Raw genomic sequence first — 144,179 nt, 5'->3', positions numbered from 1 at the left:
ATGGTCCCAATTCCATTACCAAACGACAGCATTAGAATATAACTCAAAGGATAAAATAAGTGTGTGTAAGTAAATACCAATAATGAGTGAGAAATATAGGGACAACTCTTCCTTCCAAAAGGATTTTAACGAATTCATGTTGTGAAGAAGAGGGTAATCTAAAAGTCTTCACTAGGACCCCATAGCGTTAATTGCTTAGATCCACCGATGGGTCCAAGATCAATGGAAAAGCGAGATGGATGAATGCTATTTAAACAGGACAAATGGGAAGCATTTTTTATTACTTGCAAGTACAATTTGTACAACTTTCTTGCCTTTTATGCTTCCAGCTCCCTTCTCCGTGAGAAAGAACTAAGAACCCAGAGGCCAAGAATAGACTAAGTGAATTTCACATTGAATCACCGAATTTACCATTATAAACTCTGAAAGTTAGAGAAAAACTATTTTGCTCTGGTAAAGTGGGCAATTCATGTGCTAAGCAGCATATCACAAATTCTAATTTAGATGTTAGATTAAGGCAGATTACAAAACACTTATCTCTTATGCAATAGACATCAAGTCGAAATCTAAATGCTTTATTTTCTAATCAATGTCATAGCTTTTCCATCCCCTTCTAAGAGTTACGTATCCTAGAATAAGAAGAGAGTGATTTGATCAGTAAACATTTATTAAGCAAGTAAAGCCATTCCCCAAGCATAAACAGGTGAAAGCTGCCACATCAGCTCACAGAAAGCCCATAATCCAATCCGATGGGAAATGCTGACAATGTCCTAGTGTTAGAAGCAGAGAGAACAAAGAACCCTGCAGGTGGAAGGCAGCTGATTCAAAGACAAATGAATGCATGCCAGGCAAGTGATAGCTCAGCGTGGAATGGCTTCGGCCTGGCTGAAGTTACTAACCAGATCTCCTCAGGTCAGTATCAACTACAAACAGGTTCACTGGATGGAAGCAAAATCATTTCCGAAGCCAAAGGAATCCTATGAGGTCAAGTATGGGTCAAAGGAAGGGCAGTTCAAGAGCAGTGGGGGATATTAAGTCACCCTTGTGGCGATGTGATTTAAGTACTGTTATGAGCTGAATAATGGGTGCACCTAGCCATCACTGGCTCAGTTGCCCCATTACCTGTTTTCTTTGAGACAGTCAGCGAATTGTATCTTTAAGGGTGAAGTCTTAGACTGTGGGGATGTGTTCTCTCTGTGCTCTCTTCAAAAGGTATCTCAGGTATAATACGTTTTAATGATGAGATCAAGAAACAGCATGGAAAACAGTCTACATCTAAGTGCGGCTGGTGGCAAATTGCCGCTAATAATCTAGCTGCCTTTCTTGAGCGTTGAGCTGTCAGATGTGTGTTTTGGACTCGCCATGGGGCTTGTGTAGGTTGTAGTGCATTAAATTAAATCCATCAAACATTTATTGAGGGCCTACTGTGCACCAGGCACACAGTCTGTGGGACACCAAATGCATGTGGAAAACTGGCTCAGGAAGAAAGAGCCTGGGTCTCATTCAAACTTTTGGTTATTGCAAAGTCGAGGGATTTTTTTTTTCCTTTTAACAATTCATACACACAGTGCAACAAAGTATAGATTTCTGACTATTTCATGTGGCTGTTGAAATAAATGATTATCTTAACAGTTGGCTTCTGAATTTCTCTCAGGGAGCAAATTGCTTGTTTCAGGTAGCGCCTTGTTAAGGGGCTTCTACAAAGCAAGATGCTCAGGTTGATGGTTTAGTGGGGGTGGAGGTGGAAAACAGTAAGTGCACCCAAAGATTATCAGCAAAAATGAAGAGAACATTAATAGAACTTGGAAGCCAGAAAAAGAGCATCTTTTTAATCAGTATTTTTGAGTAAATTTCCTTTCTAGTCTCCCACAAACCTCAATAAACTCTGCTGTAATTACAAAGGCTATGCATATAAACAAGAGGGGAAGGGAGGAGGAAGGGAGAGAGAGGGTGGAGACAGAGGGAGGGAAAGAAGAGAAACAGAGAGGGAAGGAGAGGAGAGGGAGGAAGAAAGGGGGGAGGAAGAAAAGGGGAGACTATGAAGCATGAAAGGGGTTGTGTTTATGCCATATGGACACGTAGGATGATTAGGCAAGCCCATCTCTAAACAGAGTGAACTTTGAAAAACTGAATTGGAGGTGGTCAAGAGAATTCAGGAGTCCTTAATCTTGAACCTGGAATTTAGAGCGACTTTGGGGGAAACCACTGGGTCTTCTCTAGATCTGTAGGTTATGATCGGTTTTTTCCTCCAGAGCCTTTGATACTTCCCTCAGCACTCAATTATTTTATCTGTGCCTTTATTGTTTATTTAAATTCCTTACTCTTGTTTATTTCTTGTATTTGTTTATTTCCTGGTTCTTCCCATCCTCCCTCACCCCTGGCCCATAAGTACCCTGAGATTAGGCTCTTGGCTGTCTTGTTAGCTGCACCTGGTGGCTGCAATGGAATGTCTCAAGCCCACTAGGTGTGAATTAGGCATTTGTTGGATGGAGAGGTAACGACTTTGATAGCATGCAGCTCCTGATAACAGTCAAATACCACTCAGTGATCGTCTTCGAACATTTGTGCTACTGGCTAATAATACAATCTTATATTGGGTTAGGCTATGGTTCAGGTGTTCAAGTCAGTGATTGTTTTATACCCAAATAGTTTTTTTTTTATTGAGAAAAGGAGAAAAAAAAAAAACAAGTTTCCACCTCCTCCCAGCCTCCCATTTCCCTCCCCCTCTTCCCACCCTTCTTCCCTCCCCCAACTCCTCTCCCCCTCCCTCTCCAGTCCAAAGAGCAGTCAGGGTTCCCTGCCCTGTGGTAAGTCCTAGGTCTTCCCCACTCCGTCCATATCTAGGAAGGTGAACATCCAAACTGGCTAGGCTCCCACAAAGCCGGCACATTACGTAGGATCAAAACCCCGTGCCATTGTCCTTGGCTTCTCATCAGCCCTCATTGTTCGCCATGTTCAGAGAGTCCAGTTTTATCCCATGCTTTTTCAGTCACAGTCCAGCTGGCCTTGGTGAGCTCCCAATAGATCAGCTCCACTGTCTCAGTGGGTGGGTACACCCCTCGTGGTCCCAACTTCTTTGCTCATGTTCTCCCTCCTTCTGCTCCTCATTGGGACCTTGGGAGCTCAGTCCAGTGCTCCAGTGTGGGTCTCTGTCTCTATCTCCATCCATCACCAGATGAAGGTTCTATGATGATATGCAAGGTATTCGTCAGTATTGCTATAGGATAGGGTCGTTTCAGGTTCCCTATCCTCAGTTGCCCAAGGAACTAACTGGGGACCTCGGCTTGGGCACCTGGGAGCCACTCTAGGTTCAAGTCTCTTGCCAACCCTAAGGTGGCTCCCTTAACTAAGAATTGTGCTTCCGTGCTCCCCATCCAACCTTCCTTTATCCCAATCCTCCTTTTTCCCCAAGTTCCCACCATTCTCCCCTTCTCCCTTTTCTCTCCCCATCTCCCCTACCCCCATCCCACGGAAGAATGGATGAAGAAAGTGTGGAATATCTACACATTAGAGTACTATGCTGTGGTAAAAAACAATGACTTCTCGAATTTTGCATGCAAATGGATGGAAATAGAAAACACTATCCTGAGTGAGGTAACCCAGACCCAAGAAGATGAATATGGGATGTACTCACTCATAATTGGTTTCTAGCCATAAATAAGGGTCACGGAGTCTACAATTGGTGATCCCAAAGAAGCTAAGTAAGAAGGTGAACCAAAGAAAAAACATATAGTTGTCCTCTTGGCTATGGGAAGTAGACAAAATTGCCGGGGACCCAAGTAGTTCTTAAAACCCTTTTGAAAATTTAAAAAGCAAGGTGCTGATACCTTTATTTAATTAGAACATTGTCTTTTCTGCTGTTTTCTACCCCTTAACTCTTGATTATCTCCTACTTAGAAATAATCTGTTGCATCAGAATAACAGGAAGGTTGGGAGCGGTGATATCTTCAGGTGGCTAAAGCCATACTACAGGGAACCAGTGGATGCGATGGATGAGTGTGAAAATGGATGTGGGTTCTCGTGTCAGGAGTGCATTTCCCATAATTCTTTTGTTTTTCTTTCTTTCAATACTCACTGAGTGGATTTTTGTAGATAGCGCAAAGGATCATAAAGGAGGACCAGATCCACACACAAATGGAATAATTCACTATTTTGCCATTTAACTTGGGAGCAAAAGCTCATACTTGGGAATTCTCATGAACATTTCCCTCCCAGTTTTCAACATTATTGGACACCTATGCTTCTGTATGAAGTTTGACAGCCGGTCTTGGACTTTGGGCTACTGTTCATTACACCTCCATTTTAGCAGCCTCTACTCAGCTTTACTCCTCAGCTTTACTTTCAGATCTCCTTCGTCAGATTAAGCACAGGATGCTGTGTTATTTTGAATTTTAGTTATAAGATGAATAATTCTTAGGATAAGTATTCCCTTTGCAACATTTGAGGGCTAAGTTGATTTAATAGGTATCTAAAATTCAAATTTAACTGACATCTGGTCCTTTGTTTTTTTCTTTTTTTGTAAATCTGGCACCCCCTGCTTACAGAGAAAAGTCATTTGGAAATGAGATGCTGAAACCTTGCTCGGATGTCGGTGGGGTATGCAGCAGTACAAACCTGTCACACACAGGAAGAAGCCTCGAGAACGCTGCACTGTGTCGCCCTGGCAAGACTAGAACTACCTTCTCAACAGTTTTCTTTTCAAGTCACGTTTCACAGTAATTTCCAGATTGGGCTAATAAATTTTAGATCTTTTAAGGCCGTGTACTGTAATTAGTTGGATAATAATCTATAATTACCCAGGGAAAGTGAGCCCACGTGTAAATTATCAGTTATAAACTATGCTCTTTCCACGGAGGAACTTTGGCCTTTTCTATTCAGCCCACGTCGTCCAGAGTCCTCGGGTGAATATTTGACCTTCCCTGCTGGCCCATCAGCTTCCTGTCACCTCTCTCAGTTTCTTCAGAGTCCTGGCAGGTGACGATGGGTCCTCCATGTCAGTTGATGGCATAGAGCCCAGACCGAGTATATGGAAATTCTTGAGAGTTCCATGAGGCAAAAGACCAGGACGGGACTTCTCCAGTAGTTACAGAGGCAGACATGTAGACATGTAGGCTGGGCATTAGGAGCTGGCCAGATGGAAAGCCGAGGGGTGCTGTGTTTGAAGGGTCCTGTGGCACACATCACCTCCTACATATTCCTCCAAGGGATTTGCTTTTGACACACAGCACCTCCACCCTGATGCAGTGAGTGCTGGACTTTGTCAGAAGAAGTTGACCGGTAGAGCTCATCTTATTTTCGTTGTGTTCTTCCTGAATAAGTTTCTCATTTCTATTGTTTTTCTAACAGCTTATTAATTTTGATTATTTAAGCTGTGTTTCTAGCAGAGGTTTGACAATGGATCTTTTTAGCTTTTCTCGGAGAAGCAGGTTTCCATCAGTGAAATTTCATACCATGGAAGCCGCTAAGGACATGTTCCCAGAAGCTGTAACTCTCTGGTGGCCCTTGATTCATGTCACGTGAATAACTGACATGAGACAAGGCATGTTTTGATGTTGATACCGAATATCTTAGAGAAGCTTAGGTGAAGGGTTCAGTAGTGAAACATCCTGGCACTTGCTCCTGGGCACAGGGTCCTATGACTGGGTGGCTGTGCACCCAGTCACCTGAGACTCCTCTCTCTGAGTCGAACAGACATTTGTATATTCGTTATTGAAGGTCCTGATCAGTGAGAGGAGTCATGGCGGCAATAGTGCCTGTGCCTCTGAGTGCCAGGGACCATCATCTTTTCACAAAGCCCACCGCATCCCTGTAGACACAGCCCCACGTTTGTTTTGCATTTTCAGACTGAGGCCAATTGAGGTAATGATTTCTCCAAGTTAGCAAACAGTGGAGCCGGAAGGAAAGCACAGTCCTCTGGAGAGGGCAGCCAGCCCTCTTCGCCCCCAGCCTGTCTCCCCAGCCTGTCTGAAACTCCTCACAGGAATGTCGAAATGTGGTGCTTTCTCACTGGTTCACGTCAACAAATAATTACCGACTCTTTGCTCCAGCTAGCGCAGTGACTCGAATGTAGGAGAAGTAATTAAACGCAGTTCTTTCCTGTGAAAAGCTGTTTATGAAGTAATTGGCAGGAAATGTCTGAAACCCTGCGCAGTAAAGTGAGACCAGCTAGTGGCCAGTAAGTGACATGTGCGGGCAGCGCAGAGAAGAGCGGTCGCCTCCAGTGGCCATGGGCAGCGTGGGCATCTACAATATACAGAATATGGGCTGGACCTGAGTTTCACTTAGAGAGCCAAGGTGACACTGTGATTGTGAGCCTACTTTTTATTTTTTAATTTAATTTAATTTTATTTTTGTATTGGAGAAAAAGTGTCTGATCCAAAATGGCCTTGGCAGTTTGGAGAAAAGGTTAGAGGCTGGTAACGCAGAATCCAAGAAGCGGTGTCTTTTCTATTACTCATGGTAGACAGAGAAAGGGTGTGAGCCGTTTATTCTCTCAACCTCTTGAATTTTTGCTATTGTTGAACACCTACTATGTGCAGAGGTGCACAGTGAGGACCAGAAGCAGCTGTGTTGTGTGGAGATGTATCTTCCTCACATATCCGAGGTTTTGTGCGTGTCTGAGTCCACTCTTGAGACTTTAGATAACAGGGAACTTGAACTTCCAGGGGAGCGAAAGAGGTGGGTAGGATATGGTTAGTGCTCCTGGCTGGAGAAGGACCTGAGGGAGAGCTGGGAGTTCAGCACCACGTGATCCTTCTTGCTGTGCTATCGCTGTTGTCTTTGTCACTCAAAAGCCAGCCTAGTCCTGCCTTGCCTAATGGAGTCACCCTCAGCCAGCAAGCCGGCTCCGTACATGGCAGTAAACACTTCCAGCCATCTTCAGAGTCTAGTAATTTTATTCTTCCCTGGAATAAGAGCACACAAAAGAAGCAAAAAGGAACAAGAGCAAGGGGTCCAGGGTCCATTTCTTCTTGTCTTTTGTCTTCTGCCAGCCCCTCTCTACTTTATCCCTTACCCTCATCCATGCCTTCTCTAAGAACTGATTGAAAAGCTAGAGACCACGGCACGGCTGCTCGTAGGACTCTGCTCAGTCAGATGTTCCACACTCCACGGTGCTGCTATTTCAAACTGTCATTTTCTGTCCTGAGCCTGAGCAGCACAATGCCCTCAATTCTAAGTGCCTTCCTGACTTGCAGCCAGAGAGCCAGCCTATTGTAATGATGGCTGCCATATTTATGCATAGGGGTTGAAACTGGCACCCATTGTCTCTGCAGAAGGGGAAATCACAGAACAATGGCTGCAGGAAGAAATTGTTCACAGTCTGGTAAGAAACAGTCCTGCTGACTTGTGTGCCGCGCAAGATGATTTAGCTCTGAAGTACAAAGAATAATAACAGTCTTTCTGAGGACCCTCATACGGGAAAACCACATCCACAGCAGCTGAGCTGACTTCAGGAATTCAGAAAATGCCAGGGGGAGCAGTTTTTCACCTTGGAAAAGTTGTTACATAAGCCTTGGAATGTGCTGTTTTGCTTTTTGCTTCCACAGGCCTGGATCCCACATCCTCTCACCTGTGCAGTATCAGGCTCGGGAGGGATTCTGTCAGACATTCAGCCCACTCAACTCCCACTTCTGTGGCTAATTCATTTGAGGGCTTAGGGATGTGTCTTCAAGCTAATTCATAATAAAGGGTGGAAGTTAGTCACCAGGCAGAAAAAGAAATTTCTCTAGAAGTATTTTCTTTTCCTGGGATAAATAGGACTTTTGTCACAGTTGATATTGAAGGATTTTTAACAATAAGGTATTTAACTCTTGAAAAAGTTTCTCTCTCTCTCTCTCTGTGTTTCCCCCAGAGAGTTTATGTGCTTTGCATAATGAATTAAGGAAGAAAAATCCTAGTAGCCCTTTGGTTGTTAGTGACCTTTATTGACCTTGGACAAGCCTCTGGTTGATAGGATGGGGATGAGTTTTCTCTCTTCTGCACACTATTGGAGTAACCCTTGACTGAGCCTAAGTCTAGATTGAGAGCTTCAAGGGGCCAATCCTACATTTAACCACAATTATTTCCATGATGTGGTGTTCACATGGACCTTATACTCCCTTAGCGGAGAGAAGAGAAAGGAGTAAACTATAAGATGACACAAGAAATGATTAAGACGGTGAAAGAGAAATTATTCAGCACTGGTTTTTAACCCCTTGTAACAGGAAGTTAGGTGTCTGTGAGTTTGTGCCGTCCCCTAAAGAGAAGATTCAGGTGAGAGAGGAAGGTCCCTAGTAGCCAATCACATTCAAGGATAAAGGTCTTTAGAAAAGGGTCTGAAAGACGACTCCATCCTCTTGTTCAACTGGATGCCTCCTTGATTCTCAGTCAGATACATCAACTGCTTTGACTGGACCAACAGGGCTACTCCCCATCTGTCTAAATCGAGCCTCCTCTTCTCTCCCCTGGTTCCTGTAAGGGCTTCTTACCTGGAGTCCACATCCACGGTGTGTTCTCAGCAGCTAAGTCAGAGACCTTCTATCGACATGGAAGGAATCCACTCATCCCACTTTCCCGCTTAAAACCCTTGACACTGAATTCCACTTCCGGTGGAAGTTCCCGTTTTCCATGGTCTTTGGACACCACTGCCACATCTGGTTCCCACCACTCCACTGCAGTCCTGCAGTCCCCTCTTTCTCCATAGGACCTCAGCAATGTCAGTGCTTTGGTGTTCCTTGAACTTTCTAGATTCCTGTTTGGCGTGTGTGTGTGTGCGTGTGTGTGCGTGTGTGTGCGTGTGTGCATGCTTACCTGTGTGTGCTCAAGTGGAGGCCAGAGATGAACATCCCTAATTCACCTTCCACCTAATTTTACTTTTGATCCATGGTCTCTCACTGCATGGAAAGCTTGCTGTTTTGGATAGATAGCTGCCCAGGCAGGTCCCCACCCCCACTTCTTTCATGCTCCCATTTCCTCAAGCCCAGTTCTGGGCGGCCCTTTTGTGTGGCTATCACACATCTGAACTCAGGCTCCTTTGCTAGGCCAGCCGCACTTTCCCCGCTAAGCTATTTCCTGGCTGCTGCTCCTGTCTCTGCATGGACCCCTCCTTCTGCTGCAAGGCCCTTCTCTCACGCGCAGTTGCTGGCAGAGCTGGTTTCTTCATCTTTAATTCTTTGTTGGAGTGAAACCTGCTCACGAGGTCTTTCCTAACTCCTCTATTCAGACTCGTTCCTACGTCCTCCTCCACAGACTCGCTAATGCTTTTATTTATTCTGCTTTTCCCTTCTAGTTCCAAGGCATCAGTTCTCTTCCGGCATTTTGTACAGTTTGCTTATGTATTAAGCTCATGTCTTTCCCCGGTAGATTATAACCTCTGAAGTAAAGAGCCTTGTTTTTTACTGTTATTTAAAATATCCAAATTCACGCCTAGCACACAGTTAGGTGGTCTGTCCATAGCACCGAGTGAGGGGATGTGGGCAGGAGTTGGCCTTAGTGGTCTTTAACAGTCTATGCTTCTGTGGTTAAAAATAAAAACAGAACCCTTTTCTGTCCAGAAATGGGATTCAGATAACTAATTGTATCTATTCTAATTCAATAAAAGATCTCCAAATAGGAGTTCAACCACTATCATGTGTCTGGGGAAGGCTGTCGATACCTCTAATAATAATCAGGAATAGAAAGACAGGTGATGAGGCTGGCTTCCTTGTCCTTAGGCAAAGAACTAACACCTTTGTTTGTTTGGGCCTGGGACTGTGCAGTGTCCAGGCAGTGTAGCTGGCACAGAGGTTCTGCTCAGCCCTGGATAATATTTCTGGCTAATAATGATAAGCGGGCATCAGGGTATCTTAGGCCAGCTTGGGCTCTGAAATATGGCGATCCAAAGCACTCAGAGCCTTCTGAAGTCCTGCTGATACTGACACAGTGAATCCTGCATCTCTTAGTCCACTGGCTTGAATAGAACAGACTTTTTGAGGGAAGGAAGGGCAATTTGTTTTTCTTTGTTTTTAACACACCAGATCTTGAAATGTTTACCAACTCTGGGATTGAGAAGGCTCTATTTGCATCTCAATTTTGGAGTCCCTACTCACTGCTCTCATTTTTACCTCCGTGCCATCTGCAGCCTGTTCTGAATTCTCTGTGTACCTAATGGAGAACATTTTCATAAAACTGAAATAGAAGTAAGCAAGAGGAAGCAGAACATTTGGGTTGGTTATTCTTTATGTTAATATTAGGAAAGCCAAAGACATTAGGCTTCATGAGAACTGAGGTTTGTGAAGCCATCGATCACACAGCACACATGCAGACAGGCATCCCGATGGGACTCAGTCAAGCAGAGGCAGGACTCGTCTGCCAGAAATCAAACCATAACACAGGCAAGGAAAGCATTGTGGGCCCAGTGGACGGCAGAGCCCACAATGTTGATTACCATTGCTTCCAGGATTTTAGCCAGAGGGGAGAGGGAACTCTCAGAGGTACTTAGGAGCACCCCGCCACATTCCTGGACAGTTTTCTTTTCTCAATATCCCCTTGACTCATGGATTGGGTCCTGGGAAATAGATTCCATTTCGTCCTCAGTTCCTTGATGGTAATGGTCGTTTCGTCTGAGCCTTTGGCGAGGGATGCACGGTGACCTAGTTTGTTGTAACAGCACGCCCATGACTGTGTTGTGTGTTGTTAAACTGCATTAGGGTATGGTAATGGCTTTATTAGAACACAAGGGATATTTTCAGGAATCTCTGTTGTGTGATTTGAGAATATTACCATGCTGTGTATGGACTTGCCTCAAGTACAGCAGTTTAGCAGGAACAATAACAACAACAACAAAAAAACCTTTCACTAAAATATGATAATCAGAACAATGCTTTTTGGATCTTTTAAAAAGAATCAAAACAAAATAAAAACCAGACTTCTGATCTTGTTTTTCTTTACCTATTAATTTATACCAGTAAGGATTACTTGAAAATTACATCAAAAAATGTGAAAATGTGAATTGTTACTGAATGCTGCCTCTTGGTAGATGTGGGCCAGATCAGCCCACTTAATCTCATTTGGTAAGATTGAAAAAGCCCTGCTTCCTCTTATTGCATGTCTTGGTGATTTGATGGCGCGCTTGTGGATAAAAGGCACAGTCTTAGATTATCGTGAGACAATTGCTTGAGCCCCAGCATAATGGTAAGGCAGTAACAATTTAAAATCCAACTGCAGGTAATTAACGAGGCTCTCTCCGCTCCTTCTTCTAGTGTGTCCTTTCTCTTCTGGGCCAGCTTTAGAGACTGATCCGACAGCTGGCTTATTAGCTGGAGGATATAGGTTTAGGTTTAAATTGTTTATCGGTGACCGGGTTTCAGTAGCCACCATCTTCACATCTTTTGACAGACAGGTTGTGCCTTAGAGGTCTCAGTCGGTAGTGGCTCTTTCTCCTTCTCCTCTTTCCCTTGCATTCTTCATGGCCTGGAATAAAACGTAACATGGGGAACTTTAAAAGAAATAAACAATATGGGAATTTTCATTGTACTATGCAAATCGCATACAAAGGTATGCCAGCATTTGCAAATGTAATTTGGGGTTCAAATTCTGAAGCCATGAATATTGCAATTTGTGTTGGAGCATGCTCCTTACCCTTTCCAGTGGTCCATTTGGCCTTGAGGCCATGAAGAATGCTTATAAGCGTTTGGTTCTTTGAGAGACACCTATTTCATCTCCTTTTTAAAGTTAAATGGTCTTTGTTTATTCTTTTTGATGGCTTGCCCTTTGGGGTCTTATTCTGTCGAGCTGGAACATCTGTGCTATGAGGAGGATTTGCCAGAAAAAGACCTACTTTTCAGGGCATGAAGCTTAGATGTGCATAGCCCATGCCTAGATGCACACCAATGGGTGAAGGAGAGGTTACTCTGGGATTTGGGTAGAAGGGGATTAATGTTTTCAGGACTGAGGGGGTAGAAATGATCACCTTGGGTTAGTGTCCCTGCTACAGATAGAGCGCTGCTGTTTATGCCCATTCTGATGGGGTGGGACAGTACTCTATGGCCAGCCTGAAGATAATTTTCAAAACATTTCCTGACTTTAGAATAATGCACTGAAGGCCTGTTAAATCCCTCCCTACCTGGGATAGAGTTTCTTGTGTGTTGACTGAACTCAGCTGCCTGAAGTCTCTTTGGCTTTAATTCCGAGGAAAATACATGGGGCTGCTGCTTAGTTGATTGTAGGGAGACTGGAGCACGTGTGCTATAGGGATGGGAGCATCCCTCTCGGGGTTTTGCTTTTCCTTTCAAGGAACCTATCACGAGTTTCTAACGAAATCATTCTGGTTCGGAAGAATCCCCGGCAGCAGATAAAAGCCTGAATCATCTCTGGGATTCCCCTTTGAGATTTGCATGCAACCATGAGACCTGAGGTCTGAAGATGGCTGTTTACAAAGGTGGTTGAAAGGGAATTGTTAAAGGAATTTTCTAACAAAATGGAGTCAAACTCAGCACGTTGGGGCCGCTCTTTGAAGTGAAGGTGCAGCTTTGATCCCTTTACACTTCACCCGCAGCGGCTCACCGTACAGCGTGTCTTATCACTTATTTTGCTCCCGGAGTAGAATAGATCATTCCTCCTCTGCTCCCTTACAGCCTATATTTTCATCTCTGTTTTTCTCAAGATGACTGAGAAGCCTGGCGGTATTAAACTACAGACAACATGCGCTTTCTGACGAGGAGAAATTGCCAGCGGTAAAAGGGGCTCTTTTCAGTAACACACCAAGGACTTTTCTTCCTTCTCTTTTCTAAAGTGAATGATGGTATCGATTAGGAGGAGGCCTGAGTTCTAGGCAGTGCAAACTCCGATCCTGCCTCGGGTCTCCGTGGAAACACACAACTCCTCCTGAATCTGAAGCTTGTGTTCTGTGTGTAACAGCTCAGTTGAGAAGACCAAGTGTCAAGAGGTGGCAGTGGGTGACAAGGGCTCTGGCAGAAGCCTGCTGTGACAAGTCACAGGTTCTGATGTCTGGACAAAGGAATGGCTACTTCCTCAGGTGTCTGATGGATTCTCAGGCGTGAGGCAACTTCCAGGTCACAGACACTTTTTTAACCGCCTGGACCAGGGGTGATGGTGCTGGAGGCATTTCAGGATGTGGACTGGACAAGTGGGTTAGGGGACTGCGAATAGACGTGGCAATGACCCTCGCCCTTGTTTCCATCTCTTCCAAAGTTACTCAACTGAAGTCCTTAATGGGTCTGTGGTGTGGATCTAAAAGAGGGAGTGCCAGTCAGTTCTTCATTGTGAGGAAGACCCGAGAGGTGCAACCAAGGAGGACAGACTATTTCTAGCTCTTGGTTTCACCCTGTGGTTGGTTGGCACCTTTGTTTCTGGGCCCACAGTGAGGCAGATCATGATTATAGGGAGGGCTGGAGGAGAAAGCCGCTCAACTAATGACAGGCAAGAAACAGGGAGAAAGGACTAGAGTCTGTGCCTGCAGTGACTGATCTCCTCCAGCTGGACCCTGCTCCTAAAATTGCCACCAACTCTGGTCTCAAAGTAGCCCCACCACTTGGAGTTCAAGTCATCAGTGCATGAGCCAGAGTTGCCTTTCAGAGTCAAACCATAACAGAGGGTCATTTGCATGAAGTATGAGCATTGCTATTGAGCAGACCTGGGCTGCAGGTCTGTCCCCACATCCTGAGCTCTGCGTGGCGGTGCACTAGTTTTTAACATGATTGTCCATTCCCTAGTACATAAAGTGATCATAGTTCACTCCAGGATGAAAAGTAGAGGCTAATTAACCAATATTAAGAGAAAAATATATAAAATGCCCAATGCAGTACTTGCCACTCAATAAAGGACACCGAAAAAAAAATCAAAACAAACTTTAATGAGACAGTTAGACAGGACTTAACAGGTGTGTCTTTGCCCTAGAAAAACGAGAAACTTCTGAGAGGCTGTAAACTGACTGTCCCCACTTTAAAGCTGGTAATAATAACAATAACAGTGATGACGGATTTGAATTATGGTAAGGCTCTGATATCATCAAATGGTGTGATGAGTGACCCAGCATCGATTTCTTCCTTTCTCTGGGGTTTGAGCATGAAGTCTAATTATCACTACTTTCTCCAGGACATGAAATAGGAAGTCTTCCTATTAGTGCCATCTGCGTGGAGAAATAGGCGATGTAGTTAGTCTGTAGAAGAGGCCCTTGGGTCAGTGATTTACTCTGCAAAGAGGTGGCAGGGTCTCCTCTCGGGGCTGGGGTGTCTGTCCCACAGAGAGGACTCACAGAACACAGAATGATTTCCACCACTCAGGCGATATGGGCCACTCTGCAACCAGAGGAAACAGTGTCTCTCCCCGCGAAACAGACGAGGTGTCTGACGCCAGGTCTCACTCTTCACCTCCCTGCCAGGAGGCTCTAAGATTTAAGGGAGCCTTTCTGATGATGGTGGGTATGCAGGATCTTCTCTGTAAGCTTGCAGAATGCCCTTAATCATATTTACTCGAGTGTTCCTTTCCTCACATTTAGCTTTTAAAACCTTGCCCAGGTTGGTGGATAAGTTACTTTATTTTTATCTTAGGCATATTGAGAAATTTGCCTGAGTTATCATTTTTATTTTCATTTATTTAAAAAAGAAAAACAAGTATATTGCCAGCAAAATATTTGTGTTTTCAGTGCACAGACTCAATTTTATTTACATGTTAATAGAGTTAGGTCCGGGTGACATGTGATAAGATCTTATTTTGGTGAACACAAGAACCCTGTTAGAATACTCTAGCAAAACAGAACAAATCCAATCCTGTTTTTTGGTGCTTCTAATTCATGCTTCCAGAAAATGCCTCCTCCTTCTGTGTCCTTTCAGGAGACAGGACAAAGTGAGCTGAGCCACAGAGCACATGCCCCTTGGGCTCTGGTTCTCTCCTGTTACCTTCTGAAGAAGCTTGGTGGGGAGCTCTTAGGAAGGGGAGGAGCCACAATTAACTGTTGTTACTCCATCATTTCATCAGTTACTCAGTTCTGTTCAGATAGGGCCTACTAATGGATTCCTGTGCCCCAGGAACATTCTGAGTGCTTTGGAGTTTTTTTTTTTTTTTTTTTTTATAACAGAATTTGTTTCTTCCTCTCAAGAATATGAAAATTTATTGTGAGTATTTTGTATTCATGAAAGAAATAAATTAGAAAATCAGAGGGCTTAATTCAATTCAGTTTTAAGGAGGTATTTGAAGAATAAACATATTAGAAATAGTTCCCAACCGCAATATTGTTATACTCTCCTGTCAATCATGCGTCAGCTCTGTCGATTATATTTAACAAGTAATAGTAAGAAGGATCCAGTCTGTGACCTCAAGACCATAGCTATCAGAGCTATGCTCTGAGCTATATGCAGCTCTCACGGAGACAACCTGCTAGCCCTACAGAGGATTTGCTCTTGTGGTCAGATGCTGCACCTTGCCCTAGCTGAGCTAGGATCACTTCTTGTTCCCTAATCAGACATCACCACAGTGGTCCAGGCTGAGTCTCACGCACCATCCAGCTGATCTAAAACATGCCGAGTTTGGGTAGCATCCAATAGAGATCCAAACACCTCGATAAAGGTGGATAAGATAACCACACCAAAAGACACAGCCAACAGTCTAATTCTAGATGCCTAGGCCCCATCACAAAAACATGAATAACAGGGAAAAAGACTAACCAGTACCAATAATCAAAACCTAAAATTTGCTAATTACTTGTTTTCCCGTATGGAGTAGATTCACCCCTAACCCATCACTTGTTTTTATGCTGAAATACTTTCTTGAGGGAAAATTAGAAGACCAATAGTTACTGGGCCTCATGCAATTCAGCATCACCTCACCACTGAGTTACCACCCAAGATCTTAGTTTAGCATATACACTAGACTCTCCAGTTAAGTGAGTTACACCTTACATTTCTTTAACCTAGATGATTCTCTCTCCATACTTGATCCTCAACCACGTGTGTGTGTGTGTGTGTGTGTGTGTGTGTGTGTGTGTGAGTGAAAGAGAGAGAGGTGGGGGGGTGAGGGGGAGGGGAGAAGAGGGAGGAAGGGAGGGAGGAAGGGAGGGAGGGAGGGAGGGAGAGAGAGAGAGAGAGAGAGAGAGAGAGAGAGAGACTCTGCATGTGGAAGCCGGAAATCAATGTTGGGTATCTTCCTTTATTGTGCTCCTGTTATTTTTTGAGGCAAGATCTCTCACTTTTATGCATTTGTGGCATAATAATTTGGCGAGACTACCTGGCAACCACCCAGGACTCTCCTGTCTCTGCCTCTCCGGTGCTGGGTTTACAGTGTGTGTGTCTCTGTGCTGGCTAGTCTTCTGTCAGCTTGGCATACAAACTAGCATTATCTTAAATGGGGGAACCTCAGCTGAGGAAATGCCTCCATAGGATCTGGCAGTAAGACATTTTCTTATTCAGTGATGGCGAGGGCCCAGCCCATTGTGGGTGGCTCTATCCCTGGGCTGGTGGTCCTGGGTTTTATAAGAGAGCGGGCTGATCAAGCCAGTAAGCAGCACCCTCCACGACCTTTGCATCAGCTCCTGCCTCCAGGTTCCTGCCCTTTGAGTTCCTGTCCTGACTTCCTTTGATGATGAACAGCAATATGGAAGTTTAAGCTAAGTAAATCCTCTCCTCCCCAACTTACATTTTAGTCTCAGTGTTTCATTGTAGCAGTAGAAACCCTAAGACTCAGCCTCAGTTACTCAGCCTGCCTTTTGTTTTCAGTGTGGGTGCTGGGATGTGAACTTACATCCTCATGCTTGTACAATAAGCATTTTACTGACTGAGTTATCGTTCCAGCCCCTGCTAACCATGTCTCTGACTTCCCAGAAAGAAGGCATTCATCTTAGATTGATTTACATCCGTTTGTCTCTTTCTTTGAGCCTACATCTCAGAGGAGGAGAGGTTTTGTTTTAATGTTATGTTAGGATGCTCTTTGTGTCTCATGGGTGCTTACAATGTTTCTGTAAGTAGACTTTAAGGTTTGTTGTCAGATGTGTGCTTCATCTTTTCAGAGTGAGTGTTCCTTTCTTTTGTATCTCATAACATTTGGAATTTACTTATGTGAAATTTCTTAATTTCTATAAGATTTTATATCCTGTCAATTTGCCAGATTGCCTTATCTTTCATAATAGTTTTTTGTTCTCTGGAATTTTTCTAATGTACATATTGATTCCATAGTACCTTCCAATTGATTTTTTTCAGTCTAATTCCATTGGCTGGTGATATCAGTATCATGTTCAAGTGTAGTGGCTAGTAGTACTGTTCTTATCTTAATGGAATGTTCTTTGGGGTTTTCCTGTCATTAACATACATATTCAATTGGTTCTTATTTTGAATATGTATGTATGTGTGTGTGACTAAAAATAAATGTTGGTTTAAAAATATGTTTGTCGCTGTTGAGATGGCCATCCAGTTGTTCTCTCTGACATGCTGCTGTGATAATTATCCAGAATGATTTGTTGATATTGAATATCACCCAAGAATAAAATAATGATGTATTTTCTTTCAACATTGCACACAATTATATTTTTAATATTTCACTTATAATTTTACAGTGTTTTTGTGACAATTAGAGACATCCTTTTGTATAATCTTCATATAATTTTTGGGTGATGAGTGTTATATGTATGTCTGGAACAAATCTATTCTGTAAGCTGGAGCAGTTTAAGCATCAACCATGCAATGTGATATAGTTTAGTTGTTCATACTTGTTCAGAGGTCTTCTGGGCTGATTTGAAGAACAGCTATCTGGAAGTCTGCGTGATTCCTGTATGACACTTGATCCATTTGAACTTTAGGGTTTTTATTTAATTTAAGTTATCTGTTTCATCAAAGTTTTTAAAAGGATGTAATGGAATCCTCCCAATTTATTATGTAGATAAAAAATAATTTACCTTGATAGATATAGTCCTTGGTCATATTTTTGTGTATTTGTGCTATTTACCCTTTTCTGTTAAGAAAAAAATAGATTTTTTAGAAGTTTGTCCTTTTTATTAATGTTGTTCAAAGGATAAAAGTGTGTGTGTGTGTGTGTGTGTGTGTGTGTGTGTGTGTGTGTAGGCCAGAGGACAGCCTGGATCTGGATCTTGTTTTATAGGCACTGTCTAATTTTCTCTTCTTTTTTCTTTAGCAGAGTCACTCACTTGCCAGGACCTTGTTGGTAGGTGAGGCTGGCAGTGAGCCACTGAGGTTTTTCTGTCTCTTACTTCTCAGTTCTCTGAATACAAGTGCATGCTACCAATGCTTGGCTTCTTACTTGTGGTTTCAGGGAATTCACGTCTTCATGTTTGCAAGGCAGGTGTGAAGTTGAGCCATCTCCCAGCCCGTTATTTCCTTCTTTTGGGTGTCTGTCACTTTCCTCCACGTTGGAGCTGATGTTTAATCTAGTTTCCACTTTCACTGATATGAAAGATTTGTGAGTTCTGTGCTTTCATTTGAGGATTTAGTTTATCCATATCCCTTGCAAAATACTGTATTTTATTTATTTCTGCTCTTAGAAATTTTGCAATTACTTTTTATACTTTCTATATTACATATCTCCTTGCCACAAGATTTGAATGAGGTATTGTGTGTGTTTATATTTCCAGGCAGAAGGGAATTATACTTCTAGTTTAACTTCCCCATGGTAAAAATATACATTTGTAGTTTTTGTTTTTATGGATCTTATTAGTTCTTTTAGCTTTTTTTGTGGCTTACTATACCATTAATTTTCAAGTAGTCCTTGTGTTTTCTTTAAAAAGGACATTTTCCATTATTAGAATACCAATAAGCTCTATGTTATTTGTTGTTTGGGTATTTTATATTCTTACTAATTGTTTTGCCTGTTTTATCTGCCTGGGTCTGAGTGACTGGGTTAATTGTCAACCAGACAGAATCTAGGATCACTTGAGAGATGAGTGTATAGAAAGGTATACCTGTGAGAGATTAAGATTAGCCCCTGAAAAAGTGAGAGATCATTTGATTATGTAGTGATGGGAAGACCTGCCCACTGTGGGTGGCACCATTCCCTATATAGGAAATCCTAGACTGTGCAAGAGTAGAGGACATGAGCTGAGCATTAGAATGTACGCGTTCAACACTCTTGTCTTGTAACCAGGATATTCAAGGTCCTGCAGCCTTGACCAGCTCTACTATGGGGGACTTGTACCTCAAAATGGAACCTAAAATCATCCATTCCTCCTTTAAGCTTTTTTTTTCTAGAATATTTTTCTTTATCAGAGTAGCAGATGAGAAGCTAAGACAGCCTAAAAGAAGTCATCATGAAATCATATTTTTTGTTATGACCTTATTGACATGATGGTTACATATGGTATTGTTTTTATACTTTATCTATTTTTTTTTTTTTTTGGTTTTTCGAGACAGGGTTTCTCTGTAGCTTTGGTGCCTGTCCTGGAACTAGCTCTTGTAGACCAGGCTGGCCTCGAACTCACAGAGATCCGCCTGCCTCTGCCTCCCGAGTGCTGGGATTAAAGGCGTGCGCCACCACAGCCCGGCTTACTTTATTTATTTTAAACTTGTGTATTTTCTGTTTTGTATGAATACTTTCCCCTTTCATTTCAAAGTTTGCTTGTTAAAAAAAGACAGCTTCTGGGTCTGGGGATATGTCTTTGTGGGTAAAAATGATTGTCACATGAGTGTGAGGACCTGACTTCCAATCCCTGGTATAGATGTAAAGCTGGGTACCGTAGCCTATGTCTGCCATCCTGGTGCTTCTACAGCAGGTGGGAGATGGAGACAGAAGAATACCAGAATGCCATTGGCCAGCTCTCCTGTCATATCCAGGGACAAACATCAAAGAGATTTTTCCCAAGCAAGGTAGGAGTCAACACCTGAGACTGTCCTGTGACCTCTACACACTTACCATAGTGCTCACCTGTCTGTACTTCCACACAAACATGCACACACAGATATACGCATATACACACACATGCACATGTGAATGCATGCACATATACACATGCACTTGGTAAGAAAATGGACAACAACAGACACGTTTTTATCTTTCTAGAACACTCTTGTTAGGTCTAACCTACTCATTTCCTATGACGACAAACACTGAGGTTATCTAAAACTATTTCTCCCCCCCCACCCCGTTGTTCTTGCGTGCTCCAGTTTTATTTGCTAATCTTAGCAACGGTTTCTTTTAGTTTTAAGTACAGTCAGTATTAAGAGTTTGGTTGTAGATTTGGGAGTGCATGCACAGAATCAAACATACAGTCCGATTAATACCTGTGTTGTAACCAATAAACTCATTCCACTTGGTATCCAACGTCCCTTTTCTTGTCTAGATTTTGTCCTTACGGCTCTTCACTGTGACAGCACGTGCTGAGGTAAGATGGAACGGCAGGGAAATTCAGGGAGCACAGAAGGGAAGGAAGGCTCTCCCAAGGGGGCTCTAGTGTGTTTTCTCCTGACTGAAAGTCAAGCCCTTCAGCACACCTGTCAAGACTCCTCGCTGAGAAGATTGGCAGCACAAACAATACTTTCTTCTTCGGAAGTTCAGGGAAGACTTTAATACAATAAATGAACCACGCTTAAGGCCAAAGCATGTGAGAGCTTTGAATTTAACCTCATCATAACCTCTCTCAACTGTGAGAGAAATCACATCTCAGAAACTTGGTTTCATCCACAGAAGGAAATTCTTCAGAGAAATAAGTAAACCACTTCTTTGCTAAACTTAACTGTTAAAGTATATTTAATTTTGAGAATTTGCTTAATATTTCAGCCTGCTTGTAAATTACATCTTTTGAACAATGTTAGATTCAAGAGCAGCAAAATCAAGTTGGAAAGGTTGCTCATATCTGTAATCTCAGTACTCTGAAGGTGGAGGCAGGAGCCAGGAGTTCAGGGTCATCCTCAGGTACATGAACTGTTGAAAGCCAGCCTGAGATACCAGAGAAGAAAACAAAACGAGAAACTACAGAACTCTCTCTCTCTCATCAGTTAGCAGTTAGGAGCAACTTTCTCTTTGTGAAGCCTGATCTCACCTCTTAGTTATTTTCTGATTTATCTGTGCCTCATAATCCCCAGTGCTAAGGAGATTACTTGTTAATTCAAGAGCCTGCTATGCAAGCATGAGAAACTAAATTTAGACCCCAGCACCCACACAAAAGTCAAGTGTGGTGGTACTTACCAGCAACCCTTCCACAAAAACCTGGAGGCAGGCCGATCCCTGGAGCTTGCTGAGCAACCAGTCCAGCCAGCTGCTGGGGGCTAAGCCCAGTGAGAGACCCTGTCTCAAAAATATAGGGTGGAGAATGCTAGAGGAAGACACCAGATATTACCCTCTGGTCTCTGAAGTCACACGCACATGCACATGCACCTACACACACACACACACGTATGCCCAAGGAAACATACTACACATGAACTACACACACACACAAACATGCACACACTACAACCCGTGCTTCTTCATCATGACTCTTTTTTTTTAACTTTTTTTTTTTATTGAGAAAAGGAGAAAAAAAACCCAAGTTTCCACCTACTCCCAGCCTCCCATTTCCCTCCCCCCTCCTCCCACCCTTCTCCCCCTCCTCCCACCCTTCTTCCCCTTCCCCCACTCCTCTCCCCCTCCCTCTCCAGTCCAAAGAGCAGTCAGGGTTCCCTGCCCTGTGGTAAGTCCTAGGTCTTCCCCCCTCCGTCCATTTCTAGGAAGGTGAACATCCAAACTGGCTAGGCTCCCACAAAGCCAGCACATTACGTAGGTTCAAAAGCCCGTGCCATTGTCCTTGGCTTCTCATCAGCCCTCATTGTTCGCCATGTTCAGAGAGTCCAGTTTTATCCCATGCTTTTTCAGTCACAGTCCAGCTGGCCTTGGTGAGCTCCCAATAGATCAGCTCCACTGTCTCAGTGGGTGGGTGCACCCCTCGTGGTCCCAACTTCTTTGCTCATGTTCTCCCTCCTTCTGCTCCTCATTGGGACCTTGGGAGCTCAGTCCAGTGCTCCAGTGTGGGTCTCTGTCTCTATCTCCATCCATCACCAGATGAAGGTTCTATGATGATATGCAAGATATTCGTCAGTATTGCTATAGGATAGGGTCGTTTCAGGTTCCCTATCCTCAGCTGCCCAAGGAACTAACTGGGGACCTCGGCTTGGGCACCTGGGAGCCACTCTAGGTTCAAGTCTCTTGCCAACCCTAAGGTGGCTCCCTTAACTAAGAATTGTGCTTCCGTGCTCCCCTATCCAACCTTCCTTTATCCCAATCCTCCTTTTTCCCCAAGTTCCCCCCATCCTCCCCTTCTCCCTTTTCTCTCCCCATCTCCCCTTACCCCCATCCCACCCCACCCCCAAGATCCCAATTTTCTCCCCGGCCATTTTGTCTACTTCCCATAGCCAAGAGGACAACTATATGTTTTTCCATTGGTTCACCTTCTTACTTAGCTTCTTTGGGATCACCAATTGTAGACACCGTGACCCTTGTTTATGGCTAGAAACCAATTATGAGTGAGTACATCCCATATTCATCTTTTTGGGTCTGGGTTACCTCACTCAGGATAGTGTTTTCTATTTCCATCCATTTGGATGCAAAATTTGAGAAGTCATTGTTTTTTACCGCAGCGTAGTACTCTAATGTGTAGATATTCCACACTTTCTTCATCCATTCTTCCATTGAAGGGCATCTAGGTTGTTTCCAGGTTCTGGCTATTACAAATAATACTGCTATGAATATAGTTGAACAAATGCTCTTGTCATATGACAGGGCATCTCTTGGGTATATTTCCCAGGAGTGGTATTGCTGGGTCCAGGGGTAGGTTGATCCCGAATTTCCTGAGAAACCGAAACACCGATTTCCAAAGTGGTTGCACAAGATTGCATTCCCAGCAGCAATGGATGAGGGTACCCCTTCCTCCACAGCCTCTCCAGCAAAGGCTATCATTGGAGTTTTTTATTTTAGCCATTCTGACAGGTGTAAGATGATATCTCAAAGTTGTTTTGATTTGCATTTCCCTGATCACTAAGGAGGATGAGCATGACCTTAAGTGTCTTTTGGCCATTTGAACTTCCTCTGCTGAGAATTCTCTGTTCAGTTCGGTGCCCCATTTTTTAATTGGGTTAATTAGCATTTTAAAGTCTAGTTTCCTGAGTTCTCTATATATTTTGGAGATCAGACCTTTGTCTGTTGCGGGGTTGGTGAAGATCTTCTCTCAGTCAGTAGGTTGCCTTTTTGTCTTGGTGACAGTGTCCTTTGCTTTACAGAAGCTTCTCAGTTTTAGTAGGTCCCATTTATTCAATGTTGCCCTTAATGTCTGTGCTGTTGGGGTTACACATAGGAAGCGATCTCCTGTGCCCATCTGCTGTAGGGTACTTCCCACTTTCTCTTTTATCAGGTTCAATGTGTTCTGACTGATAGTGAGGTCTTTAATCCATTTGGACTTGAGTTTTGTGCATGGTGATAGATATGGGTCTATTTTCATTCTTCTACAGGTTGACATAGAGTTATGCCAGCACCATTTGTTGAAGATGCTTTCTTTCTTCCATTGTATACTTTTGGCTCCTTTATCAAAAATAAGGTGTTCATAGGTTTGTGGGTTAAAATTCGGGTCTTCTATACGATTCCATTGGTCGACTTCTCCGTTTTTATGCCAGTACCACACTGTTTTCATCACTGTAGCTCTGTAATAGAGTTTGAAGTCAGGGATGGTAATGCCTCCAGACAATCCTTTATTGTATAGGATTGTTTTGGCTATCCTGGGTTTTTTGTTTTTCCATATAAAGTTGATTATTGTCCTCTCAAGATCTGTGAAGAATTTTGATGGGACCTTGATGGGGATTGCATTGAATCTATGAATTGTCTTTGGTAGAATTGCCATTTTTACTATGTTGATCCTCCCAATCCAAGAGCAAGGGAGGTCCTTCCATTTTCTGGTATACTCCTCAGTTTCTTTCTTCAATGCCTTAAAGTTCTTGTTAAATAGATCTTTCACTTCCTTGGTTAGAGTTACCCCAAGATATTTTATGCTGTTTGTGACTATCGTGAAAAGTGAAGCTTCTCTGATTTCCCTCTCAGCTTCCATATCCTTTGTGTATAAGAGGGCGACTGATTTTTTGGAGTTGATCTTGTATTCTGCCACATTACTAAAGGTGTTTATCAGCTGTAAAAGTTCATTGGTGGAGTTTTGGGGGTCGCTTATGTACACTATCATATCATCTGCAAATAACGAAAGTTTCACTTCTTCCTTTCCAATTCGAATCCCCTTGATCCCCTTATGTTGTCTTATTGCTATTGCTAGAACTTCAAGCACTATATTGAAGAGGTATGATGAGAGTGGACAGCCTTGTCGTGTTCCTGAGTTTAGTGGGATGGCTTTGAGTTTCTCTCCATTTAATTTGATGTTAGCTGTCGGCTTGCTGTATATAGCTTTTATTATATTTAGGTATGACCCTTGTATCCCTAATCTCTCCAATACTTTTATCATAAAGGGATGTTGAATTTTGTCAAATGCTTTTTCAGCATCTAATGAAATGATCATATTGTTTATTTCTTTCAGTTTATTTATATGATGGATTACATTGATAGATTTTCGTATGTTGAACCAGCCCTGCATCCCTGGGATGAAGCCTACTTGATCATAATGGATAATTTTTCTAATGTGTTCTTGGATTCTGTTTGCCAGTATTTTGTTGAGGATTTTGGCATCGATGTTCATGAGTGAGATTGGTCTATAATTCTCTTTCTTGGTTGAGTCTTTGTGCGGTTCTGTTATCAGAGTAACTGTAGGTTCATAAAAGGAATTTGGCAATGCCTCTTCTGTTTCTATATTGTGAAATACATTAAGGAGTATAGGTATTAGGTCTTCTTGGAAGTTCTGGTAGAATTCCGCATTGAAACCATCTGGTCCTGGGCTTTTTGGGAGGGAAGTTTTTGATAACCTCTTCTAATTCTTCGCGACTAACAGGTCTATTTAGATTGTTCACCTGGTCCTAGTTTAACTTTGGTATATGGTATTTATCTAAAAAAGTGTCCATTTCCTTTACATTTTCCAGTTTTGTGGCATATAGGCTTTTGTAGTAAGATCTAATGATTCTCTGAATTTCCTCTGTGTCTGTGGTTATGTCCCCCTTTTTATTTCTGATCTTATTAATTTGCAAATTCTCTCTCTGCCGTTTGATTAGTTTGGATAGGGGTTTATCAATCTTGTTGATTTTTCTCCAGGAACCAGCTTTTTGTTTCATTGATTCTTTGGATTGTTTTCTGTGTTTCTATTTTGTTGATTTCAGCCCTCAGTTTGATTATTTCCAGTCTTTTACTCCTTCTAGGTGAGTCTGCTTCTTTTTTTTTCTCGAGCTTTCAGGTGGGCTGTTAAGTCTCCAGTGTGAGCTTTCTCTGTTTTCTTTAAGTGGGCACTTAGTGCTCTGAACTTTCCTCTTAGGACTGCTTTCATAGTGTCCCATAAGTTTAAGTATGTTGTTTCTTTATTTTCATTGAATTCCAAGAAGACTTTAATTTCTTTCTTAATTTCTTCCTTAATCCAGGTATGGTTCAGTTGTTGACTGTTCAGTTTCCATGAATTTGTAGGCTTTCTGGGGGTAGCATTGTTGATGAATTCTAACTTTAATCCATGGTGATCTGATAAGACACAGGTGGTTACTAATATTTTTTTGTAACTGTGGATGTTTGCTTTGTTACCAACTATGTGGTCGATTTTTGAGAAGGTTCCATGAGCTGCAGAGAAGAAGGTATATTCTTTCCTATTTGGGTGGAATGTTCTATAGATGTCTGTTAAGTCCATTTGATTCATTACCTCCATTAATTCTCTTATTTCTCTGTTAGGTTTCTGTCTGATTGACCTGTCCATTGGTGAGAGAGGAGTGTTGAAGTCTCCTACTATTAGTGTGTGCGGTTTTATGGCTGCCTTGAATTTTAGCAATGTTTCTTTTATGTACGTGGGTGCTTTTATATTAGGGGCATAGATGTTCAGGATTGAGACTTCATCCTCATGAACTGTTCCTGTTATGAGTATAAAATGCCCCTCTCCATCTCTTCTGATTGATTTAAGTTTGAAGTCAACTTTGTTAGAGATTAGTATGGCCACACCTGACTGTTTCTTAGGTCCATTTGCTTGATAGGCCTTTTCCCAGCCCTTTACTCTGAGTAGGTGCCTGTCTTTGTGGTTGAGGTGTTTCTTGTAAACAGCAGAATGTTGGATCCTGTTTTCTTATCCAATCTCTTAGCCTGTGCCTTTTAATAGGTGAGTTGAGTCCATTGACATTAAGTGATATTAATGACCAGTGGTTGTTAACTCCGGTCATTTTTTTTTAGTCGTAAAGTTTGTGTGTTTCCCTTCTTTGTTTTGTGTTGGTGAAGGGTCTCTAGATGTCTGAGTCATTGTGGTCATTGTTGGACTCCTTGGTTAGTGATTTTCCTTCAATTACTTTCTGTAAGGCTGGATTTGTGGCTGCGTATTGTTTAAATTTGTTTTAATCCTGGAAAATTTTATTTTCTCCATTTATAGTGAATGAAAGCTTGGCTGGGTATAGTAATCTGGGCTTGCACCCATGGTCTCTCAGTTTCTGCAGTACATCTATCCAGGACCTTCTGGCTTTCATGGTTTCCATAGAGAAGTCAGGTGTAAGTCTGATAGGTTTACCTTTATAAGTAATTTGGCTTTTTTCCTTTGCAGCTCTTAATATTCTTTCCTTATTCTGTATGCTTTATGTTTTGATAATTATATGGCGAGGGGATGTTTTTTTTTTTTTTTTGATCAAGCCTATTCGGTGTTCTGTATGCTTCTTGAACCTTCATAGGTATATCTTTCTTTAGGTTGGGAAAGTTTTCTTCTATAATTTTATTAAATATATTTTCTGGACCATTGAGCTGCACTTCTTCTTTTTCTTCTACTCCTATTATTCTTAGGTTTGGTCTTTTTATTGTTTCCCATATTTCCTGAATATTTTGTGATGAGAGTTTGTTGGACTTGCTGTTTTCTTTGATCAGTGTGTTTATTTTCTCTATGGTATCTTCAGAATCTGAGATTCTTTCTTCTAACTCTTGTATTCTGTTGGTTATGCTTGTTTTTGTAGACTCTGTTTGTTTACTTAAATTTTCCATGTCCAGCCGGCCCTCTGTTTGTGTTTTCTTCTTTGCCTCCATTTCAGTTTTCAAGTCTTGAACTGTTTCCATTATCTGTTTGATTGTTTTTCCTTGGTTTTCTAGGGTATCATTCACTGATTTATTCAATTCTTCAAACTTTCTGTTATATTTCTCATCCATTTCTATAAGGGCGTTTTTTACATGCTGTTTAAGGGCATCAATCACTTTCATGAAGTCAATCTTTTCTACTTTTTCTTGATTATGGTGTTCATGTCCTCCCGTTATGAGGTCGCTGGTTTCTGGTGGCTTCATGTTGCTTTTCAGCTTGTTGGGCGAATTCTTGCCTTGGCGTCTGCCCATCTCTTCTTCCAAATGCTCCCTTATGGATCTTCTTTTACTGGATCAGGTCTCCTTGCCTACCCAACGCTGGCTCTCCCCAACGCTGGCTCTCCTGGCGCCGAGAGATCAGGTCTCCGTGCTGGTTGGGCAGCTCGCAAACAAAGCGCCTACCCTGCTTGGTGCAGGCAGGCCATAGAAACAAAGGAACTCCCGCCCGCTTGGGTGCCCCGAGGATTCGGACCCTGTGCCCAGACAGGCTGGGCTGGGTGATGTTATGTGCCGAAAGAGGGCGGTGGGGCCGAAGTGGAGAGGGTTCTGGATGGAAGCTGGGTGGGCTTGGAAGAAAGAGGCGGTATGCAGGGAGTAGAGGCCCTGCAGAGAGCCCAAGAAGGCCATCATGACTCTTTTTAAAATTCTTTCCTGCAGTGTAAGTAATGATTTAGTCTGCTCATAGTGGGGGTCCATCAGGGAAGCCCCTCAGGGTACAGCTGGCTACTTTGGCGGCTTTTTTATATTGTTTTAATATAATCATCTCAATCCTTTAGTCTTATTTCTGTAGGCAAATATATTCGGCACTGAACCCTGTAGCATTCCTGGAACCCTTTCCTTTATTTTGTGGTAGTATAAAGCTTCCTCGTGGTAAATTCCTCAAAATAGGCTCCTGGAAAAGATGCTGCCCAATTTCTCCCACAACGCTGACCCTTGTGCTGAAATATTGTGGGTAGATTTAAGTTCTAGTTTGTATTTTCTTTTCTTTCTTTCTTTTTTTTTTTTTTGACTATGTTTAAAGTGCCACGTTTCCTTCTAGCGTGACCTTTGGCTGTCAAGTTGTCTAATCTAATTGACATTCTTCCCTGTAAATGACTTAGATATTTTAGGTATTTTTCCTTTTATTTAGGAGCTGATACTTAGCTGGCTAGCATCTCTGTGTTGACATTCTATTTTCTAGGGTAGCAATATGTTCTTTAAATATATAGGTACAAGTTGTATTTTAATTCATGAAAGCTTCCTTAATTTAAATTTAAATTTAAAATAAATTTAAATATTTATCTTTTTATGTGTTCCTGTTTGGAGAGACACCACTGGCAGGTACTGGTTCTTCTTCACATTTATATCTACCACATTTATTTGAACTATCTTAAAATATTTGTAAAACTTTGGCTGATTTGTTATTATTCCTTTGGATAAGCTGTTCTCTTAATGTCCTTTCTGTTTATTCAGTGTTTTACTTTAGCTTTTGTTTAAGTCTTTTTCTGATCTTTTGTGCATGTGGGTGCATGCATGCGTGTGTGTGTGTGTGTGTGTGTGTGTGTGTGTGAGGTGTGTGTGCGTGTGTATGTTTGTATGTGTCAGGTATGTGTATGTGTGTGTGTGGTATGTGTGTATGTGTGTCATGTATGTGTGTGTGTGTGTGTGTGTATGTGTGCAGACCAGAGGACAACCTTATGTGTGTATATGAGGTGTGTGTGTGTGTGTGTGTGTGTGTGTGTGTGTGTCTGGTATGTGTGTATGAATGTGTGTGTGCAGACCAGAGGACAACCCTGTGTGTGTATATGAGGTGTGTGTGTGTGTGTGTGTGTGAGGTATGTGTATGTGTGTGTGTGTGTGTGTGTCTGGTATGTGTGTGCAGACCAGAGGACAATCCTGGTGATGTGTCACATAGTATATAATCATCATATCATCATAATCATAATAATAATATTGCCCAGATAGCTTTGCATCCAATATTCATTTCAACCAGCCACTGTCTGGGTCAAGGCTTCTGGCTTCTGAGGCACCGAAGTACTGGACCATCACTGAGACTTGTCTCAGATGTCCTGCTGTTGCCAGAGTCAGGGTGATCCTGTAGCTCCGGTTCTGCAGGTCTGGCTCCTACACATGCTCCAGCTTCTCAAAGATGTTGGAGTAAATCTACTCAGAGTGCTGGATCTGGGCTCAGATGGGAGCTGAGTTGGTCGGCCGGCAGCAGCCTGGCACCATGGTCCAGCGGGGCCTGGGGCTCTATAGCTAGATCTTATGTAGGTATTTCCTCAGTTGAGATTCACTTTTCTCAGATGACTCTAGCTTTGTCAGGTCGACATAAAGCTAGCCAGCACAGTTTTTTCACACTTTTTTTTTATTAAATTCATTTAACTTATTTACTTAATTAAATTTCCATTTCTTTGCTTTGGTTGAATCTATCCTTTCAAAGTGGAATTCATATTTGATTTTTTTTTATTTTTTTTTATTTTTTTTTAATTTATTTATTTATTAAGGATTTCTGCCTCGTCCCCACAACCGCTTCCCATTTCCCTCCCCCTCCCCCGATCAAGTCCCCCCCCCCCCCCTCATCTGCTCGAAGAGCAATCAGGGTTCCCTGACCTGTGGGAAGCCCAAGGACTGCCCACCTCTATCCAGGTCTCGTAAGGTGAGCATTCAAACTGCCTAGGCTCCCACAAAGCCAAGACAAAATTCTGATATGAGTGTCTTCAATGGTCCTTGATGTCTGGCGTCCCTTGCCACAAACCTAAACTGGATTAATAGTCTTGCCTGATATTTCTAATTCTCAGAGCTCTTGTGTGTCATTTTCTTTGCATTCTGGAGTGCGACGGGTTTTCTATGTGTTTTTTCCTCTTCCCTCATATCTTTTTTTGGATGTAAGGAATCCTATTCTAGTATATGATACCCAGAAGTTATCTACTACATCTCTTATTTTAGTACTTTATGACCTTTCCCCTGATTTTTATGTTATTTATCCTAATACCCAGATGCCTCATTCATGGTTGTGTTTAATACTTACTTACTCCATGGTTAACAAAGTTTATAAATGTAGCTGTTTTCATGGAGCATGGTCTTTGGTAAAATGGTCACACTGGGCAGAATATGTTTCTAAGATTTAAATACAAAGGAAGACGGCCAAGAGGAAAAGCTGCAGGAATTGGGTTGTCTGGAAACCCTGTTAGCAATCTAACCAGCATTGATATTGTAGGTCACCCTTGCTGAGTATGTGTGAGATATGACGGTGACCTAGGTCAGCTTGAAATGTTCACATAATATATACAAAAGACTGGCAACTTAAAGAGAGCCCATGGCACAATGATCAGCATCAAATATCTTCCCAGTAGAACTAGGCCCATGAATCCTCACCAGATGCTGTGACCTTCAACTCATGCCAGCTCTCCTCCATGTTTGAGCCTCCACTCATTCTGTTCTCTCCACCCACAGTGTTCTTCCTTTTCCCGTTGCCTGCCTGTCCTCCCCTCCCCTCCTCCCTCCAAGGCCCACATCCCACTTCTTTTTTTTTTTTTTTTTTTTTTTTTTTTTTAAATTTATTTATTTATTAAGGATTTCTGCCTCGTCCCCACAACCGCTTCCCATTTCCCTCCCCCTCCCCCGATCAAGTCCCCCTCCCTCATCTGCTCGAAGAGCAATCAGGGTTCCCTGACCTGTGGGAAGCCCAAGGACTGCCCACCTCTATCCAGGTCTCCTAAGGTGAGCATCCAAACTGCCTAGGCTCCCCCAAAGTCAGTACGTGCAGTAGGATCAAAAACCCACTGCAATTGTTCTTGAATTCTCAGTATTCCTCATTGTCCGCTATGTTCAGCTAGTCCGGATTTATCCCATGCTTTTTCAGACCTAGGCCAGCTGGCCTTGGTGAGATCCCAATAGAACATCCCCATTGTCTTAGTGTGTGGGTGCACCCCTCGTGGTCCTGAGTTCCTTGCTCGTGCTCCGTCTCCTTCTGCTCCTGATTTGGACCTTGAGATTTCTGTCCGGTGCTCCCGTGTGGGTCTCTGTCTCTGTCTCCTTTCATCGCCTGATGAAGGTTAATAGGAAATAGAAAACACTATCCTGAGTGAGGTAAGCCAGACCCAAAAAGAGGAACATGGGATGTACTCACTCATATTTGGTTTCTAGCCATAAATAAAGGACATTGAGCTTATAATTCATGTTCCTAGAGAAGCTAAATAAGAAGGTGAATCCAAAGACAAACACATAGGCATCCTCACATCCCACTTCTTTATTTGGATTTCTCTGCACTGCCGTTCACTGGCATCACCAGCCATACCACACTTCTGTGTGTAATTTCAAACTCCTCCAGTATTAAATGTGCCTGGACTTGATTTTAGTGATGAGATGTTTTCTTAAAGGCTCTTCTAATGTCCTATTAGGGACCAGCACTGGGTTGGGCCCATAGTGGTTCTCTTTAAAATCCTTTGTTGGTCTGTGGTAGCAGCACTAGAAAAGATAAACCTGGGGCAAAGCTGTTGCTGTTGGCTCCATGAAGGAAGTTTCCAGTCTGGTTTCCTCTTGAAGAAGGTTCCAGGTTATGCATATAGCCTTTCCTGTGAATCCGAAGAGTAGTAGTGTTTTTTTTTTTTTTTTTTGTGTGTGTGTGTGTGTGTGATCCCCCCCCCCCACACACACACACACATTGTTGTTACAGTTGATATTGGACCTGAGCTCTGAGGTGGAGCTGGGGAAACTTTTAAGGATCAGTTTGGGAGCTATGACCCTTCTGGGGTTCATCTCTGATTAATTTGGTGTGGAGCCTCTTGTACAGAACCTGCCGGCATTAGCAATGCTGCCTCCACCTCACTTGGATGGATTCCTTTGCTCCAAACCCAGCTGCCTCAACTAGCTCCCCACTGAGAGGATCTGTCTGCTGCTGCTGCTTCTCAGAAATCCACAGGTTGGCCATGCTACCTGAAGCTTTATACCAAGTCATTCTTGAAGCATTCACTGGCCCTCCCTTGCAGAGTCCAAGCATGCCTGTCTGTGAGACTCACTCGCCACCATCTGGTAAATGGAGTCACCAAGAGCAATCTTCATGGAGGCTGGCCAGGGAGCCTGATAGGGGAACCACTGGCCCCAGATCCTTGGGCAGGTGCTGTAGATGGCAGATGTGCCGCATAGAGGCCATCTTTGCTGCTGGAGGGGTGGGCTCTAAGGCATGGATTTTGCCCAATGGATCATTGTACTGTCAGGAAGTCTTAGCTTCTCTAAGAAAGAGATCTAATGTTTGCTCAAGCAGTTATTCCTAGATCAAATGCCATTTCCCTCTCCCCAAAGTTGTTGTCTTAGTTGTGGTTTCTGTTGCTGTGATACAACATCATGACCAAAAATAAGTTGGGGAGAAAAGGATTTGTTTCATCTTACTCTTATTGTTCATCATGAAGGGAATCCAGGGCAGGAACTCAAGATGGGAACCTAGAGGTGGGAACCTAGAGGCGGGAACTGAATGAAGCAAGGGTCATGGAGGATTGCTGCTTACTGGCTTACTCTTCTTGACTTGATCAGTTTGGTTTGCTGTTGTTGTTTTGTTTTGTTTTGTATTTGCACACCTCCAGGTGATATCTGCTGGGGGTGGTATCACCCACGGTGAGTTGGACCCTCTCACATCAATCATTAATCAAGAAAATTTATCACAGTTTTGTCCCCAGGCTAATCTGGCGGGAGCATTTTCTCAATTGAGGTTCTCTCTTTCAAAATTACACTAGCTTGTGCCAAGTTAACATAAAACTATCTAGCACAGCCTTCTGGGGCTGAAAATTATTATCTCTATCTTTTGTGAATCCTTTCCTGAGAATCGCACTTACTCCTTTTAGATACTGTAGTAATAAGAGGAGCGGCAGGGCTGCCTCCCCAGCACCCCGGCCGCCTGCTCGGCTAGCTTATGCCCCGAAATAATTACATGGACACTGTATTCTTTTAATCACTGCTTGGCCCATTTCTATCTAGCCCTTACTGGCAAATTCTGATATCCCGATCAACCCATTTCTTTCTTTTTTTTTTTTTTTGATTTTTCGAGACAGGGTTTCTCTGTAGCTTTTGGTTCCTGTCCTGGAACTAGCTCTTGTAGACCAGGCTGGCCTCGAACTCACAGAGATCCGCCTGCCTCTGCCTCCCGAGTGCTGGGATTAAAGGCGTGTGCCACCACCGCCCGGCAAAGCAAGGTTTTTCTTTCTTTTTTGTTTTTTTTCGAGACAGGGTTTCTCTGTGGTTTTGGAGCCTGTCCTGGAACTAGCTCTTGTAGACCAGGCTGGTCTCGAACTCACAGAGATCTGCCTGCCTCTGCCTCCCAAGTGCTGGGATTAAAGGCGTGCGCCACCACCGCCTGGCTCAACCCATTTCTAATAAACTGTAGCACTGGTCTTACCGGGAAGATTCTAGCCTATGTCCATCCTGGGTCGGAGCTTCATAGCATGCATCTGCCTGGGAGCGGGGCATGGCGTCTCTCTGAGGTGTCTGCTCCCGAGAGGAGAGCTGTGGAGTCTGAGCTCACTTCCTCTTCCTCCCAGAGTTCTGTTCTGTTTACTCCTCCCACCTATCTTCGAACCAATGAGGGCCAAGCAGTTTCTTTTTATTTAACCAATGACCTTCCTCCATCAAGATACGGCATTCAAATTATTTTAACTGGGTTGATGAGGAGGTTGTAACTGCGAAGAGGAAAGGCTTCCATGGTTGTCTGAGGTTGTAGGATGAACCTCTAGCTTGTTTGTCTGTCTCCTCCCAGTGTGTGGATCCTGGGGATTGAACCCAGGCCTTCAGGCTCAGTGGCAAGTCTTTCATCTATTGAACCATCTCACAGGCCTACTATACTGAGTTATATCATGGAATTCCTAGTGGTTAGCATTTTTATGTTCTTTAAGTAAACTCTATTTATAGTTACAATGATGCATTTTTATAATATTCTGTACAGTCTCCTTACTGGTATTTTACAGAATTATTTCATAGATGTTTTACAAGTAATATTGGTCTGCAGAATTGTTTATCTCAGGAAAGACCATGCTGATCTTCTATATGTTTTATAAATACAGTGATTATATAAAACATATAGAAGATCACCATGGTCTTTCCTGAGACATCTAGACAATTAAAGACTCGCTACCCATTTTTTGCATTTATATACTAGCTTTAGTTTAGCTTTTAGTGGGTGTTAATGGTAAGCACAAGTAGCCTTTTGTTTCTTTTTATTGCACATTTGCATTTCTTACTGATACTGTAATTATTTTTGTTTACTTATTTGTTTTAACTAGTGTATATAATTGTGCTTATTTGAAGATGGAGGGATGGCACAGTTAGTAAAGCATTTGACTGCCAACTATGAGAACCAGGCTGAGTTCAGTCTCAGTTATCACATATCAATGCCAGGCATGATGTTACCTGCTGGTACTCCTACTGCTGGAGAAGCAGAGGCAGGAGGATCTCTGGGCTCACTGGCCATCTGGTATAGACTAATTGATGAACTAGTCAGTGAGAGACCCAGTTTGGATGACATTCCTGACGGTGACACCTGAGGCTGTCCTTTGGCCTCCTTATACATGCGCATATACATGCATACACACATGTGCCCACAACATGCATAAGAAATTGTGTTTCTAAAATTCCATGTGATAGTTTAATGCTTGTATATACTGTGCAGTTTTAAATCAAGCTAAACAAACTGATATCTTCTGTTGACTTTTTTTATTTAAACAGTCTATTGTAGAAATTACTGAATGCCCACCCAAGTCCGGTTTTCCTTCCTTTAGTGAACATTGCTTCTGCCAGCCTGATTTGAGGCTAGGTATAGCCATGTGGCTACGTTCGAAATAATGACTAGCAATGGAATTGATGTGCACCAGTTTTAGCCTTAGCTTTGAAAGCTTTCCATGTCTGTTTGGAAGTCGGCTTCTGTTCTAGGTTGGCCCTTGTGGTTAGCAACTTAAAAAGACCACTTCTCTGCTCCCTTAAGGCTTATGGGTCGATTGGCAGGATAATGTGAAAAGAAGGGGGAAATAGACAAGAAAAAAAAAACAGCTTGATCAAAACCAAGGTGGCCTGTAAGCTGTTTGGGACATAACGTGGAGGTTGGTGTGATCAGACTGTGTTTGGTGTTGAAGAAAAGCTGATAAGAAATGAAGGTGAGTTAGCAAATACCAGCTGTGCAGAGCCCAGCTGGAGATGAGAATAAGAAGAGAAATATGTGCAGGTATTCAGTGTCGTTAGGTTCAGATCATTGTCACAGGGCGAGAGTCAGAGACAGTCTAACGCCAGACTGACTTCGAAAGAACCTGCTTGGTTTCAAATGAAGAAGCCCCAGTTAGTGCCAGCGGTCCAGGGAAGAAGTGCTCAGAGTACAGGTGGATGCTGTGCTAGTTTCCTTTTTATGGCTATGATAAGATACTGTGACAGAAAAGAGCTCCGGGGAGGGAGTTTGTTTTAGCTCACACTTCCCTTCCTTGTAACAGTCCACGACTGTGAGAAAGTCGCGGTGGCAGGAACTTGAAGCAGCTAGTCACACCCGTAGGCAAGAACAGAGAGAAATGTATGCATCCACTCTTGGCTTGGCTGGTTGGTTAGTTGCTTGCTTGCCCTTGGCTCAGTTTCTCCATTCATATAGTTCAGCGTCTTTGCACAGGGAATGGTGGCGCCCACAGTGAGCTGGCTCTTTCCACATCAATGAATTTAATTGAATTCCCACCTCAGACATCCCATATGTCAACCACATATGACAACCATAGATAGTCCCTCATTGAGACTCTTTCCAAAAGATTCTAGGTTTTGTCAAAGCTAGGCATTACAGGTGCTTTGAGAGGAAGGTGTCCTAATGAGTTGGAGCTGGAAGTGAATTCAGCTTCTTGGTGCCGGGAGGCAGTGGTACCATTCACTTGCAAGACTGTGTGAGAACAGAGAGTGTGCATTATGTAAATTCAAACTTACATGAATGAAAACATCTTAATTCTGTCTGAATCCATCAGTTAGTTGGCTACTTACCCAAAAATGTAGAGACTACTTAAAGATATCCCTAACTGTGTTAGTTTATCTTTTGGTTAAATTGTATGATTTTTTTTTAGTGTTTTTTCCTATTGTTCCTTAGGGTGAAATCAAGGTGAAAAACTGTCTCTTTGAGTTGTCTTTGTACCTCGCTTTAATGAACTATTATGCTTCTGTTCACAGATATTGCCATTATTCACCTTCCAACAGGATGGACTAAGCATGATTTCTAAGTGGGAAGTTTATTTACAGCATTCTTTAAAATTCTGGAAAGGTGTCAAAGTTGCCAGTGTAAAGTGTCTTCTCATTTCTCTTAATGTCTTTTCACACCTTTTTGACTACAGGCTGTTATCATTCTCACAGGAAATGAGTAACAGCGAGCTATAACTCTAACCGTTCAGTGATCCGTCAGCCGTGTTTCTGAAAGGTCCTTGTCAAAAGGAAATTAGGACACTTGTCTGATGTTTTAGTGTTTATACCTTTAACAAAGGAAATTGTTAGGGTTGTCTGTGAAGGTTGAGTTGACTAATAGGATGATAATTTATTGTCTATATGATTATTTGGATCAAAATGTATATGCAAAGATGGAGGTGAGCTGGATATGGTGGCACATACCTTCAGTTCCAGCACCCAGGAGACAGAGGAGGTGGATCTCTGTGTGTTCAAGGACAGCCTGGTCTACAGAGTGAGTTCTAGGTGAGCTTGGGCAAATAGTGATACCCTGTCTCAAAAGAAATAAAAAATAAAAAAGGAGGAATTATTTGCTTATCTGTTTTCTTTTTTTTTTTTTTTGACTTTTTGGGACAGGGTATCTCTGTGTAGCTTTGGAGCCTATCCTGGAGCTCACTCTGTAGACCAGGCTGGCCTCAAACCCACAGATTCATCTGCCTTCCAAGTGCTGGAATTAAAGTTGTATGCTACCACCACCTGGCTTGTTTTCTATTTTTTAAACATGACAATTATATAGAATTTGTTCATAACATTAAAATGATCTACCATAGCTCAAACTATAACAATATAAAAATTTCTCAAAGTCCTAATAACTTGGAGTAGCTTTTCCTTTCTAAGTTTTATGTTTAAAAATATTATATGTTGTTTTCATTAGTATTTTCAGTTTTGAGAATTTCAAATCTGAGTACCATATTTGCATCATCCCCTCTCCCTTCAATATCTCCCCATGTCCTTCCCACTCTCTCTTAAACTCATGACTTCTTTAATGGTTGCATGTCCATACATACATACACATACATACACACACATATGTGTGAATAAAACCTACTGAGTCCATTTAATGCCAGCGTTGGTGGGAGAAATTTTATAAGGCCACATTACTGTTTTGTTTTCAAGCACAACTCTATGTTCTTTGACTATTTTAGGAGTCAAAGCTAAGAAATGCTTATAACTTCATTCAGTTTAGTGTAAAGGATTCTGCAGGGCCTGCTGTAGAGACCGACTGAAGCATGCCCTAGGCAACCCTTGCACGTGTGTCTTTTCCATGGTACATGTGGTTCCTGTGTGATTCTTTACACGGGATGTCTACCTTCCATGGTGTATTCCCACAAGTCTGAAGTTCATGTGCCAGGCGAAAGAAACCCCCAGTTTCATTAAAACACAGCTCTGATTTTGGGTGGTAATACTCTATCCTTGCCAGATTCCTCATATTTGGGTTTATGAGTTGGTATTTTTTTTTCCTATAATGCCATCTGTCATCTCTTGTATCTTCCTTGACTGCCAGCTTTCTTAGGCTAACTTACAAGGAAGTGAGGCAAATTCCAGAAAAAGAGCGTGCACTCCCAAACGCCGCTGCCAGCTCCATAGTGAAGTCGGTCAGAGCTGCTGGCATAGCCGAGACAGTGGCGCTGCAGCAGTTCCTCTCTCCTCACTGCTAAGACTATTCTTCCCTTTTCTCGTTGGGTGCATGGTTTCAAGTTATTTTATTTAGAGATAATCACATATTAACATGCTGTTGTTAGAAATGATCCAAAGAACATTCAAGTACATTTCATCTGTTTCTTCTGATGATGAGGCATCTGCCCAGCTCTAGGTGCACTTTTTTTTTAATTCACACTAGAGATGTATCCACTTTCCCCTGAATTTTGTGAGCATTTACTGTTATTATTTTTAGTCCTTTTGTAGGTGTGACTGGTGTTTGTACCAAGGTTCTCCTATCTTTGTGGATGTTTTTTAAGCTTATAAAATGCTAGCGTTGCAGCTTCCTTGAGAATCTATTCATAGTCCACTGCTGCAACGACCTTGTGTTGTGTTGATGACGTTAGTAGTAATTCTACCAATAGATGTCAAGTAAGCAGTGTTTTTTGGACAGGTCACTGTTGGTCTACAGAAATACTCATTTCTTATGTTGACTTTGTATTCTGCCGTTTATGAAGTTCATTTGTTCTTTAGTTTTGAGGGGTAAAATGTTTAGGTTTTCTCTAAATCCACAAACTGTGGTCTGTTTATCAGTCCTCTGTGAGTTCAATGCTTTCTGTTCTTTCTCTTATCTGGTTACTGTGACTGTGACTTCCAATGCTTTGCAGGCAACTAATGTGTCCCTTGTTTTGTTCCTGATCTGAGAGGCGGAGCCTGAACTTTCCTTTGTTGACTGTGATGTTTGGTGTAAGTGTTTTGCTTTTATCTTTAAAAAGCAAATTAAGAATGTATTGAGACAAATACAAAGGCAGAACAATGGAATTCATGGTATGCATCAAAAGAAGTTCTAAGAAGAATTTTTACAATGAGAAGTGCCATACCAGGTAGAGCTGTCTACAGAAATGGAAACCACAGAGTGTTTATGAAAGGGGTTTATTCATTTGGCTTACCTGATAGGGACTATAGAGTTCAACAATGGCTGTCCAAATGCTAGAGAGGCCATGACCTAGAAGCTGCTGATCCATGAAGCTGGATGCCTTCATGGCTCCTAATTTGATGCCAAAGTCATGCAGAGTCATGGTATTGAGTACACATAGAAAGGGCAAAGAAGCTGGAATGTTCTATCAGCAGACAATGGCAACAACAATGGCAGATGCACCCAGTAAAACAAAGAAAAAAACAAAGATTACAATAAAAGCTAAATGACAGGATAACAGAAAAGTGTAAAGAAAACTATGACTATTTTAGAGGCAGAGAGAACTGACAATTCTTTAAAACCTAGCATGACCACAATAGAGAGAGATTATTTATGAATAAAACTAGAAATGAAAGAGACATCACAGATACTGTCACAGAGATACAAAGGAATATATGACACTACTTTGAATAATTATAGGCCAAAATGGATAATCCTTAAGAAATGGATGTATTTCTAGAAACTTAAACTCTACCGAGGTGGAATTGTAGGTAAGCAGAAATTCTGTATCGTCTATCACAGGAGAGGAGACGGAATCCACCATGAAAATACTCTCACCAGAGAAAAGCCCAAGGCAAGATGCTTTCATGGGAGAATTTTATAAAACATTTATAAAAAAGAACAAACACCCATCTTTTTCAAACTCTTCCAAAAATAGAAGAGAAAGCAGCACTTCTAAACTCGTGAGTTCGTTATTACGAGCTCAGAGGTGGAGGTGGGGTGGAGGAGGGGCACCTGCAAGGAGTCTGCCATAGGGCTGCAGCCGGCCAGATTATCGTGGAGGACAGGAAGGACAGTGCAAATCATCTACCTGAGTCCCAGCAGGTATGGACACTGGGGTTCCATGGTAAAGGTGTTCCAAGGTTTTGGGGTCTGAAACAAGGGAATGGAGATGGGCAAGAAGGGAAGGCAAAAAGAATCCCAAGCTCTTTGTCGCTACTGTTGCTTGTTTGTTTTGTTGAGACAGGGTTTCTCTGTGTAGCAGTCCTGGTTATCCTATAACTCTCTTTGTAGACCAGGCTGGCCTCGTAGTCACTGAGATCCTCTTGCCTCTGCCCCCCCGAGTGCTGGGATTAAAGATGTGTGCACTACCACCACCTGACCCCTGGCTCTTTTTGAATATGTGTCCATTGGCATATCCAAATGAAGGAGACCTCTAGAACTATATGGGGGGGGGGCTGTATGGAAAATAATAAGGAAATCCAGCAGAGTTGTTCCTTGTTATCATTACCATCCAAGGTTTCCTTAAAAAGACAAAACCAAAAACTAACTAGCTAACATCTGTGCCTTTGAGAGTTTCCCTACTTTGTTATGCTATATCCATTGAGTTTTAGTTTGGGATGGGGAGCTGGGAGGAATTGGCCTGCTCCATTGTTGCCAGAGCTCCAAAGAATGTTGTTAAAAGATACTGCTTCCCTAATGAAAACTTATACTTGTTTGAGAAACTACAGAGAAATGTAAGGATAAGAATTCCCTTTCTGTTGTATCACTCAGAAAGACTGCTAACACCTTCTCTTTTACTCCATAACGAGAGTGTCTGCTTTCTCTTCCTAAACACATGTTCTCACCCACACGTGACTGTATACTCCTTCTAATGTAGTTGGGGAATGCATGCTAGCTGGTGGCATATAGTCTTGGAGATCATTGAAAGGCCACGCATTATTTCTGAATACCATCTACCTCATTGCATTAATCATTAGTGTGAATTAATGGTTGATGATTAATCATTCAATATTTAGACTACTTCCAATTCAGTGTGATTATAAAAATCTTATAAATATTATAAAATGTAGCAGTTTTCTCTATGTAAATCTTTATCCAAAATTTTAATATTTTCGTTATGGTAGGTTTTAAATCCAGAGTTACAGAAGTAATTAATTTTCCTATAAGTAAGGTATGCAATTTCTTTATAACTTACTCATTCACCAATTTTTTTTGAGTACTGCCTTTTACCAGTTCTAGCTGACAATACAGCCATAAATTCCATGTTACTGTGAAATTTACTCTCTAATATGTGTAGGACAAGGAGCTGAGCAGAGATCATAGGTAAATAATTGGTAAATAATTGAAATAGCGTATCTCCTGGTGAAAGTGGGAATTATCGATTAGCCATTGGTCCCTCGTCATAGAGAGGTGCTCTCAGGTATCAGAGATAATACTTGAAAATAGCAAGTTTTGGGAAAATATAAAACAACTAGGATGAATAAGATTTTTCTAGCAAGAGTGTAAATGAGTGTAAGGATTCTAGACAACTACCACTTATTAAAACAAAGTGTGTGACACTCCATGACCCAACAGTTCCATTCCTGGGTACACACTGGTATGCATAATCATGCGTAACAAATGGTTTATATAAAATCTGTGTATAATATTTCCAAACTACAAATCACCCAGATAATCTAATGCTAAGTTGTGGCACATATATGCAGAGCTGCGATACACAGCAAAGACAGAGGCAAATTGCTGCTGCTTGCTCCAGAGACCTCAGAAAGGCAAAGGGATGACCAGAGGGGCGCACACTGTATAGAACGATTATAGGAAGTTCAGGACCAACAATGTAGGGCCACAGAGCAGTGGTTATAGAAGCAGAAACATGGCGCTAGTTGTGAATGGGTGTGAGAAAAAAAACTTTGGGGTGCTAGAACTGCCCCATATGATGAATAGGTGCACAGGTTCTACATGTTACCCTTGACCAGAAACATGAAGTGTTTTTGTGCATCTTGGACTTATTTGGAGAGGTCAAATTTGTCTGATTTATCTTTTGTTCTGTTAGCTTAATGTCACTTTGAAATTGTGAGACATTTGTGATAGATTTTATTAACTGATAACAATAGCTCCCCTTCTCCCCACCCCAAACTTTATCTTCTCAAGTGAATGTTCAGGAACTTGATTTTTTTCAAGATGAAATAATCCTTTCTTTCATCTCTAATACACTATCACACGTAGAGGGTCCTCAGAATTTCCATGCATCCAACAAACGAGACACATCAGGTTCCTCAACACTGAGTATTGTGTGGTGTTTTACTCTCTTGGCTTTTTGAGGGACTCACCACCCAGCTCTCAAATAAATCACACACACAGGCTTACTCTTAGTTAAGAATGCCCGGTCTAGTTTCTTGATTTCTTTATATGTTTTGGAGATCAGACCTTTGTCAGTTGCGGGGTTGGTGAAAATCTTCTCCCAGTAAGTGGGTTGCCTTTTTGTCTTAGAGACAGTGTCCTTTGTTTTACAGAAGCTTCTAATAAAAAAAAAAATGCCCGGGCCTTAGCTTGGCTTGTTTCTTGCCAGTTTTTCTTAACTTAAATTATCCTGACTATCTTTTGTCTCTGGGCTTTTATCTTTCTCTATTTTATATTCCTTTCTTTAGTTCTTTCTCCTTGGCTTGATGTATACCTGGGTTGCTGGCCCCTTCTCTCCTTTTCTCTTGTTCCTTTCTTCCTCATTTCTCCTTCTATTTACACTTCCTGCCTGCCAGCTCCGCCTGCTCTTGCTCCTGCCTTGCTATTGGCCATTCAGTTCTTTATTAGACATCAGGTGTTTTAGCCAGGCAAAGGATCACAGCTTCACAAAGTTAAACAAAGGCAATATAAACAAAAACAACACACCTTAAAATAATATTCCTCAACAACTGAGAGTCTTGTATCACTATCAGCATGAGGACCATTAGGGAGATTGGTTTTTGTCTTAGGCTGGTTACTTCAAGTCCTAGATTTCTGGACCCTTCTTTATTCCTAAGTCCCTGCATCCCTATGCATGCTATGAAGAGTGATATAATTGTTTCCCACCTCTAATGCAATTCTAATGTAATGTCAAATCTCCCATTTTTTTCTGAAAGGTCATCTCCAGGAGTCCAGACGTCCGTGTTAATTTGCTTCACTTCTGAGTCATTCACAAAGTGTATGCCGAGTGCAGTATACTTAATGACAGCAAAAGGCAATGATCTCCTCATGTTGGTAGGAGTGAGTGTCTCTCGGGGGCCCAGGACAAACACTAGCACTGACAGGGGTTTGGGGATGTCTAAGAATGAAAAGACGAGTCTCCTGAGAAATCCTTTCCTGATGTGTTTGCTCTTGAAACCGCCCAGCTTTGATTTGGCCCCAGTAATGTTGGCAGTGTTCCTTTGCGAAGCTCTCTAGAGAAGTGGCCATGGTGGGCAGCTTCCCAGCAAGGCGGCAGCTGGTCCTTGAAATCTCTCTCTTCCTTTGCTTTGTAAAGTTTCCATGGCACAGCTGAGAGTATTCACAGAATTCTACCCAGTGTTGTCTAATTACATTTTAAAATGTCCTCAGTGCTATGAATTGCAGCTCAGAACTTTAGCTTCCCTTTCTGTAACCATTCAGATGATTAGGGGTGAACGGTTGTGAGGAGTCTTCTGGTCACTTTGTGTGTGGTTAACTGTCTAGTATGGTAAAGGAAGCTTTTAGAGAGTCGACTGTTGTTAGTGTCTTTTCCTTTTCTTTTTTCTGAGACAGAGTTTCTTTGTAGCTTTGAAGCCTGTCCAGGCTGGCCTCAAACTCGCAGAGATCCTCCTGCCTCTGCCTCCCAAGTGCTGGGATTAAAGGTGTGCACCACCAGCGCCCAGCGTGTTGTTAACATCTTAACAACCGTTAAGACTCTAACAACAACAAAATCTCTTACTGTTATACTCTAGTCTTGACACCAGTACACCAAGTACATAAATAGAAACCAGGCACTCAAATCAGACGGATCAGCTTCACATGCAATTTCTGTTGCGTGGTAGTCACACGGCTAGCCATTAGTCTGATGATCTCAAATCTTGCTCCAACAAAGTGAGCTTAATACTTGTGATGTGTAGTTACATAGGGAGTGGTAAGATTAAAATGTCTGGAGTCGAGCCTGTCACAAACTAGGCATGCCACAAATATTAATTTCATCCCTGCCCTATTTTTAGTACAGGAAAATGGAGTCTTTCCTTTCCAAAACCATCTTCCACCTGTGTCCCTGTTGAAATTTGGCATTACTCACAGTTAAGCACATTGTGAGACACGGGGAATCTGGCATAGATGGCAATTAATGAATATTCAGAGACTTTGAAGAGGAAGGCCAAGCAAGAGGAATGGAGAATTGACTGAGGGCGCATTCTCCAGTGAAAAAGAGAAGAGAAGCCACAGTAGCTGATCTGTATTCCCACACTCCTTTGTGCAGAGGAATTGGTCTCCGCACCACATCTCCTGACGACAGGCCATCCATTCAGTTTCCATTGTTGAATTTCAAGCATCCTTAAAGCAAGAGCTGTATTATGTCAGTAGCTCCACGTTCCCCGCACAATAGAACAAGCCTGGCTACAGTATGTGCGGTAGCGGCTCCACAAGACTGCATCTTTTTTCATGCGCGATGCTGGCAAAGCTTTCCAGGAACTTGGAAATGATGGGAAGATCACCTGTTAGATACAAAGATTGATCCCTAGCGTACCAGGGCAAGCACATGCAGTTATTCACAGGAAGTGGGATTGTTTGTAGGACCATAACCTGGTTGCAGGCTGAGTGACCATAACTTAAGAGTCCCCGACTGAATGATATTTACCCTTTATTTGCTTTCTTAATTGTGAATCAACATATTGCTTATTTAAAAAGTAATAAGGGCTAGCAGGAGGTAGAGGCAGGAAGCTAGTGGGCTGGATGGGGACTTTTTTACACCGGTCCTGTTTGTCCCGTGAAGCCATGAACCTTCTGTCTTTCCTTTCCCTGGGCAGACCTACACATATTTGAGAACCGAATATGAAACCTCCCAAAATATAGAGTCATGTGTTCCACCATGATTTTAGAATGCGAGTCAGTTTGTCTGTGTATCCGTTTGTCTGTCTGTCTGTCTAGGATACTTTGTGCCTTGGGGAAGTTCTGTATATTTGCAAGCCACTGAGTCACTAGTGACAAGGACAGTAGCTATTCTATGAAGTTGTTGGAGGGAAAAAAAGAAACATGGCATAGCAATCTAAACCTCAGCATGCATGTTGATCCTCGTTAAGGTATGCACTAAGAAGGATGGGATCACATTTCGATCAAGGTAGGTTTAAATGTTCTAGAGAACAATTCCATGTTTGTCAAGTGGCATAATATACTGAGAAGAGAATTGGATGTGAAATCAGATTATCTATGTTTAAAAGTTATCATTGCATTTACTTATTTACTTACTTGTGTGTGTGTTCACGCTCCTGTGTGCACGTGCATACCTGTATGTGCACATAAACACTATAATACCGTGCAGAGGTCAAAGGACAACTTGTGGGAATATGTTCTTTCATGCCATCGTGTGAGTTCTTAGGGTTGAACCCAGGTACAACAGTTACCTCCTTTACCCACTGAGTGCTGTGCTCTTACAAACTCAAATTACCTGGGTTTTATTACCGGATTTTCTATGTGTTAGTCAATCAGTGACTCTTACACAGCATTCGACCTGCCTTCCTCTTTGCCGTTATCTGAAGATATGGTAAATGCTGCCTGTTTGTGCTGCAGAGCTGTGGAGTAATTTCAAAGGTGAAAATGCAGTTTAAATTGAAGCTTTTCTTGTCAACTGCGGGTTTATGAAATCAGGTAAGAGAGAAATAATAGAATCGTTCTCAGAGGAATCCGAGATGGGCAGTGCCAGACCCCATATACCTTGGATGCAAAGTGCTATCATCACTGTAATTATGAATGTAATTATGAATATAACTAAAGGACACTCCTGGAATGCAGACTGCCGATAAACTAAGGGTTATACCAAAAATGTGGTGGCCCCGAGAATGTTTCTGGTCAAGAAACTCACTGGAGGATGATGTCCATGTTGTCCATGAGTGTGTGTGTGTGTGTGTGTATGCCATATTCTTTTTTATATGTATGTATCACTAATGGATATTCCATGCATTAATGGATTCATCTATGGCACTTTCATATGTAATATGCTTTCACCAATTCTCCTCCATCAGGTGTGGAAATCCCTGTGGTGCACTGACTCAGGCTGTTTCGGGTCCATACCCAAGAGCAGCATAGATAAGTTATATGGCAGTTCTGTCCATTTGCTGGAAAAACTGATTTCCAGTTGCCATAGCAATTTACACTCTCACTAGCAGTGTATGAAGGTCTTCTTTTCCCTGAGCCCTCATAGGTGTTTGTTTTCTGTTTTCTTCATTGCAGTTATTCTGACTGAGGTGAGATGATGCTAGCTCTTCTTTCAATCTGTAATCCCCCCATAGCTAAGGATGTGGTAAAACTTTCATGTATTTATTAGACATCATACTTCTCTGAGAAGTGTCTGTTCAGTTCATTGGGCCATTTATTGTTTGGGTTATTTGTTCTTTTGTGTGTAATTCTTCTATTAGGTATTAGTTCCCCATTGGTGGATAGTTATTTAAAATCTTCCTTTCTGCAAGCTGTCTAAATGTTGGAAAGAGTGTCTATGATGTACAAAAGCTTTTTAAACTGACGCAACCACATTCGTCAATTCTTGTGGCTTCCTGAGCTCCTCGAATTCTTTTCAGAAAGTCTGGGGCCCTGTGCACAGATCCTGGAGTACGTTCCCCCTGCCAGCTTCAGTGTTTCAGATCTTACATTAAGATCTTTGATCCATTTGAATCTATTTTTGTATAGAGTAAGAGACAGGGACCTAGTTTTACTCTCTTATGTGTGAATCTCCAGTTTCCCCAGAACTATTTATATGAGAGTCTGTCTTTTCTTCAACACGGGTTCCTGTCTCTTTCTCCAGAGTTATGCAGCTTCATCAGTTTGTTTCTGAGTCCTCTGTTCTATTCTATTGATCTAGACTGAGCTCCCTCTACTCCTTGGAGGTCTAGACCTGTATCTTGGAGATTTCTGTCTCTGTCTGCCTCTGTGCCCCACCACCCTGCTTCTGGTTCAGATAATTCTTTCTCTGATGATTTTCTAGTTTTATCTACCACCTAGCTCTTATTTGTTGCTCTCAACCAGTAAACAGACATTCCAACAAACACCCAAAAGACTATGAAACACTTCCGCATTTCCTCTCTGAACAGAAAACAAGTATTTTATTTGCCTAGCAGGCTATTCCTAGGACCTGTGAGTATTATCACCAATTTGTAAGTAGAAATGATTTACATTAAAGTTAATGTGTGGATGAGAGTAATTCTCAGCACCTGCTTCCTTGAATGCAGCATCTCAGCTGTCCTAGCCACCCTGTCCTCTTTCTGCTCCTGCTTCCTTGAATGCAGCATCTCAGCTGCCCTAGCCACCCTGTCCTCTTTCTGCTCCTGCTTCCTTGAATGCATCATCTCAGCTGCCCTAGCCACCCTGTCCTCTTTCTGCTCCTGCTTCCTTGAATGCAGCATCTCAGCTGCCCTAGCCACCCTGTCCTCTTGCTGCTCCTGCTGGTTCTGGGAAAGTCTCATTACTAATAGTGTGCAGCTAATGTCATTCTTAATGGAGACAGTCTGTATGCTTCCCCCTAGCATCGGGAATGCTTTTTTTCTCTCAGCGTTGTCCCAGATGTTCTAGACAGTGTTTTAAAGCAAGAATACTTAATAAAAAGTAGCCACATTGGGAAGAAGTGAGCAGAATTATCTAATTCAGTATAATATGGTAGTATATGTGGAACACATAAGATAGTCTATCAAAATAGTTTCTATAAATAATTACCAGGTCAGAAGATAGTATGGGACCAATATGAAAAGGCAAACGTATTTCTATATATCAGCCATCAGCCATAATATTTATTAGTAAAAAATAAAAGAATTAAAAATTAAAAACATAAAATTAAGATTTTCTATTTTTCAAAGTATAGTGTTAAGAGAGTGTAACCACTGGGTGGTGGCACACGCCTTTAATCCCAGCACTTAGGAGGCAGAGGCAGGTGGATCTTTGTGAGTTTGAGGCCAAACTGGTCTACAGAGTGAGTTCTAGGACATCCAGAGCTACACAGAAAAATTAGTCTGTCTCAAAACCAGAAAAAGAAAGAGAGAGAGACAGAGATTATAACCATAGCCCACAGGATTGGAGAACATGTTTACCATATGCATATCTGATGTAAGACATATCCAGGATATGTAAAGAGATCCTATACAACAAAAAGAAAAGACAATTAAAATGAGTAAGAACAAACAGAAAATGAAGTAGAGAAATTAAGTGATGAAAAAAACCTGTGAGAGATGCTCTGTTGCATTAGCTGTCAGGAAAATTAAAATTAGATTAGTATTTTGAGGTGCTGGAGAGATGGTGCAGCAGCCAGAGACTGCACTGCACCCCAAGAGCTTAGTTCCCAGCACCCAGCTGCTGATACTAGGCAGCTCACACCACCTGCAACTCCAGATCCAGAGAATCTGACGCCCTCTTCTGGCCCCTGCGCGGACCCACACAGGTGGCAAACACATACACATACATATACACACATGCACACCCTTTAAGAATCTTTTCCAAATGACTATCTTTTGAGAATCTATGAGCACGAAAGTGAGTATGCTGGAAAAGATGATCTACAGGGGGGCTGACTAAAGTGGGAAGAGCTGCGGATACCTCTGTATTCTGCTGGTGGTGGTAGGAATTACTTTATAGAACAGTAAAAGTTCACCTTGACAAAAGAATCTATTTAAAGCAAGATGTTGCAAATTTCGTGACCCCACAGCTGTGTTCCAAAGCATAAATCTAACAAAGGTAACTATTTCTAACCACGAAGAGATACAGACATAATCATTCATTTTTGCCCTTTTCTGAGAGTCAGCACTTGAACACACACCAAGGGAGACTCAAGAGTGATGGGGACGGGATCTATTTGCATGCAGCCGTGTGGATGAATATCAAAACATCATGTGGGGTGAAGGGGACCACCCACACAGAGAAATACATACTTTATTTTTTATGAAAAATTCCAACAGAGAAAGCTAAGTTATTAGAGTCAGAGTCATAATTACTCAAGGGTGAGGTGCATTGTATGAACATTTATGTGGCCATCAGTTTAGCTGGAAAAACATTCTTGCAGCTATCAAACTATGATATGTATACTTTTCTATGTCTATATTATACTTCAGTGGATAGTTAGAAGAAGGAGGCAGAATAAATGTATTTCCAGAGAGAATGAAAGCTGAGACAGTTTGCTGCCATCAGACCTAAAGTAAAAGAAATCCTTATAAGGGCTTTTCATGCAGTAAAAAAAAAAAAAAAAAAATCCCTGACCGAAAAATGGAAACTTGGGAGGAGGCAGAGGTCAACAAGGACAAAAGAGCTAGAAAAAGATTTACATTGTTGTAGTTTTTGTTGAGTTTTTTTTTGTGTGTGTGTGTGTCTTTGCTCTTTGTGGGACCCCACCCAGCTCCCAGATAATCACACAGAGACTTATTCTTTCTTATGAATGTCCGAATTTAGTTTGGCTTATTTCTAGCCAGCTTTTCTTTACTTAAATTATTCCATCTACCTTTTGCCTCTGTGCTTTTACCTTTCTCTATTTCTGTCTATTTTTTCGTTTCTTCTTTCTGGCTGTATGGCTAGCCCCTGGCATCCTCCTCCTCTTCTCCTTTTCTTGCTCCTCGATCTTTCTCTTCTCTATTTATTTTCTCTGCCTGGCCAGTCTGCCTATTTCTTTCTCCTTCCTTGCTATCAGCAGTTCAGCTCTTATTAGACCAATCAGGTGTTTCAGACATGCAGCAGTACCACAGCTTCACAGAGTCAAGCAAATGCAACATAAAAGATTGCAACACATCTTTGCATCATTAAACATATATTCTACAGATAAAAGAATGTAACACATCTCAAACTGCTATTCCACAACACATAGTCTTTGTCCATAGTTGGTGTATCTGAAAATCTACAGACAGTGAGAGAATATGTGAGTCTAGCAGGATAAGCCAACGTAAAGGCAGTAGACAAAAGTTAGTTTTATTTTACAGATTTGCAGTGAATATTTAGAAAATGAATTTATAAATAATAGGATTTCAAACAGTAAGCAGAACAAAGGTTCTGAGGACATAGTCTATTAAGGTAGTTATGTCGTCTCCACATAGCAAAATGTGTAAAGCTGAGAGACATGACTACGTGGAAGGACAGATTGCTCAGACTGTAGCCATCTAATATTGCAATGGTGTGACCCCCTTCAGTTACTACCAAAGCCCCAGTAAGTTATTTGTTTTTAAAAACTGACAAATTAGTTTAGAAATCCATGTGAAGGACTGAGGCACATGGGTTAATAGGACAGTCTCAAATAACTGAACTAAGTTGAACATGCACTGTCAATATCAAATCTTATCTTAATGTTGATTAACTAAGTGCTAAGTATACTTGGGTAGGGAAAGAAGCCACCATAGAAGTTCATAAACAGATCTGGACTTATAAGTACCGCATACAATTGGTCAGGATGTGGTGCTTTGTAATAAAGACAACTTACTAACGATTTGAACTATACTATTAAAATTCATTAAAAATAAGCTTGTGTCCCTATTTAATAACACTATAAATGTTGACATCAGTTGAATCATAGGTCTAGACATGAAGGACATAATGATAAAGCTAAAAGAAAGTATGATGGTGTATCTTTATGTTCATTGGCATATAAATATTTCTAAATGTCAGAAAGCAATAAATATAAATAAATAAATGACAAGTTGTGATATAATAAAATTCTTTAAGTTGTTATAGAGACACAGAGATGAGTTAAATTACATGCTGTAGAGTGTGGGAAGATACTCAAACTACATATGGCAAACAAAGGAATTCATTTGGAAACCTCACAAACGCATAGAGCTTAGTAAGGAAAGAGAAACAATGAATGGGCAGTGGATGGAAATAGGCACTTCTCCAAAGGGGATGTGCAATCAGCTAAAGGACCCAAGAAAAGATGCCTCACTTCATCAGCCACCAGGCAGATTCTGAGTTAAAACTGCACTAATGCTGATGGAAAGGGCTGCCGCGGGACTGCATTCAAAGGAGTAGGAGGATGTGAGGCAGCTGAAGCCATCGTGCACTCAGGTGTGGTTAAGAGCTGGCACCGCTACTTAGGAAAACTGTCAGACGGCGTCTATGAAACTGAACATATGTGCACCTTATGGCCTCCCAGTTCTATTCTTGTCTTTACCCTCAGCAGCAAAGCACACATATGATTATCAAATACATGCAAGAGAGTTTTCGTTCTGCCATTGTTCTGCTACTGAAATTGCAAAGCTAAATTGTCCATGGTGGTAAAATGGAACAGATAGAATGGAGTAGCTGGAAAAACATTGTTTTTGATACTTATAATAATGTAGATGGAATCTGGGGCAAAGATAAGCTCAAAGCCCACCATCTCTGTCTTCATTCTGTGTCTGCCTGGTTTATCAGGGTTAAAATTCTGCTTGATTCTGCATTGGCATGCTAACCTCCCAAGGGACCTGAGAGCAATAAATGTAAATGAACGCTTGACAAATTGGATCCTAATAAAACTCTATGATTCGGCTTTCTTACCTATCTCACCCCCTAAGCCTCCCTCAAGGCTGGAGTCACAAAGGTAAATTATTGTCTTAAACCTGTAGTCACCTTAGGTTCAAGAAAGAGCAAAGCCACACAGGCAAGCCATTAGCTGAGAATGGTCTTCTGTGAGGGAGAGGGTACTCCTGGAACAGACCATCTTAAGAAACTACAGGTCCCTAGAGTGATTTAGCAGCCCACCTTTACGACTGACTTGAGCAGGACCATTTAATTGCTCATACCTCTTGGTCTTTGTCACAATCCTCCCTTGGAACCTTAAACTCAAATCAGTATCTTAAAGAAGAACTTGGGGTCACTGGTCACCATTTTTTGGTTTCTTCTTTCAATACATTGATTAAATCTGTTATGGAACAACGGTCTTATACCCTGTAAAGCTGTATAAGTTGTACTGGTTTAATAAAATGCTGATTGGCCAGTAGCCAGGCAGGAAGTATAGACAGGGCAACCAGACAGGAGAATACTGGGAAAAGAAAAGGTTCAGTCTGTAGTCGACACAGAGGAAGCCAGACACAGAGGAAGCAATATGAGAATGCCTCACAGATAAAAGGTACCAAGCCATGTGGCTAACACAGACAAGAATTATGGGCTAATTTAAAATGTAAGAGTTAATAAGAAGCCTGAGCTAATAGGCCAACCCATTTATAATTAATGTAGACCTCTCTGTGTTTCTTTGGGACTGAGTGGCTTTGGGATCGGGCAGGACAGAAACCTCTGTCAACACAAATCTTTCTCTGTTTTTCATCATCTGTTGTCTCTTTAATTGGCATTGGAGTAAATGGACGAGCCCTGCTTGTTTGGGCCACCATAGTCTAGTCTTTTGCTTTTAAATTCTAGTTTTGATTATTTCACTGTTTTGTAGACAGGTCTCTCTCTTAGACCCTAAATTCCTTGAGAAAAAGGTTTTTATTTTTCTATTTCTACACTGACTGTCCAAGAGCATCTGGGAGGCAGACTAAATGCATTTCAAATCGCTGAAGGCGAAATGAATGGTAGCATCAGTGACAGGTAAGTACCAGGTAATATCCTCTCTGGTACGAGCGGAATGCAGGCTTACTTTGCATATGTGGCCATGCTAGGGTAAATGTTATCTGTAGATTAGACAGAAGAAATCTCTATAGTATTCTATAATTGTATTCATAGACCAACCTTCTCTATCCTTGACAAATAAATACAAGTCAAAATTGACTCACAGGTCACTTTGGAAGAATCTGCCCATGAGTGTATGTTGTCCCGTGTGCGCCTCAGTGTAGTCTGGGGTCTAAGTAAAAATGACCAGAAGTGTTTCCTTTGTTAAAGCATTTATTCACAAAACCTTGTAGACCCAAGGTCATTGTTTATGGGGAAATGCCGAGACCACAGCCGTGGATGACCTCATTATCACAGTTCCTTCTGGTGTTTGCTAAGCACTGCTTATGTTGACCAACTTCAGCCTCGGTGACTTGGAGTGTCACTGACTCTGCTGTTTGCTTTCTTTGTAGATCTGTTGAGGTTCAGCATCAAGTTATTGTATGATAGCTTTGTAAATAGCCCCTTCATTCTGTTTTGAATTATGGTAAGAGCCCCATAGTCTCCTAAAATGGTTATAGTTGACAGTGGTAAGAGCAACTATCGTTGATTTTGATAATTATGTTTTATTACTGAATGAGCTATTTTTACTGATTTCTGACCCCTCTCATCAGCATAGGTATTAGAAGATCTCCGTTCAGTATTTATTGCCATGGAAACCATATCTAGCTGCATTAGACATATCCACTGCTCTGAATTTCTTAGGGGAGGCCTTGAGCAATCCCTTCTGATCCTTCCTTTAACACTTGTGTGTGTGTGTGTGTGTGTGTGTGTGTGTGTGAGAACTTGAGGTAGACAAAGACAGAGGGACAGACAGGCAGATAGACAGACAGACAGACAGACACACACACACACCCAGGAATTTGTATACCTCTTCACTTGAATTAATACTTATTTTGAACTCAACCTCTTTATAAACATACTATGTTAATTAATCCCTACCAGATTAGCCCTTGAGGTCGTGTTTCCTCATGTTTATGGCTGTCAAAGGAACAACTTGAGTGGAAGCTGCCATTCGTTTCATACAAGGTGTGAAGTGCCAGAGGTAGTTCCCTATAGTTTGTTCAACTTTCTGTCCCTGTCTAATCCCCGTGTGTGTGTGTGTGTGTGTGTGTGTGTGTGTGTGTGTGTACTTATCCCCAGTGAAAGTTCATGTGATTCAAGTTATGATAGGCAGAGTTAAAGTTCCTCGGCACAGTTAACATTATTGTAGTTTTCCTTCACCTTGATCTAATAAAGCAGACACATCACATCTTCTAAAACACAAACATGCAAATCATGCTTGCTGTGCCCCAGCATTGTCAACGTGTGTGCTCCCTAGAGCCAGAAGGAGCTCACACTCCAGGGAGAAATGGGCCTTTTGTGGGAAACGCTCAAAGAAAACAAAGTGGTAAGTCACAATGCCTGTGAGATTCAACCTAAAAAGGGTAATGTCTCTCTATAAACTGCCAGCCTGCTGCGCTTGGACCTACAGCCAGGGGCCCTCTGTTGGCTGACTGCGCATGATGGCCATTTAGACTGCACAGTGATGGTGAGGGGGTGTCACTTGAGCTTGTGCTGAAGTGACAGCTGCCTCATAAATATGTCAGGGAGGGAATAGGGAAAGCAAGAACGTAAGGGTGAGCTTCCTTTCCTCTTTGGCAGTGGCACTCTCCCGAAAGAGGAGAGTGATGTGTCTTCCTAAAACTTGTCCTCTGTGATGTTTAATCTCATGTGTCAGCTTGACCGGACCATGAGGGGCCCAGATGCTTGGCTAACCATTATTTCTGAGTGTACCTCTGGGTCTGCTTCTAGAAGAGATCCATCCGCATTTCATTCTGCATGCTGAGGAAAGTGGATGCTTTTCATCAGGGTAGGGACACTGTGCCCTCTATTGAGAAATGGAATACAACACAAACAGGGGATGGGGAGTTTGCTCTTTCTGTCTGACTGCATGTGATGGGACAGTTATTGGTCTCTGCATTCCCTTGGGCTATGTGGGGTCTATCTGATTGGTTGTCTGATTCTTTAAGACTTTGAACTCAGACTGGAGCTTACAAATATTGGTCTTTAACACTTGGGACTTAGAAACTGTCACCATCAGTGGTCCTGAAGAGCTACATCACTACTTCCCCTGTGTCGCCAGCTTGTTGATGGCTGATCATGGAACGGAGCATCTCAGTCTTCACTGCCACAGGAAGAAATTACTTAAAACTTCCCTCCATATATTAGTATTTACCTTATGTCTATAGCTCTATTCTACTGGCTTTTTTTTGAAAGCACAAACAGAGTGATAAGTAAGTGAGTTTTCTTCAGTAGTTTAGAGATTTTAACAAATTGCCCGTTTATTTAATAAAAGAAACGCTTTTACATTTTAGAAAATTTAATGTATTGAAAAGAAAACACATAATCTATTCCTGAATAATTCCAGTGAGTTTGGAGCCGTATATGACATTGTTTTGGTCAGTGTTGTGGCTTGAAACTGGCAATCTGCCCCACAGGATCATGTTTTGTACACTTGATCTCATGGTGTTGGTGGTGCTTTAGGATGGCTGTGGACCTTTGCTTCTGGCCTGCCTAGTTGATGGAGGCCTCTGACAGCAGGCCCGGGGAAACTGTACCGGCTTCCACTTCTGCCCCAGCTTCCCACTTCAGATCTGCCAAGATGTGTGAACCTCTATCACACGCCATGGCTGCTGAGACCTCTGCTGGGCTTTCCCTGCTACCTCGGATGGCGCTGTGGACCCAATACAACCACTCTTAAGTTGCGTCTACCATGTATTTTGTCACAGTGATGAGAAAAGTAGGCAAAGTGGGAGGCTGCATCTATCTCTGGATGCTACTGTACCAAGACTTGATGAAAGTACTGGTTTTCCTCATTAAGTATGTGTTTATTGGAGAAAGTTAAGAAGATAGCTTCAGACAGAGAGCACAAAAGGTCACCGTAATCCTATCATTTAAGAATGTGCCTGTTAAATTTTTATAGTAGAAACTTTCAGAAAAGATCAGATTTATTTGGAACTAAAGAAATTTGCATACTTTCTTGTAGCCCCTGATAGGAATGTGGAGAATTTTATATTTGTTATTTTGGCTTTTTCCCCCATAATGTGATTCTTCTATAGATTGCATAAGCTTCAAGCTATAAAAAAAAAAAACTTGATTTATTTGCAAGTAAATCTCATTTTGCAAAAGGTAAGATCAATGGGCTCTTAAAATACCAATATCTTTCTATCGTATTAAACAGCCTGTAATATTATTTTTATGGGGTATTGCCTTCTATCATGTCTGTACTATAATATAGGTAATTTAATTAAGTGACCATTCTGGAGACACTGAGGCTAAACAAGCTCTCTTTCTATTTGTATTCGATACTCATTAAATTCATGCTGTGAATATCTTACTGGAAGGGCCAGATTTCCCAGCATGCTCAGCTAATGACTGGAGTTCTACATGGCTCTTTCTGGGAGCAGGAATAAAACAGTGGGGGAATCATTTGTTTCTTCAGTTCTGTCTCTTGCCATTGCATTCGTACCGCGGATTTGGATGTATGCTGCAGCTACCGTGGTTCAGTCGGAATCAATTCCCAAAGTAATTAAAAATTTCATGCTTATTTACAGAGTTTTCAATTAATATCATGCTTATTATAATTATCTAGGCAGTTTAAAATGTGGTCCCTGCCCACTTCTAAAAGATAGTAATGGGTTGGATGAATGGGCACTTATGATGGTATTGGCAACATGCTTATTAGGGACTCACAACACTAAGAAATCTTAATGAAAAAGCAGAATGTCTAACTTAAAAAATGTACGGAGACAATTTGGGAGTCAGGGAGGTACCTAAAAAGCAGTGTGGTTTCAGCCCTAAGAGCACATACTTACATTTGAATTTTTTAACCAACCGTGAATATACACAAGGAAGTAGATTTGGCTTTCAGGTAATAGATGTATGATCAGATATTTCATGAGAACATAATACTAATCAAAATTAAGACAGACATTTGGATATAGGTATTACAAATTATTTCTCCCCTGAAAGGGCTTTTCTGATTTGGGAAGTATTGCTACGGCATGCTGTATGTGGTGTGTTATTTTTGTTGTGCCTTCCTGCATTGATGCTAAGTCTTTTTCTTTAATTTATTGTGGACTTGCAGACCCTTTGAACTTGAAATGGGGCTTTCTTGGTGCGCCTTGTGGGCCTGTAATTCAGAGCCTGTGGATCTCATTGTCTTTTTCTTAAGGAACCAGGCAGAAGCACTGCTCCTCACAGAAATGTGACCTTTTTCCTCACCCAGAGTCCCCACCTCCCTGGCGCAGCCCATTTTTACTGTTCAATCGATTTTTTTTTTATTTTGTTGAAGAGTGTTATTTATGATTCCCCTCTAAAACCTGTGAAAGAAGAAGAGAACAGGCCGACTTTTCTCTGAACCGTACTAACATCTTGGGCAGAGAACTGGAAGAGGAAAAACGTTTGAAAACGGGCAAACGCTGAGAGACTAATTGCTCCAAGCAAAGCTGTTATGACCTGACAAGTTAAAGTGACTTTGTCCCCGACATTCCTGTCACCTGTGCAACAGAAGGGCCTAAAAGTAAGACCTGAGCATCAAACTATCAAAACACCATTATTCCCTTGGTTCTGTGAAGAGGACGAGTTCTGTATAATTTTGTCCCCCTCTTCGTGGCTGTTGGGCTGAGTCAATGGGATACACAGAAGGAGCCTTTCTTAGCATACATGCTCAAAGTTCAACAAAAGTCACTTTCCTTTCATCTGTAAATTGATAGGAAGCCCTGACATTTTAAACTTGCTTATGCGAATGAAAACTCTGCACATTTTGTCTGACAGAGAAAAGGTATTTCCTGTAACAGCCAGGGACTCAAAGAGAAGAGGAAAAAGTAGAAATAAGAATAACACAGAACTCCTTCCCTCCCCTCACCTCTTATGAATAAATAAAAGCATCAGAGGATGTGGTTGCATTGTGGGTAGGCATTAGCCTCTGAGTTCTAGGGTTTGCTGTGTCAACACACCCTGTGGCACCATCACTGTGGTCTCTGAGAAGCTACTATTGTCTTGCTACCAATTCAAATAAAGGGCTTTTCCTCAATGGGCCATTTGGTCCTGTAAAATTTCTCCCTTGAGTCTTGTAAGAATACTGCTATTCACAGTGAGAATACATTAACTTTTTTTTTTATTTTTTAAATTTATTTATTTATTAAGGATTTCTGCCTCGTCCCCACAACCGCTTCCCATTTCCCTCCCCCTCCCCCGATCAAGGCCCCCCCCCATCTGCTCGAAGAGCAATCAGGGTTCCCTGACCTGTGGGAAGCCCAAGGACTGCCCACCTCTATCCAGGTCTCGTAAGGTGAGCATTCAAACTGCCTAGGCTCCCACAAAGCCAGTACGTGCAGTAGGATCAAAAACCCACTGCAATTGTTCTTGAATTCTCAGTATTCCTCATTGTCTGCTATGTTCAGCTAGTCCGGATTTATCCCATGCTTTTTCAGACCTAGGCCAGCTGGCCTTGGTGAGATCCCAATAGAACATCTCCATTGTCTTAGTGTGTGGGTGCACCCCTCGTGGTCCTGAGTTCCTTGCTCGTGCTCCGTCTCCTTCTGTTCCTGATTTGGACCTTGAGATTTCTGTCCGGTGCTCCAGTGTGGGTCTCTGTCTCTGTCTCCTTTCATCGCCTGATGAAGGTTAATATTCCTGAGGATGCCTATGTGTTTGTCTTTGGATTCACCTTATTTACTTTTTTTTTTTTTAAGAATTTGTTTTGAAGACATAGCTCAAGAGGAAAGGAAGAAAAGAAAAAACAGTCTTGTTATTGTCTCTGGGTGCCCTGTGGGTGGAAGGATCAGCAGGGGAGGGGCTTCCTGACCTATGCTCAATGTTGATATAGTCACAAATAAGAGTGAAATTAGATTAATGAGGTCCAAGATTGGTCAGAGTCACGGGGGAGGAGCAGTGTTGGAGGAACATTCGTTATCTCTCTATCAGTAGTCTCTCTCCCGTTGTTCCATGGGTCCTGAGCCCTGGGATATTCTGGGATGGGAGTGTTTTAGTTTGTACAGGCAAAACACTCATACAGATAAAATAATAAAATAATTTTAAATGAGAAACTTAAAACCTAGAAACTTTATTTTTTAAAAAAAGAAAATAAGACAAATAGTTTCTAACTATTGATGTGGGAGTGTCATATATCAATCTGTTGATTTCATTGGTTAAGCAATAAAGAAACTGCTTGGCCCTCATAGGTTAAAACATAGGTGGGAGGAGTAAACAGAACAAAATGCTGGGAGAAAGAAGCTGAGTCAGGAGTCGCCATGATTCTCCCACTCCAGGCAGATGCAGGTTAAGATCATTCCTGGTAAGCCAGCTCGTGGGCTACACAGATTAATAGAAATGGGTTAGATTGATATGTAAGAGCTAGCCAATAAGAAACTGAAACTAATGGGCCAAGCAGTGTTTAAATGAATACAGTTTTCCGTGTAATTATTTCGGGTAAAGCTAGCCATGCAGGCGGTTGGGTGCCGGGGACGCAGCCCGCCGCTCCTATTACTACAGAGTGGCACCCAACGTGCTAAAGAACTTCACGTAAACCTGAGAGAGCTTAATTTTAATCAGAGAAAAAAACAGAGTTTAACACAGCTTTTGGCTGTTAGTTGGTGGCGTGCTGTAGAGAGATTTCCTGATTCGGCATCAGCAGCAGAAAAAATGCTGCGTCATTTTAAACCGTGGCTTCCTGGGGCTGTGCTGCCAGCGTGAACTCTGGCTTTAAAGCATTTCAATGGATTTTATGGGACTGGATGTTTGTGTTCCCGCTTGGGATCAGAAGGAGAGTGCTCTGAGACTGCACGGATGGCTCAGCACTCCCTGCCTGCACCTGGGCAGACAGCCGAATCAGGCTTAGGCAGGCGGGAGAGCATGGCGGATTAGGACTGCGCAGTGCTCTGCCTGTCAGATTTGGATGTAACTTGGATGAAAAGAATTTCTGTGCTGCACGCTCAGTCTCAGAATTAAAGTGCTGAGTGCCGCTCCTACCTGGTGGCCCCAGAGCTAGCACAAAATGGTACATCCTCCATTTTGAAATTTTCCTGACTCAGCAGCAGGAAAAAACTGGCTGTTTCAAAATGCTGGCTTTCTGGGCTGTGCCGCCATTGCAATCTCTGTCTGGCTCCTGCGGGAGACAGAGCTTTTGAATGGGGCTTTTGGAGTAAAGTGCTACAATTTGTTTGATGGCAACTAGATTGCTGTGTGCCTAAAAGGGGGACATTGCCTGCCGCAGCTCAGAGGCACAAGCAGCTCTGCCATGCTAGTTGTGCAATGTGCAAGGATCAGAGGCACAAGCGGCTCCGCCATGTTGGACTGGGCGGGGCTAGCAGGCAGTACCTGTTTTTGACTTAGGAATGTCACAGCTTAGATTCTTAAGTGCCTAGTGATTTAAAGGCACAAATCAAAAGTGCTCCTGGATAGTAAAACATTGCAGATTCACAATAGGACAGATTCAGACCACTAAGTGAGTCACACTGTTGGATGAATGTATGTAGGCTTGAGAGAGAGAAGAAAAAGAATATAGAGAATAAAGTTAATGGTTTAAAAAAAGGTAAAGTCTTTAAAGAGACAGAGTACAGATAGTTAAGAGATTAAAAGAAATAAAGAAAAATAAGCCACGTAAAAATGGAAAATTCACAGAGAGTCTGGATTATGTATATTGTGTTTTCTTTAAAATTTTTGACTGTGAAGGAGCTAAGTACAGAGAGACATTTCATTACATGGGCTTCCAAGCTAAACCAGAATGGATATAAGGGTATTACGATTTCAAAATTTGGGTCTAAGGATATGATGCTTTGGAGAGGGTCTTCTTTTGTTTTCACAGAGGATCAGACCCTGTGGATTGCATTTATCCCGATATGGTATGATAGACCACGACCTCCCCAAAAGTTCCTGTGAACACCCTCAAAAAATTACTTCACTTAACTGCCAACTGAGATAAACCTGGCACACAGGTTACACCCTAAAAGACCTAATTAACGATGCCCCCATTCAGCAGGAAGCAGTTTGGAGAGAAAAAACTGCGCCCATGTTACCAAATATGGTTTATAAACGTTCTTTAACATTTAAAGGGGGATATGATATAGATATGAATAATTTGTATTAGTATAGATTTTGCTTTATTGATAGAGATTTAAGGTCAGTTTTGTTATATGTATATGCATATTTCTGCTATTGATTAAGATACTGTGATTGTGTAGTTCATTTAAAAATGTAATGTATAATTAGAAATATAGATTGTTAATAGATAATCATAATAGTCAAGTTTGTAGTCATGTTAGTTAAGATTTTCTAGATGTGCATAGATATATTTTAGATAGGCATTCTTCATATTTTTCAAAGATTATAGAATATGGCATTTAAAATATTTTAATAATTTAGGACGTTTTCATGACAATGAGACATGTCTGCTCCTGGCGGCAGCAATCTACTTCAACAGGAAGATGGGCATTGAAGAGGCTCGTTATGGAGTTTGATAGCCATTTGGGCAAGAAACTGCTCTTGCCTGGACTGTTGCACAAACTGGACACAAAGAACCCACAGAAAGAGGACTGCTGAACTTGCCTAAAGGTGAGATGGTCTTTCAGGGTTCCTGATTCATGAAAGCGTCTGCGAGACATTCTGCAGGACACAGCAGATAGTGACTGAACTGTCTTTGAAATTTGCTTCATGGAAATGTCTGCTGGAAACTATGGGCCTGAAGGCTGAAGATGGATGCCCCAATGGTACAGAGGAACTTTGGGTGACTGTCCAGGCAGCGAGATGTCCCTGTCATTTCTAGAGTTTTGGACTTCTTGTTTGCTTAGATAATATTATATCCTTCTGAAGTCTTTGATGGAGTTGAAGAATGGTTAGTTATAGTTATAGTTTTTTTAGTTATAAAATATAAAATAAATATAAATATTGTAACTGTAATTCTTGCTTAATAATTGTTTTGTTATATATAATTTTGCTATGTTAAAGTTAAAGCCTTCCTTTTTTTTGTTTAAACAGAAAAAGGGGAAGTGATGTGGGAGTGTCATATATCAATCTGTTGATTTCATTGGTTAAGCAATAAAGAAACTGCTTGGCCCTCATAGGTTAAAACATAGGTGGGAGGAGTAAACAGAACAGAATGCTGGGAGAAAGAAGCTGAGTCAGGAGTCGCCATGATTCTCCCACTCCAGGCAGATGCAGGTTAAGATCATTCCTGGTAAGCCAGCTCGTGGGCTACACAGATTAATAGAAATGGGTTAGATCGATATGTAAGAGCTAGCCAATAAGAAACTGAAACTAATGGGCCAAGCAGTGTTTAAATGAATACAGTTTGTGTTGTTATTTCGGGGCATAAGCTAGAGGTAGCCATGCGGGCGGCCGGTTGCTGGGGATGCAGCCCCGCCACTCTTATTACTACAAACTATGTTGAATTTCTCATTCAAAAAAATGTGTTAACCTCCTTCATGGCTGGTGGCAAGGAGGCCAGAAGAGGACACTGGCTCAATTGGACCCGGAGTTACACATGGTTATGAGCTGCCATGTGGGTTCTGGGAGTTGAACCCAGGTCCTTGGAAGACAGCCAGTGTTCTAACCATTGGGCCATCTTGTCAACGCTCTTCTCATTCTGTTGTTATTGTTGTTGCATTTGTTTGTTTTTAATCTGCTATCATTCAGTTGCCTTCGCTTTTGCTTCGCTTTGAGTGATTACTTGGAGGTCTGTGGCATTTTATAGGACTCTGTCAGTTTAGGATTGGTAAGCAGGGGCTCATTTAGTTGTTCTGATGGTATTTTATTTCTCAGATTCCTTGCTTTGTTTGTACATTTGAATAACCTGTCACTTCTCCTAGTCTTGTGTCTTGGTTTCATGAAGAAAATTACTCTGCTCTTTGTCCTAACTGCCCATTCTAAGCAGGATGGCTATGAAGTCTGTCCGTACGCCTTCCCTGGCAGCAGTGGGTAGCTGTCACCAGGATCTATATGTAGTGGTATATGCTGATTCTAGAATTGGACATATTTCCAGGGTCCATGGCTTGGCCTGAAGCTGATGACTCCAGCTTAACTATCCAGAGCTATGTGGAAGGATCTTGTTCTGATTGGAAGCTCGCTTCTCTTTTCCTTTTCTATATAAGGGACTCTGGCAGAGAGGACTCTGCCATTGTTACATTTTACAGGATTGAGGGGAGTTTGATCTGGGTACTGTTTCCCTTTTCCATTGTTGCCCTCTACCTGGGTGCTACAATTTTTTGCTGATATTATGGAGCTGTTGTAAAAGTATTTTGCTAGTGGGATGGCTGTTAAGTTGGAGTTTCTGGTGGGTGGGGTAGAAGGAAGGGAGATAGAGATGGAGTCTTCTATAACGTTTTGTTCCTAAAATTATCAGTTTACCACTCTACACACACACACACACACACACACACACACACACGCACACACAAATACACATGCACATGTACACACATTGTTCAACAAGATGTATTGTTACATATACATGAACTTGCTATTGTCAGCAATATTCGCAATTATTTTAATTATTTGTTTTGTAGCTTTGTTGTTTGGTAGCAGGTTTTCAGGAAAACTACTCTTTGTATTCCCAAAAGAAAGTGCAAAGTTTTTTAAAAATGAAGTTACACTGGATGGAGAGATATACAGAATATTCTGTAAATACAATTAGTTAAAAGCATGTGTCTACTGTGAGGTCAGTCTGAAGAGCCGAATATGCCTGTCAATTTAAGTCTCTTGATGTTCTTTTTTTGTAAGGTATTCAGGAACCTTCAATTTTCATTTCATGTTCTAGGCCCCAAGGCCAGCACTGGGTGACACAGCTCTGGTTTGTATTAATAAGATCGAGGTCACTTTTGTACCACGCAGATTCTATTTCCAAAGCATAACTCATGAAAGACATTAAGATGAAAATGAGCACGGTCAGACTTGGTTTCAAGGGAACGCTAAAGAAGTGGCCACCAAGAAGCTTTGGCAGCCGTGGATGGAGCTTGTCTCTCACAGTTTTGATCTGGGCTTTGATCGTACGCAGGGGTTACAGGCATTCTGTTCTTATTTCGTCTCTTTGGCAGTCGGAATACTTTGATTCTGGTGTGATATGGGGATTACAAGTTCTCTTTCTGCTACATGTTCATTTTTGGCCACTTTATATTCATACATTCGTGTGTGTGTGTGTGTGTGTGTGTGTGTGTGTATTATATAACTGTGAGTATCTGGTCTGCATTGAACGATGAGTTTCTTCAAAGTGAACTTGACCTGTGGATGCTGTTGATGGTGGAGAAATAAATCCATGCCTAATAGAAGTTGATCTGTTAAACACACACACACACACACACACACACACACACACACACACACAGAGCTATCTTAGTTTTGTTTCTATAGTCCTGCTTGATAAAACCTTGTTTTGATTCATCCTCTTGACCAAAATGTTTACAAAAACTTTCATTGTTTTGTTTTTGCTTTTTTTTTTCATTCAAACTTTCAAGGTCAAGAGAATTCTCTGAGAGTGGATTCACTAAGTTAAAAAAAAAAAAAAAAGGTTCAGACAGTGATCCTGAAAGCTCTATGGCACTTGCCACCACTGAATTTTTGGATACGGCCCGCCCACCTCTAAGCCTTAGGATGTGCCCCTCCCACCTCTGGGTCTTTGGATATACCCCTCTCTTGAGTTCTTTGAACTTCCCTTTCTGCTGACTGGTCCCTTCTTACTCCTTCATGAGGTTCTTGAGAAAGCCATCTTTCTGACCTTCTCATGTGCAGCTCTGTGCTTTTTTCCTCATCTGACTTGTTCTATTGTCATGGAACTAACCAACAGGCTAGAAGTTCAGGCTGTAGGAGCACGTCACTCAAGTTCAGGTCTAGCTCATTAGTGACAATACACGTAATCGTGCACAAGTTAGTCATCTTCCCTGTGCCTCAGTGTCCTTCATGAGAGGAGGCAGCGATTTCCTCAGAAGGTTGCTTGGAGATTCTGTAAGATGACAATGATATGGGCTGAGATCTCAGTACAGTCTGGCACCTAATAAGAACTCAATAAACACCTATCAGTGTTGAAGCTCTTAGTATACTGAGTCCAGCTCATTGGTTAACTCCTCCAAGAGTGTTATGTTTTCTCCCCTTACACTGAAATACCATTGAAATCTGAGATGACTTTTCTCCCTCTTTTCCTAGTCTCGATCATGGTGCCTGGTAGACTGTGTGCTCACTGAGTATGAACAAGGGGTGAGTGAATTTCTGGATTCCCAAATCTCTTTACTGAGTCCCCAGATGGTTTGGAAGGCTGACATTTCAGTACTGTATTATATGACTCTAAATTTCTATCATAGAATAGCCTCTAGGCTCTAGAGTGTTATTCCAGTGCGGAGTGTTATTGTTTGTGGCTAAAGAAGTTGTAAATATCAATGATGACAGTATTTGAGTATGTATCTGGGGTGTTTGAGTGTGTGGAAGGCAGAAAGACAGAGATATGAAGAGGGCATCAACTCCCCATGATAGCCAAAGCTGCCTGAAGCAATTAGCTAAACAGTAATAACTGCCAAAGACGACAAAGGGTTTAGAGAAGTGTTCACCAACACTTGCCAGTTCGGACAGATCTCACAGACGGAATAAAGTCAAAAGTAGGTACCTTGACCAACTTGTTTGTGTCCCCCTCCCTTCACTTCTCTTAGGTGCAGGACCAGAGACTTTTCTATGAAGATCTACACATTGGGCTAGGGTACAGATCAGTTGGTACAGTCCTTACTCAGCATGCACAAAGTCCTGGGCTTGATCCCGAGAACCACACACACCAAGTGTCATATCACAAGCCTGTATCCCAGCATTTCTGAGGTATAGACAGGGGGCTCAGCAATACAAGGCTGCTTCGCAAATGTAAGGCCTTCCTGAGATACCTGAGATCCTGCCCCAAACAAGCAAACCTAAATGCTCAGGAGTTAGAGTAGCAACCAGAAAAGACCCTTCTCATGATAGTTGCGTGAGGAAAAGCCCCAGTACTGTACACTGATCAGTGGTTCTCAGTCTTCCTAATTCTGCAACCTTTTAACACAACTCTATGTTGTGATGACCCGCAACCACAAAATTATTTCATTGCTGCTTCATAACTGTAATGTTACTACTGTTTTGAATCATAATGTAAATATTTTATTAACCCACAGTTTGAGAATCTCTGTCATAGATGTTTTGGTCCATTTCCTTTAGCCCGAAAAAGTCATTTAAGCCCGCATAACCTGGGCGTTTGTGCACTTCAAGTGAACGTGCAGAATGTGTGGGAGCCCAACATTGCTCAGTGCTGATCAGAGTGGCTCTGTTTTGCCAACCACCATAGAACCAAGTGGAGTGTAGGAGACCAGACCCCGCGGGGGGGGGGGGGGGGGCACATATCAGAATGGATCCCCCGTGACTGGCATCTTTTCTATTGGAGTAAGAAGTGCAAGTGTCCTGATGGACACCCCACCTTTAGCCATGGCCATCACCATTTCCCCTCTCGAGATGATTTGAGTATTGAAGACTTGACTCATTTCCCTGAGGAGTTTCCATTGCTACTGGAAGGTTTGTTTGTCAGAATCCAGTGTCTCTCTGCCCACCCTCATAGCTGATTCTGCATATAGGCCCCACCCTCCAAGCTATCGGGGCCACTGGTGCTGCACCCTTTGCAATGGATATACTGCTAACTTCTTGCATCCCCGCCCCCTCCACATCTCCCACATTCACAATCATCCCTGCCCCTGCTCCCTGTTCCCCGTCAGAGACAGTCTGCCCACAGGTACTCACTGCTGACCACACACCAACCATGCAGCACAGGACATTCCCTGAAAGCTCAAGAGAGGATCCTCCAGCCTGCCATATGGGCCTGGAATCTTAGAGCTGTCGGCATGGGTCTGGCATCTATGACTCTTCCAAAGAGTCTCTTACCCGGGGGGATGCTGTGCCTCAGTGTCTCCCTTGAGCGCACCGGCCCCAAGACCTCTCAGCCTTCTTAATGTTTGATTTGTCATTTGTGCTTGGCACTGCTCTACCCCAGCACCCTGAAAGGGTGACAGTATCTTGTGCTTGAAAAGCCTGGCCTGGGAGTCAGCAAGGTGTCCTATACTCGTCCCTCTGCTGGCTGTCACTCAGGTCGGCCCCAGCTCACCCCTTGGCTTTCTTCTGTAATGGAGGTGAGGGGCTAATGCTGTGGGCAGGCTTTCTCACAGGACGTGAGAGGACAGGCTAGAATCTGGCAGCTAAAGTATACCAATTTTCATTAGTAGAACCCTGATCCAAGGCTCCATTAACATTTGAACCTGCTTCAAAATATTTTGCTTATCATTGGGAAAACTGTTTCTGACTGGAGAGGAGGGCTCCTGGGAGCGCGGGTCAAATTATATTTCCTCTTTGTAAAAAATAAAAATACAAAGCTACAAACACATTCCAAAAATATACTGGATTTGAATTCATTTTCAGCTTCAAAATCATTTTTGACTAACTAGAGAGAATTGGAGAAAACAAAAAAGTATTGTCTTTTGTTTTTCTGTCTCTGCCCTTAAATGTTATGTTCAGAAAAAGGAAGTGGTTTTAGGATTTCAAGTATTTTTGTTCAGCTGCTATCCCTGTTGTCGTTAAGGGTAAAGGGATTCAGGAATCCCAGAAGGGAAGCATTTGGAGACTAAGGCAGTCTCTCCTATCCCTGATCATCAGTACAAGTCAAGAGTTCTCTCTGGCTAGCAGGCCCTCAAGGAAACATATCAGTCTGTATTCATCTTTGACTCATTTCATAAGGGGAGGGGGAGCTAATAGTGCCTTGTTAAATTAACAAACTTATTTCCAGAAACAGTGTTGGGAGAGTTGATTTTTCATAAGCCCTATAGCTCTCTTTAAGTTCCCAACATTTCTGAACCATTCCATGATCTCCTATAATGGAAAATCATCTAAGGCGGGGGAAAAAAAAAAACAAACCCATTGCTGTTTTTGTTTGTTTGTTTGTTTTCTCGGGAACAGCTCAGTTACCGAGAGCATGTGGTACCTATGAGACGGCCGTGATCTACACCATGGGCCCGCGGAGAGGAGGGCTTATCTGTTTCAGGAATGTACACAAAGGGTTAGGCAGGGAGCACATTAGAGCACAGGTCATATGCATTTTCCAGCAAGGCCAGGCTCAGAGAGGTAACCCAGAAAACGAGGTCAGCTTGGCCTGATGAGAATCCAGGCCTTCTGTGGTCGTCTGTGGTCCTCCCTTTCAGGCACCCGCACTGGGCATTTTCCATGCTCGTGCACAGGGAGCTCCCAGGGCCCTAGTCAAGGGTGTATTGACAAAATAGCCTTTCCTTTTCAAAAAGATCAGGGAATACTATGAAAATAATGGAGGTTCATTATGCAAAGCTGAGAGGGAATTACTCCGCTGTGCACGAGAGAAGAAAATCCCCACCCGACGACACCTTCAATTGTCTTTACACATTGTCCACGTTTCTGCCTTCCTTTGTCCAGGCAAACTAATTTACTCAGCTCTAGTCAAACATATTTGTAACTTCTCTTTTTCTCACCATTTCCAGTTCCATTTAAAAGTCCTCATTAAAGACTGTATCATGTTCTGTAATGCAAAACCAGAAGAATCACGTCTCTAGTTTTGAGACATGTTTACTAGCATTTCTGATTACAAATGCCATGGTAATTAATATCAGTGACATTAACATATGTGCTTCATTTTCCCCTTTAAGGTAAGTTAAAGTAACTGTAAAATTTTCTGTGTTAAAAACTGTTAACATTTACACCTCGACATTATACAACATAAAATTATGATCTAACATCACTGAGCCAGTTGATATTCACCAAGATATATTCAGAACCTATTTCTCTTTAGCCCAGATTGCTAAAATATACTTTAAAAAAAGCTGGCCAATATGAATTTCTCAAATGTTTTACCTTTGTATTAATAATGTATTCAAATGTCTTTCAGATATTTATGAATGCTTTTCTGGTGATCTTGTGTTTATAAATTTTATACCTTTTTATTAGAAGAGACACATGGGCCAGCATCAACATTTTTTTTTTACCAAATTATTTGGCTTCAGATACTTTATATTTGCTTATTTTTGATATAAATACATATATTTTTATTGGTTGCCTTGCCAGTGTTTTATCTAAATTACAGACAGTGAATGTTTTTATGTTATTAAGTTGTCAATATTTCTAAAATATTGCAAAGTTCCTTTTAGACCTAGAATGTCCTTCTCTGTCTCAATAAGAGACAGATATTTAAGTATATTACCTCTGTTTTCTATAACAGTAAAAATCTAACTTTATTTTATTTATTACTGTGTGTGTGTTTGTCTGTGTGCATGCATGCACACACACATGCACGCACTATAGTGCATGTGTGCAAACCAGAGAACAACTTTGTGTAGTGTCTGGTCCCCTTCCAACATCTGCATTCTGGACGTGGCAGTCCGGGTGGGGATTCTGGGAGTGGTAGTCAGGTGGGGATTCTGGGAGTTGTAGTCAAGCTTCGGCAGGGAGCACTTTTACCCACCAAGGCATCTTACATTATTAGATCTAACTTCTTTCTACATCTTTTCTAATTAAAAATTTCAAATGTATTTATTTACTGTGTGTGTATGTGTGAGTGTGCAGGTGTGTGACACACGTGAGGTCATCAGAAGACTTTTCTCAGGGGTTGGCTCTTTCCCACCGCTTTGTAGGATCTAAGTCAGTGCTTCTCAACCTTCCTAATGCTGCGACCGTTTAATACAGTTCATCACATTGTGGTGACCCCCAACCATAAAATTACTTTCATTGTCACTTCGTAACTGTAATTATGCTACTGTTATGAGTCATAATGTAAACATCTGGCATACAGGCTATCAGATGTGCGATCCCCAAGGGGTCGCAACCCCCAGGTTGAGAACTGCTCATCTACAGCATGACCTCAGTCTGTCAGATCTGTTTTCAACCACCTTGTTCTGTTGAGCCATCTCACTGGCCCCCAGTCTAACTTCTTCATGTATCTGGAACTTATTAAGATGAAATGATATTAGACTTGAACACACTGTTTCAAAGTAGCTGAAAATGGTTCTCAGCACTCATGCTCAGTGCCTAGCTACCTTTGGGCCCTGATCTATAACGGTCTGTAAACGCGCTGAACAGGGCGATCTGGTCCCCCCCCCCCATGCACAGCCTTATTTATCTGTCTATTTTATGCTAGTTTCACACTGATTAAGCCCACACTGCTTTAATTTCTAGCAAGTCCATTACTCTTCCTTCTCAATTTTTTATTAGCTATTCCAGATGAACTTTGGAGTCAGTCACCAAAATATTGTAAAGACACAGTTGGGATTTTGATTGGGAACAGATTACATCTGAAAAATCAGCTTGGGAAGAATTGATACTTCTTACTAGTTTATCTTCTCACCCATTTATTCTTAAAATCTGAAGCATTGGGGCAGGAAAGACAGCTCAGTAGTTAGAAACACTTGCTGCTGTTACGGAGGACTTGAATCTGGTTTCCAGCACCCACATCAGGCGGCTCACAACCTCCTGTAACTCCAGCTCTTCTCACCTCTGTGAGCACCTAAGTGTGACACACACACACACACACACACACACACACACACACACACGTAAATAAATAAAATCTCTAAAATTCAGAATTACTGTCATCCTCTTTTCTTACCATGTGTGGGGGTTTGGTACCTTTTCTAAAACACATATTGCAACATTCTTATTGAAATGTCCACTTCTTTCCCTGAGTAGCTTAGACTATGGATGATACATCGCTCCCCCCTTCCTGACCTATTCTCTTTCTCAGTCACCTGTACGTGGAATGTGTTCTCATTCCCTCCTTGGTGTGTACATGAGAGTACCCCCAAACTTCCCCACAAGTACACATTCACACACAAATTTACGTGGTCACACATACACTTTGTCACAAAAGGTGTTAGCAGATTCTAAGGACTTGCCTACAAGACAGAGGGCTAAGAAAATCAAATCCTAAAATCTCATGCTGCTAAGACTCCTTCTGTCTCCTGTTGTGTCCACCAGCCAGTCCCATTCCCTTTGTTATCAAATCAACCAGGCAACTTCCCTTGTCCTGGTTTCCCTTCTCTTCAAGTGTTTCACCCAGATATTTTCCTGAATAACACAGATCTGTCCCTAGCCTGAAACCAGATGTAAAAATAACATCTGGGGCAATATAGATGTTCACATTTCTTATTTCTTTCAGGATATATTTTGTCTTTTTACTTCTAATTAAGAGTGGATTGTTTATGTAGCTGGTACCTCACCATGTAGCCTTGGCTGGTTTAGAGGTTCTCTGTATAGAAAAGACTGGCCTTGAACTCGAGTGATCCTCATGCCACTTCCTATGCTAGCATGTAGCCCAGAATGCCCTCCAGCTGCAATAACCTTCCTGTCTCACCCTCCAGATGATGTGAGCCACCAGGTCTGGCTCCAAAATAGACATTTTTTTTTGATAATTGTTGGTGATGTTCAGGATACCTTTAATATTAGGTATTTTTATATCTTGACAGTTTACCAAGTATTCTTATGAATTCTAAGTGTATGTTCTTGAGAGCTTGTAGCAGTAACTTGAAACCTCTTTTTTCATCATAAGGTGACTATGAGCTTTGGATGTGTGTGCACCACCACACCTTTCTTCCGTATCAAAGATTCTCTGACATTTGTCCTATTTAGGGAAGAGATAAAATAAGTATTATAAGGAGTGGCTATAAAACTTTGTTTGGTGGTTGACAAATGGCTCTGTGGGTAAAGGCACTTAGAGTGAAGACTGGTGGCCTAAGTTTTATCCCAGGAACACACATGAAGGTGGAAGGAGAGAGCCTGATGCACAAAGTGGTCCTCTGGCCTCCACACTTGTGCTATGGCACCTACACACACACACACACACACACACACACACACACACACACACACCATTTAGCTGGACTTTCTTTGGACTTCCAGCTCCCAAATAATGACATGGAGACTTCTTAAGGAAGCCTGGCCTTAGCTTAGGCTTGTTCTCCAACTAGATCTTATAACTTAAATTACCTTGTTTATATTAATCTATGTCCTGCCCCCTGGCTTGTTACCTCTTCTCCATGCTGTATGTCCAACTTCCTCTGTATCTAGCTGGCAAAATTCCCACCTTTCAAATTCTTCCCAGAGTTCCCATCTCTGCCAGAAGTCCTGCCTATCCTCTCCTGCCTAGCTCTTTATTAGACCAATCAGAAGGTGCCTCAGCAGAGACACAACTTCAGAGTGTACAAAAAGATTATCCCATAACACACCATGCACACACAGCACAATAATAATAAATACATTTAAAATAATTAAAATTATATTCCATGAATATTTTTCCATAGCTGCAAAGGAATCACTTAGAATGTTGTTTTTTTTTTAAAGTTGCTTTTTGGTGGCGAGTTCAGCAGGCTGTGACTTCACAGTAATTGCAGTAAGCCTTGCTCTGGCATCTGGCAGACCATCAACTGCTACTCAGTTTTCTAGAAGAATGACCTTAAATGTTTTTTCCTCCTTGCTGAGAGCAATGCTTCTCTCTAGAGTCTGCGCTGTTGTTTCTCAGCACACATCCCTGGCACAAGGTGGTGGTGGTATTCCAGCATGAATGTCCATCTACTTCGCTGATGCTGTGGTGGTCCCCTGTCTTGACAATCAATAAATGTGAGCCGTAGTAAAGGCAAGTGTCAAACTGTATTTCCTATTTATTTACCAGAAAGTTGTCTAGCATTAGTAATTAAAAATTCAAAGTTTAAAAACTCATTTAAGGAACTCTATATTTGCAAAGTTGGTTTTTTGAACCAAATTTTCCACTGAAGATAAATAGAAAAGCTGAAAAAAACATCATTAATTAAAGTAATGAGTAAATTAACAAGACAGTGAAGAATTGCTGTGCTAAGAGCTGGAAAAAGTCAAATCTATTTGAGGCTGCTTTTGTCCCTAGAGGTATCTCCTAACTCCTTAGGCATCTGTTAATAGGAGGAACAGCTGATCAGAGTTTTTGGAAGCCTTCTGATGCTGGGCGGGGGTGGGGTGAGGCTCAGATACTGGAACGCACAAACTTCTAAGGCAAGACTGTAAATTCCTGTTGCTCTGGATTAGACATGGAAATGCTATCTCTACAGGTAAAAAATAAGCTAGGAGGAAACTGGCTGTCTTTGGAAATGCTGCCCGATGCTCCGCCAAAATGGCCAGAAACTAATGGAAGTTGTCTTTGGAAAAACTGGGAGTCCTGGACTTTAGTAATCTCTATTGCAAAGAGGATGTAACACATAGCTTTATAATCACAATAACTAGAGGTATGAGGTAAGGCATCATAAACAAAATATGCAGAAATAATAGGTGACAGAAATGACTTAAGGGGACTGCAGATGTTTAAGTTAAGGTAAAGCAAGATGTGAAAATAGTCATGGTAGTTATGTTCATAACTACAAGAGACAATATTAAAAATTCTAAAAGAAGTGGACAGTATTCAACAGAATGCAGGTTTTGGAGTGCGTGTGGTGGGGTGAGTACAAGTTCTAGAGCTAAAACACACAGCAACTAAAGCTGAGAACTCAGCGGTGAGCATGACAGCTGTTGTGAACAGCTGCAAATGTTGTGGGACATGTAAGCATTGATGTCCAGAGTGGATCTTTTTGAAACAAAAGGATGGAAAATAAGGAGGAGAAGGTAAGCAATGGATAGAACCAGAAAGTCGGACACAATTGGCCTCCCAGAAGTACAGGAGAGGCAGTATCAATCAGAATCAACATTTCAAAAGATAATAGGGTAGGTAATATGAAGCTGAATCAATGAAGTGTTTGTCTTGCAACATGAAGATCTGAGTCGTATCCCTCAGAACACATGGAAGAAGCCTGGCATAATAGCATGTGCTTGGAACCCCAGTTTTAGCCTTCTTAACCTCCTTAGTGAATTCCAAACCACAAGATGGGTAGCCCCTAAGGCATGACTCCCAAGGTTTGCCTGTGGTCTATAGACACACACACACACACACATGCGTACACACACATGCACAGACACCTATATACACATGCACATATGCCTGCTTATACAAATTAACACTGCCATGTAAACATATTCTTCAAGGATGAAGGTGAAATTTTTTTTACATTAATTATAAACTGATTGGCCTATTAGCTCAGGCTTCTTATTAACTTATATTAGCCCATAATTCTTGTCTGTGTTAGCCACATGGTACCTTTTTCGGCAAGGCAGTTACACCTTGCTTCCTCTGTGTCTGGGTGACAGCTGCAGACTGACTCCTCTTTCCAGAATTCTCCTGTTCTGGTCGCCTGCCTATACTTTCTGCCTGGCTACTGGCCAATCAGCATTTTATTTTATTTTTATTAATTTATTTATTTATTAAAGATTTCTGCCTCCTCCCTGCCACTGTCTCCCATTTCCCTACCCCTCACCCATCAAGTCCCCCTCCCTCATCAGCCCAAAGAGCAATCAGGGTTCCCTGCCTTGTGGGAAGTCCAAGGACCACCCACCTCCATCCAGGTCTAGTAAGGTGAGCATCCAAACTGCCTAGGCTCCCACAAAGCCAATACGTGCAGTAGGATCAAAACCCATTGCCATTGTTCTTGGGGGTGAAAAAATTTTAAGTCAAGAAAAACTAAAACAATTCTTTCATTATAGTATGATAGTAAAAGAAAGAAAAAAATCCTTGATGATTTTAGGTTGGAAAGGTTCAGAAAGCATTAAAAAGAAAAGAAGTAACTAAATACTAATACAACAGTAACAATATCTTGTGAGTTTAAAATAAACACACTTAACATACTCAAAAGCATGATTAATGATTGATACGGAGAACTCGACCCACTGTGGGCAATGCTGCCCCTGGGCTAGCAGTTCTGGGTTGTATAAAAAAAGTGGACTAAGCAAGTTGTGGGGAGCTGGCTTTTTAAAGTAGCATTCCTCCATGGTCTCTGCTTCAGTTCCTGTCTCCAGGTTTCTGCCCTGAGTTTATATCCTGGCTTCTGTCAATGATGGAATGTAGCCTGTATGTCAAATAAAACTTTTCCTCCCCTCCTCCCTGAAACATACTAAAAAACATATATATATATATATATATATATATATATATATATATATATATTCACACACACACATAGGTTGAAAGTGTGTATAAATATTTTAAGGGCTTGCATTTTTGGAAAGTAGACAAAACTACAAACCATTAGATGCAAAACATGGATAAAGATGCCATAATTAAATATTCAGAGTAATTCCTAAAACATAGTAAAAGCATGCAACCATTACAGTTGAGAACAGATTACATAATCAAAATGATCAGTCTAATAACTAGGCCCATAATAACTGGTAAATACCATGGCAAATTATTAGAAAAAGAGCAGAAAGTTAAACCCCAAAGAAGTAGAGATAATGAGTTATTACAAGAATTTTGATGAAAATCTAAATGGATTCCTGAGTAGGAGCTCAAAGCTTATTGTAATATTTATGCAGAATAGTAAAAATTTAAAAAGAGCCACAACACTCTTAAGACTTGGGAGAGAGAATTTTCAATTCCAAATGTCAAGACTTATGAAAAATCTCCCACACTTGAGATAGCATCATACTGGCATCGGAAGTCAAATGGTTCAGTGCAATAAGACAGAGTCCCAGAGAATCCCCATGCATTAGAGCTGCCTCATTCATGTGTTGGTGGCACTGTGAGACACTGAAGAGAGGATGATCTTCAATAAGTTTTTTCTCCTTTAATTGGCTATAAACTGCATGCCCAGCAAAGTTCTTTTGAAGCAAATCTCAGATATTTTATCATTTTACCTGTAAACGCTTAAGTAAGTCTATCTAAGAGATGTTTTACAAACATAACCATGATACAATAGTCATGCACAAAATGTTCTATTGCTTATTGCACTCAGATAACCAAGCAGTATTTTTAATTTTTGCTTACTTGGCTGACTAGTGTCACTACAACAAGATCTACATTTTACAAGTACTGTTACAGCTTTTGAATCATCAAGCTCTCTAGATATCTTTCCCTGCTGAGTTCTTTTCTCTGTAGAGTTTCCCATATTACACCATGAGTTTTTCACTGTAGAGTTTTCTATGTTACATCATAAGTTTTGCATTGTTGCGGTATCACTTATATTCTTTTGGCTTTATGCTTTCAACAAATTAGTATTTAATGGAGGCTTGGTGAGATTCAGGTTATATCTTTTGTGATGAATGTTGATTCATGTTCTTGCAACAACAAATGAAAGCATATCATATGCACTTATTTCTAGTCTCTATGATTTTTTTAAATATTTCAGTATGTTCAGATATTCTCAGTTCATTTAATCCATTAAAATTCTCATTATCATTTTATCTAATAAAGTTTGCCAACTAGGTCTGTTTGATAATTTGCTTACATTCATTATTTCTTTAAAGGTGGCAAAACCAGAAAAGTTAAAATTTCCATCTTTATTTACTAATTTGAATTCTTACATAAGAAGACAAAAACTCTATCAACTACTCATCTAATCTGCATATGGCTCATATAAGAAGTGCAAGATTCATTATTGAGTTATTTTATTTTTATGTTCTGTAATAGTCCTCAATTTTTTGTTAAAATTTAAGTATCACTAATTCATGGATTTTTTTTAACCTTCATTACATGTTTTGGGATACTGCAGTTACTGTTAATTTGATGTGCAAATTGTCCCGTTTGGGGCCAAGGAACCCTCTCTAACTAGTGCTACATAAGTCAGTAGACTCTTATGGTAACTTGCCTTCTTCTCTGACATGACGAAAGGCCATTTTTACATTTCCATCACCTTCACTTATATGGAATCCTCAGTATCTATGGGGTCTGACCTATTCATTTACCAATCTCTGGTGGAAAACGTAGTTTCAAGATTGAATCTGTATTGAACCCATACAGACATTTTTTTTTTGTCTTTATTTACTAAACAGTACATCACAGCAACCATTAAAAGCATTTATTTTGTATTAGATATTCTAAATAGCTTATAGGTGATTTACAGTGTAAAGGGGAATACATTTAGGCCATAGGTAGATACCATAGTAGAGATTCATGCATACATAAATTTTGAAATTGTTTCTTGGGGGATGAATCTGAGAAACAGTCTCTCATGATACCAAGGGAAAATTATATGTGGTTGATCATCTTTTCGAAGCTAGGCAAAGTTGTGCTTTTTCCAGTTTGGTAATAATTTTTATATCTTTTCAGGGATAGATCTAATAGTCAGAAATTTCTAAAAGGAGAAAATATACAACATTTAGACTGGTATTTCCAAATAGCATCTAGGAATATAAGGATTTTACTTGATGCTAACTTTGTATTTACATAATTAGATCTTTTCTCTTATTTGGAAACTTTGGTTTCTAATAGCACCTGTGTTTTTATTTTTATTTTTCAGTGTTCTATCCTATTACTACCCTAAACACACTACAGAGAGGTGGGTGAGGGAGAGAAAATAGAGAGCTTTCAGAAACTCAGATATAATATGATTATTAATAGAATGCTTTAAAAATAGTTCAAGATTTCTTTGAAATTCTTTTAATTTGAGGGAGATAGTCTCCACCTAACTATGTCGTCAAATTATTGAAATTATTGTATTTGAAAACCACCTAAAATTACTTCCCTTTATGTGATCACACCAGTTGTTTTTATTGCTTTTAATTTTTAGAAATTGCTTTTTATTTGCTCATTTTCACTTAATGGCATTTCATAATTATCTAAGATGATTCTTCCATGGCTCTAAAGAAAAATAAACCAGCAATGGTCTAGTTTTCTTTCTGACTCATGACTCCTGGACTCTGTTTTGTTCCTCTAAGTAATAATTGTTTTAGTTTATAGATTATCTCTCACTTTTTGAAAAATAAATATACACATGTAAATGCATTCAATGTGTGTATCTACATATACATATGTATACATATACACCTGTTTGTACAAATATATACCTGTTTCTCTCCTTCCCCTTTCCATGAAAGGAATTCTGAATTTCCCTCTTGGCATTTAGCCATGTAATAGTATAGAGAACTATTGCATATTTTTTTTCTGCAAATGAATGGCACTTTGTAATGTGGCTCAGCTCTACTTTAACCAACCAGCTCTGCACTCATGGGCATTTGTGCTATTTCTAGTCTTTTGTTGAGTAAGTGGTGCTGTGACATACAAACTCTTATATGCATCTTTCTGTACATTTGCTGATAGAATGGTATTGTTAGGCCAAAGTACATATGCAATTTTGCTATACATTGCTAAATTCTCTAGCAAAATATTTGACCCAAGCTTTTAATAAAAAATTGCTGTTAAGTCAATGGAAAGGCAAACCATGGAGCAAGAAATATTTCACGACAAGTATAAAGGCCAAAAGACTTTTCTTTGGAGGTGTATGTGTGGGTATAATATATAGTAAAAAAAAAATCTGCGAGAAAAAGACATAATCTAGCTCAATATGTTAGATTCAATCTTGTTAGAAAGCAGTGTTTTGAAATAAAGACAATTCTAAAATGAAAAAGACTGGGGAAACTTAGTGTTGGTGAGACTATTATTAGAAAGGCAACTGATGAAAACGTAAACTTCTACACGCAGTCCTGGGCACATCTATTTGAAACTCACTGCCTTTTCTCTCAGGTAGGAACTGAAGTGCGTGCAGGTGAGCACCAAACCAAGACACGGGCACCTTGCAGACTGGCTAATAAATGGGGATGTAGTCATAAAAAGGAATGTGATACAGCCATAATCACAGATAGACTATAGGTACACGATACAACATGAAGATTTTAAATATAATGCCACATGCGGTGAAGCTGGTAAAGAAACACTGCATAATTTCATATGTGTATATGGTGCAAACAGCAGTGTATATACAGTATAGAATGTACAACACTAAGCCATAGTGGTAGTAGACAGAGGCATTTTATCTCCGCCGCAGGGATGTCTCTGAGGTAGGGATTGCAAAGGACAGTGGGAAGGTGGAGCTTCTGCTTGCTGTCTGTGCTAGCTCTTATCTCTGGTAGCAATTACATGTGGATTTGCTTAATTGAGAGGTCTTTTTATTTTTCTTCACTTGATACATGTATAAAACAAACAAACAAATAATCCACACAAATATTTTGAAGGGATATTTTGCTTGTGCACAACCTGCAGATGTCTATTTTAGAAGAAGGCAGATTCCTCAGATGTCACAGATATTATTGCCTGGAGTTGGAGTACCATGGTCTGTAGGCTCCTTCTCTATCATTTAACTGTGACTTTACAACTTTCCTTTTCTCGTCTCCTCTTACTTCCTCTCCCCTCCCCTCTCCTCTCTTCTCCTTCCTCCTTTCATTATTTTCTTCCTTTATTCTTCCCTTTCCCTTCCCTCTCTTCCTCCTTCCCCATCTCTCTCTTTGTATACCTCATTCTCTTTTTGGTGTGTGTATCACTTTCCTTATTTCTATGAGTGATTTGGTAACAATAACACCCTCACTGTGTGATGAGACTCAAATGGGGGCCGTGTTATGTATGTTAGAAACAGTGCCTTAGTAAGGGGAACTGTCCTCTTCCTGCCCTTTCTTTCTACATCACCTCTATTTTCTCAACCACTCTTAATGCAGAGCCTTTACACCATTCCTCACCATAAGGAAAGACAGTCTCTCTCGTTCCAGGCTCCAAATGCACCCTGGCAAGTCTTCCTAGGGAGAGCATGCTGTCCCTCGGGGAACCCTATCAGAGCTAAGCCTCCAGGCTAAAGCTGTTTTACCAGATGCTCTGTACATGTGGGTGATAGCAAGAGGCCTCGTGGACCCAGCTGTTCCAAGCATAGTTCTTTGACTAAAGGTCTGATGATTGCCACATTGGCCTCGCTGACTAATGTGGCATTGGGTGGTTTTGATCTTGGAGCTTCGGCAGGGCACTTCATGAGAAGACCCACAGTAGCCTCTGGCTGCTAAACGGATGTTTTCTCTGTCCCTCAGAGACTTCCAGGTGTTTCCATCGGTTAGCATTGCTGAGTCTGACAAATGCTTCCCCTACTACGATGTCATCCAAGAGTCTGGTTATTTTCATCACTGCAGAAGAACCCATGGCAAGAGGGGAGGCAGGTCGCAGGGTCTTCCAGTGCTTGCTCTTTGTGCTGTGACCATCGACCGTCTGATGCTATGTCCTCGATTTTTGGATTGAGTTTCATGTCTGTTAGCTTTGCATCTCTGTCCTAATTGGCATTCCTTCTGTGGGGCCTCCTCAAGGAGAGTGCTCCTGTTGGAAATTGATATCTTCCCTCATGCCCTTTGTGTATTGCCATCAAAGTGATTTGCTTCAAAAATTATCATGTCATTTTTCTCACGGATTGTCAGATGATAAACGCATGGTAGGCCACTGGAAAATGCTGGCCTCTTGCTAAGCCTTGGTCTTTTACTCCGCAACTGCTGAGTCTCTGACTTCCAACAATGTCTGAGAGAGCAATTTAATGGCTCACAGATTTCTCTTGTAGTAATTCGAAGAAGGCAGTGAAGTGATGGAGATCTTCTCTTCAAATCACAAATTCTCCGCGGGCTTGGCTCAGCATCTAGTAATCTTGACTCTTGTTGTGGGCTTGGCAGCAAAAGCCTCAGAGCAGGGATGATCACCCACCAAGGAGCTACACACACCCTCGTTCCAGGGGCTTTCTCTGGTTTGGATGATAAATAGCAACCTGGACCTCAGTATGAATCAGCTGGTGCATGAGACACAAATCTGGCTTCTACGAGGAGCACGCATGGAAAACAAATTAACCAGAGCAAACGTTTTTCCCAGGAAGCAGTCAGCAGTGGAGATGAAGACCACATCTTGGCAGGAATGAAGATCCTGCTGAAACAGTGGACCCTAAGAAATTAGAATTTCCGAGGAGTCACAAGCCAGGGGAAGAAAGATCTGGGGCCTTGCTGCAGGCAGGAGAGGGAGCATGTCTCCAGAAAGGATGCCACAGAATTGTGAAAACTTGTCAGACCACCTGTCTGGAGAGACTGGAGTCCAGACAGTGATGGGTCAATGACGGATGGGACCACACCCTGACCCCTGCTGCTTCCCTGTACATACTCCTTGCCTTCTATTTAATCCTAAAACTTATATCAGCACCCAAGAGTGGACTTGGGGTAGGGGTTGGCGGTCAATATGTCTTTTTGTTCCTTTTTCCAGTGTGGCTACATTGGATACAATTCCTCTCTCTGATTTTCACTGTTACTTGTCCCTTTAACTGGTGGTCAAACCTGACCTGTTAGGTGCTGCCAGGACCAGGCCCCTGACAACTCAGATGATGCCTGTGATTGGCTAGTGCTTACATGTGATGCCACCCACTGATCTAGATGGGATATTGAATGCCCTCTATATGCCCCTCCAGACCTAGTGAGGACTGACTCTGACCAGGTTGGGGATTGTCTTAGTTTAGGGTTTCTATTGCTGTGAAGAGACCCTATGGCCCTGGGGACTCTTATAAAGGAAAACATTTCACTGGGGTGGCTCTCTTACAGTTTCAGAGCTTTAGCCCAACTGTCATGGCAGGAGGCAAGGCAGCATGCAGGCAAACATGGTGCTAGAGCCAAGAGTCCTTACATCTTGGTCCAAAGGCAACAGGAAGTGAACTGAGACACTGGGCGGTATCTTAATCATATATGAGACTTCAAAGTCTGCCTCCATAGTCACACACTTCCTCCAACAAGGTCATACCTCACTCCAGCAAAGCCATACCTCCCAATAGTGTCACTTCCTTTGGGAATCATTTTCTTTCAAACCACCATAGGGAATGATCTACAGAGTGAATCTAGGAGAGCAGTGGTTAGCATTGTCGCCTTTCCTTTAGATTGCTGCTCTGGGTTCTCCACATGAAAGCATGTCACTCTTTGCATTCAAGCCTTCTTAATTCCAGTCAGAAACCCCCCCTAGCCTAAAGGCGGGGGATGAGCAAGAGAGCACACTACTCTTCTCTTCCCGGGCTCTGATCCCATGAGAGGGACCCCTCTGAAGAAAGGCTTTGGGTTAAGGAGGTCCTAGGGGTCGTGACTGCTTTGCACTAGCATTTCCTGTGCCTAGATTATTATTTTTTTTTCCCACGAACACTATTTGACAGATAGTGATACTACTGGGTACCAACAGACCTTGTGAGCCTGTCTTGCCAACTGCTCCTGCCAAAGCTAGAAGGTGAAAGAGCAGCAACAGATGCCACTATAGCAGCTGCAGCCATCTGCTCGAGGATTAAAACGCATCGCCAAGAACAGTGCTGGGAGAGGAGAGAAAAAAGAGAGGGCACACACGCCAGCCAGCCATTCCAATGTAGAAATGAGAGCGTCCGAGCTAATAGGTGGGTTCTGTTTCCCTTTCCTAGGGTAACTGCACACCTCCCCATCTGCCACCCTGCCTTCTCCAGCTCGGCTATTTCCTGGTGATATTTAGATGGCAATTAATGCCCAACCCCTGGCAGGCCTCCTTGTCGGAGAGCACTTCCAGAGAAAGTATTCAAAGCATTAGGTTCTGCCTTGCAAGCTCAGATTGGACCATTTCATCCTCTGTTTTCTTGAGCTCTTGTCTGATCTGTTGTGATCAGTCTCCTCTTTCTTGGGGCCTTCTCAGTGCTGGTATATAAGTAGATGTAGCTTCGGGCTGGGCCTCCCAGACACAGAAGGAACCATAATTTTGCTGTTAATATGGAAACTAGTGAGGACCATAAAACTTCTAAAATTTTACATGAGTCAACTTCTCCAGACTTCAGTACTTTTGTTTGTAAAACGGGAGGTAGAATGGATGCATTCTAATATTTACTGAGCGATGGCCTTCAATGTATGTGTTGCTTTTATTGGTTGACAAATAAAGCTGTTTGGGCCAATGGTTTAACAGATTAAAGCTAGGCAGGAAGTTCAAACAAAGATATATATATATATATATATATATATATATGTGTGTGTGTGTGTGTGTGTGTGTGTGTGTGTGTGTGTATGAGAGAGAGAGAGAGAGAGAGAGAGAGAGAGAGAGAGAGAGAGAAGGTAGAGTCAAGGAAATGCCACGTAGCAGCCAATGGAGAAAGAGGTACAAACATTACAAGCAAGTCATGAGCCTCATGGTAAAATATAAACTATTAGAAATGGGTTAATTTATAGTTAGAGCAAGTCATTGGCAAGACAATTGTAGCTGATATTAATTCTCTGAGTGGTTAACTGATAGGTGGGAGAGAAACTTGGGATCAAACAGGACAGGAAATACTTCTAGCCACAAATGATAGACACTCATTTCAGCAAGCATTAGAATTATAAATTTATTTAATCTTCAGGTAGGTATGTCGCTAAAGTTGTAACAGTTAGGACCTGAGAGCCATAAGGTAGGCTTATCCAGTTGTCCTCAATAAACCAATTAAAGTCAAAGAATGATGAAAAGCATAAAAAGGAGCTTTATTCAGTGTGACCACATCAGAAAGAGAAAAAGTAAGACGATCCAGTGCTTTCCACCCAAGTCTACCTTTGAGGTGCTAACCTGGGGTTTGGGTTTAAATAGAAGACAAGATGTAAGCATAGTTAAGTTAAACATATTCTGGTCAGGGTGTAGTCCTGCCCATCAGTGACCCATCATTGTCTGGACATCAGTTTTTCCACCGCAGGGAGGTCTGTGGGATTATTTCCTAGGCGACAAGCTCCTTCTCTGGCTGATACCAGGGCCCCAGCCTTTTCCTTCTCCCAGTATGAGACTCATGGGGAAATCTCTGTTCCTTGGGGACTGCTGTTTCAGCAGTCTGATCACCAACAGGAGGGCTATGAGGGCCTTTCCCTAGGCTATCCTCACTACTGCCCCGACAGCCGCCGGTGATCTCTGCTCTAAAGCAGAAGTGTTGGGGGCACAGAGAGGCAGTCAACCATCCCGTGCAGCTGAATGTGGCAGACCTGGGATCCATCGCTCGGTTGCTGGTTCCAGATCTTGCCCATCTACCCATCATTGTGCTGTCCTTGGAGAGTCCTAATCTGGATTTCAAGATTTCTTCCTTAAGGCCCTGGCTTTTCTTCTTTCAGGGGACAGCAGTATTAGAGCAGAAACACACAAGCTGGGTCTGGATAGCTAGAACTCCTTGTTCACTAGATTCTAACTTCGTCTTTCCTCTGAGAAGCTGCAAACTGCCCATTTCCCATGCTCTGTGCCCTCAATCTCCAGAAGCTTCTGTTGGCTTTCATGTTCAAGCATCAGCAACTCCTGTAGCCTCAAAGCTTCCCAGCCTGGTCATATCATCCCATGTATCATGTTAGTTCTTTCTAGTACACTTTTCCTTCTAGAAAAGCTTATGTTCTTACGTTGCTATCAAGTCATAGCTAGAAATTTTAAGGCAAAACCCTGGGCTCCTAAAAGCTTGGTTGGCTCTGCATTTCTAATATGCATGGAGATAATGAATAGCAGAGAGAGATTTATTTACTGTGACCACACTGAGAAGAGAAACAAATAAAGGCATCCACTGGGCCCAGGTTCATCTTCTGGTGGTTGCTGATGTGGACTCGGGTTTATAAATAGAAGGAGAATTGGTGCTGGAGGTAAGTGAGTATGCCTAATTATGTAATCGCAGTCAAGGTGTGGTCTGGATGATCACTGAGTTCCGTTTCTGGAAAGTAACTGAAGGGGTCCTACAGCTGCCAGGATGCAGGGAGGAGAATCTGGTTCCCAGAAGAAAATGGCCATGTTGCAGGGCACAGCTTGCCCTGTCCTCAAGGATAATGGCTCTCTTCTGAGCATGGGCTCTGCCCTGCAAGGTCTCATTCTTCCTAGAATCCAAAGTGACAGCGAATTACCTCCGTGCCTCAGACAAAGTGAAGAAGATAGACACACAGGGTGAACACAGAGACATCAGGCTCTGACCCTGGTTTTATCATCCCTCACAGGCCAAGTGAGGAGGCATCAACCCCCCCTTTTTTTTTTTAGCAAATGCAGCTTCTACATGTTTGTTTTGTTCCCATGATGCCCTCCAACATTTGCTGCTTTTGTAATGAAAATACCGTTTTGAATGTCTTTGTTCTGCGGTTTAAAATCTGCTTTCAAACATTTTATTGGCTCCTTACAACAAGCCCACGAGACATCTACCTGAATGACCACGGACAGATGCTGTCCACTCCAATTCTAGCTGTGTCCACTCCTGGTTTCTCTTCTCCATTGTTACCACAGTAATCATTCAGAAAGACAAAACCATCCACATCACTCCCTGCCTTAAACCCTGCCAGGAGATTCTTGTGCCACAGAATTGAGCTGTTCTCTCTGTGTATGTGTGTTTGTCAGTCTCTGTGTCTGTCTGTGTCTGTGTCCGTATCTGTCTGTCTGTCTGTCTGTCTGTCTGTCTGTCTCTCTCCTTAGGCCTGAGGTCAACACTGTCTTTCCTCCATGGCTTTACACTTTTATTATTGTTGCTGTTTTGTTTTGAACACAGGGTTTCTTCATGAAGATTACCTATTCAATTAGACTGGCCAAATGAGCTTCAGGGAGCCACCTGTCCCTTCGACACCTCCCTCCTGTGCTGTGGTTACAAGAGTTTGCTAATGCCTCCCGAATTTTTGTGTGTGGGTCCTGGGGATTTGAACTCAGGTCCTTGTGCTTAGGCAGTAATCACTTTACTGATGGAACCATCTCTGCAGCCCTGTTTCCTAATTTCTTTTGACACACAGGGAAACTGTGTCGTGGCTTTATGACTTTAATTGCCCTATAATGTTAGGACTTTGCAACTGTTTCCCAAATAGTTCTAAATGCATGGGGTCATCTTCTTTCTATTTTGCATACCCAATCTTTATGTCTTTTTCAATGGCATCTCCGGATCTCTCTCCATCTGTCTTCTTCGACTCCGACTGGATTACTTATTTAGATGAAGCTTTCCTGCTTGCCTCTAATCTTTAGGTCAAACATAGTCTTTTCTTTTTTTCTCTGACTCATTACTTACAAAAGTACACCATGAGCCCCCGTCTGGGCTTGCCTCCTGATGGAAATACTTCAAAGCAAACCTCACTGCACAGAAATGGCAATGTTGTGTAGACAATGCAAATCACTTCTAAGCTCCCTCTGTGTTCACAGTGAGCCCGCTATGCTCCCTTAGATCCTCTCCAGTGTTAGGCATGCTCTGTGAGTTTACCAGTTTACCACTCCAGCCCATTTCTCTGAGGCATCTTTACCTGGATGAACAGACTGGTGTGTGGTACCATTAGCACAATGTCCTGCTTTTATAGCATAGTAGAAAAACAAGGGCTTTGGAGCTAAAAGACCTGGGTTGTGTATCAGCTCTCTTGGCCCCTAGAACTTTCACTTCAATGCTGGGAATCAAAATAGCACCTCCCCCATTGTAGACTTATCATAGGATCAAAGGAGACAATGAAGTAAGGCATACAAATGTATTCCACATCATTTCTTCCTTCCCTTGCCCCTTCCAAGCCCCCCCATATATCCCTCTTTGTTCTCTTCCAAATTAATGTTAATTGTTTATATATATATGTATATATATATATATATGTGTGTGTGTGTGTGTGTATGTATTCCTAAGTACATAAATATAATCTGCTCCATCTGTATAATGTTACTTGTATGTATATGATTTAAGGGGGAAATGATGAAATTATGTCATAAGCTCAAAAAATAAAAAGAAAAATAGACTTACTGAAATATAGCAAAATACAAATCTGGAAAAGTAATACTGCACATGAATCTTGGACTCAGGTTGTATCTGGAGCACCCTTGTCAGTTTTCCAGTTTCTGTGCATTATCTTATATCCCTTAATGAAAATCATCTTTCTATTGCCTTGCTGGTAGTGCACCATCCAGTTCATCAATGGTCCTCAAAGATGCAATAGTTATTGTACAAATACAGTAAAGAAAACATTCATGTTACCTAGTTCTTATTACATATATCACTATATTTAGGAGAGAAGTCTGTTTCTATGAAAGAAGCAAAAACTCAAACTACTTAGAGAATAAAGAAATACTAAAAGATTTTTAAATAAAATTTTAATGAACACCATCATTATCTGTGGATTCTAAATTTGTAAATTTGCATACCATCTAAGATTTTCTTGTAACCTGAAAATCGGTGCTTGCATTATCTCTGAGGTCATTTGCAAACACACACAAAAAGCTCTGAAATGTCTGAATCACCTGGCGTGCGTGTTCGGAACTGAGATGTAGTCTCGCTTCAGCTTTCATGTTATGAATAAGGATCCTTTTGCCACTTTTTTCCCTTCAATTTTGTGCTGTGCACTGGTGACCTCACCATTTAGAATGGCCCTGAGCACAGTGTTGAAGTGCTTCTAAATGCGGGAAGGCTGTGATGTGCCTTACAGATCAAAACACATGCATTGTTCAAAATGAGTCACGGAGTTGCTGGCCATGAGCTCATTATTAATCTATCAACAGAGCACATTTCAATTGTGCGACTTCAAACAGAAACCCACGTAGAACAAGGTTATGATCATCATTTGATGAAATTAGTAGGGCAGAAGCTTGCAGGGACATAACCCCGTGTTCTTTTAGGAGCTATGGCTGGCCTTTTTCCAATTCTGCATCTGTGATGGCTTTGTAGAACTGACCCAAATAATTAGCATTCACTGCATGGCTCAGTAAGCGAATCTTCTCCTCTGAGGCCATGCTTTTCCTTTTAGAATACTTTCTATCTGTGTCCCAGTCGTCCTTAAGTTGGGCTTGCTCCTTAAGAACAGCTAGGACATGCTGGTGAAATGGGTAGGAGTACCTGACGCTAAACCTGATAACCTGAGTTTCATCCCCAGATCCCACATGGAGGAGAGAACACACTCTTGCAAATCATCCTCTTACCTCCACATGTGTGCCATGGCACACGTGGACACCCCCAGACACCACCACCACACACACAATACTTCTAAGGGATTATTGAGAAACCTGTTGACCTGTAGGTGCTCCGGTCACAGTCTAGAGATTTGGATTGAGCAGCTCCTGCTGCATTAAGGAGTGACAGTGGGAGCATGAACTCAAAGACTTGGGAATAGTGGATGGAGCTGCCTTTGTGGATAGCCATAGGTTTACCATGTAAAAAGCAGCCCACTTTAGGGAGATTATTGAACTTAACCTCTAGTCTTTATCCTGACCTGGCACACTTTCCCTCTGGCTAATTCCCTTTTTATACCTCTGACTGGAGCTGTGAGAAGCACACATGGGGGAAGGTTGCAGAGGGGCAAGGAAGAAGCAGACTGCTCTTGGGTCCAAGTCACCTAGCCTTTCATATCTGGAAGAACAGGAGGCACATAGTATGCTTCCGAGTCTACTAAATGACTTTCCAAGGCACGTATGAAGAGAAACCAAATTTTATGGACTTTGACCTGCAGATTCCAGGTGTAGGAGGGGCGTTGTCATTACAGTCACATTAATGCTCCTCACCTGGATAGACGCTAGCACTGGCCCACACTTAAAGCCATTAATTATATCTTGTCAAGAAATGTCAGTTAATTCCCTACAAGCACGTTCCCAGATCTTCTCTACTTTCAAACACAAGAATATTTAGATGCTCTTTTTAGTGGCAAGGACTTCTACTGCACCTTAATGGGAAACAGAGTATTTTTCACACTATAGGATCCAAGAAGCTGGTCATCTTAAGGACGAGCACTTAATAATATTCTTTCTATGTGGCCCATGGATGTCAAAGGCAAATTCTTGCTTTTTCTCTTTCCCAGATAATTGAATCTAAAAACATTCACCCTCTTAAATATGCCTTCAAGGAAAATGGAGATCGTGGCCTTGGTTGTGATTAAGAAGACACTGTGTAGGATTTGCACAGTGCTCTGAGGCATAGTAGGGGCTACCTAAGTGACTGTTCTTCTATCCTTATAGACAGTGAAGTATATCTTCCTTTCTTCTTTTTCCTTACTGTCTCTGTGTGTGAGTTTGGTATATATGCATATGTGTATATGCAATATATATACTTTGTTCCAGAGACTAAAGGATGATGTCAGGTTTCCTTCTCAGTCACTCCCCACCTTATTCTTCTCACTGAACCTGGAGCTAGGCTGTCAGCCAGCAAGCACCACAGATCCTTTTGTCTGGGGGCATTGACATCTTTGGGGGACCCTGAGAAAATATAGGATAATTGTTAAGTCTTGACTGGAGTAGTCTGTGAGGCTGGACCATGTTAGCCAACAGCCTTGAAGCTGTTCTGGATGCAGAACTCTGAGGAAACTGCATCAGAGGCATTTTGAGGTGCTGGATCACCTGACCCATTTATCCTTAACAGCATCTGGTCTCCTTGTTCTGAAAATATATAAACATTTAAAGGTAATGTACATATCTTCACTAATACAAGTATATACAGTTTTGTATAAGTTATCCAAAGATAATTTTTTTTGTTTTATGTTTGAGGAGGTAAAATATATGTTATATATTTTGTAGTTTTTTAAGGTTTATATTTTTATGTCTGTAGCCAGGATTTTCAGGGGGGTCTTTTCCTTCAAACCTGGAATGAATCTAGCCTTTCATTTCCTGTGGAAAATAAAAGTAAAACATCTTCCCCAAAGCAACACATCTTTTGACTTCCATTTTGAAGTTAATGTATTTTTAAAATATACAGGTTGGTTTGATCTAGCAACTTTCATAATCTAATGTCTCTTGGCAGCTATTGCTCATTCATCAGCTGTCAAAAACTTCAAAGACAACTCAATAACATACGGGACCCAGACTCTCTGTGTATTTCCCATCTTTGCATGGCTTATTATTTTTATTACTTTATTTCTTTTTTAAGGACTTTATTATTTTTAAACTATTTTTTAACCTAATACTGTCTCCACGTTATCCCTTTTTTCTCCCAAACACACTATATCCCATTTCGAGGTTTCATTCATCTGGATCTGCCTCTACTGAGCATCTGTATTGTTCTCTGACTGCATGAGATAAATCTTAAACTGCTATGTCAGTTGCCAGCACCACTTAGCTTAGTGCATGGTACATGGTGGTGGTGCATGGTGGCTGATGGCTAGTCCCATCCAGCAGGCAGATGCCAGGCAATTTGTATCTGCACTGCAGTCAGCATGAAAGACACAATGACTAAAAAGTCATATTAAGCTCCATTTTTGTGTTTCTAGAAATTTTTTAAAGCTTTCTCAGGTCTTATGTGGAGGTAGGTGCCTCACATTGGGTGCCATTTTTCTGTCCTGCCTGTTAGTTCCCAAATAAGCACACAGACTTACTATTTATTATAAATATTTGACCAATAGCTTAGGCTTGTTATTAACTAGCTCTTACAACTTTAATTAGCCCATTTCTGTCTGTGTTTTACTATGTAGCTCAGTACCTTATCTCAGTATGACTTGTTTATCTTCTCCTTCCTCTGTGTCTTGCTCAAGATTCCCAAGACTCTGCCCTTTGTCTTCCCAGTATCCTCCTACTCTGGCTTTCCCACCCAGTCTCTTCCTGCCTAGCTATAGGCCAGTCAGCTCTTTAATAACCAATGAGAGTAATACATATTTATTGTGCCCAAAGATTTTTTTCACAGCACCTTTCTATCTCCATATTCAGCTGGAAAGTTATCAATAATAAAATAAAAAGCAATTTTAGAAATAGTCTTATTTTCCTCAGAATTACTAACATCCCCACACTTTAAAGATCCATGCAAATCAAATACTCTGCGCTTACATTGGAAACAGAGATGCCAATTGTTCATTATGAAAACCTACTTATCCCAAGATGTATTGGGTGGGACTTCTATGAGGATGTAATATATTGTTTTTGCCTGTTTTTGGACTCTGTTTTCTGATTTATCTTTATAACTCAGGCATAGATCTACCACAGGGCACAAGCAACATTTCCTCCACATGTAAACAAAGTTAGGAGCTTATTATTTAAAACTCTCAGCATGAACTCTGTGAGATTAAATATGGATGGGGGATGTTGTTGTCACTGCTGCTTTTTCTTCCTCCTCATCCTTGTTCTCCCCATTTCTTCCTCCTCTTCTTTTCTCCCTCCTCCTTTCTTCTCCCCGCTTCCTTCTGCTCTAATACTGGGGAGTTATCCCAGGATCTTCTACTTACTAGGCAACTTCTCTCTACATACTAAGACTCTTACTTTTTATTTTTTGGGCCAGTGTCTCATTAAGTTGGCCAGGTTTGCCTTGAACTACTCTGTAGCCCAGGCTGGCGTTGAGATTGGAATATCCCTTCCTTCACCTAGTGAGTATCTGGGATTATAGGCGTGTGCTTCCCAGCCTGGCTAGGGAGGCTTGAGTTAGGGAAAATGGAAATTATTATTTGGAAATGTCAAGCATGGTACCAAGCAAAATCACACAAAGTAGCAAGTAAATTTTTTGAGATCTTTGTCTTAGGAACCATTGAACCAATAGCCATTTATGAGGAATTACCTAACAGGGAAGGAATAAAAACAAAACAAAACAAAACAACAAACAATTGTGGAACAAAAACTATAGGCCCGGAGTCTTCTCATACTAAGACTGGATTGTTCCAGTTTGTAAAAAGCGGTTTGATTGACAACAGATCACACTGGATGATCATAGGCTATTAGACAAGAATTAATAGATTAGCCAAACATTAAAGATGTCTGTGTGGGAAGGGATCCCTGTGGGAGAGATATTGGTAATATCTAGAATAAAGGGAAAACATTATCTAAACTCTGTAATGGGCTTCTCTGTTCCATTAGGAAAAGACAGGAGTCACAGCAGGGAATGGGTAAAGAACCCAGGAAACACAATATTTGAAAAATAGAAATGAAGGCTCTAACCTGCTAATACCCAGAGACGTGAAAATTAAAATGACCCCTTCATTGTTTTTCTAAATCTGGGTGTAAATTGTGTGACATCAAGTGTTAGCAAAGAAATGAGGCAGGATTCTCTTCATGCCTGTGGGATGTGAGCTGGCATGGGCCTTGAGGGAAGCCATCTGGCTGTCCTCGGGGAAGTCAGGCCTGCCTTTGCCCCGCAGTCCAACAATCTTATTTCAGGGATAACTTCCTAGAGCATCTTCATACAAGTCTATAAAGGAACGTGTCTGGGTTGATAAAACACCTAGGTAATGAGGAGTGGAGTCAATAATGTGCTACATGCTCTGGGCTATTTTGCAAGCATACTTGGCAATAGAGACAAATTCATGGGTAGATAAAGATGACCTTGAACTTCTGATCCTCCTCCTTCTCTTTCTCAAGTACTGAGATTATAGGGAATGACACCATCCCTGGTTTATGCAGTGCTGGGGATTGAATCCAGCTTTTTATGTGTGTCAAGCAAGTGCTCAAAACTGAGCTACCTCCTAATGCAGCAGAAAATTAGTTACATTTTTGCTTTTTATTTTGGATTCTTAATTTAAGACCTATTGACCTTTTCTGAATGGTAATGGCTATTCTTTTAATGGAACCTTTGGCATTCTCTCAAAGATTTTATCATATACTCCATTTTTAAAGGGGCAGTTATTGGTGAACCTACAGAGAGTAAAACAAAGATGAGCAGCAATGGGATTATTCAGCATGGATGTTCAAGCTTGCAAAGCAGGCATTACACACTTTATGTAGATTTTCTATAGATGGATTAGAAGTTAATGGGCACATGTCTGGATGGTAGAAACCCATCTTTATCCTAAGTGAATGGAAAAGTGTGTTCAGGTAGGGTGGGAAGTTTATGGACTGGTAAAAATGTGTTGTCTGACAAGTGTCAGAGATGAAAACTGGGCTTGCATGGGCAAGGTCATTTCAAATGAATGCCTGAGAGGCAGAGGATCTTCATGAAGGTCATGAAGAGAGAGGGCTCATGTGACTAGAAATGCAGTATGGGGACTCTAAAGCAATTACTGAAGTGATTGGCACTGTTTAAACTAAGGGGCCAGAACCATCCACCAACAAGTTGAAATGATGACAGTACCATTTCTGGGGTAAGAAGACATAAATCTCAGGGTCAGTGATTTCAATTAAGGGGTGTCATTCACTTGTCACTTCAGGGCGATTTAGCATGTGTGCATGCATCCTTCAAGAACAAACCTGACCAGGTATCACACCACCGTGACATGGCATGTTTGTAGCTAAAGACTTTCTTTTGCTATCAGTTCAGTTCAAGGTGGTACTGGAAGCTGGCAACAGGCAATGGCTATGGAATTTATGGGATTTTATATCATTTATTATGTAGCGGATATTTATCACTTACTGCTTGACAACCAGCATCTTCTTTTTGCTAGGAAATGAATTAGCCTGTCTCCCTCAATAAAAACTTAAAACGCAAGATGCACAGATATTCAGTTTCCTATCACTCCTTGCAGTTAGGCTCAAAAACAAAGCCTGGACTCCACCAATCCCATGTAGCCATCATGAATCTTGAACCAGGAACTAGGAGTGCTAAGAAACTGGAATGGAAAACTGTGAAGCACAGTAATAAAAGTGGTTAGAGAAAAAGAGTTGCCGCTGACTAATGTCTGAGCTGGTAGTAACTACATCTGGGTTATCTAGGGGTTAGAGGTGACAGTGTCCTGAGTGCTCTGGCTTCACAGAGTGAATGTTCTGGATATAATCCAAGCTAATGCATTAGCTAGCCTTGTTCTTGACTTTTTTCCAAATCTTGATTTCTTGGCAATTATAAACTATCCAATACTCAATCGATTTTTCTGTTTATGCCAGCCAAAGTTAGGTTCTGCTTCAGTCAAAGCTGACTGACAAAGGGTGCATACCCAGGTTTCAAATGGAAATGACTTTCAGGAATCAAGCATATTGACTGAGACTTGCCACAGTGTTTCTGTAGAAGTTTCAAAATCACTTTACAGTTAGCCTACACTCACTGACTTCTGAATCTTATGATTTCAGTGTCTTAGCGTTAATGTAGTCACTAAATTTGGCCTTTAATGAATCCCCAATGTGTGCAGGACATTTTGTTGCACGGTGGGGATATAACAGCAGCTCATGATCTCACAGTGGTCATTTTAGAGTCTGTGACAAGGCAATGGCCACAAGAGTGTCCAGGAACACCATCTCTCCAGCCCACCATTGTGGGAGATGGCCTTACCTGCATAGGTGTGTTTGCACTGGAATATTAGACTTTTGTCTACAACTCATCTGGATTTTCTCCTTCCTCCCTCACTACTTCATTTCACTTTTGCTTTTGATTTTCTTAAAAATTTATTCTTTGGTAATTTCACACACACACACACACACACACACACACACACACACACACACACACCACATGCCACACACACATACGTATTTTGATCATGTATACCCATACTTCTCTTCCTAACTGCTCCAGGACCCATCTCTACATTTGCAGCCAATTTTATGTCCTTTTTTTTTAAGTGCAGAAGTCCTGTCAGTACTGCCCCTATGTGTAGGTGTAGGATCATCTGCTGGATTCTGGGTAACCTACTCTGGGGCCACACCACTGAAGAAAATTGACATTTCCTCCTCTATCAGCCACCAACTGTCAGTAGCTCCTCAGCTAGGGTTGAAGCCTCATGATTCTCAAAAGGCTGAGCTTGCAGGTGTGCCCTGTCATATCCAGCTTCATTTCTTTATATTTTTGATCTTTTATATATTTTTAATATTCTTTTTTTACTGTTTTTAAGCTATATATTTTTCTCCCCTCCCTTCCCTTCTTTCCCCTCCCTTTTTGCCCTCTCCCATGATCCCCACGTTTCCAATTTACTCAGGAGATCTTGTCTTTTTCTACTTCCCATGTAGATTAGATCTATGTATGTCTCTCTCAGGGTCCTCTTTGTTGTCTAGGCTCTCTGGGGTTGTGAACTGTAGTCTTGTTTTTCTTTGTTTTATGTCTAAAAGCCACTTATGAGTGAGTATACATATTTGTCTTTCTGGGTCTGGGTTACCTCACTCAATATGGTGCTTTCTAGAGCCATCCATTTGCCTGCAAATTTCAAGATGTCGTTATTTTTTCCCACTGTGTAGTACTCCATTGTTTAAATGTACCACATTTATTTCTATTTCTATTTCTATTTCTTTTCTGGTGTCGTTACTTTCCAAGTTATCTGGAGTTGGACCCAGACTGAACTCTATTCATTGCCTGTGGTCACTTAGTTATCCAAACTGGAAACTAAGGACACACACCCATACACAGCCCTGAAACAACAGTTCCATGAAATATTTTACTGTATGCAGTATTATTATTTTTATCCTACTCTATGTCATTTATTAAAGTGGCATTTCTTTTTTATTGATTTTATTGGGCTATACAGTTTTCTCTGCTCTCCTCCCTTCCTTTCTCCTCCTCTTCAATACTCTCCCCTGGTCCCCATGCTCACAATTCACTCAGGAGAGCTTGTCTTTTTCTACTTCCCATGTAGATTAGATGTATGTCTCTCTTAGTGTCCTCATTGTTGTCTAGGTTCTCTGGGGTTGGGAGTTGTAGGCTGGTTTTCTTTGCTTTATGTCTAAAAGCCACTTATGAGTGAGTACATATGATATTGTATTTCTGGGTCTGGGTTACCTCACTCAATACGATGTTTTCTAGATCCATCCATTTACCTGAAAATTTCAAGATATCATTATTTTTTCTGCTGTGAATGGACCACATTTTCCTTATCCATTCTTTGGTTGAGGGATATTTAGGTTGTTTTTAGGTTCTGGCTATGCCAAAAATGCTGCTGTGAACATAGTTGAGCAATGTCCTTGTGGTACAAATGGAGTACAGACCTAAACAGAGAAGTCTCAACAGAGGAATCTAAAATGGCTGAAAGACACTTAAGGAAATGCTCAGCATCCTAAGTCATCAGAGAAGTACAAATCAAAACAACTCTGAGATTCCATCTTACACCTGTAAGGATGGCCAAGATCAAAATCACTGATGACACTTGATGCTGGAGAGGATGTGGGGTAAGGGAACACTTCTGCATTGTTGGTGGGAGTGCAAACTGGTATAGCCCCTTTGGATGTCAGTATGCTGTTTTCAGAAAATTAGGAAACAACCTTGCTCAAGACCTAGCAATACCATTTTGGGGTATAAAGTGGCATTTCTAATTCCCCAAGTTGGTTTTATGATCCACTAATGTCTCATTGCTGACTTTTGAGCACTGTTGTGTTCTAGACACTCAAACTGCACCACTGAGTTGGGTCCTCAGTTTTAAGTAAAATTAAGTCAGCAAGCCCTTCTCTCTTAAAAGCATCCTTGTCAACAGGAACAAACCTCCCTCTAGTCACTTCCCTTGTCTCTAGCCCCCTGGCCACAGCTCAGATGACCCCCATTGCCTCTCTACTTCACTCTTATTTAGCTTTATTACTAGTGCACAGAAGCTTCTTTCTTCAAGCTTGGTGGCTATCTCTGTCTTTCCAAACCCAATGGCTATGGTTACTCCCCTTCTTGATAAGTATCTTCTCACTTCAGAACGCTTCCTGACATGGTTGCTGTGACTCCCACCTACTGGTTTTCCTTTTATTTCTTTGGCCTCTCCTTATTTTAGTTTTTCTTCCCAAGCTCTTCCTCCTCCATATGGCCAGTCAATATTTCTCCAGACTCAAAATGATGAAATGATGATTTTCCCCCTCATTCTGAACTTGTACTGTGCTGTAGCTTTGTAATATCCATATGCCAGTTAATGTCCCCCAAGTGCTCTTCTCCTGCCCCAAAATCTCTCGAACTTTCTCTGACTGATGTTTAGAGCTGGGTGGGGCTTATCCTATGTATTATATAGTGTTTATCAATATGCCTTTTACCTACTAGCTATGTGATGTGAATTCTGCCTTCTTCTTGTAGAAGCTGTGAACCCTGGGTATCTCCAGATGTGGGCAGCTGTCAGGCAAATGGGAAGGGAAGGGTCACTCCTGGGTGTGTTTCTCTGACCTGGCATCTGCAGACTAGGTAGTATTTTCACTTGAATTCTTCAAGACACTTCAAATTACCCACGGCAGATTTGAGCTTAATTTGTTACCAACTCTGGTAAATTACCTATCAGTCCTGGCCCTTGCCTCATAATCCACTCTGTGTCTTCAGAAGCTTGATGCTGTGCTCAATATCGCCTGCTCCTGTACCACTCCTGGCTAATCTAGTACTGAACTGAGCCCTCTTAATAGGACACACATTCGTCTGGGATCTATTCATCTGTCTCCTCTCCTGTTATAGCTTCTTCCCATAACGATTTCCTCTCCATTAATGTCATCCCCACTCTTTGCCTTCCATGTTCAAACCTTTGGACATCAAGAGAAGTTCAAGAGCTCTTGACAACTTACTTCCCAACCTTTCCTCTGACTTCCTCCTCCATTTGTGTTCTTGCTAAGTCTGCCAGCGTTCACCCTCATTAGGGTAGTTTCTTTGAGCATTGGGTGGCAATTAATGCATAGATTCACCACGGATGGATGCGCAGAGTGTAAATATCAGTGGGCCATCATCCCAGGATGCGGAATCATCACAGAAGACATGACAGGGTATCCGTAAGAGCCGGTGGTTGGGGATGACCCACGGATGTGAAGTGGTGCGCCCTGGATATGACAACCCACTGTGCTAACAAACCCACAGCAGCTGTGGCTGCCTGCAGAAGACCTACATGAGATCAAGCCAGCTGCGATTTTAGCATGGAGGAGGTGGAGCTCACATGCCCCACCTCTAACTGAGGAGCTGTGGACAGCTGATGGCTTCGGGAAGAGGGGGAATTGTTTTCCTTAAGGATGTGCTTCCTTAAATCTCTGTATTTATATTCACTTTTCCACCTAATAACTGAGAACCAGTTTAATTTTCAGTGTGCTTATGAATGTAACACCCTCTGCCAAGGCCTGTTTCTGGCCCCCACTTGTTTATGCCCTTCACTGCTGACATTCTTATGCCCCGCTGGTATCTTGGCTGGATAAGTCGAAGTCCCCTTTTGTAGATCCACATCCTCCGTTAACCTCCTGAGAGTCTCACTCTGAAGGCCAGCTCCATAAATCTTCCCTCAGCTAATCTGGTCCACAGAGCGCTCTCTCCTCACTAAGATCCCATTTATACTTTTAGTCAATACCAAATTCGTCCTTAATTGCTTAATTTGTTTTTAATTTCATGCACAGTAGGTTTTCTACATCCAACTTGATTGCAAGTTTATTGAAAGCAAGCTTCTCATGGTACATGTCATCTGCCATCTCCATTTCATTGAGCAAAATGACCGGCACATAGCCGGCAGTTAGTAGATGCTCAAGTAAATGTTACTGGGATTTCAGACATTTCTGGAGAAGACAGGGAACCTCTTTCAGTTATTTTCATACCTTTTGGATTTCCTTATTTTAAAGCATAAACCTCATTGTCTTCCTTTGAACTCATAGAAATAAATAGAAAAACCTTAACATCTTTAATGAACAAAGAGAAGTTATCCTCCACTCACCTTCTTGTGGTGATATTAAAATATCTTATTGCAGAAAAGATTTAAACACCATTATTAAAACTGCTCCTCTCTTGTAATTGTTAGGACTGTTCTCTTGAACTTTTGGAATACATTGGATTTTTTTTTTCATTTAAAAACAGAAATAAGAAGCATCATCAGAAGTCAATTGTTTTTGAGGTCAATGTCTCCTGAAAAGACATGTGTACTTGGAAGAAAGAGTATACCTCAGAACAGAGAGCAGGCATTCTGATAAGCCTCTCAGAATCATTTTCTATGGAGTGAGTTTTAATATTTGAAGGTTAGAAAGGTGAACTCAAGCCGAGTGCAGCATGTAAGAACAGCCCATTTTTGCTAAGCAAATTACTTTGGAAGTGATTCAGTGCTGGATTCGGGAAGGGCTGTGCTGGCCCTCAGAGGCGAGGGCTGAGGGTAAACAGTAACTCCTGCCAGCAAGATGCCAGCAAGCCGTCCAAACTCATCAATCAATATTGGATGTCAGAAACGAGATTGAACGCCCTGACTCCTCTGATAATGGCCAGGAAAATGAAGATATTCTGGAGAAGAGCCAGGAGCAGTGAAGACTCGGGGTTTCTAACACTGTCCCCCAGTGATGGCTTCTCTAGTACATCTCCTACCCACTCTTGGTTATTCTTTATATTCCATTTCCTCGGTCTTTGTTTTTGTGGAAGAGATACATGGTGTGAGCTGTTATCCTGGTCCTGTTTGTGAATAAATGATGTTTCCATTTAGACTTCCCAGTTATGTAATACTGACTTTTCGTGGCAATGTGTGCTGCTCACTACATGTGTGGGGTAGGCGCATATAAATGCATATACCGGCTAAGGCCAGTGGTATCAGATTCACCTGGAGCCAGAGTTACAGGTGATTGCGAGCCACCCAACGCTTATTCTGGGAACTGAACCCAGGCCCTCGGCAAGAGCAGTCCATGCTCTTAGTCGCTGAGCCATCTCTCCAGTCGTGTGTGCTGCTTTTACAGCTGCATCTTTTTATTTAATCTTACCAGTGACACCCTGGAGAAGATAACATTTGCATTGGCTCGATAAGAGAACTGTGTGTCTGTGCAGGGGTGTGTGCACAGACCCGTGGTATCGGTGGAGACCAGGGATTTAGATCCCCTGGAGCTAGAGTTACAGGTTCCCGTGAGCAGTCTGACATGGACCCTGGAAACTGAGCTCCCGTCCTCCGCCGGAGCAGGGCTCACTCTTAACCATCCAGTTCTCCAGCCCATCTAAATGTTTTCCTTTCACCTTTCTGTTGGGTCCAGTGAGATATTTGGACATGTACACACAGATCAAATAAGGGCACTAATTTTTCCTCTCTGTGTTATTTCTCTATTTGGAACTCTCATGCTCATGGATTCTAGATATTTATATAGAATCAATACATTTTACCATAGCATTTTCTTTGAAATTGGTTGCTGCAGAGTTACTTTATTCCTTTCAAGGCATCAAGATACTTTAGAGTTTGTCACAGAGTCCTTGTGTTCTTATGCTAAGATTTGTACATCTAGTGGGTCAGTTATTCCCACGTTTACAGGACAGCCTTCAGGGTGGTGTCAGTTTGATGTACACTGTTGACTTTAATTCCTTCTGGACACTGGAGTGCGGTCTTTTCACAATGCTTCTGGTTATAATTAATGACTTTAGATATAGTGTGTACTGCTCCAGAGTTGGAAAGAACCATTATGTGAGGGCTGCACAGGATCGGGGTACTTTAGCATCTCATGCAAGTATGTATAGAAGGTAGTGATGTGGGGTGCCCCCTGTGTGGCCATTCCTATAAGGGAGTAGTGACATTAATGAGCTTATACTTTTTCTTCAGGTACTGATGATAAGAGGCCTCTTAAACAGGCAAGGGTGGTCTGGCCCCAAACCACAGTGCCTCCAAATCCCCTGTTTGCTGTTTACACATACTATAGTGCATGTTCAATAGCTCAGTAGCATCAGGAGTCATGGTGTTAACTCTAACCACTTGAGCAGTGTGTACCCAGGTACTGGTAGGAAATACAATGTTGATTCCAAGCCCTGTGGACAACATTCACATAAAGGTAGCATGGAGGTGAGATGAGGCTTACTCCCAAACTCTCAGCAGCATGCATGAGTGAAACAGCAGTGGGAATGCCATATTTACTTCCAGTCCTTTTGCATTGCATGCACATTTAGGGTATAAGGGCGGAGGAGACGTGGGAACTGCATGAGCAGCCTCTTTCAATGTTGGCACCCGCATGAGTTCATAGACAACTGGTAATGACCTTAGTCCTAAAGGACAGGCACTCAAGACTTCTGATTCTTAAGGATGGCCCTCTCCACTCACTACATGAGATCAACTTCCTGCACTACAGGGCACTAGGCTGGCTTTGCTCTTTGGATGATATATACTCCTCTGAGTTAAGTTGGGCTTGACTTAAGATAGCATGGTGCAATGTCTGTGGGACCCTAGATATGGTAATTTGCACAGACTTCTGACCCCTAGAACAGTATATAATTTGAGTAGCTCATGTTTTGAGATATGGATATTGTTATTCAAATGAAGCAATGAGGACTTGAACTAAAGACATGCAATGGGTAAAGATTCAGTTTTAAGGAATGAAGAGGCAGAAAGGGTTATAGTGAGCGAAGGAAAGAGAGGTGAGCCTGGGGTTCAGAAATACACTTGGAGATGTCCTGATGCTCCACTCTGGTCTCTCTCAGTGGTGTCCACGAGGGACAGTTGGCAAAGGCAACACTCTTTCAATGAATAGAGCTGAGGGTAGTGCACTCAACCATGAACTATGTGAAAAGAGAAGCTGTCCAGAATATGACTATTTAGAAATTCCCTGGAAGTGGTCAATGAATTGGGTGGTTGATCAAGTTCCTGCAAGAATCAGTATGAGAGAATCAGTATGAGGGAGAGTAAAGACAAGAGCATCCATAGAACGAAGAGAAGAAAAAGTTTCAAGTGACTTGTAGAAGTGGATACAAGTATGAACATGTTTGTATTGAAAATTAATTCCAGCTAGGAGGCTTCTCTTTCAGCAAAACACTGAATAACTGAATGTCCTTGGCCTTTCCTGTGTTTGCACAGTAATTTCATGAATGAGAAGATGATAGTCAAAGAGATAGCACATCATGTAGGACCCTTCTTACCAAGGCTGATAGAACTTCTGTTTCTGTTAAGTTCCTGATTTATTTGTAATAGAACCTAAGTTATGAGCCTCTCAGTATAGTACCAAATCATAATATCATCTAGATAAGCATAAGCAAGTTTGAGTAATCAATTCCACCCTGAGTTAGAAAGAACATCTTGCCTTGGTTTGGGCTGACACACTGGGTATGGTTTTGCCTTCTTGGCTTCAGTGCCTCAGCCTGGCATGACCATGAGAAACCTTAAAAAATATTACCAGTATGAGATGTTGATCAGACCAAGGGACACTTCATATCCAAGGAGTCACAGCAGTAGGAAAGTGGCCAGGAGATCTACCTGGCGCATGATATAGGTGGAGTTCTTTGTTTTTTTTTTTTTTATTAGTTTTGGGCAGTTCTAGTAAAAGGACTAGGGCCTCACCCATGCTAGGCAAATGCTCTTGCCACTGATAAACATCTCTATCCCCAGGAGGCTTTCCTACAAAAGGGATGTGAGTATTAAATATCAGGCTGCCATATGGTGGATCCAATAATCAAGGGATAGAATGAGAAATAATTTCACTTGCCCTTGTTTCTAGTAGCCTATTTGAGAGTGTTGAGTTTCTCATCTCTGACTTCAGGCCTGTGTATTCTGGAGGTGTTGTACCTCTTCAGAGGACAATGTGAGTGCCATGCATTTGATATATACAGTGCCTTCTTGGTCACCCTGGTTTAGTTTTGTTTCAGGATAGGAGGCAAAAAAAGGAATACCACTGTTTAGTTTTGTTTCAGAAGAGCTGAACTGGGCACCATGAAGAGCTCAGACTGTTGCCATTTAATGGGGACATATGTTTAGAACTTAAATGTTCAGTAGAGGCATCTTTCACTATTAATGGGAAAGCCTAGTGACAATTATGTTCTAACTGAAACCATCACTTGAGGGGGCTCAAAACTCTTGGGAAGAGGAGTTGGGTCATGCCCCTAGGCATGCAATCTCAATTAGAGCCCTATCCAGGATGGTAAGGAGTTGTCAACTCTCAAGACGAAATAGAACAGTGCGAGTAGTCATTCCCATCAAGAAACTTTCTTTTAGCAGTCTCTTGGCTAACCAGAGTCTAAGAGAAGGTAGGCTACAATAGTACAGAGCTCACATGAGATGAAAGTAGATTTGAGCAGAGTAATTGTGAGACCCTACACCAATGCCCTGCCCTGGTCTCCGTCACTAGTGCACCGACCTGATAGTGCTGTAAGATATTTGCTAATAACCCATTCTAGAGACCTGCCCTCTGCTGAACAGGACCCATCTTGCCCAGAAGATATGTCTCCAATCTATCTGCTGGAGTCACAAGCCAGTGTCTGCATCATGTGGGGCATATGAGGCTGGCCCCCTTGACTCAAGAGGCTGCCGCTGGTCTCCAGGGGAGACCACGTGCTTGTCTAGGATTTCCCCCTTTTCTAATTTCTTTACCCTTCTTCTCATGGAAATTGACTACAAATACATCACTTAGCAAGAATCCTAGTTTCATTTCCTGTCTCTTTGTAATCCAAACTGAGTTTATAATGAGAATGGATGAGAACTTCCAGGAAGAGATGCAAATATAAATTTTGGAGTATACTGGCTTTAGACAGAAGTTCAGGGGGAAAAGGGTGTTTAGAAGACAAGGTAATAGAAGCAATGGAGAGGGAGAGCAAAAACAGGACAAGATGGCATCATGTCTCACCAGTGTCTACGGAGGACAGCAACATGCCTCTAACTTCTGTGTTAGGTGCTGGAGCCAAAGAAGAGAGTATTGCAGAAAGATTGGCAAGTGCCAGGAGTCAGGGTGAGACTGACGTCAGAGTTAGGGACCAAACATTCAGTAGCACCCTTGGAAGATAGTTTCATGCTTGCGAGAGAAGCTGTACTTGTGGATATCTGATATTTATGACATCCTTCCTGGGGCTCTATATTCTTCTCGTACTTGTTTCTCAACCCTTCATTGTGCTTTTCCTTAACTCAGGTTGTAGGCCAAGGAAACCAGCAGAAGTAGCTGAAAGGTTTGTCTTCTCATGTACTGTTGAGCGAGAGGGTTGGCTTATGAAAAAAAGATGGATTATTTCATAAGCGATGATGTAACAAATGGTTGGCCATCTGCAGAGGGGGATAAAAAGAAGAGAGAAAGAAAGAAAAAGATAAAGGCAAGCTTTAAATTCACTTCGTACATTAAAATACATTCCATATGGAGCAAAGACTTAAAAATAAAAAAAGGAACTATAAAAAAATCTCAGGAAAAAAAAAACAGGGAAAGTTCTTATAGCTAGGGAGTGGGGGTGTATCTGACTAAGTGAAATAAAACTCAACAACCATTAAAATTTGAAATTTCTTTAGGACAAAAACAATTGTATTTAATAATAGCTAGTGTTTGAAGCCTGCATGTGCTTTACATTATTACTTTAATTGTTACTCTCTAGAAATACCTGAGGTCAGTGCCTTTGCTCTTGTTTTAGGTGAAAGAGGCTTAGAAAGAAGAGGCAGTTCTGATGGAACAGGTGATGGGCAAGGGGGCGGGGTCAGAACTCAGCTCAGGTGGATGCTTCTAGACCACACATTTTATTTTCAAATTTGTGTTTTGAAGAACTTTTAGGCTTTCAGAAAGTTGAAGGAAAATTCGCAGTGAATTCCTGTGCCTTCTTCACCCAGCTCTCTCTAATGTTGGCCTCTCAGAGAGTTTTCATAATACGATTAAGAAAACCAAGAAATTAATATGAGCATGGCACTGTTGCTGGCTATGAACTCTAGTTGACATTTCCCATTCTTTTCCCAGCATCCTTTACCTGCTCCAAGATCCAGCCTCACATCTAACATTGCATCCGATTGTTAAACTGTTACATCTCCCTCGACCCTTCTATCTATGACAACTTCATAGCCCTTCCTGGTGTTTTATGAACTTGCCATTAGAATTTTACTGGTTGGACATTGTTTAAATTATTTTCTGACCGATGTGGATCTGATATTTTTTTAATGATTAGATTTTGGTACATATTTGGCAATGATAGCATAATGGTGGTGTGGCAGTTGGAGTGTGTGACATCTCAGAGTGTGACGTCAGCCATCTCATCGCTGATAAGGCTACCTTTCCTCCTTTGGCTAAGGCGAATCGGCAGCTTTCACCAGTGTAGCTACTGGCTTCCCTGTTAATAAACATTTTGGAAATGATGTCTTGGCTCTATGCAAACAATCCTGTTTCTCTTTCAATTTTCATCCATTAGTTTTCCTGTTTGTTGAGTCTTGCTTTCTGCAATTATGCTTCTCAAATGGTCTTTATGTCCATTCCTCTTATACTTATTGATTTGAATTCTTCTGTAGAAATGATTTTACTCTCTATGTAATCATTAGTTTATTTTGGTATGAATTCCTGGATATTTTATCTTTTGCACTGTAATCTGCTATAATAATTTTTTCCTTCCAGCTTTGAGCGTTTAAAACCTTCTGATTAGTTCCAGTACCCTTTAATGATGGTCCCATTCCTCTTTCCTTCTCTTTCTCCCTTCTCTTCCCTTCTTTTCTCCTTCTCAATCATCAGATGCTATGTTAATTGTGGTTTCCTGACCTATCAGTAAAACCAACCATATTTGAAAAGGCTCCAAAATATTTAGAAAACAAGATACTATGCTCCACCACTCATTTTGGAAGTGTGTTTTCCCCAGACATAGAGGTTTAAAAAGACTCTTTCCCTCCTTTTTCTTTAGAATGCTCCAAATGCTATCACTCTGTCTTCTGGAGTGTGAAATTTTTATAGAGAGGAGAGTGATGGTATTTTCATCATAATCCTGTATTTACCACACCCTTCTTTGCTGGATGCTTTTAAGAGCTTATTTTGATTTTCAATAATTGTGGTGTTTTGGGAGCAGGTTTTAAAATAGCAATTATTCCAGGGATTATTTTTTCAAATGTTTGGATCTATGACTTTATAGGCTTAATTGATTTGGGGTGGGAAAGTTGAATTTGTTAGTGTTTCACATATTGGGGCTCCAGTGAATACATATTAAGTCACTTGGCGATTGTCACATGGGCCACTGAGGCTCTGTTCACTTTCTGTGTGAATTTTTCGTTTGAATAGTTCCTCTGACGATGTCTTAAAATTCATGGATCTTTAATTCTGTTATGTCTAAACTACATTCTGCCCAATCTAGTGAATTTTTCATTTCAGAATTTCTGTATCTTTTTATCTGTAAGTGTTCCATTTGACTCTTTTTTATGCTTGATTTCTTTCTTTTTTAAATTCCTATTAAAAAAAAATCCTTGGGCAAAGTTATAACAGTCCTCTTAAAGCCTTACTCTGCTCATCACATAACAATCATTATTTCTGGATTTGTTTGTCCTCCAGTTATAGATTTTATTTTCACATAGTCATTGTAAATCTAGGAAATTTTGATTGGATGCTTGACATTTTCTCTATTATGTCTTGGCTCTTTTTTTTGTTACTAGTATTTTCCTAAGTAGTTCTGACAGATGCTTTGGTGCACTTCATTTTCCTTCAGATCACTTCAATCTTCAGTATTTATTGTGGAAAAATGCATAATGTTGTATTAATACTTTTAACCTTTTTAAAGTGAACAGTATAGGACCATTAAGTATATTCATGATATGTGCAACCATCACACTATCCAGAGCTCTATATCAAACTTTGCCAACCGTAACACTTAGCATCAAAGTGTTATCTCATGCAGTTTTAGACATTATTTCTATAAGGATTAGTAATGTTGAGTATTTTTCATGTGCTTATTGGCTCTTCATTTATCTTCTTCGGAGAAATGTTCATTTGAGTTATTTTATGCTTCAATAAAGTGGTGTGTGTAGATGTGTGTGTGTGTGTGTGTGTGTGCATGCCTGTATACTTTGACCACCAATCTGTTAACAGATACACAATTTAAATATTATCTCACATTCTTTAGGTTTCATTTTCCTTTTCATTTTAATATCATTTGATGGGCAAAGCTTTTAATTTTGATGAGGTGTAGTCTGTTTTCACATTTTGACTACTGTAGAGTTTTGAATCGCATGCTAGAATGTTGCCAAATCCAACATCAAGAAGATTTCACGCAGTGTTTTATTTCATCTTGTGTTTTCTTTTTGACATTTGATTGTTCCAGCTCCTACATACTGATTCATTTTGAATGAATCCTGGCTTTTTGTTGTGAAGTACTGGCAATTGAGCCCAGAACCCTGGACACACCAGGCGAATGCTCTGCCATGGAGCTGCATCCCCAGTTGAATGAATGTTCATACATTTATTTATATGGAGGTGTCAGAAGACAGTTTGAGGAGATGTTCCTTCCTTCTACCATATGGGTTCATGAAGTCAAGCTCAAAGTGTCTGCCTTGGCACTGAGCCATTTCATCAGAATCCTCTTTTATGTTTGTTCTTTGCGCTCCACCCCAGATTAATAAAACACAACAGTTTTGTTGTACATAGATTTCTCAGACAATGGGCTTTTCTCTCAGAAGTTTAAACGTATCATCTCTAACTCCTTCCCAAAAAAACAAAACAAGAAAGAAAGTAAAAATAATCCAAAAATTAAAAAAAGCCTTAGAAATAACAACAAAATATCATCTCTCTGCCCCCTGGCTTCTCAGGTTACCACTGAGAAATGCGCAGATGCACTATCGTGAACCCATTATTCATGAGGAATTGCCTGTCAATTTGTTTGCTTGCTCATTTTAGATTTATTTGTTCTATTGGTATATGAGTATTTTGCCTGCATGTAAGTCTATGAGCTAAATGTGTGCCTGGTGCCCACAGAGTTTAGAAAAAGGCACAAGATCTCCTGGAACTGGAGTTGTGGATGGTTGTGGGTCACCATGTAGGTGCTGAGCACTTAACCTTGGTCTTTTGGAAGAGAATCAAATGCTCTTAACCTAAAGCCACCTATCACCTCTGTTTTTTTTTTAAAGAATTAACAGTTTAATAAGAAAAGTGACACATAAGCTAAAATTTAAAAAAATCACATACAAATAGTGCATATATATGAATCTACCCATTTTTTCCTTTTTTATTTAAGAATTTTTTTTTAATACAATCTTTTGACATTTTACATAGCTGTCTCCATACCCACTCTCTCCCCTCCTCCCTTCTCTCCCTTTCCCCCCAACCCCATCCACTCCCCAGAAAGGGCAAGGTTTCCCATGGGGAGTCAAGATAGTCTGATGCTTCACTTGATGGCAAGATCAGGCCCTGCCCGCTATATCTAGGCTGAGCAAGGTATCCATCCAGAGAGAATGTGCTCCACAATGCCAGTTCAAGCTCTAGAGATAAATACTGGTCCCACTGTCAGTAGCCCCACAGGCTGCTCAAACCTCACAACTGTCCCCCACATTCAGAAGGCCTAGTTTGGTCCTATGCAGGTTCCCCAGTACCAGTCCAGAGTCAGTGAGCTCACACTAGCTCAGGTCAGCTGTTTCTGTGAATATCACCATCATGGTTTTGACCACTTTGCTCATATTATCACTCCTCCTTCTCTTGAATTGGTCTCCGGTAGCTTGGCCCAGTGCTTCTCTGTATATCTCTATATGATGGAGGAAGGTCATTGGTTAAATAAAAAGAAACTGCTTGGCCCTCATTGGTTAGAAGATAGGTGGGAGGAGTAAACAGAACAGAATGCTGGGAGGAAGAGGAAGTGAGCTCAGACTCCACAGCTCTCCTCTCGGGAGCAGACGCCTCAGAGAGATGACATGCTCCGCTCTCCTGGGCAGACGCATGCGATGAAGCAAGCCGCCAGGTTAGACATGCTGAACCTTTCCCGGTAAGACCGGTGCTCACAGATTATTAGAGATGGGTTGATCGGGATGTGAGAATTAGCCTGTAAGGGCTAGAGCTAAAGGGCCAAGCAGTGTTTAAATGAATACAGTTTGTCTATTGTTATTTCTGGTAAAGCTAGCCGTGCAGGCGGCTGGGGTGCTGGGGACGCAGCCCCGCCACCCGTATTACTACATCTATATCTGCTGACATCAGTTTTTGGATGAAGGTTCTATGATGACAATTAAGATCATCATCAATCTGATGACAGGGGAAGGCCAGTTCAGGTGTTCTCTCCAATGTTGCTTAGAGTCTTAGCTGGGGTCATCCTTGTGGATTCCTGGGATTTTCCCTAGTGCCATATTTCTTGCTAGCCCTTTAATGGTTCCCTCAATCAAGATAGCTCTTTCTTTTCACTCCCTCTTTGTCCTTCCCCATTCTTGAGCATCTCATTTCCTCATGTCAAATATCATAACTCAAATGGACTTAGCAGACATCTACAGAACATTTCACCCAAACACAGAAGAATACACCTTCTTCTTAGTGCCTCACAGAACCTTCTCTAAAATTAATCACATACTTGGTCACAAAGAAAACCTCAACAGATACAAAAAATTTGGAATAATCCCCCTGTATCTTATTGGATCACAATGGCTTAATGTTAGAATTAAACAAAGACACTCATTGCAGAAAGACTACAAACTCATGGAAATTGAACAATGCTCACCTGAATCACCCCTGGGTCAAGGAAGAAATAAAGAAATTAAAGACTTCCTAGAATTCAATGAAAATGAATGCACAACATACCCAAATTTGTGGGTCACTTTGAAAGCAGGGCTAAGAGGAATGTTTATCATAGTAAGTGCCTAATAAAGAACCTGATGAGATCCCACACAAGCGACTTAATGGCACATCGGAAAGCTCTAGAACAAAAGAAGCAAACTCAACCAGGAAGAGTAGATGCCAGGAAATAATCAAATTGATGGATGAAATCAATAAAGAAACAAAGAAAGCAATACAAAGAATCAATGAGACAAAGAGTTGGTTCTTTGAGAAAATCATCAACACAGAAAAATACTTAACCAAACTAACCAAAAGGCAGAAAGAAATATGCAAATTAATGAAATCAGAAATGTAAAAGGGGGCATAACAACAGACACAGAGGAAATTTGGAGACTCAGCAGGTCATACTTCCAAAACCTTTACTCTACAAAATTGGAAAATTTAAAGGAAATGGACAATTTTCTAGACAGTTTCCACATACCAAGATTAAATAAAGAACAGATAAACGATTTAAATAGATCTACAACCACTAAGGAAATAGAAGTAGTCATCAAAAGTCTATCACATCTCCATGTGACTGACTCTTGAGAAAACAGAGACACCGGTGCTGGTGCCATGGAAATGCTCACTGACATCTCTGCCCTTCTGCATTTGCCCGCTGCCAGCCACTCCAAGCCACATTTTTCCTGTCCAGAACTGTAAATGCAAGAACGGCAAGGCTCCTGGCCAAGGAAACACTAAGGCTCAGTCTAATTAGTGCATGTTGAGGGTGAGAAAGCTAACATCCAAGAGGCCACACGTCACAAACAGGAAGCCAGCAGGCAGCTGCTTGGAATCCCCAAGCCATTCTCTCTTCCATGACACAGTAACACTTGTAAGGACAGTTAACAAGGGGATTGGGGGCTAATTGGACCCACCCACAGAACACATGCCTGATCTGGAAGCCAGGCCTCATAGCTACAGAGAAAGGAAGCTCGCACACTCAGGCTGGGCTGCTGTGTCAACAATCCTGCATCTTTGCCCAGAAGGTGTCCGTGCCCAAGTGGCTACTTCTCCCAAGTTCCTATGGACAGAAAAGAGGGAAGCATGCTTTTCCCCCAAGCCTTCCACTCTCCTCATAGAATCGGTGCTGCTACAGGGGCCTGATGAAGCAGATTCTCAAATGGAATCTAGAGGAGTTAGGCAGGACCCCAAGCTCAAAGGGCCATGATAACACTTCATGAGCACCTTCTGTATACAGGTGCTTTCATGAGCACCTCTGTATACAGGCACTTTCATGAGCACCTTCTGTATACAGTTGCTTTCACGAGCACCTTCTGTATACAGGCACTTTTATAAGCACAAAGTGTCCTGCATAGCACAGCATATAGAAACTTTCCTTGGCATTAACTTTGTGCATCTCTGTGACAGCAATTGGACTGTAGGGTCACAAGCCTTTAAGCAGGGTTCATATCCAGGCACACTGCATCCTAACTTGTTGATCTCAGGCAGCCAGCTTTCTTGGGTTCTGTGCAGAACTAAATTTAGTAAATAACTTGAAAGACTTCAACAGGCACCTTCCCTTATCAGGTCTTTCTGATTCCACCCTTGGATTAATTCCTTTCTATCTCATGCCCTCAAACGTCCGCACAGAGAGAGGTGTCGTCCTTACGGTAAGATGTGCCATCCCTGACACCTTTCACCTCTTGTCCTCACAGCCGCTCTGCAGGCTGGCTACATGTGGCACCCAGTGAGAGCGAACATACATTATGGACCTCAGATTACAGGGCACGAAACTGGCAAGAGCCCCAGCTGCTATGCTCCAAGTCCATTCCTACAGCGCTGCTGGCACCACGCGGAGCTTCCTACGGCCTGTTCCCAGGGGCAATGGCTGGTCCCAAGAGGGTACAGAAGCAAGCCTATTCCCAGGAGACCCAGGACTCCTCTGGAAGTTTACTTGACTAAATGATTCCTAGATGGCTTTGGTGACCCTCCTTGGTGACTGAGAATACTTCCCACCAACCTCTGAGCCCTCCCTCCTTTGATGGAGGCCAGGCTTGTGTTACTGATTGGTCTCCTAACCATCTGTTTCCCCTAATAAAACCTTGGCATGTTTAACTCCATATTGGTGCTGGGTTCTTGGAGGATGTTGACGACAGAACTGTGTCGTGTCTTAGCATAGATGGAGAAGCAAAAGTCCAGGAGATGAAAGCTATGTCAATGGCATAAAGAAGGTGGGGGAAGTGCCACAGTTCAGGACCAGCTCCCTGTGAATCCCGATGCGCAGGGGGCTTGCACCCTTTCCACAGGCAGCCCTCAAATGGGGTCCTGAGGTGTTTCCTGAGAACCAGTCTACCTTTCCATGTCTCTGACTCCCATGACTGAGGATCACTGAGTGGAAAAGAGAACACGTCTTCAGTGTCTAAAGGGTTCCTCCTGCTTTCTATCTTAGGGTCAGGCAGGCCTTGGTACCATCCCAGGGAAGAAGAACCTCTGTTGCCTTCCCCACCCCTAGTGCCTGAGAGCCTCGCTTGTCAAGTTTGGGCATTTAGAAAGTGTGTTTCAAGACAATAATTTCATAAAAGTGAGTCTACCAGAGGAGACATGACTAGTCTTGCCAAGTGCAAAGTCAAAAGTAAAGCTACATCTCTCTAGAGACTCTGGCTGCAGGAGACCCAAGTGTCTGCAGATGGAGATCAACTTAGATGTGGTTCACATGACCACATCAACATTCTCTTTGGCTGTCTCATTTGGAGATCTCAGACCTGTTTCCCCAATGCCAGGAGGAACCCAGGACAATGCAGCCTGACCTCCATACACCCTGCCTTCTGTACCGCAGCGACTGGGGAGATCGCCACTGTCACTTCAGGAAAACCAATCAACGTGATCTAAACGTCTTAGCAGAAAGCTGGCTGGGGAAACAGACAGCTTTGCTGGACAAAGGCCACTGAGGGATGGTCAGGGAAGGCATTCAATCTGCCTACCTCACTGGGAGAGCAAGCCGCCAGGGCCTCATGGCCAGCGAGCGATGCCTGAGAAACGGGCTTGCGTCTGTGTCATTCAAACGTCTACTGTCCACTGATGTCCATTCTAAGTTATGCGCCAGCTTAGCCTCTTTCTCACTCCAGGCAGCAAACGGTGATGACGGCAGCAGCAGAGAGAGAACACAAGTGCAAGAGAGTGTTTTCTAAAACAAGAGTCAGGGCAGCACAGAACTGTGATGGAGGAAGGTCATTGGTTAAAAAAATAAAGAAACTGCTTGGCTGGTCCTCATAGGTTAAAACATAGGTGGGTGGAGTAAACAGAACAGAATACTGGGAGGAAGAGGAAGTGAGCTCAGACTCCACAGCTCTCCTCTAGGGGGCAGACGCCTCAGAGAGACGCCATGCTCCCGGCTCCTGGGCAGACACACGCGATGAAGCTCCAACCCAGGATGGACATAAGCTAGAATCTTCCTGGTAAGCGCACCTAGCTGTGCTGCATAGAATATTAGAAATGGGCTAGTCCAGGTGCGAGAGTTAGTCTAGAAGAGGCTAGATAGAAATGGGCCAAGCAATGTTTAAAAGAATACAGTTTCTGTGTAATTATTTCGGGGCATAGAGCTAGCCATGTGGGCGGCCGGGTGCTGGGGACGCAGCCCCGCCGCTCATATTACAACAGAACTGTGGTTCACGTTAGTGTCAGAAATATGAGAGCAGGAAGGAACAACTTAGTGTCAGAGGTCTGTCCTACGTGCCAGGCACCGGGTACTGATTGATTTGCATGAACTCTGCCATCCAAGTCTCACGGGAGACTCTAGAAAACTGACATGATTCTTCACAGAAGAAGAAAAGGAAGTTCAGATTTGTGACCAACTTTCCCAATGCCTCGCCATAAAATACAGCTCCAAACTGGATTTTGATTGTGCAACATTGGAGTTTATTCCATGGAGGGATCTGGGGATGTATGTAGTTCAATGTATGATGTGATTGTCTAACATGACCAAGACTTGGTCCATTCCCAGAACCATGAAAACCAAGTGTGGTGGTCATGCCTGTCACCCAGAACTCAGGAGGGGAAGACAGAAGAACCAGAAGCTCAAAGACATCTTTGGCTACATAGTGAGTCTGAGAGCAGCCTGGGATACATGAAATCATATCTCAAAGGAAAAAATAGCTTATCTCACTTTATATGCATACATATATGAACATATATAAATATAAACATATACACATTTATGTATCTATATAAAATCTAGGAACTACAAATGAGAGAAAAATATACATTTGTTTCCCTGCAATTGGCTTAATTCACTTAATATGGCATCTTCATTTTCTTGAAGAAAAAACATAACTTCATCCTTTGTTTGAGGGCATACGGTTAGCTTATCGTTGCTACCAGAAACTGTGAAGATCCTTCCTCTATTCCCCAGGCCAGTGTAACACTTCCTAACGTTATTAAGTAGCTTCCACACACCAGGTATTTTGATTATGTCACCTTATGAAATTATTATTTTTAAAATATTTATATGGAGCTAGAGAGATGGCTCAGTGGTTAAGACTACTTGTTCTTGTAGAGGACTTGGGTTCAATTCCCAGCACCCACATAGTGGTTCACAATTGATCATAATCCCAGTTTGAAGGGATCCGACGCCTTCTTCTGACCTTTGGCTCTGGTGTTCCCACTGAGTCATCTTGCCAGCTCTCATGCAATGAACATATTTATTGATTTTTATATGTATATATGGGTCTACGTGAGTTTATGTGTACCATATGAGTATAGGATCCTGCAGAGGCCAGAAGAGGGAGTCCGATCCCCTGAAACTAAAGTTACAGATGGTTGTGAGCCATCAGCTGCTGGAGATTGGAGGCAGGTCCTCTGCACAGCAGAAACTACTAACAGTTGAGCTGGTTCTTTAACTCTTCATGTAATTCTGTTAGCGACTTTAGACAGTTTATGTTTTACCTGTGTCTGAGGAGAAGAACTCCAAAGAGATGAGCTTCACGGAGGTCATAGGGTTAGTGGGGGCAGCTTGACTGAGATCAAATCTCAGTGGTCACAGGGGCAGTGCATCACTCAGCAGTCTGGCTACGTCTTGCTCTACCTCGTGCTTTCCTGAAGCTGAAGCCTCCCACGGTCTGCCTCAGCCTTCCCAGGAAACCTCTGTCCTTTCTAGCCAGTGCGATTTTAGCTGCAGCCTGACCTCACCCTCTGCAGCCCACTGCCTGTCGCCAGGCAGCCAGATCCTCCCATGATGATGGATACAACCTGTCAGGAAAGCTGGGAGTATTTTTAGCCCCTGATTTTTATCTAAATTTAACTCCAGGCCTCAGCACAACAACCACAAACGTAGACACGGACGGCAGCCAAGGTTCTCAGGGAGACACATTTGCAACACAGCAAAAGAAGCTCAGCTCTTCTCAGATGCCCCGGTCAGTTTTAGGCTACACAAGGCCAGCAGTTCTTTAGGAAAACAAGCTGGATCTTCGTGTATACATGCATGTGTGTGGTTTGTATATGAATGTGCGTGTGTGTCTGTGAGAGTGAGCACTCTTATGTTCATAGCTCTGAAGACTGGATGTCAACCTCGAGTGTTTCCCTGTCACTCTTCACCTTATTTGGAAGGCAAGGAGCTCGCCGATTCATCTCACCTGGCCAGCTGGCAAGCTCAGGTTCTTCTGTCTCTTCCCCAGCTCTGGAACTGCAGGCATGTGCTACCATGTTCAGCTTTTTCTGTTGAGTATTGAAAGTCCAACCTTGGGGTCTGATGTTTTCCCAACAAGTACTTACTTCACTTACCGAGCCATCTTCCCAGTCCCAGGGTCTAGATCTTGAGTCTCAGAGCCAGCAGGCTAGGGAAACTGAGGTAGGTAAGCTTGAATAACTTCAACCACAGAGTTTTGTTTTGTTTTGGCAGTCTACGACACCACAGTGGCCCTAGGGAACATGGTAAGCTCATCACATGGGACACCTGTGGAGGGCCAGAATGCTAGTTTATAAATCCTAAAAAGCATGTGCACAGTCTGATCTGGTCTGAACCAGTCTGGTCCTGTCTAAACCAGTCTGGTCGGGTCTGAACTGGTCTAAACGGGTCTGAACTGGTCTTAACGGGTCTATTCCGGTCTGAACTGGTCATGCCCAGTTTGAACCTATCTGGTCCGGTCTGAACCAGTCTAAAGAGGTCTGGACCGGTCTGAACTGGTCTGAACTGGTCTGAACCAGTCAAGACCAGTCTAAACCGGTTGGGTCTGGTATGAACCATCTGAACCTGTCTAAACCAGTTGGGCCCAGTCTAAACTGGTCTGGTCTGGTCAAGACCAGTCTGGTCCAGTGGAGACGGGTCTGGTCTGGTCTGATCCAGTCGAGCCCATTCTAAACCAGTCTGATCAAGTCTGAACCAGTCTTAACTGGTCTATTCTGGTCTGAACTGGTCTGATCTGGCCTGAACTGGTCAAGTCCAGTCTAAACCAATCTGAACTGGTAGAGACTGGTCTGTTCCAGTCTGGACTGGTCGAGATTGGTCTGGTCTGGTTGAGACTGGTCATGTCACGTTGAGACCTTCTGGTTAAGTCTGGATTTGTCAAGACCAGTCTGATCCGTCTGTTCTTTTTGAGACTTGTCTGGATACCACTTAGCAAGGGTTGTGGTTACAGGTGAGCGCCAACATACTAGGACATTGGGAATTGTTTTTATCTCACCATAATGTTCTCTTTCTATGGATTTTCAACAGTTTGACTTTAATGGGACTGCTTGCCAATGCCTCTAGAGTATCCTTCTTGGAGTTTGTAGGGATTCTTGGGTTTCTAAACTCAAATGAGAAATTTTATACCATTGTTTTAAAAAGTATTCTCTCCTGCCTTTACCTATCTCTTCCACTGAGACTATCACTACAGATTGTCACTATACAGATGTATAGCAGTGTGACTGATGGTGTTCTTTCTGTCCCATAGACTCTGTTCAGTTTTCTTTCTTCTTTTCTGTTGTTCTCCAAGTCAGTTTCAGTGGCTCTGCTTCTTCCTTAGGATCACTGGTGCATTGATTCATGGTGGTGGAAGGAGCAGAAGCAGGGAATAGGGTTCAGATGGCTGTGGGTACGATGGAGACAACCCTCTGGGAGATCACGTCAGTGAATCAGCCTGGCTTTATTCCAGAGTGTAGGAAATATGTAGGACTGGGAAGCCTGGGGACAAACCCTAATTAGCATTAAGTTGCATGGTCCTGTCATAAGACTTCATATGTGGCAGCATGATCCTATAACAAATGTCCTAGTACAAGTCTTAGTTACTATATGTACAGTAGGGGAGGCTTCTAGCAGGGACCTGGCCAAGGGTCGTGTTAAAGATAAATCAGGCATCCAGGCTTAGAGACTGTTTTCAGATAAAGTCAGTCCTCCAGTCCCAGGGACATTCTCTAGATAGAGGCAAGCAGAGAGCAGAAAGTCTTGCTTCAAAGGGTGGGGGTCCCCTTGTTGCCAAGCTTTGGGAAAAGCTGCCAGGCCATGATAGACTGCAACCTCTGATCAACAAGGCCTTCCAACAAATTTCAGATATTCTGTCTCCAAGTTCATCCTTTTTCTCCTGTTTAGCTACATGGTTAATGATCTCTAGTAACTGTTTCAATGTTTATATTTCATATCTTGGTTCTTTTTATGACTTCTGCCCTTTAGTTAGTGTTCTTATTTTGTTTCAGCATAGTTTTTCTGATTTCCCTTTGTGGTGTGTTCATCAGCCTTTCATATTTTGAACATATTTTAGGGTATTCTATGCCTGTACATCTGTAGAGCCGTTTTCTGCCAATTTGTTTAGTTCGTTTTAATTGGCTGTGCTTTCCTGTTTCTTTGTATGCTTTGTGATTTCTGCTGCTACTGAAATAAAAACAAACAGAGCAGAGGAACCTGATCTCCCAGTCTTGGAGGTCTGGCTGTCGCCTAGGCAGTTCTTCATTCATTAGCTAGACATGTTCTGAGCCGAGGGATTGGCTTCAGGCAGGGGCTTTAGCTTTGCTAAGGTTTTCTGAGCATGCACGCCTCTTGCCTTCATTTATCTGTGCATTTTTCAGTTTCCTAATTTGTGTGGCTATGTTTAAACCATCTTCATTTCTCCAAGTCTCACTCTAGATCCTCCATGTGGTCTTAGATGCTCTATTATGTTCTATCCCTATTATCTTAACTCAGGCAACTCTGGCCGATTATCTTCTTGCTGTTATATGTAAATAACTGAACACTGGCTTGTATAAGATCTGACTCAGGTAAAATGTATTTCAAAGGGGGTCTCCTCCACACAGTCCTTTCTCTTCAAAGGAGAATTGGCATGCTAATTCTTCTAGGCTGATTCCAGACTAGGACAGAGCATGGATGGGACAAGCATCAGACGAGATAACCTGAAGATTTCTTCCTGGTTGGAAAGTACATCTTTTTGATTGATTGTTTAATTCATACCAGCAGAACTTTGACAGTTTTCTAGAACTTCTGCAGATTTGTTGTATCTGGCTTATAGTTACCTTCTCATATATCTCTGAGAAAATGAAATTTCTGGTCTATCATTTTGTTCTCCCTCTTAACTCTATGAGAACGCCATGCACTCCCTGTCTCTGTGAGATATATCAAACATTATTTGAGTAATGTATCCAAATAGAACTTCCAGCATTATCTCAATCTTATTTATCCATTTTTATTTTTTTGAAACTGTGTTTGATTGACTTTGTACAGGCTGGCCTGGAACTCACTATGTTTTCCAGGTAGGCTTTAAAATTATGAACCTCCTGCCTCAGACATCTGAATACGGGGGTTATAAGTATGTCCCACCGTGCCTGCCTCATCCTGATCTTTTTCTCCTTCTTTGATTGTTTGAGTTCACAACCTCATTACCTTTGGTCTTATGTTCCACATGTATTGCCACATTCTCCAGCTACATGTGTTAGAACACTTTCAGTTGCATTTACTTGGCTGAGGTTGGAGGTGAGAGAAGTTTAAAGTTGACTTTTATCTTTTGAAACTGTGATCATCTATTCACAAAGTAATGCAAGCTTGAGCATATTTTAGTATTTCTGAAATAGGGAGTCTTACATGTGCTATAGAGGTACAGTTTAGTCTGACAGTCTTCTCTATTCACAGTGCCCAGAATGGGACGGACACATCAAGCGTTCAATCTGTATTTGGTGAAGAATCATCTCAGCGGCCAAGGGTTGTGCTCAGACAGACCAGGATTCTGGAGAAAATAGATTTTGAGTGCAAATACAGATATCTCGGCACCTCAGCACGATGGTCAGCTTGCTTCTCTTTCCAATTCATTGTCATCGGCCCTGAACCATGGCTTCCTCTGCTTCACCGTCTGAGATGTTTATTTCTAAATTGCCATGGGGCAGCATGCCGGTGTAATGGCTTTGCTACTCTAGTTCATATGTCTGGGAAGGAGAAGCAGTTATTTCCTGTAAAAGCCTCACTGTAAGTATAAAATATAATCTAATGCCTGGAGCTTGCTGTCCCACCATCTCCAGATGATAGAATTGTCCTGAGTCCCTAATGTTGGTGTGTATGTGTGTGTGTTAAGTGTGTGTCTGTAAATCCATAATTTTGGGGTGTTATTTGTTAAGTATGTGTCTGTAAGACCCTAATGTTAGGGTGTGAATGTATTAAGTATGTGTCTGTAATTATGAACCATTATTTTATCAATATCAGAGATATCAACACACATCGGTCTTGTAAGAAACATGATTGTTTTATTTATATTTTAATCTCTGGGGAGTGTTAATGCTAGGCTGCCTCAGGCCTCCTTGCCTTTCTCACACCAATTTCATCTAAAAGAATTATGCATTTCTTCTTTTAAAATTGTTTTTATATGGGGTACATTATGGCAGTTTTGTCCGTGTAGGCCTGTACTAATCAAGTCAAAGTAATTAGTGATTACAATTCCTTTTCGATGTTTTGTGTTTACTTAAAAATTTTGTAGTACTGGAACTGATCCTAGGGCCTTACAGATATCGGGAAAAGACTCTGCCACCAGACTGTATCCCAAAGCTTTGGCTCAATCTCTTCTAGCTAATCAAGATGTTTGTCAGCAAGTGCATTGTGTAGGATAGTACTAAAACTAACTCTTTCCGTTATCCATTTGCTACCTATTATTCAGCCTTTCTCTCTCATTTCTCCTCCACTTGTAACCAGTAGTAATAATTATTCTATACCCAGATAAACATGTTTTTTAGCTACTACATGTGAGAGTAAGCATTCTGTATGCCTCTTTCTGTGTCTGACAAAGTGAAAGAAAGATGATACTTTAGAGCAGTATCTTCCAGCTCCGTACACTTTGCCGTGATGGCTGGATTTGTTTCTTATGACTAAATAATAGTACACGGGACCAATAAATCTCATAGTTTTGACTTGCTCATTGACAAACATAGTGTGAATTTTGGCTGTTGTGACCGATGATGGGATGAACACATGCAACATCTCTTGTATCTATTGATTTCATTTCCTTTGGATATACATGGGATAGCTGACTCGTTAAGGGGATCTGCTTTGAATTGTTTGGAGAACAAACCTCCCTACAATGTTCCATAGTGAATGACTGCACATCCCCCCCCCCCCAGTAGCGTGTTGTAAGAGTTCTGTGTTCCCCAAATCCTTGTCCAGTACGTGTCAGGTTTCGCCATTTCATTTTGTTGATGTCTCACTGTGTTTTGATTTGCATCTCTCTGACTTGTCATTGTGGGAGCCTTGCCCCAGATGGTCTAATGACCTGGGATGGATGTGTCAAATCTGCACCAAGAATATTGTGACCACCTGTTGTCTAAACAGGTGGCCCGGATCACTTGAGCAATAGTTTTGAGCATTTTTTCGTAAACTTGTTGGTCATTTGTATTTCTTCTTTTAAGAATATCTACTAAAACTATCTGCCTGTTTGTAAATTATGTTGCTGCTAAGATCGTTGAGTCCTTTTATATTCCAGATATTAGGTGATAGGATAGTTTACAGACATTTTCTTTTTTTTATTTAATTAATTAATTTATTTATTTATTAAAGATTTCTGTCTCTTCCCTGACACCTCTCCCTCCCCCAATCAAGTTCCCCTCCCTCGTCAGCCCAAAGAGCAATCAGGGTTGCCTGCCCTGTGGGAAGTCCAAGGACCACCCACCTCCATCCAGGTCTAGTAAGGTGAGCATCCAAACTGCCTAGGCTCCAACAAAGCCAGTACGTGCAGTAGGATCAAAAACCCATTGCCATTGTTCTTGGGTTCTCAGTAGTCCTCATTGTCCACTATGTTCAGTGAGTCCGAGACAGAGACCCACATTGGAACACCAAACAGAAATCTCAAGGTCCAAATCAAGAGCAGAAGGAGAGAGAGCACAAGCAAGGAACTCAGGACCACGAGGGGGGCACCCACACACTGAGAGAATGGGAATGTTCTATTGGGAACTCACCTAGGCCAGCTGGCCTGGGTCTGAAAAAGCCTGGGATAAATACAGACGTTTTCTTTACATTACAAGGGTTGACTCTAATCCTTGTTGATTCGTTCTTTGTTGTGCACGACAGAGTTTAATTAATCCTGTTTGTTTCCCGTACTTTTGGGATCTTGTCTAAGAAATATTTGCCTATACTCATGTCTTGGACTATTTCTTCTGTTTTCTCCTGGACATTTTATAATATCAGATTTTGATCCACCTTGAGTTGGCCTTTGTATAGGAATCAGTTTTGAACCCTGTGTATTAAGTATCTAGTTTTCCCATTTCCTGAAGAATGCCTTTTCTCCAGTACATTTTTAGCTCTTTTTGCCAAATCAACTGGACAGTTGCATAGGCTTGTTTCTGGTATCTTTATTCTGTTTCTTTGATCTGTGAGTCAGCTTTTATGCCAGTTCTGTGCTGTTTGGGGTCCTATGGCCTCATGGTATGTTTTGAGATTAAGTATGTGATGTCTCCAGCTTTGTTCTTCTCAGTTAGGATTGCCTCGATGATCTGGGGTCTTTTGTATGAATTTACTCTTTCCACATTCTGAAGATTCCCTGTGGCTTCAGCACCTGACTATCACACTGCCTCCTTTGCTAGACGCTTTGATGTGGGGGCAGCAGGAAGAAAGTGCATGGAATCTGGAATTGGGGAAGATTGCAAAACTTGGTTTAGCTGCATCCTAACCTGTGATGTTGTGAAATTATAAATTCTTTCTTCATTGGTAAAATAATGACAATAGCTCCTGTTTTTGTGTGAGGATTAAATATGATAAATTAAGTTAAGCTCTTAGAACAAATTTTGGAAAGTTATTTCAAACTAAACAAATGAAATTGTTTTTGCTGTTCGTGATGGTATATTGCTGTATTTCAGATAATAATACATCATATGCTTTAGTTGATGAATAAATGATAAATACCTTGTATTTATTCTGTGCTTTGCCCTGCAGAATAAAGATATTTGGCATCGTTTCAGAATTACCTTTTACAAAGGCATCAGATACTCAGCTATTTTCTCTTTAGAGGATTCATTATCATTTGGCACGAACAAAACCCCCATAGTGATAGTAGAAGCCCATGGGCTTTCTCTCTCTTCTTTTTTACCGCTTCCTCATCCATGACACAAGGAACCAACACAACAAGATCCTTCTCAAGCAGAATTTAGGATTCCAGGGCAGAGTTCAGGATAGGAACCACAGTGAATAGTTTCAAAGACTTTGTGATATTAGTCTCATGCAATGCCGTCCTGGTAATAAACCCATCTAGGGCTTTGTTGTTCAGAGAAATGGTAAAAATTACAGCAAGAATTATTCTCTAAAAGGATATTGATATCAAACATGTGGACACAAAAATGAACCCTTAAGCTTAAGGGTTTCCCACAGTCTCTCAAAATACTGATGAAAAGAGAGTAGGAGCCAAGAACTTGCTTTCTCAAGCAGGTATTGTTGATAGTGAGGGGTCTTGCCAAATGTATCAAGTTCCTTTTCCATCCGAATTCATTCCTCAGGGGATTCAGGGCGATTTTTTGCAATTAAGATATTTGTCCTTTGGTTTCTCTGTAGGTAATGGAGCTTCTAAGTGTTTTTATTCTTAAGCCTTTTCCTTAATTATGAAAATAATGCTGAGTTACTGTAGAATACAAATATGTAACATTAGAAAGAGAAAGAAACATTACCCTTTCATGTCCCAAACACACTGAATTTAGTCATTGCCATAGTTTTCATGACCAATAGCAGCTTGAGGTGGAAAGCCTTTATTTCATCTTACAGCCTACAGGGAATCCCAGAGGCAGGAACTGAAGCAGAAGGCATAGAGGGGCACTGCCCACCAGCTTGCTCTTATGGTTTGCTCAGCCTGCTTTCTTATACAACTTAGAACCACCTGCCCAGGATGCCATGGCTTGTGATGGGCTGGGCCCTCCCACATCAACCACTAATCAAGAAAATGCCCTGCCAGATTTCCCTAGAGGCTAATCTGATGGAGACATTTTAACCAGTTAAGAATCCTTCTTCCCAGATGACCATAGTTAGGGTCATTTTGACAAAACAAAACTTAGCCAGCACAGTCATCTGCACCCAAAGAGAGCCACAGCTTGGACTTGGTATTATCCTCTGGGGGTAGGCCTTTCTCCACTATAACCGAGTGTTCATGTGTTATAGCGTGTGGGGTAGAATTGGTGGCTTGCTGGTTCTGTACCTATTAGATTCCCCTTTCTTAAAGTCAGAACTCTAACCCTGTTGAGCAGTGGTATGCCTGGTGTAAATGGAGAGTCATCATCAGGATGGATTGAAACCAATGATGACAGTTCGTTATTCTTCACCAGTGAAAAAACTAAAAGGGGATGGGTGTCCCGGGACTCTGAGCTGCGTGCGAATGTCTCCTAGAATAGGGGGATGGGGGAGCAAAAGGACATGAGGAGTTTTTTGAAGTCTCTGATGAAAAAGGTGACAATGCTTCCGCACACCAGCATTTAAAGATACTGTGGAGGACGAGCATCCCCTTGCTACCGAGAGCTGCATGCTTTGGGATGCAAGTCAAACCGCCAAGGATAGCGGAATAGGACATTTAAAAGATCTGTGGTCTTTGATGATGCCATGGAGTGTGTTCACCTCTTCAACTCCATATTAATAAAAGATAAATACCAGGATGATGCAGACAGTGTGAGGGTTTTGTTGCTGCCACTGATGTTGAACACACACTTTTTGATATTTTCAACTTGTTTTATTTTTAAACTACTAAAGGGACAGGCTGTGATGTTGAAGAGGATGTTGCCATTGGAACTAGATGACCAGTTACAAACCATCCCAGTCCAGGGGATTCTCTCTATTATGCCTGTGTTATTCAGAAATTGGATCCAGACTAGATGCTACACTAGTGAAGGAAAACGCAGTTCAGCTGAGGCTGCTCTTTCCTTGTGTGCATATGTGTTTTTGGAGCACAGATTCTTCATGAATTATTTGCATTGCTGAGCTGCTTAGAATTTATTTTGCAAAGTGTTTGAAGGTTGGCAAATGTGATGGTAGGAGCTATGCTGGCCACATTCCACTCTGGACTGGGTGAGTTGCCATTTGTCCGCTCCTGGAAATGGCATCACTTTGTGCGTCTGCTTTCAAACAGGTGTTGTGACATCCTGTGGAGAGTGTTGTCTGGCTACTGGTCAAGGCTCATCTGATTACAGAAGGAATCATAAAAATAAGACTGATAGAAAGAATGGTGGGGGATTTTCCCTGAATTAAACACCACACACACACACCAATCATGGAATATGTTCTGTTGAAATGAGACTGTGATAACTCTTAGTATTTTGAGTAAGCCATGTGTTGGGACTGACCCTAGCCCTGGAATAATAGCAACAACAAAAATCTACTGAGCTTCCAAAATGTGCTTATCATTTCACACTTAGCTCTTAATTTAAACCTTATAGGCAAGAGTCTTTAACTGGCTTATAAGAACAAGCTGTCGAGGTTCTGAAACACGAGAAAAGATTTCAAGTAGAATTGAATTGGTTCAAATTAATATTTCTTCTGAGCATCCTCTCAGGCTTCTTGGTACCTGAGGCATACATAAGAGTCACTTGGCTTTCTGCTGGCCAACCATGATCAATTCTGTTCTGTTTGTCTGATAGATTGATGCTGAGAGGAATTACAAATCAGTGTGGAAAAAAGTTAAGCCTGATTCATACTATATAAAAAGGTCAACCTTCAAGGAGGTCGTGTATCTGAATATGAAGAGGTTGTGGAGAATGTCTTCATGAATTTAAGTAAGAAAATCCTTTTAAATGGCATTAAAGATAAAGAGCGATAGTTGTTAAAATGGGTAATGCTAAAATCAAGAACATCTGTCCCTGGAAAGAAAAGCATCACACTGAGGTTGGCAGAGCTTACTGCTTGGGCTGCTGGAGCACACAATTTTTGGTGGCCACACAGCCCAGGTGACTGGCATCAGCAATTGTCTCAGTCGCAGAGGTCACAGGGCTAGAGAAGCACAGGGCTGTTTGTCTGTCTCTTCTGGTGTCAGATCCAAAGGGTGGGCTTGCCTGTCCTAGCTGAGGCTGCTCCTGTTAGTCAAATCCTGCATCGCGAGTTTGCTTCCCTGGGTGCTCTGTTCCTTTCCTGGCTTTTCCTTGACACAGTTATTGAGCATGGGAAGATACTTTAAGAATTATTCTGCTTATTAAATTTGTCTGCCTTCTAGGAAGGCTGAGCTTTGACATGCAATAATAAGAAAAGCTATAGAGTCTGAGAAAGTATTTTCAATTTACCTAACTGTCAAAGGGCGCAGAAACAGAATTGTCTAAATGACTTCTGATAGTTAAGAACACTAAAGAATTCCAGGGGAAAAAAAATGGGTGAAGCATTTGAAAAGGAGGATTTATAAAAATGTCCAATAACCAAAAGGTATTAAACTTTATTAGTGATAACAAAAAATAAAAATTGAAAACCTACAAATAGATACCAAAACACACTGGAATTGGAAACATTTTTTAAAATATCATGCATGTTAAGCATTGGTGAGGCTCTAGAGATGCCGAAATTCTTATATGTTTCCTTTAGAGGTATCTGGTGACATTTCCACTTCAGAAATTGAAGCTGAATCCCCAGCCTGTTACTTATAATATTTTATTGCTATATCAAATTAACTGATTTATATGTTAAATGTACTCTATGAATTTATGCTCTCCATTAAGATGGTTACTTGGTTTGCTAATATATATGAAAATATGTACATGTACACACATGAAGCTACACACTAAATATATAATGGAAAAATATATAATCTACCATTAGCCATGCGCTGGAGTGACAGTGACAATGAGATAAGCTCAGTCTCCTGTACTATACTGATTTATGTAGATTTTCCCCCAAATTCATGTCCACTGGAACCGATGAATGTGTCTTATCTGGAGGTAAGATTTTCACATATAGTCATTAAGATGAAGTCATACGGCATCAGACTATTTTATATCCAACATGACTGATTGCTTAAGCAAGCACGTAAGCACACGCTTGTGTGGTACGGATGTAAAGGGATGGTCGGCTAGGGCATGCGGGTGGTGGGGTAGAAGGGCTCTCAGCACAGAGCTTGCCCCTGAGTGCAGAGCTTTCTGTCTGGTTCAGGGCCTTCTGACTGGTGGGAAACTCAAACCTGAAGTTATGGGGGATGCGAGGGAAACAAAATCCCCAGGTGCACAAGGCCTGAGCCCAGAACCTGACCATAACACCAGAAAAACAGCCCATTGGGACCTTCAAAGACCTCCATAGCAATCAAATGTGATGGTAACTTTTTAAAAATCTTTTTCCGGAATGGCTATAATCCACTAAATATCTAGTCCTCAGCAAATTGAGCAGGCCCAGTACTTCAACACACATTGGCTGCAGAAGTTTGTGGAGGAGGGAGCTGGGAAGTCATCCAAGGCCAACGTGACTGGCCCTGGACATTTGTGAAGCCTGACATCCTTGCAGTAGTAGTAGAGGTCACTGATGATCAGGGAACCCTCCTTGCCTTGGGCTTCTGTCCTAGCAGGAGATTTACCTGATTCTCAATGATCCTGAACCATTCCTGATTCCTGACCAAACACACTGGAATGAAACAGTCAGTTGGTGCAGGTGTTGACTATCTCCAGCTAGGTTCTTGCCTGCTTTCCAAGAGCTGAGTGGGCAGATAGCAAAGGGAAAACAAAGGCAACTATTACCACAGGAGAACTGAGAACTCCAAGACCCTGGGTGGCAAGAGGATGCTGTCCTAGAGGTGTTTTGGCTTCGGGTACCTGACTGAGAGGGCACAGTGTTACAGTGAATGGGGAGATGTACCCTATGTGAATATTGTCCTTTCCTTAAGGGACAACCCTATCCTCTCAAAAGCTGTGAAATGGATCCTTGTTTGGGTGATTTACTCACATGGACAAGTCACTGAGAGTGCTTACATACTTGACTAGAGCCGGGGGAAATAAAATGAAGTCAGACCTGGACATATTGTAAACTCAAGTCTATTAGATTATCTAGAAGTTAAAAATGTCAGTGTCTGACCCTTCAAAACCAAGCCCGCCCTGAGTAGCTTTTGCTTGTTTCTTCTGAGGATCACCCTGAAGGAAGAAAGTGCTGCTCTTGTTGTCTTCTTGAAACCCCCTTTCTCTCACAGCACAGCAGACAGGGGAGGCTCACCTGAACAAATCTCAGAATAAACATTGTGTCTAGTCTCCCATTGCCTATTCTTTCTCTGCCATCTGTTGGTCCTCCAGGAAAGAGTGATCTGTCACATCCAGGATACATCTTCCAGTTCTTCAGGGGAGTTTGTTCCTTTTAGAGCTATGTGAAACTACAATCAAAGGTCACTATGTCCAGATTTGTGGCCCTCTTTGTATTTTCTCATCTGACTTTTCTTGCTCCAAGATAGTCTACTGTTTTTATCTCTTCTGGTTGAAATGAACACCAATGTGTGTGTGTATGTGTGTGTGTATGTGTGTGTGTACATGCACACACATGGGTGTGCTATATATGCATGTGCATGTATATATATATATATATGTCATATATACACATATATGTCAAAAGATTAGTGTCAAGTGTCCTAGTTTAAATTACCTTTGAGTGTGTGCTCCCTTCCTTTCCAGGACTTTGAGATCTACAAGATGCATCTCAAATATGACTTCTGCAAAACAAAGGGACTCCTTAACCTGAATGGCAAGAAGACAGCCACAGGGTTCCTGGTGATTCATTGTTCTAATGTGGTCCCTATTGTAACAAAGGGAGCTTCATGTTCTCTTTCAACATCATTAAGTGCAGAAGCTCTTGCATCATGCCCTTGATGGATGTACAGATTCTGTCGCTTTGCTAGCACTGATGGCTCTTTTGTCGACTACTCCACTGAAACTATTCCCGCTATCCATATTAACTTTTGTTACAGACCTTGCAGAGATGGATGCTTCTAGGTACTTAGGTCCACGTTTGCTTTTAAGATTGCATGTTTGGTTTTCATAAACCATCCTTGATGTGCTCAAACTCTCAGGCTCTGTGGCTAAAAATATAAAAGAATCTTCAGAGAAATCCAAGATTGGGGTTGGAGCGAGGGTTTGGCGGTCAAGAGAGCTGACTGCTCTTCCTGAGGGCCACAGTTCAGTTTCCGTCACCCAGGCCAGAGGGCACGCAACTACCTGTAAGTCTGCATCCAGGGGAATCTAACACCCTAAAAGAAGAAGGGAGAGAAGGAGGAAGAGCAGGAGGAGGAGGGAAAGAATACATAGTGCTTCTCTTACTTAACAGTACATCTTTATATCTTCATCTTTTTTGGTCACAGTTTCACAGTTGGTAGATGACAAAATTCTGATTTAGGACACTTAAGCTAGAAGAGGAAGAAAACCTGTTCCCTTTTGAAGCATTTGCCGTGGGGCTAAGAGGGACAGGCTGAGCCTGAGAGGATTCTGTCCACAGTTATTCTGACTGCACACTGCCTAGTGACTGATAGGTTGCGGATGTGGGTGTGAACCGAGACTCTGTGTTCTGCCTGCAGGCCACACACTCTCCGAGCAGTTTTATTTGCTTGGAGAAAGGATTTCCTTTGACTGGTTTCTACCGAGCCCTCTTCCTCAGCAAGCCACGCGCCTGCCCGAGGGCACGCCCACCTCTAGTCCTCATGGAGACTGCAGAGAGCTCTGGCTCTGGCTTTGCCCACTTTGCATATTGATGAGATTTCGAAGTAGAATATGAAGTCAAACTCTTCTCCCAAATAGGCTATGACGGTGGGTAGCCCAGGGACGTTTGTATTTGGAGAACTGAAAATCAAAAGTAGCTTAAAGACTGAAGTAGCTGCCGGTGGACAGCAAAAGGCAAATCTGTAGCTGAAACACGGTGCTGGAACTTACAGGGATGGGAAGAACCCATCTCCGTGTGTGTGGCGCATCCCACACTTGGCTTCCTGTTCCGAATCTCATTGCTTCCCCATCCCCTCCATCTCCCTAGAAATAGCTCCTCTGTAGGTGTTGCTAGCTGCACCAGTGTGCGCTTTGTCTCAGTCCCCTCCCTAGCGACTCATCCCTTCTGCTCTCTGATTTCCACTTGAGCTTCTGTCTGTATGTGCTTTATTGTCCTTTGAAACACAATCTCATCGCCTCAAAAATGAAACAGAAAATGACTTCTTTGTGAAAACAATGACAATAAAAATAAACTATGTCTCTTCAAATTGAAAGAAAGCTCTCTAGAACAGTCCACAGGTACTTTCAGACAATTGGTCCTGGGCTACGGTTGCTGAGGGGTGCCCATCCTGGGAGGTGCTCTCTGGATACTGCATCCCAGGATTATTGGACTCGCAAGCACGCTGATAATATATTAGAGACTCTGCAAGGCCCTATAGAAATAATCCTGTTTAACATCAGCTTTTACATTAGTGTGTGTGCATGTTTGTGTGTGCGTGTGTGTGTACAAGCATACACACGCGTGGTACAGTACCTGTGTGGAGGTCGGAGGACAGCTTCTGGGAGTCAGTTCTATCCTTCTAATATGTGGTTCCTGGGGGTTGACCTTGGCTTATCTGGTGTGACAGCAGGTGCCTTTACCCACTCAGTCGTCTAACTTGGCCTTTAATGCTTTTTATTGTCCTTAAATTTGATAATCTTTTTTTTTCTTTTTGGTTTTTTTGAGACAGAGTTTCAGGGTTTCTCTGTGTAGCCCTGGTTGTCCTGGAGTTCTCTCTGTAGACCAAACTGGCCTCGAACTCACAGAGATCTGCCTGTCCCTGCCTCTGGAACGCTGGGATTAAAGACATGCACCTCCCCCACCCCACCCCCAGGCGGTCTTGATAATCTTAGGCCTAATGTGAACACACATTATTTTACCAAGTACTAGAGACATAGAAGTAAATGACTAAATAAGAAGGGCCATGGACTTGAATAGTCTCATTAGCTGCTCTCGGCTTGACTTCATGGACACCCAGTCACTGAGGATCCCCAGTTTCAGCATCAACTTTCTTCACGGACTTCTTCCTGATCAACCCAAGCTTCCTCCCCTCTCATCGAGTTGAAATTCTCTTACAGTTACTTCTTCCTGATTTTGCCATTCTTTCCAAAGAGCCTTTTGTGTCCCTGGCTTTAATCCTGGTCCCCTTCTCTGGTGTAGTATTATGTAAAAGCCTTCTAAACGTAACTTTTGCCTCACAGGCAGAATTTCAAGCCTGCGCTGATCATCCAATCTGGACTTCACTGGGCACTGGAGGAATAGAACACTTTCATTTAAGTTCAAGTATTTATGTCTCATTTAAAAAAATCTTGTTGGACTCCTCACTGCCTGATTAGCATACCCTTGATATTCTGGCCTACAAAGAGGGAGCCACATTGTCTTGATTTAATTTTCCTGGGATATTTCTTGTTACTCCCGAGCAAAACCTGATATTGTGCCTTTACTGGGTTCCCCGCTTTGGCCTAAGTGTGAGGAGCACTTTGCACACGTGTGCAGCTCTATCTGCACATGACACTTAGAAGCCACTTACTGCTCTTCAAAGTCGGTCCCGAGGACCACATCCCCAGGCAGTGCTATCTTCTCTCATGGAGTGCTTGGTGTACAGTTACATAATCACACAGTCATACCGTGTCCTAGAGGGACATGGCTTTGTGTTTCTAAAATATTTCAAGCTCTAGAAGTGCTGGGTCTCTGCGATTAGCTCCGTGCTAAGGTGCAGAGCAGTGGCAATCCTTCCTGAGACACTCGGGAGGTGTGCGAGCAGAGGGAGAACAAACCTGCCCCTTCCACTTAGAGCTGGAAGACATCCTTCTCATCCGCTCAGAGGGATGGCATATGGGCAGCTTTCTTCCTCCAACGTTTTGCATTTTAAAATTCCTGGTAGTTGTTGCTAATCTCAAGTGGCACTTTCCCCCACCGAACCTGGGTGTAGTTTTAGAACCCGTATCATCACAACTCCCTGCAGACTGATTGGTCAGAGTCAATGCCTAACTGCAAATCTGTTTTCTGGCCTTAATTCGTTTGAAGCCTCTTGCTTTATAGATGAGAACAGAGGCTTTATGAGTTGTACAAGAGGCCTCACAGCAAATAAGTAACAAACTTAGGTCATGATTCCCTGGTTTTCATTTGCTGGTCAGCACCCCTCCAACTCATTTTTTGAGGCAGGGTCTCTTTTAGTCCAAAGTTGCCTTGAACTTACCATGAAGCTAAGGATGGTACTTTGATTTACTTTGAGCTCCTGATTCCCCTGCCTCCACTTCTCAAATGCTGGGATTATGGGTATGTGCCACCATATTCTGTTTTATGCTATGGGGGGAACTGATTCCAGGGTTTCCTGCATGCTAGGCAAACAACCCAGGAACTCAGCTACATTTCCAACCTCAGGATACCCATATTTGTTAATGTTTACTCCCCCACCCTGCATTTCCTAGTCTTTTTTTTAATGCATTTGAAGTTAACTGCATGTGAGGACAAAGGGCCCTACAGTTGGCACACCTTTTCTTCTGCACACTATAGCTGCTCAACATGGGGTTTGGTGAGTATTCAGCTTGTAATTTTTGTATGAACTACAAGTTTGATATGTAGTCCAAAAGCTTTTTCCCCCTCCTCTGTTTAAAATACCACTTTCATCTCTGTCTTTCCACACCCGTTATGAGTAGAGTTTTCTGAGGATCGGTAATCTTGGCCCAGTTCCTCCACAATGCACTGTAAATTCCAGATGGAGGTGCAGTCTTGGATGGTGTTTTGGGTTCTTCCACTCCACTTCACACCGCTGGCTTTGGAATCAAGAAGACTCTTCACTTGCACAATTGCCAGACATTTTGTGAACACTACATTTATAATCATTGTCTCACCAAGCATCCTCACCCCAAACTGGTCACACTGCTAGTAACATCTTAGCCACCACAGCAGGAGCAAAGAACAAATCCCGTTTGTAAACTCAAGTGCTCTGAGCTTTGTATAACATAAAGCAATCTATCTTCCCTTTCCTGCATGAGGCTTCTGAACAGACATTTAAACAGACCAAAACCAAACCAAAGTAAACAAAAACAAAATTAAACAAACAAAACCAAAAAAAAAACCCACCCTTTCCCCTTCATATCCTTTTCTGAGTATCTAGAATCAATGATAGATTTTTTTTCTTTCTTACAGCAGCTGTTCCAACATGGCTTTGCATCAAGAAATTACCAAGAAGTGTCTACATGCTTGTGCTAATATTACGCTCAGCTTCAAATGATCCATCTCCCCAACTTCTGCCTTGCCCTTGACCTGATTCATCAGCATGATTGAAATTCTCATAACTGAATTTTACATCAGTTTTATATCAGTATATTTCCAGAAATAATAATAATTCCATAAATACCAATGGGTATTTCACTGTGATATATTTGAACAAGCTCATTTTTTTTTCTTAGAAGGGTAAGACTACAGATCATGAATACAACAGATGGCCAAATTTGCCAAGAATTGTTTTCATGAGTTAGTATGCAAGGTAATATTGTGTTGCTTGAGTACAGAGGTGACAACCCCATACGGATACAGATATAGATACAGATACAGCTAGATACAGATACAGATATAGATAGATAGAGATACAGACAGATATTGATACAGATAGATACAGATACAGATAGATACAGATACAGATTACAGATACTTGTTGCCCTGATCATTCTGCCAACCCTGATTGGTGGGTCTCTTTCTCTCTCTCCCTGCCAGGCAGGTAACAACTGCAATTGCTGCTGCTTGACATGCCTCTGAGGTGTTGTTACATTGTTGTAGGAGGCTGCTTGTTCCTTTCCTAGCTGCCCAGACTCCTGAAATAACCAGAAACTGTTAATTGAATCACTGCTTGGCCAATCACTATAGCATATTCCTAGCATGCTCTTACACATTAAATTAATCCATTTCTATTATTTTATATTTTACCACAAGGCTCGCAGCCTACCAGTAAAGTTCCAGCTGGTAGCTCCTGTCTTTCCCCTCTGGTGGCTACATTGTCTCTTGATTCTGCCTTCTTTCTCCCAGCATTCAGTATAGTTTTCCCCAGCTAGTTCTACTCTGCCCTATCAACAGGCCAAGGAAGTTTGTTTATTCATTAACCAATATAAGTAACACATATACATGAGGACCTCCCATAACATTTCCCCTTTTCTGTTTAAATAAAAAGGAAGGTTTTAACTTTAAAATAGTAAAATTACATGTAGCAAAGCAAGAATTATAGTTACAATATTTATATCTACTATCTATTCTTCAACTCCACCAAAGACTGCAGAAGGATATAATAATACCTAAGTAATCAGGAAGAGCTTTATAAGCAATTTCCCAAACTCTAGAATTGAGAGAGACATCTTGCTGCCTGGACAATCACTCAAAGTTCTTCTGTATCTTTGGAGCACTCATCTTCAGCCTACAGACCCGTAGTATCCAGCAGACTTTCCCACAAAGCAGGAAATTTCAAAGAAAGTTCCACCTATGCTGGCAGTTTGTCAGTCACTTTCTTCTGTGTCCTGAAGAATGTCTGGCAGACTCTTTCATGACTGGTTCAGACGGGTAGAGACAGACTCACTTTACTTATTGTGTGTGGGGGGGCTTCTACTCCAGAAAAAAAAAACCACTTTCCTTTTCTTTAGTTGGTTCTTCCCAATTCTTTATTTTAGAGATAACTGTTTTCTTCTGGGTCAAAATGTTTTATTTCACCCTGGTTTGCCTTCACCAACCTAGCAATGATTGTTGATTTCTGGGCAAATAGAGTTAAACATGGCTTTATATATTGTGCAGAGGCTAAATTTTATACACAGATTTCCAGGCTGTTACCAAAGGTTTCTGTGGTACAGGTGCACGACAGCTATATCTGCAATTGGAAGAGGAAATAAAAGGCCCAAACCAAGCTAGACAATTTTCCTTTTAACTTGCTCAATCCTTAGCTATCACTGACCCAGATAAGTGGCAACAGATGGACTGAGAGCTAACTTGAGCTAGGATGTGGCCACCCATGCCATTAATTCTCAGTTTATAGTCAAAGATGCCAATACAGACGCTCAGATCTGTCTTTCCTCTGGAGGCATCCTGTGCTGCACTGTGACGATTGAAGTGTCTGCTCCATATTGACCCATGGTCCTCCACTGCTTTCTTATCTCATAATTTCTAATGTTCCTGACAAAGGTTACTTCTCCTAAATGACTGCTTTATTGCATTTCCCCTTCTAGGGGTGATTGCTGAAGTCCCTGTTGCCAGCCTTCCTTCCTTCAGTTCTATCGTCTGCTCCTGGTCATAACCCTACTAACCACATTCTCCATGACTTTTCTTCATTGTGTCTCCAAAGCCCTCACACTGTGTGTGCCTCTTGTTTTTCTAAATGGAGTTGATGTTTATTGGGGAGGAGAGCGGAAAGGAATGAGGGGGCTTAGAAATAATGAGAATGGGTTTATAGAAATAACGAGAATGAACTTTGCTTAAGGATGTTCCAAATCAACCCATTTATAAATGGACTGTTTTAGAGAGGCAGGTTTCAAAATTGGCTGGGGAGCTAGAAGGAAAAGAAGTAAAAATACTTTGAGCTCAGCAAATATATATTTAGTTAACAGATTCAAAGAAAACAGATGCAGAAACCCAGAGAAGCAACCAAACCCCAGTAAATGAAAATAAGTTGCAACTGGGCGCCACAGCTGACGCATGAGTAGCAAGCCCTGACTGGGACAGGGAAGGAGGGAGTCCGAGGAAGCAGACACCGGAGATCACCTGAGAAACCGAGGTCTGGCAGTGTGGCATGCATGATGTCTCTTCTCGAGAAAGGCCCCAGAACCAGAGCATGATGCAATTCCTTCTAAGCTTCTCCCCTCCTGAGGAAGAGAGAAAGGGTGCTGCTGACCAAGATGCACCCTTGTTCCTTCATCTGATCAACACACACTTACTCGCCAGGAGTTACATTGGCGGCTTGCAAATGTTGATTTGTTTTTGTACAGTGCCTTAGAGTTTGCCAACTATGTCCCCATACAAGCCTCTTAACAACCCAAGGAGTGGATTTTACTGCTTTCCTCTGGCAGATAGGTTAGAGATGAGGAAGCTCAAGAGGTTAAATGACTTTGTTTAAGGTCTCAGCTCCTCATGGCCAATCTGCCATCTAATATCTATCACTCAGTATACAGGGCATAAGATTAGTGGTTGAGATGCCAAAGATGAAAAAGACACAGCCGGTCTCTGCCCTCAGAAGATTAGAAACTGGGATGGGAGAGCAAAGATGAACAAAGGCTTAGTTCTATAAAGATGACGGAGGCAAGGAGAAGCTGGCGATGATAAGAGAGCTTCTGATAAGAGAAGCATAATTGAATGGAGACCGATAAGGATGTAAGGACTCTTCCCTTTCCGGGGTGTTTGAATTATAGTTGAGAGGGGATGAAGCTAAATGAAGTCTCAGAGATCTGCAGGCATGAATCAGATGTGGGGGCACAGATGGTGTTTACTGAAAGGCAGGGCACATAGTTGGGGGCAGGACATACTCTCCTGTTCTCCCTAGTTCTGCCCCACCAGGGGCTCATATTTCCTCTGAGCTAACTCTTACACTGGCCTTCTCCTATAACTCTTCCTCCTCGTCCTTCTCAGTGTGTCAGCAAAGATATAGCCAGGAGGTCTGCTACTGCTGGGCTCCAAAGTATTTTCTCGACTTACCGGAAATAAGTCCCGGTATGACATTGAGGGTCAGGGTGGCCAGTGTATTCATTGTATAGATTGACACCTATGTTCCCAATGTCATGCTTGCTGCTTCTCCACTCTCGTGTGTGTCCTGTGGTTTGTATGTCATCACCTGTAGGTCCCTAGTGTGTTCCTGTTCAGCTGTCTAGACCCACACTCTGCTTCACTCTCGCCGCCTTGGTACACAGTGCAATTTTGTCCCTTTGCACTGTAGTAACTTTTTCCTTTGTCTTCACCATTCTACTTCCTTATCTTTCAAACTGAGCTTAGATGCCCTTATGGGCAGGGACTGGGCCGATTGTCTGTCTTTGCAGTGGTGAGTCCTGGCCAGGTGTTTTGTATGTCAAAGGGACACAGAAATGTTGATAGGGTGTAGGTGCTGAATCATTTATTGATAGGGATTTAATTCAAGGGCCTTCTAGTATAATAAGACAGTTCCCTCTTCCACTATTGAATTTCCCAGGGTCTCTGTGAACCTTGGTATTTTGCCAGAGGGCCCCACATAGGAAGTCTTCTTAAATAACCAGGTCATAAGTTTCGGCCAAAGACACTTTATCCTTCACCAGATATTCTTTGCATCTTTAATAACCACTATCCTTTTCTTTCCAGCTCATTAATTGAAGGCTTGTGTCCTACTTAGAGTAAACCAACCAGGGCTTATAAACACACTGTGAGGCAGTCATTCACTTCGCGAGAGGACTCCATTGAGAATGCTTTTGACAGTCAACTCATGTTATTTTATTTAAAACGACTTGAGTGTGTTTTAAAAATAGAGGTAGACCATGTGTTTTGAAGAGAGGGAATTAGTAGTTTGGTACTGGTTACTTCTTCCTTGATTATTTTGAAAGTAATTAATTCCACTGTGGGCCCTTCTGGGTTTCTGTCCCTGTCAATACTTTCATGTGGACAAATCAATTATGTCCTCGTTCTCTCTGGCAGGTGATCAGATGAGTGGTTATCTTATTGCTATGCATTTCTCACTCAGCCTCTTTTCATATTTCTATGTGAGGTTGACTTGTGGCCTCAAAGTCAGCCTTCCACTGTGGAAGACAAATATCTCTGTCTCCCCAGTCTCCCTTGTGACTAGTGTTTCTGCATGCGGGTTTAGTATTTGCAAAGAGGATACTTGGGCCAAACTCAACTGGAAGCTGGTTCTATAAAATAAAGGCATAGGGAAAACCACCATGGCAAGGGTGGTGGTGTTACATCAGGCTCCTGAAGGTAGAGAGGTTCCAAGCATCCATGCCACCCTGAGAATTAGTTATTGCATTGGAGCTACGACTCAGTCCTCATACCCGCAGTGGCGTTAGATGATGCTCCGGGTGAAACAGCGTGGTGGCATGACTTTGCCATTATTCATGACTGCAGATGCTTTATTGTTTCTCTGACCTTCCTGGAGATTTTGTGTATGAACTCATATCCTTTAATAAATAGTTATTTGTATAGGGTAGTTGGAGATAGTTTCTGTGATTTGTAACTATAGAAACCTTCATCGACTCATTAATTGGGAAAGGTACCTCCTCTCTTCCCTCTGACCTCTTCCCTGTCTATGCCCTGACTACAAGGCCCCCATTTATTATATCATGAAGGAAGAGAGGATGAAGCATATTTACACAAGTACTGAACGTAACACACACACTTACACACTCTCACACAATCCACTCTCTCTGTCTCTCTCTTACACACACACACACACACACACACACACACACACACACCTCACACAGTCACTTAAAATTCTAAGGGAGACTGACAGTTGTTCCAGGAAACCGGAATGGGAGTCTACCACAGAGCATTTTAACACATTAGGCATCAGCAGTGTCCTTTAGAGGATTTCATCCTCTGGTATTCAATCTGCTCGCTCCTCTTGGTGGTGTCAAACTACCATGTTTCCTAAGAGATGTGCATTCTAGAAGCAGACTCATATGGCTTTGCATCCTGACACCATCGTTCACTAGCTATCAAATTTGATTGTTTTCTGTCTGGGGGAGAATGACCTTCTCTCTGAAGCGTGGACACCAATAGTGCCTCCTTCAGAAGGCTGTGGTGAGGACGGAGATAGGGAGTGGTTGACACTTAGCATTCTCATTTTGAATAATATCATTTGGGGTAAATATTAGCAATTAAAATTGGTTTATTTGTTCATGCTGTCACCATGGGGGCAGGTAAGCATTCTAAGGTTTCAGGTTCTGCTCTTCTTGTCCCTTCTCTCACTGTGGCTGCTGCTAGGATGCTCTAGTTCATTATGAGGGGAGCTTTATCTGAAGGCAGAGCCTAGCTCAGGGCCTCCCAGGCAGCGGGTGCTCCTCACTGATGCTTAGAGAGGCTGAGTACGAGCGCTGGGACAAAATAAACTCCAGAGCTGTAGAGATGGGCAAAGGGCTGTGCAGAGTGGATCTGCCTCCTGCCCAAAGGTTCTGGGGGGCAGAAAGAGTCACAGACTTACTCAACAGGATGAGGGACTTCCTTGATGGATGGCAGGGAAACCGGTGGTGGAGATCAGAGTTCACAGGACTGATCTCCCACAGTCTTACCAGTGTGGAAAGGTATAACACTGGAGGTGTAGCTTCATTAACAGTGTGCATGCCTAGCAGGCAAGGAGCCCTGTGCTTGACTCCCAGTGCTGCGTAAGGCAAAGGAGGGTAATCCTAGGGCTCAGGAGGTGGAGGCAGGAAGAGCAGAAGTTCAAGGTCGTCTTTAGCTACATACCCAGTTTAAGGCCATGCTGGAATATAGACCTGTCTCAAATCAAACCAACAGAAGAAACTAACGAACAAATAAAAAAATGGAGGGGCAGGAGATGTTTGCCTTTCTGAGTCTGGGATACCTCACTCAGTAAGATTATTTCTAGTTTGAAGCAGATGAAGATCATTACAGAAAAGCACAACCAATAAAAATACAGTCACGGAATCCAGTCTCAATATATATATATGTGTGTGTGTGTGTGTGTGTGTGTGTGTGTGTGTGTGTATAAAACACTCCCACACCTATGGCTCAAGGAGCATTGTGGAAGAGACCCAAGTGATTGTAAGATCCTGAGGACCAGGGAGTTTGCCCTAAGATGTGTCTCCTAGGACTATCGAAAGCTCCATTCATAGAGTCTTACCAACACGAACTGAACAAGGACAATAGACATGCTAAAGTGGTCAGAGAAATGACTGTGAGGGCTCAACCCTACACAAGGAACTAGAGGTGTAAGGAATGCTGAGATTGGCAGAAATAGTCCTCCCTAGGGAAGAGTACACCCATTGGTTTTTCAATACCAAGGAGTCAGCCCTAAAATCATACATACTAGTAACATTATACAGACTGATCAGGTTGTGTATATGTACTTGTTTATCTGCCATTATGGGTTTTATGTCTGTGACAGCAGGGACATTGTTTTATATCTCTTAGTTTGTCCGGCATGAAATACACCATCTAGCTAGATAGAATAGGAGCTGTAGAAATATGTCTTCAATGCTTGATACCTCATCTTTGGAAGAAGAAGTTAAGCCCCAGAGTATTTCTGGATATGCTGCAGTACAGGAGATAGAGAACTCCTGGACACTGAAGGGGACTTAGACCCCCATTAGACCCCACATTCTACCTTTGTGCAATGGACACCTGAAGCCTCAAAGGTCTAGAGTGACATTCTTGAGGTCATACAGCCAGACACTGGCAGAGCTGAGACTTAAACACAAATTCCCTGGGCCCAAACTGAGCTTTTTTGTTACATGCAGTAGCTCTGTAGAGATGGGCTTACTCTGATAACTCGTCCCTGGCAACATTGGTGATAAATAAGAACTGAATAGGTTCTGAATGTGGACTTTTCAATGCTCCATTCAGAAGAGAAAGCACCTTGGCCTGCTATTTCAATGCGAAGGTATTTTCATTTCCCGGGAAAGAAATCCACTGTCAAAAGAAGAAAAAAAAATTTACTTGATACTGGGCCTTTTATTCTGTTATTTCAATTCCTGGGTTTATGCTCAAAAGCACAAAAGAAAGGGAATAAGGAACAGTTATTATTTCGGAACTAATCTAACCTGAGGCTGTGAAAATGCTACACTTGTTTCTGTTGAGGGAGAAAATAGCTATTTATTAGGAGAATAAAATAGTGGCTATTTGCATTTCTTTAAAATAGACTTTGAAAGTACTATGATGGACTAATACACAGCCACGTGAGAGAGATGCCTGTCCAATCACAGCAGCCTTGCCCGCAGAAGCTAAGAACTGGAGAACTCTGTCCTGAGAATTACCGAAGCCTGGAGCCTGGTCCCTGGCCGATCGATGTGTTTAGAATCTCTTTTATTGGACTCAGCTGCCACTATGCTCTTCGGAGTTGTTTTGTTTTGTTTTTAGACAGGACCTGCTGACTAGGGCTGTGTTTGTTTTGTTAACTGTATAGCAGGTTCCCAGGAGAAAGGGATGTCACCTGAGTCTGTTTAATCGGCAATTAGAATGATGGATCTGAAAGGTGTAATTGTTTCTGACGTCTTCTGCAACTGAACTGAAGGCAAGGGAGGACCCACAGTATTTTTGCTGATGCTTTTCCTTCCTCTGAATTCAGAGTTACTGGGCACTGTGGCAGTGTGTATTTGACAAGGTCACCAGGGGGATGGTAGACTTACAAAGGATGTTGTTGAATGTTTCTGTCAAGAAGGTGCAAATCTTTGACCCTTTGATATCTGCTAGGTTACTATTATAGGTTTTAGAATCACTTCAGACTTACCCATATACTTGGTTTGTCATATATATATATACATATATATATATGTATATATATATATGATATTCTTGTATTAAACATAGCACATAGAAGATATAAGTAATACCCATTAATGAGTCCTATTGTTATTTTATGTGCCTTTGAAGCACTCTGATGATATTAACCATACTTTACACTTGAGATGTGCTATCTATTGTTGCCATTTAAAATAAACCTTGTATATGCATACCTGTGATATATGTGAGTCCTCATATGCTTGTGTCTGTATATATAGAAGGGCACATGACAATGTGTTAAGAAAAGTCCTTTGAGTGGTAAGAATTGAGTCTGCCATGGTAATTATTGCCACACTGACTCAGTGTGGCTGCACACTTTCAGGCTTTTAGGTTTTATCTTTGGTTTTTGGCTCCCAAGGATCTTTCTTACTTTCTTAAGAGCTTAGCTATCCAGTTAAACAAATGTTGTATTTTATCAAGTTTTACTGTCTTTCATAACAGGAGTTTTCAAGTTGTTTCCTAGGAATGTAAATCTTATGTGAGCATGGGCTGAAACAAAGCCATGTTACGGTTTGACTGTAAACATCGTTTCCTGAGGTCACATGGCTGAAGGATTGGCTGCCAGCTGCTGGGCCTTGGAGAGGTTGTTGAATCCCGAGTTCTCTGACTTCATTGGTGGATTCATAAATGGATGAAGTCATGGCTACTGGACTATTGGGAGATGGGGCCTAGCTAGAGGACTGGGGTCACTGGAACACACCTTAGAAAGTTGTATCTTATTCCCGGTGCTATCCTTTCCTTTGTCCTCCTCGGCTTCCTGTCTGTCACAGGAAAGGAATTCTTCTCTATCGCAGCCTTCCGCCATGATGTTCTGTCTTATCACATGTGGGCCCAGAAAAAAGTGACCATGGGCCAAGTGACCATGGGCCTAAACTACGAACCAAAATAAATCCTTCCTCCTCTAAGGGGCTTTCTCTAGGGCTGTGTCACAGCAATAGAAGCCAACGAACACAAACAACATGCTATTCGAGATTGGAGTTTACGCTTCAACCCTACATTCTGTTGTTTTTATTGAGTGCCCTGAACCATTCCCCTTGAAAAATGAACATGGTAAACCAGAGAGACACTGGGTGCCCTACCAGATGGGAGAAAAAAAAGGAAAGATCTAGATTCTTTTGGCTAAATTTGTCACTTTTGTGATCTCGGGCACATTTTATCACTTCTCAGATCTTTAGTTCCATTATTGGCGAAATGGGAATAATATCTGCCCTGTGTATTGCTGCTCTGGTGGTTAACAGGTCCATAAATGAAAGATAGAAGTGTTTATAAAATGCAGGGAACGGGGAAGAAAAAAGACACCTTATCTTCTAAAAAATGAAGCCTCGTGGGGGTGGCAGAGAGAATGGCCATGTTCATCCTGGGTGTTTTGTTTACAGATACTCTTTGTTTTTCTTGTCCTCCATCATTTCCAAGCTCCATATAGTCCTCTGCATGCTTTGTCTCTGTGGTTTTCTGTGATATTTTCAACATTTGGTGGCCAACCCCTCCCCTCCATTACTCCAAAGTTTTTATTGAAACCCCACGGAGATACAGAGTTTTCGGGGCTGATAAGGAATTAGCTGAGTAGACGCGTGATGAACAGATGAGAGCAAGGGAGTAGTCAGCACAAGGGACTGTAGCATCCTAGACCGGGGGCATTTCTCTACCACTCTCCCCAAAGTCATTATCTGTGGGTTCTTATTGGGGTCCTACCTTGACACATAAGATGATGAGCCAGAAAAAAAAAATTGACCTAGTTTGATAGAGTTATTCTTGGGGAAATTGACGTTTTCAAGACAGCACTGCTCCTGGTGACCATTTGCGCAGCCATGCTAGGACAGTGGCCTTATAAGGACCTGTGTGAGCAGCTAAGGCTGCTTCTCTCTGGGAGAACACCTGACCAGTGCTGATAAGAGTGATTGTTAAGGCTTTGGGATGGGGGAGCTTCCTTTCAGGAAGTTCTATTCTCGCTTACAGCATGTACCCTGAGGGTGGTCTGGCTAGAACAGTGGCCCAGGTGTCAAGGATGACATTTGACTTTGTAGTGACCTTCCATATGACTTGAGATGCCTCCACTTTACAGCTCTGAGGTTATCAGAGTTAGAGGCTGGGGCGAACTTGTCATATAGAATACATTCAAGCAAATTAAATCAGGGGTTGGTGGAGAGCGTGGGGGTGGCTGAAAGGGGGCGAACTAATCCTAGAATAGGTTAAAAAAGCAAAACACCCAAAGTAGAAATATTAAAAATAGAGAAACCTCCAGTACCAGATGGTCAGAATTATGAACAAGCCCGGGGACAAAATTAAATAAATCCTCATGGAAATATTTTGTCATCCCTTGGAAGCCTGGATGGGCACCCAGAGCTGCTGAAAGGCTCCCTGTGCCCCCTCTTTCATCTTGAAGCTACAGTGCTGAGAGTTTGCTGGAGTCTGACCTACTTTCCAGGAAACTTCTTATGGTTAGGAAGAAAAGAGGAGAAAAAAAAATGAAATGATATCAAGGCAGAGGGATGCAGAGATAAAAGCACTGGGCTTGCTGTTAAGACAGCTATTTTTAGCAGTAGTAACTGTCAATATTGAAGGGATGACAAGCAGCGTTTGCGAGTGCTGTGTGCCGTGAGCATATTTCACACAATGATTACAGAGCTCGGGCGTGTGGCCTGCGGCCATCCTTCTGACACAGAGGCACCAGGAAAGGTTCTGATACCTCATACCTCCTAGACAGTGGAGCCAGCCCTTCCACCTGGTCCCCATCCTGCTCCGTAGAACAGACTTTGCTCCTTCTGCCTTTGTGACTCACCTCCCCAGCTGACCTTTGGAGCGTCTCCCTCCGCTTCGTCTTTTTTTCTTTCCTCCTTCCAAGTGATCCAACCAGACTCGCCCCATCTGTTAATAAGCAAGAGAATAATCATTGGTTTAATTTCCTCTCCTTCTCTCAGAGTCTAGCTGCCAGGAGGATGGGAGCTTGGTTGGAATTCTTGTGTTCTAACACCTAGTGCAGGGTGTGTCTGGCAGACAGCAGATGCTCGCTCGGTAAATATTCACGGGAAGAACAAGAGCACCGTAACACATTTCTTCCTCTGACTGTAGATCTCAATGCTCAACAACATAAAAGTCAGCTGAGCCTCCCAGCAACTCTGTTGCATTTGGGGCGGGACTTGTTTAGGTCATAGACTGCGCCTTTGAATACTACCGTCTCACATCAACACCAATTCCTGCAGGATAATTTCTATCATGGGCATTGCAATTGATCCTGTAGTTTGAAGTCTCTGCCCAGATTGAGATGGGATGTCGTATTAATGACTTCAAAAGCAGATTGTCCACTTTGACCATAGGGTTGAGAGGGACACCATATTTTACCTAACAGTGGCTTAGAGTTAAGGCCGCTCCTCTATAATTTTTTTCTACAAAGCATCATAGACTCCCACAGCTGGCTTTCCCTTCAGAGGCCCAGTTGTTGACTTCATTATCACATATTCCCACCTAATATTTTAATAACCCTTCCCTCCATTTTTGCTTGCTCTCCCACCCTTTAGGAAAAAGCGGGATAAACAGCCTTATAACAGGAACCTGGGAACGCAGCAGAAGGTGACCTGGTAGGACATAAATTAAGGAAAAAGATACAATGGCTCAATCTTTGCCCAAGCTTTGCGACGTCCCTTCTAGATGGCTGGGGACTGGCTTTGCCTAAGCCTGCCTCAGCCGTGACCTTTATTGATGGCTTCCCTGAAGCTCTATTGTAAACCCCTCTGCTGATGACTTAAGTCTGTTTTCAAATGTACTCTAAATTAGTGTAGCTAAGATATCAAAACCTTTTTCATATATTGGAGCCTTTTTACACGCATGGTCTTCTTTTCTCCTCTTCCCTTAAGTTTCTCTGTCTGAACAGTAGATGCTGCATGCTCATCTCTCTCTGTAGCAGCCATGATTTCTAGAACCTTGTCTAGTGATAATATTCTGACATTCATTCACTTGCTTACTTCTGGAATTCTTGTTTGTTTGTTTTTGTTTGCTTATTTTTGTTTTGTTTTGTCTTGAGATAGTGTCTCTCTCTATGTAGATCTTACTGGCCTGGAACTCACAGTGTAGACCAGGCCGACCTGAAACTTAGAGAGATTCCCCTGCTTCTACCTCCTGAGTGCTGGAATTAAAAGCATGTGTCACCATGCCTGACACATCCGAACTCTTAAAGGGTCATTGGGGTTAAAGTGGACTCAAAGCAATCTGGAAAATGAGTTTGGCCTGGGAACAGGGATATATTTCCGTCATTTCCTTTCATTTTTAGTGTTCTAGGTGATGATGGAGCATGGTGTTTGCTTTTTTCTAACCTTGAAAACCTGGCCTTGAACTTTTTTCAGGTTTTATGTTGAATTTCTAGTATAAATCTCAGCTGGTTTGTGTATTAGCTACTCTTCTTATTGCAATGACTAAATACTTGATGAAGGTAACTTAGAGGAAAAAGGGTCTTTTATCTTACAGTCCAACATGGCAGGAAACATTTGGCATCTGGAGTTTTGGGCAGCTAGGGTGTCCTTGGTGAGGAGGCAGAGAACAAAGGATGCTTGTTATCAGCCAGCTTTCTTCTTTTTATGCAACTTGTTTTCCCATGATAATTAACCTAGTCTAGAAAAATCCCTCGCAGACACGCTTAGGATTTATCTAAAAGTCCATTGTAGAGCCTACAAACTGATAGTTGCAGCTTGGGTTAGACTTTGCAGAGACATTGTGTTGAAGTGGTTTATTTCCTTCATTAGATTTTCTTCAGTTGGGCAAACTCATTTCTGAAATGTTAGTTAACAAAGAAACCATTTTCATCTCTGGTGAAATGAATCTAAAACAGCCTTGCTTCAATATCTTCCAGAGATATATGGTCATTTTCTTTATTATCTCAAACATCTCTCCATTATTCCATGAAGGAATGGAGTTTTTCACTCACTATGGTGGTTTGAAAGAAAATGGCACCCAAAGGGAGTGGCACTATCAGGAGGTGTGGTCTTGTTGGAGTAGATGTGGTCTTGTTGGAGGAAGTGTGTCACTGTGGAGGTATGTTGCGAGGAAACCACTTGCTGGTTCCCAACTGCTCAGCC

This window comes from Microtus oregoni, unplaced genomic scaffold (genome assembly GCF_018167655.1).
Source record: "Microtus oregoni isolate MIOR12 unplaced genomic scaffold, Mior012 000055F_ref0000237, whole genome shotgun sequence".
Lineage (NCBI taxonomy): Eukaryota > Metazoa > Chordata > Mammalia > Rodentia > Cricetidae > Microtus > Microtus oregoni.
This window is presented reverse-complemented; position numbering follows the sequence as displayed.